At 41.6% G+C, this 144,179-nt stretch overlaps 2 protein-coding genes and 1 long non-coding RNA gene across 3 annotated transcripts; all 3 read left to right on the top strand.

Moving 5' to 3' along the window:
* Window positions 1–28,541: 28,541 nt before the first annotated feature.
* Window positions 28,542–31,418, top strand: LOC140693438 (uncharacterized). Its single transcript, XM_072957305.1, has 4 exons — window positions 28,542–28,624; window positions 28,747–29,445; window positions 30,929–31,014; window positions 31,296–31,418. The coding sequence occupies exons 1-3, from the start codon at window positions 28,542–28,544 to the stop codon at window positions 30,996–30,998; spliced, it is 852 nt and encodes a 283-aa protein (XP_072813406.1). The 3' UTR covers window positions 30,999–31,014; window positions 31,296–31,418.
* Window positions 31,096–46,673, top strand: LOC140693208 (putative N-acetylated-alpha-linked acidic dipeptidase). The gene is made up of 10 exons (XM_072957223.1): window positions 31,096–31,343; window positions 31,482–31,602; window positions 33,763–33,826; window positions 35,182–35,249; window positions 37,176–37,380; window positions 38,695–38,802; window positions 40,652–40,762; window positions 41,143–41,205; window positions 43,429–43,513; window positions 46,440–46,673. Exons 1-5 carry the CDS (start codon window positions 31,300–31,302, stop codon window positions 37,221–37,223), a joined length of 345 nt encoding a protein of 114 aa, XP_072813324.1. The 5' UTR covers window positions 31,096–31,299; the 3' UTR covers window positions 37,224–37,380; window positions 38,695–38,802; window positions 40,652–40,762; window positions 41,143–41,205; window positions 43,429–43,513; window positions 46,440–46,673.
* A 5,556-nt stretch (window positions 46,674–52,229) lies between these two features.
* LOC140693209 (uncharacterized) lies at window positions 52,230–112,050 on the top strand. The gene is made up of 5 exons (XR_012068924.1): window positions 52,230–52,434; window positions 54,447–54,572; window positions 61,938–62,090; window positions 62,845–62,952; window positions 111,845–112,050. It is a non-coding gene; the product is annotated as an uncharacterized lncRNA (long non-coding RNA).
* The last annotated feature ends 32,129 nt before the right edge of the window (window positions 112,051–144,179 follow it).

Here is a 144,179-nt window from a genome sequence, read left to right as displayed (position 1 = left end):
TATAAATTAATAAAAGACTTAAAACAAAACAAAACAGAAGAGATCAATAAAATCAGAAGTTGGCTTTTTGAAAAGGTAAACAAAATTGATAAAACTTTAGCCAGACTCATCAAGGAAAAAAAAGTGGGATGACCCAAATCAAGAAGTTACAACAGAAGTCACAGAAATTTAAATAAAGATCCTAAGAGACCATAGAAGCAACTACAGTGCAATAAGATGGGCAACCTAGAAGAAATGGACAAATTCTTACAAAGGTGTGATCTCAAAAGACTAAACCAGGAAAAGATAGAAAATATGAATAAACCAGTTACCAGTAATGAAACTGAGTTGGTAATTAAAAAGAAAAATCACCCAACAAATAAAAGTCCAGGACCAGATGGCTTCACAGGTAAATGCTACTAAACATTTGAAGAAGACTTAGTGCCTATCCTTCTGAAACTATTCCCAAAAGTTGCAGAAGAAGGACACTTCCAAACTCATTCTGTCAGGCCACTATTACCCTGATACCAAAACCAGACAAGTATCACACACGAAAAAAGAGAATGACAGGCCATTATTACTGATGAACATAGATGCAAAAATCTTCAACAAAATGCAAACATATAGACTCCAACAATGCATTAAAAGGATCATACACCATGATCAAGTGGGTTTTATCAGAGGGATGCAAGGATATTACAAATGTTACAAATTAGTCAGTGTGATACACCACATTAAAAAATTGAAGAATAAAAATCATATGGTAATCTCAATAGATGCAGAACAAAATCAACAAAATTTAACTTTCATTTATATTAAAAACTCCCTAGAATGTGGGCATCGTGGAGACATACCTCAGCATAATAAAGGCCATATATGACAAACCCACAGCTTACATCATACTCAAGGTGAAAAGCCAAAAAAGCTTTTCCTCTAAGAATAGGAACAAGACAAGTGTGCCTAGTCTAGCCACTTTTATTCAACCTAGTTTTGGAAATTGAGCCACAGCAATCAGAGAACAAAAGGAAATAAATGAAATACAAATTGGAATGGAAGAAATAAAACTCTCACTGTTTGCAGTTGACATTAACACTATACCTAGAAAATCCTAAATGTGCCACCAGAAGAATACTAGAATTCATCAGTGAATTAGGTAAATTTTAGGATACATAATTAATATACAGAAATCTGTTCCATTTCTATATACTAACAACAAAATGTTGGAAAGATAACTTAAGAAATTAATGAGAACACATAATAACTGATACCACAGAGATATACAAAAAAACATAAAAGAATACTACTGGACAGTTAAATGCCAACAAATTGGACAACATAGAAGAAATGGATAAATTCCAAGAAACATACAACTTTTCAATTCATTCTACAGGGCCACCATTAATGTATTACCAAAACCAGACAAAAACACTACCTAAAAATAAGAAAGAAAGAAAGAAAGAAAGAAAGAAAGAAAGAAAGAAAGAAAGAAAGAAAGAAAGAAAGAAAGAAAGAAAGAAAGAAAGAAAGAAAGAAAGAAAGAAAGAAAGAAAGAAAGAAAGGAAGGAAGGAAGGAAGGAAGGAAGGAAGGAAGAAAGAAATGAGGGAAGGAAGGAAGAAAAGAAGAAGGGAAGGAAGGAAGGAAAGAAGAAGGGAAGGAAGGAAGGAGGGAAGGAATTACAAGCCAATGTCTCTGATTAATATCATGAAAGAATTATCAACAAATATTAGCAAATTGAATCCAACAATACATAAAAGAGTAATAAACTATAAATAAGTTGGATTAATTCCAGTGTCACAGAGATATTTCAACATTCACAAACCAATGAATGTGATACACCACTTTAACAGCAGGAGGGATAATAATCACATGAACATCTTACTAAACACAGAGAAAAGCATTTGACAAAATTCAGTATCTATTCATTATAAATACTCTAATCAAAGTCTTTATAAATGGAAATATCCCAGCATTTTAAAGATCATTTATAATAAACTCACAGCTAACATCATAATGGTGAAAAGCTGCAAGACGTTTTTCTGAAATAAGGAAAAAGACAAGGATGTCCAGTTCTGTCACTTCTATTTAACATAGTATAGGAAGTCTTAGCCACAGCAATCAGACAAGAAAAAGAAATAAAAGGCATTCAAATTGGAAGAGAAGAAGTAAAGCTGTCACTATATGCAGATGACGTGATACCAGATATGAAAAACCATAAATTCTCCATGCAAAACTGTTAGAACTAATAAGTGAATCCAGCAAGTTTGTAGGATACAAGTATAGAGAAATTATGAACTATCAGAAAAAAAAGCAAAAAATTATCCCAGTTAAAATCACATCAAAAAGAAAAAAAAAAACACAAGAATAAACTTAACCAGGGAGGTAAATGATTTATATTTTGAAAACTATAAAACATTGATGAAGGAATTTGAAAGTGATACAAGAAATAGAAAGATATTCTATATTCTTGTATTGGAAGAATTAATATTGTTAGAATTAACCACACTACCCAAAGGAATCTGTAGATTTAATAAAATCCCATCAAATTACCCATGCCGTTTTCCACAGAAGTAGAAAAAAAAATCCTAAAATTTATATGAAAACCACAATAGACCCCAAATTACCAAAGTGTCTTGAGAAAAAAGAGCAAACCTGGATTGATCACACTCCCTGATTTTAGACTGTACTGCAAGCTACAGTAATGAAAACAGAATTGTACTGGCACATAAAGGGACACAGATCAATGTAACAGATTGCAAGCTAAGAAATAAATCCAGGCACTTACGGTCAATTAATCTATGACAAGGGAAGGAAGACTATACAATGGAGAAAAGATAATCTCTTTAATAAGTGGTGGTGGAAAAATTGAAGGGCTACATGTAAAAGAATGAGATTATAACATTTCCTCAGGTCATACAATGGTAAGCTAAAAATAGATTAAAGACCTAAATGTAAGACTAGAAACCATAAAACTTCTAGAAGAAAACATAGGCAGAGCACTCTTTGACATAAATTATAGCAGTATTTCTCTTAAGGCAAAATAAATAAAAGCAAAAGTAGACAAACAGGACCTAATTAAACTAAAACCTTTGGTGCAACAAAAGAAGCTATTGACTAAATGAAATGAATATTTACTTATTGGGAGAAAATGCTTGCAAATGACATGACAGATAAAAGGTTAATATCCAAAATATGTAAATAGCATGTGCAACTCAATAATAATAATAATAATAAATAAGCAAATTAAAAAATGTGTTGAGTTCCTGAAAAGACATTTTTTCAAAGAAAACATATAGATGGTCAACCAGCATATAAAAAATACTCAGCATCACTAATTATCCGAGGAATACAAATCAAAACCACAATTGGATACCATCTCACACTCATCAGCTGGTATCATTGAAAGTCTACAAACAATATACACTGGAGAGAATGTGGAGAAAAGAGAACCCTAGTATATGGTTGGAGAGATTGTGAATTGGTGTAGCCACTGTGGAAAACAGTATTTTGTTCCTCAAAAAGTAAAAAAGAGAACTACCATATGACCCAGCAATTCTACTCCTGGGTATATATCCAAAGAAAATTAAAATGCTAATTTGATAAGAGTATGCACCCCAATGTTCACAACAGAAGTATTTACATTAGCCAAGATATGGAAGCAAACTAAGTGTTGATCAACAGATGACTGGATAAGAAGTTATTGTGTTTATGTCTGTCTGTCTATCTATCTATATCTCATTATATATGTACATATGTAAACACAATGAAATATTACTCAGTCTTAAGAAATTCTGCCATTTGCAATGATGCGGTTGGACCCAGAACATATTACACTTAGTATAATAAGTCAGATAGAGAAAAAGAAATGGTTTATTTTATCACTTACATGTGAAACCTAAAAAATAAAACAAATGAATATATATAACAAAAGAGAAACAGATTCACAGATATAGAGAACTAACTAGTAGTTACCAAAGAGGATAGGAAAGGGGAAAGGGTATGGGATTAGGAGTCACAAAATACTGTGTGTAAAATAAATAAGCAACAAGGATATGTTGTACAGCACAGGGAAATACAGTCATTATTATGTAATAACTTTAAATGGAGTATAATCTGGAAAATATTAAATCACTGTTTAATACACTGGCAGTTAATACTTCAGCACATCAATTTAATATTATAAATCAGTTATACCTCAAAAATGTTTATTTATAATCTTTTATCTTACAAATTTTTGATTTACTTGTTATTTAGAATTATGTTTAGATACTCAACATTTCATGAGACATTAGTTTATTATCTTACAGTATCTTTCTTGCTGACAAATTCTATAAAAGAGATAACACGACCTTATTTGAATTCTAATAAACCTAGATATAATAAAAGTGTTATAATTAATGCTGATAACTTTAAAGGCATGCTTCTTTGAATTAAACCAACAAAAGTAAACTAGCTTTTACTTACCAAAGATTATCTTAGATCACATGAACTTGAAGACTTTTGTGTTAGTTTCTATACTTCTGAGAGTATGTTTGATTTATATAAACCTGTGTTTTCATTTAAGCCAATTCCATAGAGCTCTTTACAAATTAATTCTGGCAATGTCATCAAGAGGTAGAAAACAATCACACATTTATGACATACATTTATAATATATTTAGACATACAGGCAGATGCAAACAAAGATCATATAGCTTTCATTTAAAAATTTCAACCATAAGACATGAAACATAATGCAAAACTCACTGGTTATCAAAGACCAGTTGGATCCAAATTATGTTTCTAGTACAATTTCTGACTAGATTTATATAACAAGTACAAACTTTTAATACTTCAAGAAATTGGGTTGCAAACTGAATGATATTCAGAGATTTTCCTACCTAACCAAATATACCATCTTCAATTTGCTTCTTTATATCATGTGAAAGATCTTCAAATTAGATAGAAATTAAAAAAAATTGTTATGCTTTGTATTTAGAGCTGTGTGTCTTTGAAAAGTTTTAGTAAATTCTTCCACAAAGGGTTCAGTATTTTTTTTTTTACTTCGTAGTTTTATTTCAGGTTAGGGGATAAGGCCTTACAAAATGTTTCTATTTACTCTATCAGCTCCCAACCCTGCCATCTTCTGACCTTAAAGCTACTTAAAAAAAAAAAAACCCTTCCAAATATTTTGTCAAGTTTCAGCAGGGAAAAACGGTAAATATTCCTGGCAGTATTAAATCACCCTTTGGAAGCAAGAGGCATCCCCAAAGATGGTGCAAATGATGCTGTCCCCTCCAGATCCATTGTGTTTGTTTGTTTGTTTATAAAATATAACGTGTTTATTTTGTACTCTCTGTTTCTCCTTAATGGAGGCATTGGGGATTTGTGCTCAGCCAGCATGTAATCCACCACTGAGCCCAGACACTAATTCCTATGTACAAATAGATAAACACAAGGTGCTATTATATAGCACAGGGAACTATATTCAATATCTTGTAATAGCCTATAATGAAAAATAACATAAAAGGAATATATATATATATGTATAACTGAATTACTATGCTGTACACTAGAAATTAACACAACATTGCAAACTGACTTTACTTCAATTAAAAAAGAAATTAGAGCCATTCCCAAAGATAACCAAAAGAACAAAAGACTTAAACAATTCCTCTGAGAGCTGGAAACATTTCAGTATGACTTTGGCTGCAAATGAAAAGCCACTCATGTTTCTATCCAGCCATATTTTGGGGACCCTTCACCTTATGATCATCAAGGATCATCAAGCCAAGTTTCCAGGACACAAAATAAGACAAACAAGAAGTCAAAACCATCCACGTCGAGGGAAAGGTCTGACAATCAGTGGGTACGTGAAAGCAAAATTCACAAGTCACAATTCAAAGATCTAATTCTTACAAATGTCCTTTGCCAGCCAATCTGAATTTGGAAAGGCACAACATGACATTTTTAACTCCATCTCTTGACCAGGAGCCATAGACAGAGATCTGGGAGAGCTGACTTTGGGAAGAATTCTCACCCTTCGCTGGCTTCTGCCAATTTCCCCATGATCTCATCTGTAGGCCCTGGAGCAAGTGGAGTGGCCCAGCGGGTCTCATCCTGGTAACTAGAAACTGCAGAGGAGGAAATTTGTTCTTCGCTTTACCCTTTATGAGGACTGTGGCTGAGAACTCTTCTCCTCTAGGGCACCTCATGGATGGATAACTTATCTAAATTAACTGTTCTCCCCTGTGGCCAAAGTCATTCAAAGTTATCTTTGGTAAAGTTAACTTGCTTGTTCAGCCTAAAACAAAATTTTATTCACCCAAGGCCTGCACTGGACCCAGTTCAGTGTTTTGAGCCAAACTCAATTCTACTATGGCTGGTTTCCAGACCTAGTCAGGAGAGAGAGATTCTCAAATGAGCTCTAAAAGCTCAAAATATGGAAGCTGTGGAGTTTGGATCTGAGAGGGACTTACAAAGAACCCCCTGGGGCAGCAAGAAAGCAGCCAACTCAAGGGGCTCAAAAGGTACTCATGTCTGGTTGGTCAGTGTTACTGGAGGCCTTGGTTGGGGGGTCTCCTTCAGTTCCCTCTTCTGACACCGCAACTGTTAAATGATAAACTGAGCCATATGGTCAAAATGTAAGTGTGTATTTGAACAGACATCAATTTGAATTGAGCAGCATCCAAATGAAATCAGATATAAAGGAACTGCAAAGAGTGGTAAAAAAATGAGATTTCATATGCAGAAGGGAACAGAAAAAGGCGGTTTTCCTAGGCAAAAAAGCAGGTTGGTTATTGCAAAGTTCCTCTCCTTTGCAATAGATGGCAGGAGTCGGCCAGCTTGATTATGTATCTAATGCTGATCAGATGATTCCAGATGGACTGTTTTAAGATTCCATTTCTGGGAGACCTGACACCGTAATTAAGTCTCAGTTTGGTGACATGGGGCTTACCACAAGTGACTCCATTTTGAGCCTCCTTTGTTGTTTTTAACAATACTTTTTTTTCCCAAGAACACAGGTAATTAATAAAACAGGGCTGCAAAATGGGAGTCCATGACCTGAAGTTTTATTTATATTGGCTAGTGCTTAAAAATTGAATTATCGTGCCACTAATAGTGATATGCATACTCTAGTTTGCCCTTGTTACTACCATTGATGTGCCTTTACACTACCGTGTTTCATGTATCCATGTTACCAGCTCACTTGGGAAGGCATAGGCTTTTCAAGTATTGGGAAAACATATTTAAAAACAAAATCTTCTCCCAATCTAGATATTCTTTCTACAGAGGTAGCAGAGAGAGAGAATACTTTTATTATCGAAGAAGCATGAAATCAAAATGTGATACGCACCACAGGAAATCTACCAAGAAATTGCAAAGGCACAAAGGAACCTCCTCCCCATAACAGCCAAGCAGATACAACCCATGTTTCCAAGATAAAAGAACAAACAAAAGAAAACAAGCAAACAAAGCAATGAAAGAACTAGTCCTTAAGAGGACTTGACGGGCACTTTTTGTCACACATATTTCACCCTGGCTTTACCTAGTAATCAGTGACTGTCTGTGTTAGCTTGTTAGATTTATGCCCAAGAAAGGCAAGTCTCATAACCTTGTATGACAGGAAGCTGCTTTGCAAATTGGAACCAAGTGCCTAGGGAAGTCGGCTTCCTCACTGGGAAAAAGGGGGGCTAAGTTCCTTAATGTTTGCATTTCAAAAAGTTGGTCTTTAAGGAAGCTATTCCTAGGTCCTGAAGCTGACAAAAGGACTAGTTTCCAAAAGGATTTACACACATTTCAAAGAGAGGAGGAAGTGCTTCCAAGGATACATTCTCAAGTAAATTCTCTCAGAGAAAGCTGCACAGAGAAGTCTCTTCCTTTATTTTTAAAAGGGGAAATTAAGCTCTTATACCTTAGTTTCATATATTCTTACAGAAAGATCACCTGAATGGGCTCTCCTAAACAAAGTAGCTTAAGAAAATATTTTTAAAGTAGTGTTTTTTGTTTTTTGTTTTGTTTTGTTTTGTTTTTTAACAATGGCAGTACCTGGCATTTGTGAAGTGATTTTAAAAGTTTGGTTTTAGGAAATTAAAGAGCTTTCTAAAATGCAGATTCTCATAGATACCGAATGTGAAGATCTGAAATTCAGTTTAAATATTCCCATTCTTAGCAGATACCACTCTGACTATTCTGAGGGAAGTTATGCTATTCTTCTCCTTAAGAAACACCACCTGAGGCTAGGCAACCGTTTTGAAAAAGGCATCTTGCATAAAGCTTTTTGACTTGTTTAATGACTTTAGAGTACTCTTAGACTACTTGCTTACCTAATAAAATTAGTCATTTCTAATTATGCCTGGACAAATATTTTCCCTTGTTGGAAACAGAAGATATCTCCAGTTGTATAAGTGAATGGTTGCTATGGCATCGGTGATGCAGAGCATCCCCTGTGAGTACCAAACCCATACACTGTTGTGATGTGGTCCAAACACATTTTGGATTAGATATTATTTTTAAAAAGAAGAGAAAATATTATCATTTTTGTATTAATTTATAAGCCAAGAGGAAGACTAAAAATAAGGAAAATTAAATGTTTAATTTGAAATATATCTGTGGCATGGTGCTGCATTCAGTACATAATAAGCAAGTCCCTGACTTTTTAAAGTAATCAGCTGTCAGATATTTTTGTCCTTATTAGCACTAGACTAGACCCCTAAAGTCATGGCTACTTGTCTCCAACTTCAGCACTTCAGGCAATAAATATCAACACTGCTAACACAATTATGATGATTAAAATGTTCCTTTAAAAATGGTGACACTTACAATTAGTGTAAGTGACAACAGCTCTTTTAGTTATTTAAATTGAACAGTGGTCGTTTTACAATTATTGTTCTACTGTATTGAAAATTTTGTTAAGGTATTTAATAAGATTGTTGATTGAAATAAAATCGCACAACATGAGAGTTGTGGGTTAAGTTTTATTTGGGGCAAAATGAGGACTATAGCCTGGGAGACAGCATCCCAGAGAGCTCTGAGGATCTGCTCCAAACAGGCAGGGGGAAAACTCAGTATTATAAATGATTTCAGTGAAGGGGGTACGTGTAGTCAATCACACACTTAGGCAGAGGCCTGCTGCTAGTCACAAGGAGCAGTTGTCAACGTAGATGAATTTATTGTTTTTCAAGATAGAAAATGTAAGAATTTGGGCTCATAAAATCTTCTCCTGAAAATAGCTAACTATCTGAAGGCATGTTCTGCCAGTTCTTCCAGAGCACAGAGCACCTCACTCCTGTTCTCTCCACCCCAAAATCCTTTCAGGGTGGTTTGAGCAGCTGCAGTGGCTCACCACCTAATCCAAGCAGAGGTGGATGGCAGGTGCCACAGTGGCTCCAATCCTTGCAGAGGCAGATGAGAACGGCCAGTTTTTAGTTGACAAGATAAATAGCAAACATAAAATATAAATAAAGGTACAGAGAAGGCTTCAAATTATCCTTTCAGGGAAAAAAAAGGTAATAATATTTTCCTCTTTAGAAATGTGTTTTGTCAAATGATAATGTAGTGATATAGTGTCATTAAAATCTTGGAAAACAGCTCTCAATCATTAACTTAAAAAAACAAATATTTGGTCATTACTTATTACAGAATTTAACAGCATAGGAAGATGTTTCCATAAGGAATTTTTAGGAAAATAACAATTATTATTTATTTTGTTAGAACAAAAGCCTACACTGTAGTTTAATAAAAACATGATGCAATTCCTGTAGGCTGTGATTCTTTTTGGCCAGCTAAGATTGTGGCTTCTGTTTTCTATTCCCAATGGCAATCTCCAATCTCCTGCCCCCTCTGTCCCACTAGCACAAAGCAAATCAAGAAACACACTGTTTTATTCCATTTATGCTTCTCTCCCTTCAAGCGCTTCAAATTCTTTAGCCAGGGAACAAATTTTAACCCTCTCATCCCACCAAAAAAACAAAAAAAACAAACAAACAAAACCCCTACAATTTGACTTCTCTAGCCCTTTCTTCACTACTTTGTATCTATCCAAATCTAGACAATTTAATTATCAGTTTATTCTTCTTTTCTTTTCCTGCCACCTTGTCTTTGGTTCTGCGCTCTTCAGCACTCTTTCCTGGAAGTCTCTCGTGCGTCCTTCATCTGCCTCCTTCTCTTGCTGAATGATATTAACCTATCTTTCAAGACCCTGGTAAATGCTACCAATTCCTTGATGCTATTACATCCACAGCCAGAAATGATCATCTCTCAACTGTCCTTGCAGAATTTGTATCATCTTTTCACACAAGTGTTTATCATGTAATTGCTGAATGCCTGATATATACCTGGAAATGTACCTGAATGTTACAAGTTCGGATCTCTGACTTCATGGAACACATAGGTAGTTTTCATAGACTAAAGGGTAGTAGTCTTTCTTGCCTCTAACTATACTATTAACTCTCTAAAGGCAGGAATATTCATCTTTGCATCATCACAGCACCTTGTATGATATTGGGAATGTAGTGGATAAATAATTAATAAAATGATCTTAGTGAGTGGAGGAAAAAATTCTCTACTTTAATACAGCATGTTTGAAAGCACAGATGGCTTCTGACTTACTGGCTTACACTTTTCCTCCCTGATGTGGCTTCTTTTTGATCTTTCACCTGAACTCAGCCTCCATTATCAGAGATTTATAAATTACTGTAAAATTATGGAGATTTTAAAGAGTTGTTCTGGTGGAGTGCTTTGAGAAGGTATACAGGGAGCTGGAGATCTAGCATTTAAAAAGAAATAAACCTCTCACTGAAGCCAAAATCAATTTTCTGAAATACAAATCTGAAATTTCCAGCTATTTTGCAGCTATTTACAGAAAATATTTCCCAAGATAAAACAGAAGCTAATTAACATACCTGACCAGGGTGTCCATCAAACAGATTACTGAATAAACTTCACTTCTCCATTTTTCTGTTTGTCTAATTCCCACTTAACTTTGGTGGTTCTATTTTCTACCACGAACCACACTTCAGCTTTCCTCTTGGGAACCATACTTCCTCCATTCTTAGCCACGTGACCTGAGGGGAATTGCAGCTGATGGGCTGAAGCCATCTACGTATTCATTCCCCGAGTCAGAGTGACAATTTCAGGGACAGTGGGCACGTTAAATAGGCCTAGTTGGATCAACACTTTTCTCCATTCTTCTTCCCAACAGTGACTGGTTCAGAGTGAGAGGCAAATCACGCAGCCTCAATTAGTCCAAAAAAAGTTAAATTCATGAATTTTCCTGAGAATATTGAGATACTGAAGCCATCATGTTTTTTCAGCCTGAAATTTCTTCAATTACAGGGAAAAGACAGGACCTAGGGGTTGAGAAGGGAAAGAGAGGATGTGAAGCCTGGGTAATGGGCAGATCCAGAGGAAGCAAGGACAGGACAGAGATATGATGATGCCATTTAATTCCAGGAGTCAGCAATGACTGGGGCTTCTCTACCTTACTGCCATATTTGTCAGTAGTTTTTTAGATTTTGATGCTCTTGCTGCCAATGCAGAATTTATAGAAAGATGCTAAAAAGTATACAGGCTCACAATTGTATAATACAATACCATCATTAAGACGTTAAGTCACATAACACATAAAAAGTGCACTTATTTAAAATGTACACTTTAACGATTTTAATTCAGCTATAGAATATTTCAACCATAGTTACATTCTATTTTAGGACATTTTTGGCACCCCACGAGGAAACCCTGTACTCACTTACAGACACTCTGCAATCCCACTAAGCTCTCCAACTCCAGACAACCACTATCTACTTTCTGTCTCTATACTTTGTCTGTTTTGGATATTTTATGTGAGTGGAAATATATAACGTGCCTGTCTTTTGTGACTGTCTTTTTTCTCTTAAGAGAATGTTTTTAAAATTCATCTATGTTATAGTGCTCAATTCTTCGCATGGCTGAATAAAATACCATTGTATAGATATACACCATTTTATTTATCCATGACCATTTGGGTGTCTTCCCCCATTTAGCTGTTATGAATAACTTTGCATCAAACAGTCGTGTACAAGTTTTTGTGGGGATATATGGTTTTGATTCTCTTGCTTATGAAGTTAAAAGTTGAACTGATGGCTTAAATGTTTAGTGTGTGTTTAACTGTGTAAGAGGCTACCAATCTTTGTTTTCCAAAATGGTTTACCGTTATATATTCCCATCAAAAATGTCTGAGGGTTCTAATTTCTCCACATTTCTCCCTCTGATTTTTTTGCTAGCAATTTCTATTACCTTTGTAAACTTTAGAGCCATCCTAGTGAGTCTGAAATAATATCTTATTATGATTTTGACTGGCATTTTCCTGATGGCTAATGATATTGAACATCTTTTCATGTGGTTATCAAACTTTAGTATAACTTCTTTGGAGAGATGACTATTCAGATATTTTATCCATTTTAATTTTTTTGGTCTAATTTAAATTAGTAATTTATTTTCTTAATTTTTAAATTAGTTTTTTTTTATATTCTGGATGCAAATTTCTTACGATATATGTGATTTACAAATGTGTTATCCCATTCTGTGGGTTGTGTTTTCAATTTCTTTATGGCATTCTTTGCAGCACAGAAGTCCTCGCTGATCCTTACAGAAAAATGATGAGGGTCAACCTGAGTTTGAGGAAGGAACTCAGTTCTCCAGCCCAAAAACTGAAGAAATGGAGGTTCCTGCAGTCTAAACAACGAGATGGCAGAGGTGCAAAAGGTACTCAAGTTCCTGGAAGAGGTCATGGGAATCACCAAGGTTTATTTTCAAACCGTTCAGGAGACCAAACACCAAGCTCTGTTCATCTTTTTCCCAGGGGTAGGCCTAGGTAGTAGGAAATGTCTAATAAATCTCTTCCTTTTGGTGAAAAAAGGAGCATCTTCCTTTAAATTCTCCTAAGTAAAATTCTAAAGGTAATGACTTAAAAACTTTAATCGGCACATTAGAAACTGCCACCATTTGCACTGAAGTATTACTCCAAGGGAGGGAGCCTTTGATTTTGGTATGGTTTAAAACTGAAAAGGTGGCTCCTGTGTTTATTAGAGCCTTATCTGGTTCTCCCCGTACCTTTATTTCTATGTCCCCCAGAGTGAAAGAGAGATGGGGAAAGACTCCAGGTGTTTCCTCAGAGCAGCCCTGTTTTTGTTTAATTTGGGTTTCTGGTCTGAAATCTTCCTTCATTTTTCTGCAGTCCTTTATATAATAGCCTGGTTTTGTTTGTTGGTTTATTTTTTTAACAGTAAAATCAAATGTTAGATGTCTTTGTCAGTCATAGATTAGGCGGGGGTTTGTTAATTATTGACTCACCTTGATTACTTAATTAGCACAATTGGTGGTCCATAATTTTTCTAGATGTATTCCTTTCTTTCCTCCTAATGGTTTTGGAAAGTGGATCAGCCAGTGTGACAAGGGCATTTGTATATGATGCAGACCAACTTAACTTGTCTTTTATTTGGAATAGCCAATTCTTCATCTATGCCTTCTAAAAAGGCAGAGTTAAGTAAAGGGTCATTTTGGTGGTTAGAGGATGACTCACGTGTCATACCTGAATCTTGTTTAAAAGTTTTTTTTCAGACCTCTAAGGGTAATCTGAAATTGAATCATCTAGCCTTTGTTTGCATTGTTGAATAACCAATCTATGGCTTTTGGAAGAAACTCTGGGATAAATTGAGTAATTTATAGCTAATTCTTTACCTCTTATTCCTTACTCCCAACTTCATATTTAGTAAATAGATACCCTAACAACTCCTCTTTTTTTTTTTTTTGGAAATATTCTTTCTTTCAAGATTGAGAAATAGTAAGAAATATTTGATTTTCAATAATGACATTTAATAGCAATGTGATCTCATCAAAGTTATGTCTGTCAGATTCAATCTGAAAATGAAGACAAATATGAGTATTATGTAAAAAAGGGTTAGATATGTGATAGCACTTCCCCAAATTGTGTGTATTGCTGGGGCCATAAATTTCTAAAAGGGAGAATTGGAGGATCAGAGAAAAGACAATAACCAACTCTTTGAAATCAAGCAGTTTGGGCTGCCCAAGTGGGTCTGCAAAGGAGACCTGGTGGAAAAGATTATGGAAATCTGCTGTCTCCATTTATCTGTTGGGTCTCAGTGGCTCTTGGCCAGCAAGATTTTCATTTGGGAAGATGATGTGGGTGTGGAGCCAAAGACAGCAAGAACTAGCTAGAATCCACATGTATCTCTTTGTTTGTTACTCGTACCTCTAAAATAACAGATTTCAGATGAGCTGCTTTATTTTCCCCTTCCAAAATTTGTAAAAAGAATTTCTTATTTGGGCCAGTTAACAAAGTATCATACAGGATAGGGGATTCTTGTAAACTATTCTAGCTTAGCCAAGATGACAGTGCAAAACATTGCTGCAAGTCAATTAATTTTCCTGTACTTTAATTTCTTTATTTCTAAAATGTTTGATTTTGCTTCAGAAACTCAGTGTCATAGTTGTTGGAATCACATGTGAATATACACTGAAAATTAGGATAATGATAAAAATTATTGTTGTTTCCAAAGTACTTGTGACAACATATTTTAAAATGATTTGCCTAAACACATCAATCTGTGAAAATAAATATTTAATAAATTTAAAAAATAGAAGCCTCTTGAAACAGTGTGGGCTTAACTTGTGTATATCTGCTTGTTCTATAGTCTATGATTGTAGATTTCAAATTTTTACAGTGCAGTACACAAAATTTACATTAAAAAATTCAATAATCATCTGTTAACTAAATCCTTACTTGTGACTTCTAAGATAATATATAAATAATTTAATGTTCATTACACATACAAAGAGGTGGATAGCTTACAAATTCTATTACATGGAATTCTGAAGTTCATGTACTACCAAGAAAATTATAAATATAGATTTGTATCTTATATAACTGCTGCTCTGATAAAATTAGTTGGAAGAAAATTCAGAGCCTTGAGTTTTTAATAGTTATTATTTTTAATAATTATTTACTTCAATTTTAGCTAATGAACAGTGGAAACCAACACACATTTAAGCCAGTAATTTCTACTTTTAGCCAGAAACACATAGGAACTGTGTATAAATAAATGCAAATGCCATTAATATATAGATTTTTAAAGTTCTACTATATTTTTCTTGGAAATGAAGAGAACTTTCAAAATTATCTTTCTTAATACTATCATTTGATAGATAAAAATAGAAAATTACCCAGATAAAGTAAGAAAAATTATATAGATAATAAATAAAATTTTTGCATAATTTACTGAACATTTCATGTGCCTGTTTTATATTATTATTGTTTTTTGTAATACAACTGACTACTTACACCAACCACTGTGGTATATATTTTACCAATTGTGCACATATTTCTATGATTCAGTCATACAAATGTTGATTATGGTGTGTTCCAAATTCATTTGGGTTTGCAAACCTAATCATAACTAAAACAACTGAGGAATTAGAAATTCACTTTAAGCAAAAATCAAAAGAGACTTTGCAAGAGACTATCCCAATCAAACCTATGGCCCTATTGCAGAAAACAGATTTTAAACAAATCTGGGCTAGGCCTTGTTATGTACATGGTATATAGACTGAGGTTCAAACCACAGTGCCTGATGTTGGGAGTATGTGGTCTTATTAAGATAGTGAAAGACATGTAGTCAGTAGTTACAGAGCAGTGCAAGTATTTGACAATGACTGTTTCATAGGGGAGACAGTGAAGAATTCATTTCTGTGTTTTCATCAGAGACATAGAGTTCAAAACAATGACTTTGGTCCTAAACTTAGGAGATTTTATACTACAATAAATAGTAGTAAGGAGGAGGTGTAGATATATTGTGTTGTGCATGTGGGGGCACACACACACATGCCTGTTGTGGGCAAAGATATTGTGTTATTGGCAGGGTTAGCTCATTTAGCCGATACTAAAAAAAAGGGGAGGACATAGATCCCAAGTGACTTGTGATTTTTACTACTAATAATTATAAAGAAAAACACTGGCAAAATAAGTAAAAATTACAGAATTTTTATAGTTTTTTTAATTTATTTTTTATTTTTTTAACATTTTTTATTGATTTATAATCATTTTACAATGTTGTGTCAAATTTCAGTGTTCAGCACAATTTTTCAGTCATTCATGGACATATACACACTCATTGTCACATTATTTTCTCTGTGAGTTATCATAACATTTTGTGTATATTTCCCTGTGCTATACAGTGTAATCTTGTTTATCTATTCTACAATTTTAAAATCCCAGTCTATCCCTTCCTACCCTCCACCCCCCTGGTAACCACAAGTCTGTATTCTCTGTCTGTGAGTCTATTTCTTTTCTGTTTGGTGCAGCCACTATGGAAAACAGTGTGGAGATTCCTCAAAAGACTAGGAACAGACTTACCATATGACCCAGGAATCCCACTCCTGGGCTTGTATCCAGAAGGAAATCTACTTCAGGATGACACCTGCACGCCAATGTTCATAGCAGCAGTATTTACAATAGCCAAAACATGGAAACAGCCTAAATGTCCATCAACAGATGACTGGATAAAGAAGAAGTGGTATATTTATACAATGGAATTCTATTCAGCCATATAATCGACAACATAATGCCATTTGCAGCAAAATGGATGCTCCTGGAGAATGTCATTCTACGTGAAGTAAGCCAGAAAGAGAAAGAAAAATACCATATGAGATCGCTCATATGTGGAATATAAATCACAAAAACAAAAACAAACAAACAAACAAAAACAAAGAAATTTTCTAGTTTTTAAATCCAAAGTCTGTTTATTTTTTCAAGCAACTGTTATACTCACTGAAGGGGAGTAACAGTTCCTGCCTTTTACAGTGAAGGAACAAAGAGTATTCATGATGTGACTTTTCATTAAAATATGAAATTTTCCATCCTAAGGTCCTAGAAAATGAGTTATTCTACCCTGATCAAAAATGGTCCTCTGGGCATTGACTCATATGGGGTAATTTAATGGAAATTCACATTCTGTAATCGAGACTATATGTTCATCTAATGATGCCAAGCATATTTTAAAAACCCCTCAAAGCTGAAGTTTCAGTCTTCTGCCATGATTGTTCATACCTCTCAGTTGATTAGTGATTCTAAATGACAATGCAAATCAAAGTGAATTTTCATGTTGTGTTTACACCATTAGTGAAAATCTAATTAAATATTTAATAATTAATGCAACTCCTTCCAGGAGAGTTAATACATCAGAGAATGTCAATGGGGAATATCCAGTGGGAATATTACCTTCATTGTTGTGTTTCTTATTGTGAATTGAGTGAATTATAGTTTATATTATATTTTATATGCATATTTTTTAAAAACTGCTTGGGCAAGACAATCCAGTTCTTGGTACAATAATGTAACTTTCTTTTAGTTGGACATTATTTTATTGATAACATGTCTATGTGTCTGACACCAGGTCACCAGCCTGCTAGCCAGTAAACATTTAGAGAGTGCCTAATACGTGACCAGCAGTGTGTTAAATGTCAGTGATATTGAAAGAATTAATATAGAGATCTTTTTCTAAAAAAGATCTTTTTTAAAATTACTAACCATTATAATTAAGCTTCTAATTTTCAGTGGGGAACTTTTGAGTGGAGGTCACAGAAGGTTATGGTGTGTATTAGAATATCCTTTGGCATTATATTTCCACATGTGGAGTATTTATCTTCTCCTACTTTTGGGCTTGAAATTGTAACTTGCTTTGGCCCGTAGGCTATCAGCAGATATGATGTGATGCAAGCCAAGGCTTGAAATGTGTTTATGCACTGGGCTTTCTCTCTTGTACTCTACCTCTACAATGAAGACATGCTGAGTAGGCTGATTGGTCTCAAACAAATCAAAGGCACTTAAGATTAGACCTGAACTGAACCCATGTCCTGGAAATAAACAAAAGTGAGGGCATCAGAGGTCTCAGCAGAGCTGGCCCAGTGGGTCAGCAGTTTGAGGTAGAACCCCAGCTGAACAATTAGTCAGTGCATAGGAATATATATCTTTATAAGCCTCTAAGTTTTGGGATGTTTTGTTGCAGACCCATAGCTGACAGACACAAATGAATCTGTATTTTATAGTGATTGCAATAACAGATATGTTTTTGTTTTTATATCTTGTATTTAAAAATATTTACAGGAGTGTAAATATGTGTTCTCTGTTTTAAGGAAACAGAGGCTTCATCATTATTTAACTATTATTTAAGAACCAAGCATCAAAGGCAGAAACAGTGAAAACATCAATGGTATAAATGTAATAATATGAATGATTGTATTCTACCAAATGTATCCATGACAATTTCTTAAGTGATCATCAAAGTATAGGGAAATTATTCTCCTCAGAAGGCCCTGTAAGCTCCCTGTGTAGTTAACCAGTTTACATAAACATGGAAGACAGTAATGGAGTCACTTCTTGGTTTAAAAAAAAGTTGTGTCAGTGTGTTTAGATAATTTTTTAGAGTTGTGTTTGTGTTTCATCTGAGTTGGCTCAAAAAATGACAAATATGAAACGTAAATATAAAAATTCAAGGCCACTAAGAGAAAGAAATATATGCTAGACTTAAAGCCATTAATATGTAATTGTTAACTCCTTAAAATAAAGCACACTCTTATTTTATATTATACACCTCTAGTTCTTAGTGCTATATCTTTCATGATGTTGGTATATCATGTATGAGCAATAAATAGTATTACGTGATTAAAACAATTATCATACATAAATATATTACAAATGAAAAATTAAATGTTTAGGGACCTTTGTATTGTTAGTTCTTGTATAATGTACTAAATTTACTAAAACAACCTTTTCATGTACATATGTACATTAATAATAGAAAGTCATTTGGCATAAATTAACTGTGTATTTTCAGTGATTATAGTCACACCTCAAATCTCTGGAAGCAGTTATTTGGTACATTTTGACATGGACCCTTTTAAAATTAGATTAAATTATTAGTAACTCTAAAATCTCTGACAAGAATATGCTCCTTCCAGCACATTTTATATAAATATAAAATTAAAGGAAGGATGTACCCTCCTGTGAGAAAAGCAAATGTAAATATCCAGTTATGTGGATTAGGTGAAGCAAGGACCTAGCGTTCACTTTACATAGTTTTATAGTGGGCGTTTTTTCACCATGACTCTTTCATCACAGGGTGACTAAATGTGACTTGTTCATAACTCACAATTTAAATAGTTTGAGCTCATGTACCCCTTATGAAAAAAGTGAGATTCAGCATTGCATATTTAATTCTTAAAGCGTAAACTGTCTCATATTTACTATCACACAAAATAACAGAACAAAAATAGGTAAATACAGTAGAAAAATATGAATCTGTAGGCAAAATTGACCTGTAAAAATAAATGGGATTATTCCAACAATGCAAATTAGTTTGCCTGTATACAATAAATTAATGTAGTATGGCACAGTAATAGATTACAAAACTACAAGGGGAAAAGCAATTGATCATTTCAGAAGATGCAGAGAAAGTGCGTGATTAAAGTCCAATACTAGTCCTGATAAAAAGCTCTTAGAAAACAAGAAATTAAAGAACTTCTTTATTCTGACAAAGAATATCTGAAAAAAAACACCCAAAGTAAACTATTGTGATCAATACAAAAAAGTAAAAACATTAACTTCAAAATTAGAAACAAGTTAAGAATATCCTCTATGACCTCTTCCATTCATCATTGTAAGGGAGGTACTTAAGAACTTAGTAAGAAACAGAATCAAATGTATTATTTACTAGAATCTGAAAGAAATAATCCAAACTGTTTATATTAAAAAATAGATAGGTATAAAAAGGGTAGTTTACAGAGACTAAATATCAGGTGTATTTCTATGCCTAGAAGCAAAATGTTTGAAATGCAATAAACAGATACAATTTTAACCACAGAAAATATGAAGAAAATAAATTCACCAAATAAAAGTCTTGCGTGCCATCAGAAAAAAAAATGACTGTGGAAATGCATTAAAGATACAAAAGTAACTGGAGAAATATAGCTTCTTCATGAATATGGAAAGCCTATATTTTAACCATATAAAATCTTACCAAAGTGATTCACAGATTTAATCTCTATGATTAAATGCTGGCAGAGGTTTGAATGGTACTCAACAAACTTACTCTAAAATTTACATGGAAAAAGACACAGCCAATGATACTCAAGTTATTCTTGAAGAAATTTAGGTGAGTGTAAATTCCAGCCATAAATATTAGACAGTAACACTTAGCAGAAAAGATAGAAAAACACTTACACAAACGTGAAACTTTAAGTTTAAACTTTAAACTTTAAGTACAAGAGATGTGGTGTTGGGACAAGGAATAGCGACTTTATTTGGAAAGCTGGCAGACCTAGAGGATGGCCGACTAATGTCTTGGAGAACCATCCAGATCCAGTCACAATACAGGCTTCTTTTATACAAAACAAAGACAAAAACAAACAACAACAACAAACAAACAAATAACTAGGGAGGGTGTATGGTTGGTTGTTGCAAACATCTTGCTGTAGAAATTCTTCATTCTTGCAGCTGTCCATGTGGGTCAGTTCATGGTGTCCCTGTAAACCTCCAACAAACAAATGTTATTCTCTATTCTACAGCTGGTTATGTTTATGTGAGTGCAAAGCTAGCAAGACTAAGCCTCGGAAACAGGGCACAGTGGTCAAAGCTAAAGGAACAGATCGAATATAGAGTCAGATTTGTTCTCCTCTATTACGTTAAATTCAGAAAATTATAATATCCTTATAAATTAAAGGTGTCAACACACGAACTCTAGCAATTTCTTTCCTAAGTTACCTTCAACCTTCTGCCTGTGTTCAGTGTGCACCAAGATAAATATACAAGTATGTTCATAACATCATTGTTTATAGTAATCAAACATTGTAAATAACTCAAATATCCACTTTTTGGAAAATGGATTAATGGAATAATTTTTAAGTTGCATTCTAAAAATTTCAGTTTTATAAAAATTAATAATTCTAAATATAAAAATTGTAGTAAAGAGAATGTTTCAGGGGAAATTAAAAAAATAACATTTAATAAATATAAATGGCAACTTAAACTAAATGATATCATTTTATTGATATATAAGTGTGTTCAAGAAATTATAAAGAAAAGCAGGAGAATGCATTTTAAAATATCAGGATACTCCATAGTGAAGAAAGAGAGGTAAATAGGATAAAAATAAAAGCACATTATTGGCTTTAATAATAAAGTATATGTATTAGTTAACGTCAAAAAGAAGGTTCATAAATTTCAGTTAGCCAATTAGCCATTTTTGTTGTTTAAATTTTATCTTACTTATTTTTATGAAAATAGTAAAACTTTAGCATCATGAAATTTGTGGACACTTGCTTTCTGACTTACTATATAGTTATTTTTTGTCATTTTTATATGTACGTTTAAAAATATATATTCTGTGAGGTGTACAAATTCTTAGACAAAGGTTGGAAACTCTATAAGAAAATACTCTCTGTACATTTTTTGTCTAATTAATCTAGAAATCTTCAAGGGATTAGTTGGTTTTTATTATTGTAAATCTTCTCACTTTAATTTTGAGTTTCTCATTATCCAGACATTCTTTTTTTATCAGTCTACCCTATATCTACATATATGAGAGGACCAAGACCCTGATGCAACAATCATTCTTCCCAGAGAAAGCCCATGTCCTGGGATCTATAGGACCCAGCAGCATATATAAATATATACTTATCTACACTGGCACATTATAATCACTCATAATTACCTTTGGACTCACTCTTGGTGTTGAATACTCTGTGTCTGGACAAGTGTACAGTGGTATTTACCCACTATTACATTACCACACACAATTGTTTCACTGCTCTAAAAATCATCTGTGCTTTACCTAATCAATCTTCCCTTTCTAATAACACTTAGCAACTTTTCATCTTTTTATTATCCCCATAGTATTGTTTTTTCCAGAATATCATGAGGTTGGAATCATATAATACATAGCCTTTGTAGATTGGCTTCTTTCACTTATCATTATACATTTAAGGATCTATATTATCTTTTTATGGCTTAATAGCTCATTTCTTTTCAGCACTGAATAATAATCCATTGTCTGATTGTACTATGGTTTATCCATTCTCCTACTGAAGGATATTTTTGTTGCTTCCATGTTTTGATAATTACAAACAAACCTGATGTAAATATCCTTGTGTAGGTTCTTATGTGGACATAGTTTTCAGCTCCTTTAGTAAACTGCAAAGAGTAGACTTGAAGGATTTTATGGTAAGAGCACATTTAGTTTTGTAAGAAACTGCCAAACTGCCTTCCAAACTGTTTTAATCATTTTGTATTTCCATCAGCAATAAGTAAGAGTTCCTGTTGCTCTACATCTTGGCAGGATGTTTGGTGTTGTCAGCGTTCTAGATTTGGTTAGTCTAATAGGTATGTAGTAGTATCTTCTTGTTTTAATTTGTAGTTTCCTAATGGCATATAATGCTGAACGTATTTTCATATGTTTGCTTGCTATCTGTTACCTTTTTTGGTGAGGTATCTGCTCAGGTAATTTGCTGATTTTTTAAATCAGGTTGTTTAATGTTCTATTGTTCAGCTTTTTAGAATTCTTTGTATATTTTGGCTAATAGCCTTTTATCAGATATATCTTTTGCAAATACATCCTCCCAATCTGTGGCGTCTTATCATTCTTTTGACAATGCCTTTTGCAAAGAAAACCAATTGTAATTTTTTTAAAAGTCCAGCTTAGAAATTATTCCTTTCGTTGATCATGCCTTTGGTGCTATACAAAAAGTAAAGTGAACAAAGTCAAAATATGGACTAGATAATCCTTTAAATAGCAGAAACTAATTTCCAAAGATGGAGCGAAATACCATAATGTACTTATAATATAAAAAACAGTTAACATGACTATTTTCTTGATATAAAGTAGAAAATATATAAAAAATATATAATTAGAAAAAATTTAACTATCCTTGTGTAGGATAGAATAATAACTATCAGAAAAAAACAATAAAGAGGTTGTTTTTTATATAATATTAGCAAAACTGGATTAAAGAAGACAGCTTCTTGAAATTTATGTTTTATAGAAAAGTCATCCTGAATTTTAAATTCTAGAAATATCCAAAATATTATACAAGTATGAAATAAATGAAATTATCTTCAGTGGTATAACGAATGAGGTATTTAATGCCTGAAAAACACATCTGAAGGAAAAACAAAAGAAAGTCACTCAAAAAAAAGTAAATTAATGAACAAAGTTATATGTGGAAAACAAAACAAAGTCATAAATAAATGAGTCAATAATACATATGGATAAGCCTTAATTGAGTCAATTTTCCTATTAAAAGACATTAAAATGCATAAATTCTCAGATATTTGGGGGAAATCTCTAGGATATTTGCAAGAGGAACACTTAAACATGCTGCAAAAATAATTGAAAATAAAAATATAGAAAAAGAAACACCAGAAAGAAATACCTATTACTATAAAATGTAGTTATATCAGTTTTAGTTTTAAGCAACATAAAAAAGCAAGGGTAAATATATTGGAAATGTCATGTTTTACTTCTCAGTTTGGGTGGTAGAGTAATGGATATATATTTTATAATCATAACCTGTATGTATTAAATGTTTCATAATTTAGAAATGCAAATAAAACTATAATCAAATCTTACTGTAATGTAACAAATAAAGAATTAAACATTCTTTTTTGTATGTAATTCCTGGGTATTAGTTATGTGTGTGTATATTATATATATGTATGTTTTTGACCTAGATTCAAATTATGCACACAATTTTGCTCTATGAACATTAGACATTCTATATTGAGACTCCCTTATGGTTTTAAAAGACTGTAAATATAATTATTAATAACAAAGAACTTTTTATTTGTGAAAACCATAAGAAATACAATTACTCAGCTTTACTGATGTTGTTACATTTTTTTTAATGCTTCACACTGGCATTTTTCTATTAAAATAACCATTCTAATATCTCTATATTTATACAATTGAAATGATTTTAACTTTGAAATTAAATTCTTAAAAATTTTTAGTGAATAATATAGATTATGAAATTTAGAAACAGAAAAAATATTACTCACAAGCCCATAATTAACTAAATTTAATCTTTGATATAGAGACTTCCAGAATGGTATCATTAAAAATATGCTCATTATTTTAATCATAAATTTTGCACAGAAATTTTAAAATGTTTTACATATCCAAGAAGTCATTAACTCTGTTTTCCTTTTCTTCTTTTTCCCCACTACTTATACCTGATAGGGATAAGTCTTGAAGGGATCATCAAGAGGACATGACTACTGGAATGTGTTTGGCTTGCCTTCCCTGCAGAAGCCCCACCAAGTACTCAGCCTTGTGACAGTAATGTGCTTGTTGCCGAGACCATCGGACATTATTTTAAGGCTTATATATAAAACTTTTAAGATTCTGGTGGGGTTGCAGGGAGACTCTTGTGGCTGCTCAAGACAAGTCTCATAAGTAAGTTATCTTGCTGATAAAACCTGCTGCCCACTAAGCTGCAGGGCTCTGCTTCTTTCAATGGTCTCTCCTTCCCCTCTGTGTTGGACCAGTTCATGGATCATCAAGCAGACTGGGATGAAGTACATCCTCCAGAAATTCTCTCTCTGAAGATGTCTGGGTGTAAATTTTTTTTCATCCTTTTTATTTCTAGAAATATATTTGGTTATTACTCTCACAACTGCTAATTTGTCCAGATGCATAGTTTTAAGCTTAGAGTGATTTATCTTCCTTTCATCATGCTGAAAATGTCTCTCCTTACACAGATTCATTATCATGGTGGCCCAGGATTTTTTTTTTATTTCAATTTGAAATTATATAGGCAGAGGTATCTTTTCACCAATTGTGACATCAATGCTTTGAACTATTTTAATATACATACTGTTTACTAAAATAAAATTGTATAACATGAGAGTTGTGGATTAAGTTTTATTTGGGGCAAAATGAGGACTATAATCTAGGAGACAGCACCTCAGATGGCTCTGAGGACCTTTTCTGAAGAGGCAGAGGGAAACTCAATATTATATATGTAATTTTAGTGAAGAGGAGTACGTGCAATCAAACACACATTGAGTTCTTTTGCCAGTTATGAGGAGCAGACGTCACCATTAATGAATTTAGTGCTCTTCTAGATATAAGGAGATGCAAGAATTGGGGCTTATAAAATCTTCTCCTGAAAACATCTATCTGAAGCTCTATTTTGTCAGTTTTCCCACAGCACAAAGTGCTCCATTCCTGATCTCCACTATGAACTTTTAGGGAGTGTTGAAGGTCAGCGGCTACAGTGGCTTGTGATTCGTTATAGTACCAAGCAGAGGTAGATGGCAAATGTTATAAACGATTATTCCCCTTAACATTTTTATTTGAAATCATTTTTTGCTTACTTTTTTCTCCATTATAATTTTATATTTTACTGAAAATATAAAGACTTATAATTGATAAAAATTCACTGTTTAATCTTTTATTTGTAAATATTAGAAAAGAAAGTTATTTTTGCTATCTCAACTTTTTTATAATTTTCTTTTAATTGTATCTGTGTTATTAACCATATAATAATCAATAATGCAAATTGATATAAAGTAACATGCATTTACAAAATCAAACAAGTTAGACAGAAGTATCATTTTAAGAATTACTTTTATTTATTGGCATTTATTTTGAAATATTTTCAAAATAGACGTGATCCTTATTTTGTCTACCTGTAGATTCAATACCCTTTAACATAGCATTTATATAATCACATCGTACTTCTTAAATTTTAAAAAATGTATCCTTTTCTTAGTATTTATATTTATTTTTTAGGATAAATATATAGTTACCATTCCTTCTGATTCTTTGAATGTCTTGGTATTACTTTGGCTTAACTACAAACATAACAACATTCGTGGTAACACAATTATAGAATTATAATATTTTCTCTCAAAGCTTTATAGCTATTTCCATAATATTTTTTGGCTAGTCAGTCTTTAATAGAAGAAGACAAGGCTATTCTTTGTTTTATCTATAGAAGTAATTTTGTTTAATTTTTTTTTCTGGTCCACTTTTAAATTTAACATTTTGAAATAGATATAGATATATATCTATTTTGCATTATAATTAAGCTTTAAACATGGTATATTCTTTTACTTATCTTGATATGCCTATTTCCCTGCCCTGGGAACAAATCTGGGTATCCAACAGTTTGGCACATTTTCTTGGTTGTTCTCTGATTGCTTAGAGTCAGGTCATACCCATGCTTTAGCTACTGCACTGGATGACTGAATTTCTAATGCTATTTCCGTCTTTTGAGCTGCAGTTTCATTAAATTTATGTATTATTTATTGTAGAAGCAAATAAAATTTTATATTTGTAGGTAAATGGCATAAGTTTTAGTGGAATGTGGAGGTCACAATACAAATGTTTAGTTGATATAGATCTTTACTCTAAATAATGATGAAATTTTTGCATGTTAATTTGCCTTCCTGCTTTCCTTCCCTCTTCTTTTCTTTCTTTTTGATTGGTATTTTTGGCTCTAAAATTTTTTTTTGGCAAAATCTTATTTGAATTGATACAGAGATGAAGGATACACACACACACACACACACACACACATAAATGTCTATATAAACTCTGCTAAATAATCATAAAATCTCTGTTTCTCGAATCAATTCAAAATATTTTAAGAATGCTGCTTTCCTTGAATTAAACTTAATTCTTCTCATTTATTTATTAAGCAGCATTCCTTTGTCATGCACTGACTATAGCCTTATTCTTCCACTAAGTAATTGTGTTTTATAAATTTGCAAGCAACCAGAGTGATTTCGGAATTTGTTAAAGATTTACAAAAATTTGACATGATCTTAACCACATGCTGCTATTGCCAATATGCCCGTTAGAGTGATGATTTTACTAAAGCAATGTCTAACTCCTTCCCATTCCTACAATAATGGCCTTATTATTATACTACAAAAGATGACATCTTCAAATAAAAATGTCTAACTCTATAACAATATTCCATGAATTCACTTATTACACAATATTAACAAACTACTTAAAGAATGAATCAAAACCATATAAGATATTATTTCTCATGTATTGGAAAAAATAATACGATGAAGTAAATTAAATCTAATAGTGTTAAAATATTCAAAGCCTTTCTAATGACAAAAACTTTAAATATAAAATATTCTACCTCAAAAATGCTTTCAGAGGTGTTATAAATGGTGAGAGGATTATATATCATATATAGTTTTCTGTTTATGAATTTGATTATAGCAATGGAACAGTGTAGTATTAAATTTAAAAAAATGCATATCAATTGAAGATATAAATTAACCTCAAATTTGGGTTGTAAATAATTTTATATTTAGCTTTCAGTTTTCTTTATGCGTTTTTATATAATTTCAGGAAAATAATTATCATATACAAATGTACAGATCTGAGTTTTTATCTAATATATCTCAATCTCAAGAGTTCTAAAACCCCTCCATTTCCTTCTTTCCTTCCTTCCTTCCTCTTTCCTTCTTTCCTTCCTTGGTATAAAAGTTAATTGTTGGCAATATTTTATCAGAATTTATAATGTGAATGAAGGATGAAAGATATATACATATATACACACACACATATAGTGATGATCCAACTTGGAATAAATATTTCCATATTTCTATAAAAAATATGAATGAATTTAACTATAGTATGTAATTCCTTAACATTTTTCATAATATACAGTATATGTACTTACAACTTTATACAGTGAACTTAATTGTTGAATATCAACTTTTATGCATGGAAGAGTTTTTATGTTATTATAAAGTATACTTTAATAATTGTGATAAAGGAGAATTACATGGTGTTAAGGAATCATGTTAATGTAATGGGCTTTATGAATTCACAAATTAGCTGAGCACTGAGAGTGATTGGAATTAGATAGGCAAATCTCTTGAGGGGAGTAGGGATTGACGTGTAAAAGATTATTTCTAAGAGTGAGAATAGCATGTGCATGCCCCTGTAGCATGAGGGAACATAGTTAAGTACGAGGATTGTCAGAAGTATATCTATGGTAATGATCCTGAAGGTGAACAAGGAGTGATTTGAGGCTACTAACAAGGGTAAGGCCAAATATGTAACAGTCAACATATTATAGCAGGCTGTCCGGCGAGCCGGCCCTCCGCCCGCGCCGCGGGGTGGGAAAGCGCCCCGCTGGGGTCTCGGGCTCCCAGCCCACTGCCCGGCCTCCCTGCCACATGCTATGCGTCATCCGGGGACGCCCCTCGCCGAGAGAGACCCTCAACCACAAGTCATCCGCCCTCACCACCCTCCTCGCCGTGCCCTGCAACCCCGCCCCCGAACCGCCCTCCCGATCTCCGTGCAGTACCCCCCCTTCCCTCGCCGGGAAGAACGCAGTGACTCCAAGAGCCGTGGCGGCTCTTTGAGCCCAAGGGGCGAGCGAGGCAGCCATTGGCGGAGGACGCCGCCTCTGGCTGTCTATCCCGCGGCCCGGCCCCGCCCCACCGGCGGAGCGTGGCAGGACGCAGGGCCGCGGGGACTGTCGGGACGGTTCCAAGATGGCCGCGCGCTTGGGGTCCGCAACTGCTGGTGGCCCCGAGCTCCGTTCACTGCCACCGCTGCTGACCGGAGCCGCCGGTCGGCCCGGCGACTCCGGGGGCTGACCCCGCGTGGCGGGAGGCCGCCATGGTGACCCTGGTAAAGCTGGCGAAGGCCTTCGAGTCCCTCAAGTCCTTCCAGCCGCCGCCGCCGCCGCTGACTCAGCCCCTTCAGCCGGCACCGCAGCCTCAACCGCCACCGCCGCCCGCCCAGCCCTCTCAGCCAGCATCGCAGCCGCCGCCGCCTCGGCCCCCTCAGCTGGCACCGCAGCCGCCGCCGCTTCAGCCCCCTCAGCCGGCATCGCAGCCGGCGACCACCCAGCCCCCTCAGCCGGAACAGCCGCCTCAGCCGGTACCGCAGCCGCCGCCGCTTCAGCCCCTTCAGCCGGTACCGCCGCCGATGCCGCCTCAGCCGGTACCGCAGCCGCCGCCGCCGCCTCAGCCCCTTTAGCCGGCACCGCAGCCGCCGCCGCCTCGGCCCCGTCAGCCGGCACCACCGCCTCAACCGCCACCTTCGCCCGCCCAGACCCTCAGCCGGCACAGCCGGCACCGCAACCGCCGCCGCTTCAGCCCCCTCAGCCGGAACAGCCGCCTCAGCCGGTACCGCCGCCGATGCCGCCTCAGCAGGCACAGCCGCCGCCGCCGTCTCAGCCCCTTCAGCCGGCATCGCAGCCTCAACCGCCACCGCCGCCCGCCCAGCCCCCTCAGCCGGCACCGCAGCCGGCGACCACCCAGCCCCCTCAGCCGGAACAGCCGCCTCAGCCGGCACAGCAGCCGCCGCCGCCTCGGACCCCTCAGCCGGCACCGCCGCCTCAACCGCCACCGCCGCCCGCCCAGCTGTGGGTCAGGAGCTGCTGCACAGACGGTGAGTCCCTGCGGGCCCCTCCCCAACCCTGCGCGGGTCTCCGTCCCTCCCTCGGCCTCCCACGAATGCCCCGATGCTGTCCGGGCCCCAGGCCTCTTCTTTCCCGGCTGCGAAACTCGGGAAGGAACGGGGCTGTGTTGTGATCCGAGGCCGCGCGTCCTGTCTGGCTTCCTCTGAGCCACTCCCCACCCCTCTCCTCATCCGGGCCAGGTGTAACATTTTGTCTTCCCTTTTCAACTGACGGTTTAAAGCAGTGTTTCAGATAACTGTCAAAACACTGTACATGCAAAATACTAGGTTAACTTAAGGGAAGGAGTAGGAGAGAAGGGGGAAAGGAGCGAAGTTCACCGGTCAATTCTGTGGGGGTGGGTTAGGTGGTCACAGTGGTGAACGCGTAACTGCTACATGGCCCCGTGCGCTTACCATCATAGTCGTTACTGTTACTAACCCCAGACAGCCCTGGTATTAAGGAGGCATGACCACAGAACATGTGCTCATTGAGCTTAATTTTACACAAACAGTAAGATTTCCACGGAATCAAGACAGGCAGTAAACGCCAGCTGCAGAGGACAGCTTGTGCAGGGCTGGGAAAGAGCATGGCATGATCAGAACTTTAGTTTGACTGGCTTGAAATGTAGAGGGAAAGGGAAACTTCACACTGATGAATCAGAGAGGAGATAGCTGTTTTTTATTAAACTAAAATGGTTGAATGAGCCTTGTTGATTAATGATTTGCCTTAGCAATGTGAATTTGGATTCTGCAAGTATTTTATAAGTTCTGTAAGAAGCTTGTTTTAAAATTTCAGAACTCTTAAGGTATTAGAAGTTCAGTTTTATTTTATAAGAATTTTAAAAAAGTGTTTATTTAACTCAATTAGAACAGAGTTCTTTTAACATAGGAGACTTTATTATCTCATGTATTAATACCCTCTAGAGGTACACAATGAAAAATGTGATTTATAAACAGATACATACAGACACAAGGAAAACAGAATATGTAGCTTCAGTAACAGTTTAAGAGAAAAGTCAGAAACAGAAATTTTCCCTGGTCAAAATATCAAAAGCACCTGGGGCTTATATCCCTTAATTGATTTGAGCTCTAAATGGACAAATACACATTTTTAAAAAAAAAATTGCTAAGAACAAGATTCTTTTTCATGTTGAGTAATAATTTTGGAGTTTAAATAAATACCAACAATAGAGCTATGAGGGAGGAAAAATATAAAATACTGATTTTTTTATTTGATTTCACCGTAAGGTGCATTCCTTTAATACATAGGAGACAACTGTCATGATTTGCGCAACTTGCTTGCAAATAGTTCAACAGTATTAACAATGATTGAATTTAGGTGGTGGGCATATGGGAATTTATCATCCTATTAAACAGTTTTCTGTACTTCTGAGACTTATAATAAAACATTGGAAGGAACCTGTTAGACATAATGCTCTATGTGAAGTAATTTGTTCCCTTTGTGAAGTTCTAGGAAGGTTAAAATGCATGTTCATAACATCAAGAAAATCACAAGCATTTACGATGTAATCAGAACTACCTGAGGATCTGTGAAACTTGGTGAGTTGGTGAATTTTTTAAAATGTCTTAAAACATTTTGTTTTTACAAAGATTACAGGAGTAAGAGAAGGTAAATCTTAATCAACTCTTAATATTTTTTTCCTGGTTGATGTGATATAATTAAATGTGGGGGAAAAAAGGTAAATTCTAAAAGGAGACACTACCTTGATGGTTTTCTATGGAGGAAACTCAAGCAGGAGGAAGTTTAATTTAAAAACATAAATTACTGCTCTTTATAATACATTCTAAGTTGTCATACTTTTGAATGCTTTCCGTTCCAGACAGATGTGTTATTCTGGGAGATCATCAGGACTTCTGCGTATTTGGAGGTATTGACCTAACCAGTGGAACTGCTGATTTATAAGAAGTTGTCCAGAATTTTGGAATACTGATTAGTAGAGGTAAATAATGTTTCCATGGCAAGTGATGACAGAAAGTGACTTCAGTGAATTTTCCTTTGTTTTTAGGCAGATGTACCTAACCATGTATGTTAACAATGATTACAAGCTGGAGACTGAGAAGAACTGCCATTTTTGCCAGCTGGGATGCAGAAAAATTTGGACTTCTGGGTTCCACAAATGGGCTGAGGTAACTAAGACAGTAAACATATCTTCTTGGTCAACATGTATCTCAGGGTAATCACAGATGTGTTCCATTACCTGATACTGTTTTAATTTAGATAAAAACAAGAAAATTTAAGAAATAGAGTTTGTTTTTGCTTTTACATCAGTTTGGCAAAACAGAACAACCTCTTAATTCCTAAGCACAAACCAATTTTTTCATTATTTTTAAAATATTTTAGTTTCTATTTATATTTGTTTTGTGATAAGTAAGTAAAATCTGTAAGCTCAGAAAATAGTCAAACCTAGGAAGCTGCTTCTGACAAGTGAATTAGCCTATTGAAAATCTGATTTAGATCCTTGGCATTAATTTTCAAGTTTTTACAGTTTCCTTGGATTTCTTCTATCCAGGAAAACAACATGCTCTTTTTAGATGACTATACTCTGATTATAGTCTCTCCTTTATGGATTCCACACTAAATTGTAACCATAGGTATATTTTACCATTTACAAAAGTGCCTGGTTGGGAAGTGTAATACAATGATTTTGTAAATTGAATTACTCTAAAATTTCAAGGATTTATTTTTAATTCAATTATGATTAATTTTCATTTGTCACTGGCTCTTAATGCTTTATTTTAAAGTGTCTCTCATAGACCCCCTTCTTTCATCTTCTTCCCTTAGGCTCTCTGTCCAGTAACTCTAAGTTCTTACATGTTCAAGGTAGGCTTGTGTATTTTTTTAAAGGCAGGTGCACCAAAAAGCACTTTCCTGTGACTATCCTCTGTTTTGTTCATCATTTATGAGTCCAAACTTTATAGAATTGATTTAAAGAATGTCATATCTTTCTTATTATTGTGAATGGTTTTTAAAATGCTTTCCTTCTGACTCATTTCTGCATACTTTAAAATAATAATATGAATCAAATAAGTATGGGAATAAAATCACAGTTACTTGTATCACATTTGATTCCATTTATATGGCAAAGTCTTATTATTATGTTGGTGTTATGAACATGCATTTCATAATACACTTATTTAGATGAATCAGATCTTATTCATTAAGGTCATTTACTTTTAGAAATATGTAATTTCTTGTGAATACATGTATATAGAAATACATGTGTCTTTTTATAATTTAAGCACCTTAAAATACAGATAAAATAAATCCAAGATACAAGATAATATGCCTTGCATTAATTTAAATTCATGTGAGTTAAAAGACAATTTGAATATTGTTTCCCATTTTCTACTAGCTTCTTGATCATATTCGGCAGCACATTTACCTTTACGTATAGTTAAGGAATCTTTTTTATTTCTACTGTAGCTCTGTCATAATTGAAACTCTGCAGCAGAATCAGCTGTTATCTATCCCATGTGGTCAAGTGCAGAGGTGAGAATTCTCATTTGTGGGATGACCACTCACAGCTTTAAATGTTTTTACTGTAACTGCTTTTATAAGGTAGCAAGCTAGAGAGAGAGAGAGAAACAGAGAGAAGAAAAGAGTTCTCTCTGCATATTCCCATGTGTGTGATGGCATTAGTCTTCTTCTGCTGTATTTTTCTAGAATGTGTGTGCGTGTGTGCATGTATGTGTGAGAAATGTCTTGCCTTTGTCCTAATAGCCACTCTTCTCTCCCTCTAGTTTTTTCTCTATCCTCCCCTCCTATATTTTTCTTTTTCATCAATATCTTCTCTTTCAAAAAATTCTTGATAAATCAAATTTCCAACTTCCTCACTTTTAATATGGTAAAGTTACTTGGATCTCCAACATCAAGGGATCTCATACTTTAATGTCTGTAAGGATTGCCAGGGACACCTTTTAAAAATACAGATTTCCAGGCCTTATTTTGAGCAGTCCTCTTCCAGTAGATCCAGGGTGAGGCTGAGCATCTCCAAGCCTTCCCCCTTCATATTATGGTGCAGGGGATCAGGGGCAGTTTTCCTCTGGGTCTCCCTGCTGTTGCTATGAACAGTGGCTACAGCATCACTAATATTTTTCTTTCTTGTTTTAATTGCATTAATATTATCAACCAGTTAATAGCATTTTCTTAAAATTATGGTCAAAAGCATAGGTGTTTGATTTATAATGGTATCTGCAAACCACTCTTTTACTGAATTAATTTGTTTTGCTTGTATTTCCACAATTGTAAACGCTGTGAGTTAAGTGACTGCTTTGCTTCAACTACAGGAGAATGTGAAAACACTCCAGGAGAGAGAGGTTGCATATATCAATGCAGACTCATACACAGAAGGTAAATTTTATTTCAGATTGTCATTAAATAGTATACCAGTATTTAAGTCTATCAACTCCAACTCATAAACTAGGATTATCCTCTTTCTATGAGATGCCTCAATAATACTTCCATTTCTTCATTTTACCAGAGAGAACATTATTATGATTAAATGAATCAATATGATTCATAACTAAGCTATTGATCCTAATTTCTTTAGTCTACTTACCATTTGCCTATCTTGGATTACTACTTAAAACTTTAGTACTTTTGACATTCTTCCTGTGGAGCTATTTTTAAAAGTTGGGCTAAGATATTTCATACAGGAATAGTTCCTGTATGTATTGGAAAAACTCTGAAATAAGCACCCACTACAGACTTCCTTTTGACCCTGACATGTGGCATGTGCATCTTTAGGCTTTCATCGTATTATGGTTATTTCTAGGTAAGTATCACAGGACACATGTTAGTTACTGACATGCTCTAGTCTAAAGTCTTGATATTGAATTGAATGAATGAATAAAAACATGAACATTATGGCCTTACCACTTCCTTTGCCAAAGACCCCTAGGTACTGCTGCCATAATGAGCAATGACCCTTACTGTTACTGCAGGAGCTGCAGCCTTAGCAACAGAGTCCGCCTCTGCAGTCTCCTATCCTGAGTGTGTGCTGCAGCCTCTCTGGCTCCTGAAGAGTTATTTCCACCTTGTGTTTTAGTTTTAGCCAGACTGTCTGCCTGTCTGTCTATTTATGTCCCTACCAATCTATCTATTCTAAAATTTTATTCATTTCTTTTTACTGAAGTACATTTGATTTGTAATATTAGTTTCAGATGTACAGCAAAGTTACTCAGTTATATACATATACATATACATATACATATACATATACATATACATATACATTGTTTTTAGATTCTTTTCCATTATAGGTTATTATAAGATACTGAATATAATTCCCTATACTATACAGTAGGTCCTTGTTGGTTATCTGTTTCATATATAATAGTGTATATCTGTTAATCCTGAACTCCTAACATATCTCTTCCCTTCCCCCTTTCCCCTTGGGTAACCATAGTTTCTTTTCTATGTCATGAGTCTATTTCTGGTTTGTAAATAAGTTCATTTGTATCATTTTTTTGTTTGTTTACATTCCACATATAAGTGATAGAATGTGATATTTGCCTTTCTCTGTCTGACATACTTCACTGAATATGATTATCTGTAAGGTCCACCCTATTTTTAATTCTCCAGGAATGATGCCTTCAATTTGAAATCTGTTATATATTGTTTATAATTAGAAAATAAAGTTAGAATTAAATACAGGTTTGTAGTCCATTTGGAGGTATTAAAATTCTCTCTTATCTATTTTGCAGGCAATTATACTCTCAGAGTTGACTGTACACCCCTTCTTTTCCAGTTGGTATATAAACTGACAATAGAGGTATGTAAATAGATCTGTCGTAATGATTTCTGATGAGTAGATAAATCAATAACTTTTGTTTTCTAAATTACTAATATTTAAACTGGTGACAGACATAGCTGATTTGTATAAACAAGAAATCAGAACGAGCTTTAATACACTACTTATGTGACATAACTATGAGAACAGTAGTGCTAGTTTCTGTTCTAATAATAGTTCCTAATAATTGTATACATTTGTTAAAATGTGCAGGGTCTATTGTTTCATGGGGCAGTGTCTCTTTGATATAACAGAAAGAATACTGAGCTGGGTTGGGGAAGCCTTGGCTGTGAAGATTGCCTTGGCTATTCATTCATTCATTCAGGAAGTATTTATTGTGTGGTTACTATGTATCAGGTCCTATGAAAGGAACTCTAGCAGCAACAGTGATAAAAGGACAAGGTTACTGAATCCAAATACTTTGTAATCTAGAGAGGCCACAGACCTGTAAATGAGGACTCATACTTCACTTGAATATTGGATACTATATACAGTGGAGGGCAGTTGCAGAAGAGAGAAGTTAAAATCCTGGAGTAGCTGGTGAGGTTGGAAAGCATTAGAAGGTGTTTAGAGAAGGATTAGTGGTTAGGCTGTAAAATGGAAGGATGTGAAAGTGGGGAGAATGTTTCTCCTCAGAGGACACAGGACCTAATAAAGATGTGGATGTGTGAAAGAACATTTCCTGACCTCTGGGTAATGCAATATAACCTCAATGTAAGGTGTTGGTGAAAAAGCTGGTAAGAAATGGAACCTGACACATAGGCCTAAATGTTCATAAATCTGGTGATGGTGAAATTATATTATCATTTTTATTCGTTAGAAAAATTACTCTGTATCAGTGCAGTGAATACGTTAAGCTGTAGTAAGTCTAAAAGCAAAATGGAAATAATTCCACATACTTATTTAGCATACAGGAATTTATAAATACTAGTTATTGATGTAAAAAGTACCCTGAAAATGCTACTGCATTCTGAATCTCTAAAAATTATGTGATCTACTCATTGATTATATGTGTGCTTCATTTAAATAACCCCCCATTAAAGAATTTAACTGTAGAAATATTTCTTTCAACTAGGTATCACTTAGATGACAGTGGGAAGTAGATGTCACATCTCTGTGGTCCTGTTTCCAAATCGCCCTTCATCTTGCCCTGTCCTTTTCACTGTTAGTGTCTTTAACATCTCATCCTCCCAAGTGAGCATCCTCCCATGCCCATCACAACTCCCACCATACTGGGAAGCTTAGGTCCTTGATCCTTTTATTGAAATGTCCCATAAAAACATCTAAAAGCACGCTGAAAAGACAGCCCTTGTTGGGGAATCCTTTTCAGGAGATACATTTACTCTCTGTCCTACAGAGGAGGCTCCTGCCTTTATAGGAGGGGTAATAAGAATTTTAGGGCCAAGAAGGAGAAGCTTAGGTCTATCCCCTTTGTACATTTATTTAATAAGTATTAAATGTGTAAGTGGTTACCATAGTGACAGGATAAATCAAACATATTTTCTGCTATTAGTGTGTTACCTGTGTAGCCTGGAGAGACTATGATCAAGAATTTTCAAATCCAAGATAGGGATTAAAATCACCAAAGTGTATACAGATAAAAGTGTGGGAAGCAAAAAATAAGTATCTTAGTTTATTATTTTACATGTTGGAATTAAACAGTCTGCTTAATGGGAAATTGCAAATTTTTTCCCATTCTAAAGCCTCTTTTACGTTAATTTGAATTTAATTTTCATGCCACTTTAGATACAATATATTTGTCTTTCAGAGTTTTTGTTTTAGGTAGTTTTTAACAGTTTAACTGGGAAATTAAAATGTATATTTAGAAGTTACATTATCAGGATGAACTAATTAATTGTCCAGAAGAGAAGAGTGAGATTTTATAATCTTCTTTGATTTGATTGTCAGTGGAAGAATCAGACATCATTCATCTGGAGAAATGCTATTGGTTGCTGAGGGCTCAATCCCAAACTGGATGATTTGATTTAGAGACATTTGGCCCATTGGCTTCACCACCAATTCGTCCATCTCTGAGTGAATGTGGGAATCCTTCTATTTTCTTCAAATGTTCTTTGCTAAACACATGAGCCTTGTTCCACCTTTGGAGCCTTGTGTAAGTCGGTTTAACTTTCTGCACTTGAATATTCTCATATATAAAATCAGTTTGACCAAGACAATCATTATGAAAGTGTGCTCCAGTGTGGTGCCTCAGCATCTGGTGCAGGGTCAGAGTGGTGGACACTGAATAGGCAAAGCTCTAGCTTCCACACATGACCCCACCTCTTCCTCAGCTGAGGAGTGTCTATTGTATTTCTTTTATATAGAAGAAGGTTCTACTGCTGTATCCTTCCCCCACCCTTAAAAAATTAAGAAACCACTAGACCATCTCTAAGGTCCCCACTTAGCTCTAAACTTTTCACTACTGTATATAAATATATATATGCATATATATATATATATATACATATTATATATATTAAATGATGTTTACAAGGAGCAGTTGTGGGTGATAATCACAAAAACTGTATTTGAAATCTGAAAGCTTGGGTTCTTCTTCTGATTCAGACCTTTTTAAAAAAAATTTCTTACTTTTAGCAAGTCATTTAACTACTTCCTAGCTTCAATTTTCTGCTCTTTGAGGGCACATAATTAGATTCTTGAAATAGTCTGTATTCTTCAGATTTCTAGTGTGTTTTAGAAATATTTATTTGTTAGGGAAACTAGAACAGACAGGGTTTCCACTTCAGCAGTGCAGTTATGTTTTTACCTTTTTATAATTAGAGATTGAGAAATCATTTCATTTGAAAGTAAAATGATTCCATTTATTTTTTATGAAAAGTTTAAAAACCACAGGATTAGATTATAAATTGCCCTTTATTTCTGAAATTTAATATATTTAGTTATACAGATTAAGTGGTACAATGAAGACTGCAGTACAGAATTTCTGTCTCTTATAATATAGTGTGTTAGTTTTCTTGCTTCATGAAGGAGCTGTATGAAGCTCATTAATAACAATACAGTATATCTTTGATAGAGTTCAAATTTTCTTCTTCTTTTTTCCTTTTTCTTCTTAGTCTTTCCAAATTAGGATAATTGTGGTCTCTGACATTTTCCAGTTAAATTTTTTAAATACATTTTTATTTTTTACATTCTACAATCACGTTTGACTTTTGGAATTAATATAAGATAGAGACAGGTATGCAGAGAAAACCAAACACTAAATGATAGTATTTTCTTCTAGAAAGTTAAATTTTGGTTATAATTATGCCAGGGGGAAAAAAAAAAACTTCCTAAGACAGTGGAAACTACTGATAACTTTTAAAAACTAAATCAGTTTATGCGAGTCATGCCTCCTTTCATAGGCATGTCATTATTAACAGGAAGTTTGTTGGCTGTGATTTATTCTGTCTGTGTTCCTATTTTACAGGTTTATTTAATGCTTTTGGTGAAAATGATGACAGCCACATAGATATTAAGGAGATATCCTGTGGGCTATCAGCTTGTTGCAGAGGACCTCTGGCTGAAAGACAGAAATGTAAGTGTGTTAAACATCACAAAATTTGGAAGCTATACAGAGAAAAAAATTAGCATCCATTCATGTAAAAAATCATCTGATTAAGGCTTGAATTTTCATCCCTTTGGCAAATAGCAATCTCTTGCTGAGGTTTTACTGAGGTCAGTGTAAAGGTTCAATCATCTATTCTTTTTTACTGTGGAGTAATTTAAGATCTTTGTTATTAATAATGGTTGATTTTCCAGATAAATGTACAATTCATGATAAATGAACTACATCAGTCATGATGTGTTTGAAAATGTTAAGCATATAGAAAATATTTTCTGGTAGTCTTTATAGAAAATTTGTCTTGCTTAACTTGAATTCCAACTTATTTTCTATCACTGTGTATATTGATATTTTATTAGCAAAATTAAATTTATGATAAAACAAGTTTATTAAATACTAAATTTATCTTTTAAACCTATCAAATATTATGGCATAATTTATAAGCATATTACATTCCTAAATCTTAACCATATTTGTTTAGGAAAATGCAGCAGTTTACATTTAATTGGAACCTAATTCTTACATATTCACTAGGGTCATTATCTCTGCATCTTTCTAAAATACAGCTTCACAAATACTGCATATTTTGGATATGATACTTAATAGTTCAATATTCTTTAGTAATGTTGTACTGTGATGCACTCAGTTAACTTAATAGCATAATTATTACATGGGTGTGTGAAGTAGATAACTATTTAATCTTAAAAATTTAGATTTCTTTTATCTTCCCTGATAGTATATCTTTACTCTAACCTGGCTTTGTGATAGCAAAGTTCTGGTATTAAAGAGGCTGAAGTCTTTGTTTCTCAATTGAGGTTAATTGTTGTCTTAATTTTTTTTTAAATTTATTTTTTTGCCAGTGGACTAGTGGAAGTTAACCAACTAGACTAACTAGCAATTTTGCTGATATTGATGTTAATTAGCAAAGTGCTGATATTTTGGATTTTTAGCTTGTTGTATATAAACTTCATTGAAGATTTGAAATTGTTCTTAGGCAAAAATATTGGGTGCACATTAATTACATTGGAGAGGCAAAATCTTTATACAGTCATCTCTCATTATCTGCTGAGGATTGGTTCTGAGACCCCCTCAGATACCAAGTCCATGGATGCTCATGCCCTTATGTAAAATGGCATAGTATTTGCATATAATCTATGCACATCCTCTTGTATACTTTAAATCATCTCTAGATTACTTTTAGTACCTAATACAATGTAATTATTTGTAAATACAATGTAAATGATATGTGAATAGTTGTCAGTGCATAGCAAATTCAAGTTTTGCTTTTGAGAACTTTCTGGGAAAATTTATATATATATATATATATATAATATATATTTGATATATTGTTTATACCTGTGAATGCAGAAGCAATGGATACGGGGAGCTGACTGTACCAGCTTTTTGTTGATTCTTAATGTAGATGGAATATTTTCAGCATTGTAAGAATCAACTCTGAAGTGATCAGTTATAAATATTAGAAATTAATTTAAAAGCTTGAATTACCTTCTCAAAATCTGTGAGATATTGTATAGTAACTTGGCCCTTCGTTTTCAGTTTTCAAGAAATTTAACTTTAGATTTAGATGAAGGATAGAGTTCTCTAAGCTGGCTAATGATATAAGGAGAGAGACTTGTGAAGTGTACAGGAATTCCTACAAGTTCAAAGGACTTTAATGACACAATCTCCTCCAAATAAGAACTTAATCCAGAATGTAGTTGTTTGAGGAACTAAGTAATTTCACTAGGGCAGGTTGTAATAAAATGTATTATACTTCAGAATATAAAAGTAATTTTCCTCCATAAGAGTTTCTTTTCTTTAGTTTGCTTCAAGGTATTTGATGTTGATGGTGATGGAGTTCTCTGTAGGGTTGAACTGAGAGACACGTGGTTGCACAGAGGTCTGGAAGGACAACTGCACCGATGATACCCTGGTAAAGTCTGATTGTATACATCTTCTTGCATGTAAACTTCCAACAGGAACATAGAGTGAAGAATTTTTTAAAGAGGTTGAGAAAAAGATTTCTTACTACTTCTAGGTTCTATATTATGCTACTCAAAATATTCATAGCCAAAGATGCAAAATTGGGAAGAGAATTTGCCTTAGAAAATTTAATAAACTGAATGTATTATGTAAAAAAATAAATGAAACCACCGGAAAATTGTCATAAATTTTTAAGGCAAACAAGCAATCTATTTCTGGAATTAAAAAAAAGCAAACTTGACCGAAAAAATATTTTATACTTCAGCTACTGTCTAATAAAAATGATACCTTCTCTTTCCTAACTACTGATTTGGGTTTCTGGTTTTAAAGGAATTACTTGTGGATCTATCCAACATTGTAGAAGACACATAGAATGCACATGACACCACAAAGGTGAGTCTAGCAGAGACTAACTTATTCTTTTCTAAAAATACATTATATTCTGAATTGGTATAATACCTTACATATACATACTTGAATCTCTTCTGCATCATCCCTGCTAAATGCTTATTTGGACCTGTGGTTACAATAACTCCAAGTTGTCCCTAAGGAAAGCCCATTCGACCTTTAAACAACTGCATTAAGTGTTATTTACATAAAAACATTATATTTTATAAGCTAGGCATTTTGTAAAAATTAAGTAGAGACAGCCCTTGCCATCTGTAGTTTATAATCTTTACTTCTTACAGTTTAATACATTATGGTAAGACAAAACTTATATTGAGCAAAAGAAGCCACAGAATAAAAGAACACATTGTACAATTTAATTTATATGAAGTTCTAGAACAGAGACAGAACTAATGTTAATAAGTGTTACAATAGTGATTTTGGAGATGGGTGATTTAACTGAGAAGGACCATAGGATATCTGGGATGATGGAAATTATTTTTCATCTCAATCTGGGTGGTGTATATAGTTTTTAAATTTTTTTTTCAATAATATTGGTGAGGATCTGTCCTAAGTTCTTTAATAGCAGCCAGAATAAGTGTATAATAGCAGAAACAAGCATGTACTTTACAAAGAATAAAGCCTTGAATTTTTTTAGTTTCACAACATTTATTAAAGATATTATAATAGGTTTGCCTTAATGTCTATGTATCCCTGTGAAACTGAAGATAATCCATATATGTGAGACACATATGAGTTAATTTGACCCTTTCTATTCAAATGTTGACATGTACCAAGTTGCAGATGGTAGGATGTAGACCATAGTGGCCTTACACAGGCTTAGAAAAATAAGTAACATTTTTTTCAATCACAAATCCAGAAGAAATCATCATAGTCTTATTAACTGACACTCAATAGAAATAAATAATAGAAATGAATTTCTCAGGGCTTGATCTTTGTTTGGCAATTCAGATAACCGTCTTCATTTACTTTTCTGCCCAAAACTAAGGTAGCCATTTCTATTTGGTATATATGAAAACAGAAACACAGGAAAGTTTCTATTAGGAAATACCTTCTGTAGAGATACAATTTCCATCGCCTTTCTTCTGGGTGTTTGATAAGTATGGAGGTTATCATTGCTGTCTATTTTTATATACGACCGAGTTTCTTCTTATGGCTGTACTTTTGAACATTAAAAAAAAGATCATTTAGCTGCTCCATCTCCGTGTAATCATAGTAATGAAATGGTAAAAATTTAGAATAGATTTTGTACCTTTCAAACAAACCTGTTACCCATATTCACTGGTGAATAGACGGTGACAATATTACCCATTATTTTGTACCATTATGTTGGTGTTAATATACTTCAATGGAAGTTGCATCATGAAAGCCAATAATTACCATCACAGTGCTTTAAAATCTTTTCTCATAATAAATGGTAATATATATTGAATGAATACATGAATATCATTAATAATAAATATTATTAAATATCATTAAATAATAAATCATTAGATAATAAAATATAATTAAGTAATAAAAGCTAAGAACATTATTATTCATCTAGGATTGTTAAGGTGATTGTTCAAAACATGAAGTAAGAAGCATTTGGTTATATTTTTGCCTGCCAAGAAATATTGTCTACTGTATATAAATGTAATTTTTGGTACACTTTGACACCAAAAAAAAAAAAATACTGCTTTACTCAACTTGTGAACGTAATGTTACATTTTATTTTGAGGAAATGTTAATATAGATACTCATTTATTATATATATTTAGTTCTTTTAAATCTCTTAAGCAGTCTAATAATATTGCCAGATGTTTTAAAGATCTTATAAAATTGTTAGGTCAAAGGGCATAATCCAAAGAGTTTGGAAAAATGCTTTCAAAGTTAGTAAACAGTCCTTTTTCTCTACCCAGAACCTTTTGTGGGTTCTGTTAGTAAACTTCACCTTGAACCAGAAGATACTGTGAGTTATTTCCCAGGTCTTACTGGAGGAAGATTTTTGGTGATAAATTGCCCACGTTATGACTGACTACTTCAGAGTTTGGTTACTTTTGAACTTATTCTTGCTGGCCTACTTTCAGATGAATACATAGCATCTACCTTAAATCATTAGTTTTCTTTCAGACAAATGACCATTGAAAGTTTAATAAAACAAATTTAATTCAAATAATATAAGAAAATGAAGATTTAAGATATTCTTAAATATTGTTTCTCTTTCAGAATGGCCATCTTAACTCTAGAAGAATATCAGATCTGGAGTGTGAAAAATGTTCTTGCCAATGAGTTTTTGAATCTACTTTTCCAGGTATGTTTAAGGTAAATGACAGAGACCGAGGGCAGTGGTACCAGTAGTTCTACATCTTTTCCATTATGTAGTAGTTAGACAACTAGACTACAAAACCATATATTGTCAAAAGAACTGCTTTAACCTGTACACCACCTGCAGATGGTAAGTTAGAGCGTGCGTGCTTCTCAGAGTCACAATGTGCATGATAGGAAAGTAGAGTATAGCTGATAAAGTTTATCTTAATAACTCATGATAGAGCAGATTGTAGACACATAGAAAAGAATTTAAAATGTAAAAGCCATTATAATTTGCTATTTTTCTTTACTTTTTTTTTTAAGACCCTCCCTAACAAGTAAGGCAGTGTGGACAGAGACATAGATCATAAGTTGGCAGCTGTAAATTTTTCACAAAGTATACCATCTTTCCAGTTCGGAGGTTATTTTACATGCAGAGCTGTTTCTTAATTTTCTTTCTTTCTTTCTTTTTTTCTTTTTTGTAATTTAATTCTTTAGAAGGTCCAATAAAGATTGAAGGAGAAAGGAGGAAAGAAAAGCTGTCAGGGGTGAACATGAAATCATAAAACTTGCCAGATTTTAAGTATTTTCCCAGTTAAACTAGTTCTCTTTGCTCCAACTTAAAGAAACAACTTATAGTTTCCCATTTTTCATAGTTCTTCAAAAATATATGTTGATTTAATAGTATTTTACAGGGGGGAGGGGTGTGAGTAGGGACAGACTGGAAGTTCAAGATTTGTAAATACTGACAGGTATATATAGAATAGATAAACAAGCTTATACTGTATAGCACAGGGAAATATATTCAAGAATTTTTAGTAGCTCATGGTGCAAAAATATGAAAACAAATATACGTATATTCATAAAGGACTGAAAAATTGTGCTGTACACCAGAAATTGACACAACATTGTAAATGGACTATAACTCAGTTAAAAAATAGAAGATATAACTGTTAGAACACTATAAAAAAAAAGTAGTATTTTAGATTTTTCTTATTTTATTCTCCTTTTCTTATAAAAGCACCCCTATGAAGATCAATAAGGCTTGATATCTTCATATCTATCATGATCCTTCATTGTGAACACAGAGTAACCTGCCTGTGGCACAGCTATGTTAGATTAAATGAAAATTGAACTCTTCCTGACAGCTAATAACTAATGTATATTTAAATCATATGAAATCTGATAAGCCTGTGATGCCCATTTAAATCAATCAGTTGGTCCACTGTCAGTTATCTGCCAGGATCTAAGTTGATATGTCTTTATAAAATATAAATACATATAAAAATAATATAAACCTACTATAAACAGAAATGATTTGCTTAGTAATATGAAAATTGAGCAGCTATTTTTATCTCATTTAAAATGATGCCCTCAATTACTTTAAGTTATCATTATTTATATAGATATTTTGACCACTTAAGTTTGTGTCTGAGTCATCTGGCAGCTCTTACATAGCAAAGCATTTTGAACTTTTATATTGCCTTTCCTATTTTCTCATGCTTATCATGGACTTGCATAGGCACTATTTTTTCTATGACTCTATAAACAGATGTATGCCTGAAATTTTCTTTTGTGTCTCAGGGTTTCTAGCATTATATTACTGACAGATTTTTTATTGGTTACCAATCTAATTTTTTTCTTGGTATATATAGTCCTTTCAGTCCTTTCAAAAAAAAAAAAATATATATATATATATATATAGTCAGTTTTCAATGTTGTATCAATTTCTGGTGTGCAGCACAATGCTTCAGTCATACATGAACATACATATATTCATTTTCATACTCTTTTTCACCATAAGTTACTACAAAACAGTATTGGATATAGTTCCCTGTGCTATACAGTATGAACTTGTTTATAAATTGGTAGTTTGAGATTTCCAGTTACTAAATATTAACATTACATTTTATGATGCTCACTTTATCCCATATTCAGACATGCTTTTAAAACTTTATGTTCACTTAATATATAAGTAAGCAGACTTACTCTAAATTGTTTTATTTTCTGTCTGTTTCTAAAATAGAATTAGCTAATAAATTCAGTGATAAAAGCTTGAATTATACTTTTATTTTATTTGCCAAGATCCCACTCCTGGCTGACCATTTTGGGTATTTAAGTATAAAGTAAGTAAATGTCAGTAGAATTAGGAAACCATTCCTATGGTAATATTATTTTCAGTCCTTTCAAATAAACTCAGTGCCCAATATTTTGCAGAGGAAGCATTCTAAACATGATCAGGATCTTCTATCTTATACGTTTGTCAGAAAGCATCAAATGTTAAACAGTTTGATAAACAGAATAGTGCACCACACTGACCCCTACCTATATCCATGTTCTAATCCTGAAATCTGTGAATATGTTATTTTACATGGCAAAGGGTATTTTGCAGATGTATCAGGTTAAGGACTCTGAGACAGGGAGATTAGCCTGGATTATCTACATGGGCCTAGTCTAACAACAGGAGTCCTTAAAAATTGAAAATCTTTCCCAGATGTGGTCAGAAAGATATGACTTTGGAAGAAGGATTAGAAAGCTGTAAAGCTGTTAGCTTTGAAGATAGAGGAAGGGTCATGGGTAAAGAAATGTGGGTGAACACTAGAAGCCGGAAAAGACAAGGAAATATATTCTTCCTTTGACTTACAGAAGGGCATACAGCCCTGCTGACATCTTGATTTTTAGCCAAGTGATACCTGTTCCTGACTTGACCTACAGAACCATAAAATAATAAGTTTGTGTTGCTTTAAGCTGCAAAATTTGTGATAATTTGTAACAGCAGTGATAAAAATAAGTATAGGGGAGGTAATCCAAATTTATGGATTGGAGGGCTCAACATTTTAAAGAAGTCAGTTCCCCTTCAACTGATTCAAAGATTTATATGTGCACATCAAAATCCCCAAAACTTAATTGTTGTTACTGTTTTTTTGTAGAACTTGACAAGCTGATTCTAAATACATAGAGAAGCTTGAAGAGCCAACAATAGCCAAGATGATATTAAAGAACAATGTTAAAGAACTTATTATAAAACAATATTAAGTCTATGTGATAACTACCTAAAGCTAGACATATAGACCAATGGAACAGTATTGAATTAAACCCTGTACCATACATGAACAGTAATTTTAGATAGATTATAAATCTAATAAATTTGAAACAAAAAGCAAAGCATCTGGGGGAGGGTAAAGCTCAGGTGGAATGTGTGCTTAGCATGCATAAGGTCTTGGGTTCAACTCCCAGTACCTCCATTAAAATAAATAACCTAATCCCCCACCAAAATAAAGCATCTAGAAAATAGTGTAGGAGATATTTTAATGACTTTGAAGTGGCAAAGAGTTCTTAAACAGGACACAGCACTAAACATAAAAGAAGAGTTTTAAGTTGGACTTCAGTAAAATTAAGAATTATTTTTATCAAGAGATACCATTAAGAAAGTGAAAAGCCACATGGTGGGAAAATATATTTGCTATGTCTATATCCAACAAAAGACTTGTATCTAGGGCATATAGAGAACAAAAACCAGTGGAGAAAAAGGCAAAACCTCAATATTAAAATGTGCAAAGAAATTGAACAGGTGCTTCACACACAAAAAGAAAAATCCAAATAAGCTATGAAAAGTGGCTGAGCTCTTTAGTAATAATAAAAATACGTACTAAAACCACACTTGGAACACCATTAGACATCCACTAGAATAGTTAGTTGTTAAGTGATATGAAGCATTGGTGAGGGTAACATGCAATGGGGACTCTTACACATGGCCAGTGGGAATATAAATTCTTACAAATACTTTGAAAGTAGGCTTTTTGAATGAAAGTTATATATGTATATGTTTGTGTGTATATATGTACACACACACACATATACATACATACACACACACACTTCCTGTGTACCCTTCAGAAGCTTCTACATCTGAGCACAAAAGGACATCCAGAAAATTCTCATAATCACTATTTGTTATAGTCCCAAATAGAAAATGACCCAAACACCTGTAAACAATAAATACATAACCATAAGTGGTGGCACATGCATACAAGTTGTATACTTTAAAGCAATAAAAATAAATATACTAGTTTACAGAAAACACTAGTGGATGAATCTTACGTAATGTTGAGTGGAATGTACGGGACTAAAAATTTCAAAGGAAAAAAAACCAATCCATGGTGGCTGAATTTAGGATGGTGAATCCATCAAAGGGGTGCCATAGTATCTGGGAAGAAACCCAAAGTGGAACAGCAATGTTCTGTTTCTTGACTGGATGAAGGTTACATAGATGTGTTTACTTTGTGAAAAATCACTGAGCTGTATACTTAAGATATGTTCACATTTAAGCATGTATATTATATTTGCATTTTTTAAAAAAAGTTTGCTTGCAAAAAAAGATATCCAAAGCCTAAGTATTTATCAGTAGGAGAATGGATAAAACAAATGATAGTATATTCAAACAATTGAATACAATTCAACAATAAAAAAGAATCAACTACTGATACAAGGATGAACCTCAAAAGCCTAATTTATACATTTCATTGTCAGGTAAATTTTAACCCAGAAGGTAAACAAAACTATAAACAAGCATGTGCCCTGGGGTGAGGGGTGCTGAAGCCTTTGTCTCTCAGACCTGTGCCATTACTGGCACATCTCGCAAGAAGAGAGGCAGGGCTCAGCCACAGCTACCATCTCCTCCTGTGCCTAGTGCCCGGGTGGGGACGGGGCTGAGACCTGAATCTGCACGTGGGGGCCCCACAACCTCTTAGGTAGGACTGAGACTTGTTTATGGCCCGAGGCAGAGAGGATTTTTCTATCCTGACACCTCAGAGAACTTGTGCTGCCAAGGGAAACAAGGAACTCAGATTTGGCACAGAGTGTAGGCGGGGCTGTTCCGTGGTCTTCCCTGAGCCCACCTACAGACCACCTCCCCGAGGCAGAGCAGGCAGCTGCACAGAGCAGCGGAGCGACCAGCACCAGGAGAGGGCAGGTGGGCAGCCACCCACCTTCCTGGCAGGAACACAGCACCTGACCATGGTGCTGGGATGGGGTGTGATCTGCCCACCTACTTCCCCCCAAGCACAGCATCTGACTGTGGCATCAGGAGGGGGAGTGACCTGCCCACCCACTGGATAAGATCTCAGCTCCTGACCTAGTGTTAGGAGGGGGCACAATCTGCTGGCCAACAGCCACTGAGAGCAGCACAGATGAGGGTGCCAACAGAAGGCCTATGAAACAGCAAGCTCAGTTCATGAAGCAGGGCAAAGACACAAAGACCTCTCGATAAAATCATTAAGGGCACACCATCTCCAGGATAAGTAGGTAACTGCTACTCCTTAAGCCACGGTGCCAGAGAGATATGAGCAATGTGAAGAAGCAGAGAAACCACTCCCAATGAAAAGATCAAGAGAAATCCCCTGAAAGCATGATCAAGGAAATAGACATTGATGGTCTATTAGATCAAGATTTCAAAAAAGAGTGATCAAAGTACTGAAGGAACTTAAAGAAATAGTGTTTAGGTATGTAAAATGTATCAAAAATGAAATAGAAACTATAAAGAAGAACTAGGTAGGATTAGTAAACTCATTGGCTGAGATGAGAGCTGACCTAAAGGCTGTGCAAAGCAGACAAGAAAATACAGAAGAATAAATAAGTGACCTAGAAGACAGGACAACAGAAAGCACCCAATCAGAACAGCTGAGAGAAAAACAAATGAAAAACAAAACAATATACGGGACCTATGGGGTAATATAAACTGTGCCAATGTATGCATAATAGGAGTTCCAGAAGGGGAAAAAGAACAAAGCGGATTGAAAATGTATGGGAAGGATTCATGACTGAAAACTTCCCAAACCTAAAGAAGGAATCATATCCAAGCACAGGAGGCTCAGATGGTCCCACGCAGGAAGAACCGAAACAGACCCACACCAAGGCATATCCTAATCAAGATAGCCAGATTCAAGGATAAAGAAATGATCCTAAAGGTAGCAAGAGAAAAACAAAGAGTGAGTTACAAGGGAACACCCATAAGGTTTTCAGCTGATTTTTCTAAACTATTTACAACAGCTAAGACATGGAAACAGCCTAAAATGTCCATCAACAGATGACTGGATAAAGATGTGGGATATTTATATGATGGGATACTATTCAGCCACAAAAAATGACTACATAACGCCATTTGCAGAGATATGGATGCTCCTGAAGAATGTTATTCTAGGTGGAGCAGAACAGAAAGAGAAAGAGGAATACCATGTGAGATCACTCATGTGTGGAATCTTAAATATATGCAAGATCTTGTGGCAACTCACAGCAAAAAAAAAAGTGGCAATGAATATATGTACGTTCATGTATAACTGAAAAATTGTGCTCTACACTGGAATTTGTCATAACATTGTAAAATGACTATTACTCAATAAAAAATGTTTAAAAATAAGTAAAATAAAATATAACCTTTAAAATACTGTATAATGAGAGGTGTGATGTTCTAGTATCTGTTCTAAGAAGTACGTTAGACACACATAAGAATAGCCAATGGTCAGAAAGATCACATGTTATCAGCTACCATCCCATGCAAATTAATGGCATTTAGCAGATATTCATGTATGTGTGTAAATATATAAAATAGGTATTAGTCTATATGTAAATCAAATCAAATATTATATTATAATCTAATGTAAAATCATATCAGCAAAAGCACTGTGCTGACATAAGTGTCTTGGTGTAAACAGATTACAATTTTTTATTGAGTTGTCATAATGGGGTAATATTGTGAACCAAGTGGAAATTGTAAAAAAGAAAGTTATCCAAAAAAAAAAAGTCCTGACTACATGAAAAGATGCACAGTTACTATAAGGCCTCTCCCATTATTTACTATCAGTGTCAGAAAGTCTTGGAATGAGTTAGGAGAATTAAAAACTCTAACAAGACACAAGAATGCACTCTCTGTTAAAGAAAATAAACCAAAAGAAAAAAACAAATGAATAGACAATTAAGGTCCTACAGATAAAAATACCAATTTTTATGGGAAATAGCCTTAAAATAAAAAATAAGGAGATTATATTCTAATTTCACCTTTTGAATAAAGATATACAAAATTTAGCTGAATACCTTCGTATTTTGCACTTATGAAGAAAAAAATGTATTTGCAATGAAAAAGCAGCCATTATCCTGCCTTTTGAGTATTCTAAAGTTTTAGGTTTTAATATATTTCATCTTAAATGATCTTAAGCACTATGCAGTGGTTGGTGTTTTAAAAATACCACTGTGTGTGGAACTTCTAAAAGTGCTCCAAAAAATTTATATTTTTGTAATAATTTAGTAATGGCCTGGATATTATTTTTAACAAGACAACTCACCATGGAACACTGCAAGATTTTTTCAATGAGTTTATATTCACACATGTTTAAGATTGTCACTGTATTATGAGAAAATGTCAACCGTGGCAGTATTTTGACTTGAAAATGAGATAAGCTGAGAAGCAAATTTTAAGTGTAAACTAAATGATTGCATTCCTTTAAAGACAAGAAAGTAAAAGCATGATAAACTCTGACTTTGACACACTTAAAATATAAAAATTAACGTAATGTTATTTTACACACTTCTCTTTAACTCTCAGTACTTTCTCAGCCCCTTTCCCATTACACCCGCGTCCCCGCTTCTGACCCTTGGTGTACACACCTCCGTTCACACGGAGGAAGGGGGGACCCGGGCGGTGAGGACCAGGGGCGCGGACACCCCAGCGGCCCCGATGGACACGGACACTCACCCGCTCCCGGCGGGCGAGGAGAATAGTCGAAGAGGGCCCGCCAGCGCACCCGTCCCTTCCTGCCCTGCTGGCCGGGGCCCGAGCTCGGTCAGGTCCACACACACCCCAGCAGGAAGCGAGCTCAGGCTGTGGGAAACCGGAGTAACTTCAGAGAGCGGGGAGCATCCTCCCGCAGACACGCAGGCAGCGGTGTCCCGGAGCCTCCTTGGCGCCACCCGCTCAGCCCTGAGGAAAGCAAGCTCCGCCCCCAGGGAAGACGCTGGCTGCTGACGCGGACTGCGCATGAGCACCGCCACCTAAGACACGCTGGCTTCGTGCGCCCCCTGCAGGTCCTCGAGGGCGGTGCAGGATACTCGGAACTTACTGTAGAACACATGACCCCTCCCAGCCATGATGCTAAATCACTGGAAATCTCAGTGCCCTGGACTCTTTTTTAATGGCACTGGTGATGCTCTCATCCAGCTATGCCTGCTCTCTTGCCTGGCACATGCCTCAGTCCTTGGAATCCCGCCTGAATCAGATTCTGTTCTGGAGGAAGGACAGGTGCAGAAGAATCTCAAAATTCCAGACTTAGAAGATGACCAGGAACCCAAACTCAACTCTGTCAACTCCCTGGGGTCCCCTGAGGAGTGTGGTTTTCTCAGAACCATCTGCCCTGTGTCAGGAGCAGACCAAGCCTCAGGTAGCTTAGAGAGGCTATCATGCAGCACATGCTTTGGATGGTTCTCAGTTCTGACCTGCATGATCTTGAGACCCTTTTGTAACTCCTAACACTCTGTTTTCTCAAACCTATAGTGATATAGATATATATAGATGACGACTGAGTTAATCCTCTTACAATGCTGAGGTGCTATTTTTCCTTGGATAACACAATATTTTGAAGGGATCAACTGTTTTATCACTTCCCCCTAGTGAAGTATGTTTTTAAAACTAGAAATGTTTCAGGGGCACTCAGGTCCTCCTCTTGCACCAGTTCCTGAGGTGTTGGCAGTTTCTGCTCTGAGCTCCAGATCCTGATCCTGCCGATGGTCTATGGTGATGCCAGTGTGTACATGCTCTTCCTTTTGCACCGGTATGGAAAGGAGACAGCCCTTCCCCTACATGAGGCTGCAACATGCTGACACTCAAAGCAGGCACAATGAAGAACCAGCTAGAGTCCCCGGTACCAGCTGTCCCAGGTAGAAACATCACCTTCACCACAGTGTTCCTGTGCTCCTATCAGGCCTTCACTACTCCCAGCAGGCCATGCATGAGCAGTGTGACAGGTGACTGTCTGTCCCAGCATGGCATGGTGGTGATGATCCCACCTTATCTGTTTTTGGAATGTCCCCACACCTCTCTGAGCTTCACTTTGCTCTTCTCACAGGCAGAGTTGTACAGGCATGAACCTCACAGGGTTATGGTAGGTAGTCACGGTAGCTGCTCACCCAGTGGCATTCTCTGCCGAGAGGGCTGCTGGGAGTGCTGTGTGTCTTCACACTTGTCCTTCACTCTCCCCAATGAAAACACTCTTGGCCTTATCCTTGCCCTGGCCTGCGGCCTTTCTGTGCTTGCAAATGAACATGGAAACAATCTACAAAGAAGTTTTGAGGTTCTGTCCATCTGGTCCAGGAAATGCTGACTTTGCTAGATGTGCTGTTGGGTGGGCTCTCATGGGAGGCTCTCATGGGCAGGACTTCCCTTTGCAATAAGCTGCCCCACCCAGGCCTTTCCATGATCCAGACTCCTGGGACCAGGGTGCAAATCCCCAGCTCCCCACTTGTCAACCATGTGACCTGGACAACTTTCTCAAACCCAAGCTTTGTCCACCCAAGGTCAGCAGAGATGGGGAATAACAGGATGTCCCGCACAGAGTGTCTGTGCAGATTAAGTGAGGTAGAACAGACAGAACAGTGGTGGGGCCTGGCCCATTGGTTGGCAGAAGGGAGCTCACCATGTGCAGCAAGTTCCACGGGTCACCCAGCAATCTGCCCAGAGGCTTAGCCACTCCATCGCTATCATGCATCTGAAGTCCACTTAACCACAAGGGAGAGAAACAAACACATATTCTGAGTGTAGCTGCCACAGGGAAAATTGCATCTGAGCGGGGAGTAATACCAGAGGGTGATCAGGATGGCAGAAGATGCCCCCTGGGTTTGAGCAGACTGGAGCTGCCCTCCAGAGCCTGGGGTTAGTGAGGATGGGCTTGTAGAAATGCCCCTCTCCTTTACCCATCAATGCTGGGTCCTGCGGGTACTGAGTCCCACAATCGGTGTGCTGCTAGTGCCCTCAGCACAGAGAAAAACCCAGGGGTTCCCACAAGGCTTCGGCCACGTCCTCTGCTTCCTGAACTCCCACTCTGGTGACCCCACCTGGGATGCAGAGATGAGGTGAGGCAGGGACCTGTGCTGTCAACATCACTGCTCTACCCTGGGAATCTGGCACACAGTAGGTGCTTGGTAAGTCATTGTTGAATGAACAGCAATACTGGGCCAAGTTTCTGTGGGTGTCTGTGCCTCCAGATCAGGGACCCCTCAGGGCCAACCTCACAAGTGACATGAAAATAATGATCCCACCAGGAGCAATAACAGTTCCTCAGAATAAATGGGCTTTTCCAAGCACTCTCCACCTGTTGCAAAGGCCTCCCAGCAGGGAAGTGGGCTGTCAGGGGCAGCACTGCACTCTCCACTGTAACGAGGAGAAAGCCAAGGGCCACAGAGAGGAGTGCCTTTCTAGTGTCACTGCTCACTTTCCCACCTTTTGGGAGACCAGGAGGCTTTTCTACTACATTCTGGCTCTGAAGCCCCAATACTGTGTGGACATGCCTCCCTCCCTGGAGCAAGGAACCACTAAGTGACCTGTCACTTGTCACCAAGCAGACAGGCTCATTCCAGCTCATTGTGCCACCAGCAGGTTGTGCTAGAAGCAGGATCCTCTGGGAGACATCACACTCTCCCAAGCTGGAAACAGGTGAACAGCCCACAGGTTTCCTGGAGAGGATGGTCACATGGCCTTGATCTGGCCAATCAGCATTTTCCATCCTCCCTGGCCACTGTGATTGGCTCAGGGCTGGGCACCAGCCCAATCAGGCTCCACGGAGGTCAGGCCTAGTTGCTGGAATCCTGGGAGCAGAGAAGTTCTATTTCAGTTGGGAGTTGAGGGGTGGTGATGTCAGACTGTGGCAGTTGGTGACTATCTTGCTTTCATAAAGGCAGAGCCATGTGAAGATGTCACCAGTGGCAGAGCCCAGAGGTGGGGAAGGATGACTTCTGTTGTTGTCACTGAGCACCAGGTACAGACCTGCCTGAAACTATCTCCCTTTGGACGTCTCAGTTAGGTAAGTCATTCTCTCCTGCCCTGTTTGTTTCTTTAAGCCACTTTGGTTTTCTGTCACTGGTTTTAAGAAAAAGTTTGACTATTCCTTCAAGCTGGCTAAATGGAGACCCTGGAACTACAACAGTGAGGTGACAGGCAACAATGTGGCTAATAGACTCCAGAGGCCTCTGTTCAAACAGGGGATTGTAAATGACAAGGGAGAGTACACATGGCCTCAGTGAACAGATTTGCTACTGGTAGCTCCCAGTTCCTGGATATTAGAGTGCTTGCACTCAGCCAAGTCTCAGCTCTGTTGTCACACCTGCTAACCCACACCTCTCCTCTCCCACATGCCGGGCCTAGGGGGGCTGGACACCCCCGGGCACCTGAAACAGCCCAGGGCTTTGTGTTGTAATTTACACAGGCTGCCCCCAGTTCTGAGGGTGAGGGTGACTGGGTTCCAGTTTACAGAGAAAACAGACTAGACGGTCTCACTGGTGAGATGTGGGGGTGGGACCCCAATCTACCATCTGAACTATGACTTCAGAGTGGACAGCCTCCCCACCCTCAGCCAGGATGCTTGCTAACCCTAGGGGCTCAGGAGTCCTGCTCCCTCCAGCACCCCTCCTGGAGGTGAGAGTGGGGGGCTCTTCTCTATACAACATTCACCCCTGCAGTGGCACACGTGTGACCTCACAGTCTGTCATCCCTTTCTTATGACCTGGACCTCCTTGATGTGTGAGCACTGCAGATCATGGGTGCACACGTGGGCATGTGCACCATGACTGAGAGGACAGCACTCCAATTTAAGCCCCCTCCATGCTCAGATGATTACATCCTGGAATTGAGGGGTTCCCAGGGGTCAGGTGGCCAATTCTGGCCTTAGGGGAAAATTCTTATCACCCAGGGGGCTAATTTTTAAATTAAATTACACATTTAAAATTCAATAGTCAAGCCCCTTTCTAGGCAGCCTTGTAGCCTCTCAGCTTTTACCCCTCGCTGTGACCATGTTCTTAGCTTCAAATTGAGTGCCATTATGGACATGAACATGTTCCTGTCATGTGTCACCTTCACAGTAATCGGCCACCCCAAACTCCCCTCCCTTCCCCTTGTCGATATCCCCACACAGGGAGTAGGGCCCTTTTGATGCAGTTGTGCAAATGTGTGAGCTAAGGGTTTAGAATGTCCAGGCTAGGAGGGGTCTGCCCCACATGGCAGGGCAGGTGGGCTGGCAGGGGGTGATGGTTCACTTGTAAAACCTCAGCTGGTTTCAGGCAGTGACAACAGACTGGCAGCCAAGGGCTCAGCTGGTGCAGAGTAAGCGGATTAAATGTGTTCACCCAGACGCCTTGGGGGTGGCAGCCCTGGAGTACGACTACAAGTGAGGAAGGTGGAGGGTCCCCAGTGCCTGGACCTCCACCTTCTAAAAATCAGGACTGAGATGTGGCTCTGAAGTCAGAACACTGGAATTCAAAGCTTCCCCCACCACTTTGTCAATAATTCAAAGCAAATGAGCCTCAGTTTTCTCACGTGTAAAATGAGAACTTTGAAGCCTCTCCCTCTGAGGGTGTGGAGGGAAGTAAATGCGGTGACAGCAGAGCACAGGAGCTGTCTGGGCTGAGCCTGCATACAGGCAGGCCGTTGTTGCTGCCATGACCACTGTCTTCCAGGGCAGGGTCTGCACTCTCTCCCTGTGAAGGTCCAGACAGTAAACATTCTAGGCTTTGAGGGACCTACAGTCCCTGTCACAACTACCACACTCTGCTGTTGGAGGGCAAAGACAGCTCCTGCAGTAGGTAGTCCAGTCTCGCACCCCCGCTTCCTGACATAAGTATTCCTGAGATACAGTTTTCACATAACTTTGTTGGCTTTAGGTGTGCAGCATAATGACTTTTTACATGTGCATATTGTGAAATGATCAGTGCATTAAGTTTACCTGACGTCTGTCATCACCCATAGTCACACACTATTTTCCTTGTGATGAGAAATTTTAAGAGGTACTCTCTTAACTATCAAATGCACAATGCAGTGCTGTTAACTACAGTCACCTTGCAGTACATTATGTCCCCAGGACTTGTTTATCTTCTAACTGGAAGTTTGTACATTTTGATTATCTTTCCGAATTTCAATCATCCCCTGACTCACCTCTGGCAACCACCAACCTGATATCTGTTTCTATGTGTTTCGGTTTATTTTGTAGATTCCACATATAAATGAGATCATAGGTATTTGTCTTTCTGTCTTATTTATTTCACTTAGCATAATACCCTGAAGGTCCTCCCAAGTTGTCACAAATGGCAGGATTTCACTTTTTTAATGTCTGAATAAGATTCCATTTTATATACATATATATGCATCACGTTTTCTGTACCCATTCATCTGCTGATGGACACTTAGGTTGTTTACATGTCTTGGTTATTGTAAATAATGATACAGTGAACATGAGGGTGCAGTTGTCTCATTGACATAGTGATTTCATTTGCTTTGGATATATTCCCTGCAGTGGACTTGCTGGATCATATGGAAGTTCTAATTTTAAATTTTGGGGGAGCCTTCATACTCTTTTCCCGAGTGATGGCACCAATTTACATTCCCACCAACATTGCACAAGTTTCCCTTTTCTTCACACCACCACCATCACATGTTGTCTCTTATATTTTGATGACACCCACCCTGACAGGTGAGAGGGGGTATCTCATCTCATTGTGGTTTTGATTTGCATTTCCCTGATGGTGAGTGATGTTGAGCACCTTTTCATGTACCTGTTAGACATCTGTGTGCCTTCTTTGGAAAAATGTCTATTCAGTTCCTCTGCCCACTTTTTAAATCACATTGCTTTTTTTTTTTTTGCTGTTGAATTGTAAGAGTTCTTTATATGTTTTGAGTGTTAACCCCTTATCAGATATATAGTCTGAAAGTACTTTCTCCCCTTCTGTCTGTTACCCTACCCTCTGCTTTCTGGATGACAGGGGTCCAGGCACTTGGGAATCTCTGCTTCTCACGTGTTTCCAATGTTGGTTGGGTGAGGGCTGTGTTCTGATAAAAGTGTGCACAACCGTGGGTCACTACCCCTTATTTTAGAAGGTGGGCTCTGAAGAGTGCAGTGTGGGCAGGGATGTTTCCCTGAAGTCATCATTTGGATGGTCATGTGCTCTGGAACTCACATCAACTAGCCCGGATGTGATGGGGCAATTTGCAAAGGGAGGACCTTGCAGCTAAGACACAGACCAGGTGCTCTTGTGTCTTGTTGGAAGGACCTGGAAACAAAGTTGTGTGGAACAGGGAATCCTCCAGGTCACAAGGCTCAGTTCAGACTTCTGGGATGCAGAGACCTGCTCTGAGCCACTGTCACTGAGGAGCGAAGGGCCTCAGGCAGGAGGGAGGAGTTGCTGGATTTCACTTGCCCTGTGTGTCAAGTTTCAGCTCTGGTGATGTGTGGAACATGGGCTTAGCTTTGGGAATGTAAGAGGAGAGGTTCCTGGGGAAGGGCTGGCTTTTTCCTTTGATTGAGGTCCTACTGTGTGCCAAGCACAGCAGTCCTCTGAGTCAGGGCTGGAAAGCCAGGCACAGAGAGGTCAGGGAGTTTCCAGGTCACACAACATTAGGCGCATCATTAGGGTCTGATGCAGACCTGACGCCCAGCCCACATTCTCTCTCCTTTCCCAGGACCATCATGATCCCACATGTCAGAATCACCCAGAGAGGCCCAGGTATGGGCACTGGGACCTTTCCTGCCTAACATGCAAGGAGCCTTAAGAGGGACGACAAGGCACTTCCTGAGTCCATGATGCCCAGAGGCTGCTCTTAGCAAGAGGCTCAGCACACACTCTTGGATGAATCCTAGCTCTGTCCTGAGTCACTCTGTCCTCCCTGCCTCAGTTCTTCTGCCCACATGGGGCTGGAAACAGCAGCCACTTCACAAGGGTCTAAGGAACCTCCAGGATCCTGGAAGCAGCACCCTCACACAGGGAGCACGGTCTCCTTAAATTTTCCTCACCTCTTTGCTGGATGTAGAGTCCCAGCGGGGCCCTGGCTTGTCCCAATTCTCACCCCAGATCAGGGTCCAGCAGGGGGTGGTGTCCAGGCTGGACTCTGTCCTCTGCCCCTTTTGGGGACCCTCATTCATCGCACCTTGGCTGCCTAGACACTGTCTTCCAGGGGCCACTCTGTGCCTCCCACACCTACCTAGCATCCACCCACCCTGGGTTACTCCAGCGCCCTCTGGCCCTTGGACACACACCTACTCCGTGTTGAGTGGAAATGAGGTGACCGACATGCTGGGCCTCCTGGACAGTCTGGAGGAACCCGATATCCCCAACCTGCCCACCACCCCAAGAGCCCAAGATGGGGAGAGAGTGTGCCTCCATTCATACTCTGATTTGCTCAGATTCTCAGCACCTACTTTGCTGGGTGGATATGGGGACAGAGGTATGATATAAAAGCAGGAGACCTGGACAGCAGACCATGAGAAGGGGGCTAGCCCAGGCTGGTCTCATAACCCCCTTAGCTTTGGCTTTATCATCTTTAAAGTGGGACAGACTCTTGTGAGGTGAGCAGGATCCTGACCCATAGCCAAGGACTGTCCTACACGCCTTAGAGAAGCTCACTGACTCCTCACGAAAATCTGTGGGGCAGGGACAGGCATTATCACCCATTTCTGCAGAAGTAACTGAGGCAGAGAGAGAACAGCTGAGGTGACCACCCCAGATTACAGAGCCCAGGTCATCTGGTTCCAGTGTCCAGGCTCATGGTCAGTGCCCACTCTGGGTTTTCCTCCTCCCTTCATCCTCCACTGGGACCCATGGCCGCAGCCTCATCTCAGTGTGATTGTTCATGGGGAGCAGGATGGGTGCACTGAGGGCCCGTTTCTCTGAGGACTGCTTTCCCAGAAGGCTCAAGGGGTTGACTGTATTCACTACTGGACACCCAGGCCTGGGTCCAGACCAGCCACACTGCAAAGCCTGAATCAATGATTGTTGAGTGAATATCTGAACCTCTGCCTATACCTGCATGTTGCCCCCATTTCCTCATCTCCACAGCTGGCTACCCGGCCAAAACCTCGTGTAATCAGGCCTGGGCCAGGGACAATCAAGGGGACCAGAGCTGCTCAGCTGGTGACAGGAAGCCTCAGGGGCCCTGTGGCTGTCCCAAGCATCTCCTGGGGCAATTCACAGAGAAGCCCAGCCAGCTTCCAGGAACAGCAATCAGGTCCCAATCCCAGTGGTATAGGGTAGGTCTTGAGGGGTGTTTCCTGAGACTGACTTTGTGTATGAAGGGGGCCTGGGGGTCAGGCTGCTTTCAACGTCCATTCCAGGCCCACACCCCTACTGGCAGCATGGAGCTAGTCATAAAGGACACAGGCCATGGGGCCAAGGCTATAGCAGGGCTCTGCTCCCTCTCTGTGGCTCAGTGTCCTCATCTGTAATAGAGAACTAGTAACAGGGCCATGGGAGGGCTCACTGAGACCCTCCTCTGTGGCTTTGGTTGGACACTGCCCTCTCTCTGCTCAGTGCCCTTCTCTGTAATAGAGAACTAGTAACATTTTTCTTAGCCCTTTTTGGCCCCATTTTTCTGAGTCTCTTTCTACATTGGGCCCAGGGCTTTCACAGAGATCACAGACTTGGGATGTAATCAGTGTGGTCACAGCCCTAGTGGTCCCAACTGAGGCCAGGGGAGCTTCAAGGGGGGTGGGAATCCAGAACTGCTTCATGGAGGAGGTGAGATCTGAGCTGTGTCCCCAAGGATGAGCTGTCATCTAGCTGAGGCCTGGCACTGAGCAGGACCCATGTACATGGTTAATGAGGGTGTGAATGAATGAAATGGCACCCCTCTAACAGAGAGTGAGGGGGGGAGTCCCCTAGGCCAAAGCAGGAAACACAGGGCACCCTGGGGGAGCAGAGGGCGTGGCTGCAGTGTGATGCCACCACTTTAGCGTGTGTTCTGGTGGATTGGGAGCCCTTTTCTCTCCTCTGCTACAGTATCCTGCTCTTCATTCCCAGCAACACCCGCCTGTGTCACCTCAGTGTCCCCAAGTGGACCTGGACCTGTCTTGTGGGAGATTGTGAAGAGGGATTTGGTGTGCAGCCCAAGACTGAAGTGGGAGGGAGAGGATAATAGGGACCTCCAGAGGGGATCATGGGCTGGGAGACATCGGAGGGGTGGGGAAGGCAGAGCCTCAGAGATGTAGGAACCTGCTAGTGGTGGCTCCTTCACGAGGGGCTTCACAGGGAGGAAGCAATCATGGGGTAAAGGCTGAGCTCAGTTTGGGGCTTGCTGACATGGAACAGCTCATCACAGAGACGTCCAGAGGAGCTGGATGTAGGGAATGAAGATGCCACTGATGTCAGGGTCAAAGCCTGAGACCCAGATGAGGTGGGGCGGTGGTGCAGGGGAAGGGGCTTGAGGATATCAAGATGTTCATTCATTGGGGTCCTCAGGGTGGGGACCTTCATGTTCATTTCACAGCCACCTGGTGCCTGACAGAGCTAGGCTTAGGGAGGTCACTGAGTAGACACGTGCCGACAACCTAGATTCTCCTCTTTCCACAGAAAGTCCCTGGTGTGAAGCCAGCAGGCACTCTTCAGAGTCATACACCCTCACCCCTGGGCTCTCTGTGTGCCTAGAGCCCAGTGGCCCCTTACCTCCCACTCCCCACTGCAGGACCCTTTGCACACCTGCATTTCCACAAGCTATAAAACATCTTCTCTTGCTGTGTGTTTACCCTATGAAACCTCATTGCCCCAGGAAGAGAGGCCTCACATCCTTCCCTTATTAAAGTGGTAAAGCCTTTTGTTCAGAGAAGCCCCTGTCAGATCTCACAACCAACCAGGTACCTGTGCATGAATTGATCATGCAGCCCCCTCCTCCTTGTGTGCACAGCACCCCCCCCAATAACAGACCCCACACACTCAACCGTGGCGCTCGTGTAGGCACCTCTTGCCTGTGTGGCCTGATGTTGTCTATAGCAGTGTCTCTATTGAACTTTCCTAAACCCTTCTCAGACGCTGGTAATTCTTTACCAACCCAAGTAGTTAGCCTGCCATTGTGCCCAGAACACCTGAAACAGAGTTGGCTAAAATATGCAGATTGATGATGCAGGTTAATTTGCTATAAAGGTGAAATCAAGGTTTACAAATAAAAGCAAGATACATACTCAAGGCAGGACTAAGAACTCACACGGATAACTAAGACCCTCCACATACATCCCACTTTGCACTTAGGGCCTTTGCGATGGCTGCTCTTTCAGCCGGGATCTCTCTCCGCCTGCTTCTTAAACATCTCCAGGAATCTGCTCAAATGTCCTCCCTGACCCTATTTTTCTCCATGGAACATATCACCTCCGGACATTGTGTATATTTTACTTAATTTTCTCTGTGTCCCCCACCAGGCTGTCTGCTGCATGAGGATGGAGACCTGACTGCTTCACTACCTGCTGTGCCTGGTATCTGGAACCCACCCAACACACAGTAGGACCTCAGAGATTGTGTGACGGGTTTGTGATCACTGTAGGCCACAGACAAAAGTCTTCCCAGCAGTCATGGTAAGAGTCATTCATTCTCTACTTACTGAGCCCTACTGTGTGTTGGATACTGACCTGGGTGGGAGGCATGCAGTGGATTAGACACAGTGAGCACACACAGCATGTTAGGAGGGACATGTGCTCTGGAGAGCACACAGGGCTCGGGGAAGTCAGGAGTGCAGGAGTGGAGGAGAAGAGGGCCAGGTGGAGACAGTGGTGGCAGAGGAGACAGAGAGGTGGGGCCCAGGTCATGCAGGGCTTTATGGCTCCTGTGAGGGCTTTTCCTCAGGGCAGCGGAACCATGACTGGGTACGGAGCAGGGGCCCGGTTCCTGAATGCTATGCAGGAAATGGAGCAGGTGTCTGCTGGGGAGATGTGCGTGGAGGAGGCTGTCCCTGTAGACTGTGCAGGCAGAGAAGGCTCCTCTGAGGAGGTGACATCTGAGCTGAGCCCTTGTATGGACCGTGTTTCCACCTTCTGTAGACTAGCTTTCATCTGCCCTGCAGCCCTATGCAGGACACACTCTGTTCTCAGTCACCTGGACTTGGCCTCCTGCCTCCCTTGTGGGCCCTCCCACCCCAGAAGGAGTCCTTCTAGATCTAACTCACTACCTCCTCCACTGGACTTGGGCTCACACTGAGCCACTGTCCACCTGCCCAACTCACCCAGAGTCAAGTACAGACTCTTGGGGGACCCCCTCCACCCCAGAGCCCATGAACTTACTCAAATGGCCAGTCCTCAGCCTGCTCACATGCCTCACACTCCCCTCCTGCAGAAACCCTGTGACAGATCATGTCCACAGCACCCTGCTCCTCTGATCCTGACCCCAGGCTTTCCCATGGGGTGTGACCAAGCATGGGTTGCAGTCCCCTCCTCCAGTCTGGTGAGTAGAAACTACCTTTTCTTTTTTCTTTTGTTAATATATTTATTTTTTAATTTTTATTTTATTGAGTTATAGTCAGTTTGCATTGTTGTGTCAATTTCCAGCATAGAACATAATATTGTCAATTGTGTTTACTCTTTCAGGAAACCATCTCTTGGCTTGATTTTTTCAAATGTTCCTTATATCTCTATTTTATTTATTTCCTCCCTGATCTTTATTATTTCCTTCCTTCTGCTTACTTTTGTTATTTTTGCTCTTCTTTTTCTAATTCTTTTAGGTGGTAAGTTTGATTGTTTATTGCAGTTGTTCCTCGTTTTTGAGGTAGACCTGATTCTCTCGCTATAAACGTCCCTCTAAGCACTGCCTTTTCTGGATCCCATAGGTTCTGTGTGGTTGTGTTTTCATCATCATTTGTCTCAATGTGTTTTTTATTGCTTCTTTGATTTCATCATCCACCTTTTTTTTTAAAGTAGTATGTTGTTTAACCTCCATATTGTCATTTATTTCTCCTTTATTTTTCTGTAGTTAATTTCTAGTTTCATGGTATTGTGGTCAGAAAAAGTTGCTTCAAATATTTTCTATCTTCTTCAAATTGTTAATGCTTCTTTTGTGCCAAAGTATATGATCTATCCTAGAAAATGTGGTATGTGCACTTGAGAAGAATGTATGTTCTATTTTAGGGAAATATAATGTTCTGAAAATATTACCCAAGACAAATTGTTCTATTGTATCATTTAATTTCTATGTTGTCTTATTAATTTTATGTATGGAAGATCTGTCCAGTGATATTAATGGATTGTTAAATTCTTCTACCGTGATTGTATTCCGATCAAATTTTCCCTTTTTATCTCTTAGTATTTTCTCTTTATCTGTTATGTATTTAGGTGCTCCTATGTTGTGTTCATATATGTTAATGTGTGTAATATCTTCATCTATGACTCCTTTAATCACTATAAAATGTCCTTCTTAATCTTTCTTTATAATCTTTGTTTTAAAGTCTATTTTATTTGAAATCACTGTTGATATTCCTGCTTTCTTGTCATTTCCATTTGTGTGGAATATCTTTTTCAATCCTCTCACTTTCCATCTATGTGTGTCCTTCTCCCTAACGTGGGTCACTTGTATACAGCGTATTGTAGATACTTGCTTTATTATCCACTCTGCACTCTATGTCCTTTGATTAAAGCATTTAGTCCATTGACATTTATAGTAATTATTGATAGAAATGAGTTTATTACATTTTGAACTTTGTTTTGCAGTTCATTTTGTATTTCCTCTTTGTTTCTTACTTTTTCTTTTTGTGGTTTGATAATTTTCCTTTTTATTATCTTGGTGTCTTTTTAGTTTTGTGACTCTATTGTAACTTTTTGGCTTGTGGTTACCCTACTTTGTACATATATTAACCCATTACTATATCTGTTTGTTTTAAACAGATAGTAATATAAGCTCAAACCCATCCTACCAAGAACAAAAAAGAGAGACAGAGAGAAAGAGATAGAGAGAGAAACCTGTATATTTTCTTGCTCGCCTCTCCCACCCTTAATGATTTAGATGCCCTCCTTTATGATTTCATGTTTATTCTGTTGTAATTCATTGTAGCAATCACCTTTCCAATTATGGTTTTCTCCTTTTTGTAGCATCCTGCTTCTTTTCTATTTAGAGTAGGTCTTTCAATATTTCCTTTAGCATAGGTTTAGTGTTGCTAACTTCTTTTAGTTTTTGCTTGTCTATGAAGTTCTTTATCTCTCCTTCTATTCTAAAGGATACCCTTGCTGGATAAAGTATCCTAGGCTGCATCATTTTTTCATTCAGGACTTTGAATATACCTTGCTTCTCCCTTCTGGCCTGTACTGTTTTTGTAGAGAAATCAGCTGAAAGTCTTATGGGGGTTTCCTTGTATCTCATCCTTTGTTTTTCTCTTGCTGCCTTTAGAATCATTTCCCATTCTCAACCCTGGTTATCCTGATTGTAATATGTCTTGGTGTGGGTCTGTTTGGGTCCTCCTTGTTTGGGACGCTCTTTGTTTCCTGTGTTTGGTTATCTGATTCCTTCTTTAGGTTTGGGAAGTTTTCAGTCATGGTTTCTTCAAATATCTTTTCAATCTCCTTTGTTCTTTCTTCTCCTTCTGGGACCCCCATTATGAGTAGGTTGGCATGCTTTATGTTACTCCATAGGTCCCTTATATTGCTTTCATTGGTTTTTATTTGTTGTCTCTCAGCTGTTTTGTTGTCCTGTCTTCTAAGTCACATATTCATTCCTCTCAATTATCCAGCCTACATTTTACAGCCTTTACCTCAACTCTCCTCTCAGCAAATGAGTTTTCCAATTTTCACTGGCTCCTCTTTAGAGTTTCAATTTCGTTTTTTGACATATTCTCTGTCTCTATACACAATCTCTTTTAGTTCCTTCAGTACTTTGATCACTCCTTTTTTGAAATCATCTAGTAGACTATCAATGTCTATTTCATTGATTGTTCTTTCAGGGGGTTTATCTTGTTCTTTTAATTGAGACAGGTTGCTCTGCTTTTTTATCTTGCTTATATCTCTTTGGCACTATGGCTTATGGGGTATCAATTATCTACTGTGGTCTTTCAAGAGTTTATTTATTTATATAAATTGGATGCAGAAATAAAACTAAGCACAAAGAAATTAGTTTTAAAAGCAGTATAATCAATAACAGAAGAACATATTGAAACAAGATAACAATTGAGTTGGGATGAATTTTTAAAATATTAAAGGAAGAAAAAATATTTGAGAACAGAGTATAATCACAACAGAAGAACAAAACAAGGATAAAAATGAAATTGAACAAATTGAAAGATAATAATAAAAGTATTTTATAAGAAAATTTAAAAGGGATTAAAATAGAAATATAAAAATTATTTAAGAAGTAACATTTAAAAAGTAAAAGAAAATGGAACAGAAAAAGAAAAGAGTATGTTCCCGTGGAGATTGTGTGCCCTTAGTAATTTTATCAAGAGGTCCTTCTTAAATATGTGTGGTTACCAAGACTTACTTCTGTGCCTTTTGTCTGTTATCCCTTTGATTAATGATGTGGCCATTAACCTGTTAACCAGAGCCTATCCTGGCTATTGAATGGGGACTCCTCTTTGTTTTGTGGTTGTCACAGCTCCTGCCCTTGCCTTGCTTCATGAACTCAGCTCGTTGTTTCCAGAGACCCTCTGGTCACACCCTTGGTCTGTGCTGCTCCCAGTGCCTGTAGGTAGACATGTCACATCTCCTCCCAGTGCTGCATCTTGGTGCTGCACTCCTGCATGTTAGGTGGGCAGGTTGTGCCCCTTCCCAATGCCGTGTCCAGGTGCAGCAGTCCTCCACAGTAGTTGGGTTGGTTGCTCCCCTATTCAGTGCTACTCCCCACTCCACATCTGTTCCACACTCTGTGGGTGGGCTTGAGGCAATTGGCCACACCAGCCCTAGTCCCTGCTCTTTGCCAGAACGTTGCTCCTTGTTCATTTGTCTTAGAGGTGTGAGTTCGTAGAGGCACCAGGACAGAAACGTCCTATATGTCTGGGGATGTAAACAAGTCTCAGTCCCACCTATGAGGTTGCAGAACTGCCAGGTACATATTCAGGTTTCAACCCCATGTCTGCCTGGGTGGGTATGATGGCTATTGCTGAGCCTCATCTCTCTTATTCTGAGAAAACACCAGTTATGTTGCCGTGAGTCAGCAGAAACAAAGGACGAAACACCCTTCCCCCAGGCAAGCCAGCAATATTGCTTTGCTTTATTTTTTTTCTTATTTTATGGGAGGCCCAGGCTGTTCTGATCTGTATACAATCCAAGCAGTTGTCCACAGCACACTGCAGTCCCCCAGGGTTACCTATGTACAGTCAACCAGAGTCTGCCTGGATCCAGCAGCCTGTCCCTTCCCATCCCTGATTCACTTCTAGGTTTGGGGGTTGTTGACACACCTTGTGCCCATTTAACTTAATTCTGTCAATCAAGGGTGGTTCTGTACACATCTGAGCCTCAGAGGTTCCCTGTCCATCCTGCTGACCTCTCCGTTGGAAAGAGGGAGACCCAGTCAACCAGCACTATCCCTCCTTTGCTGCTCCCTCTTCAAAGGACCAACCCCAAGCCATTTTGCATTTTCTTCCTTCTTTTTTCCTTTTCTCCTAGCAGATTGGTGGCACATTTTGTCTTTTGAAGATGGCAATGTTTTATCAAAGTTCAGCAGATGTCCTGAGTGGATGGGTGTGTCTGTGAATGTCAGTCTTGGTGAATTTATTGGAGAGGATAAGATACAAGCATCCTTATACTCCACTATCTTGGCCTTTCTCCAAGAATATACACTCTTAATAATTTTGTCATAAGGTTATTTTTAACTATGGGTGGTTGCCAAGTCTTCCTTCTACGACTTTTGCCTGTTATCCCCTTTGTTGGTGGTGTGGCTGGTGTTCTGGTGGCCTGAATCTGCCCTGGCTATTGAGCAGGAGCTACTTTTTGTCCTGTGGTTGTCACACTCCTGCCCATATCCTGCTGTGAAAACTCCACTTGCTGGTTCCAGAGGCCGTCTAGTCGTGCCCCTGGTCTGTGTCCCAGCATCTGTAAATGGGTGGTCTGCACCCCCCACCAGATGCCTGGTCCCAGGACCACACTTGTGCAAGGTAGTTGGCAGGTAGCTCCCCTGCCGCATTAGGTCCATGCTTTGTAGGTGGACTCAGAGGAAACTGCTGCACTAGCCCTCACCTCTGCTCTGTTCCAGAACACTGCTTCTTGTGCATTTGTCTTAGAAGAGCCAACTCAGAGAGGCATCAGTGTGTAATGGTCCCTTCTTCTTGGGACTGTAAACAAATCTCAGTCCCACCTATGAGGTTGTGGAGCCCCTAGGTAAAGATGCGGGTTTTGACCCCTCCTCTACCTGGGAACCATGCACCAGAAAATATGGTGGCTATGGCTGAGCCTTGACTCTCTTCTCCCAAGAAGTCTCCAATAATGGTACTGTGGGTCTGCGGACACAAAGACTATGGCTCCCCTTCCCCCCAGGGCACACCAGCAGTGTTTTTTGCCTTTTTTTTTTTTTGTATTTTATGGGGGACCCAGGCTGTTCTGTATACTCTCCAAGCCATGGCACACAGAACATTGCAGTCCCCCAAGGTTTCCTCTGTAGAGTCAGCCCGAGTCCTCTGCTCAACTCAGACAGCCTGTCCCATCCCACCCCTGCTGGTTCGTGTCTAGGGCTGGGGATCGTTGGGACCCTTTATGCCCAATTAACTTAGTTCTGTCAGTCAAAGTCTATTCTATACAGATCTGAGCCTCTGAGGTTCCATCTCCATCCTGCTGAACTCGCCATTGGAGTTGGGGAGACCCAGTGTATTAATGCTATTCCTCCTTTGCAGCTCCCTCCCCATTGGAATGGTCCAGAACTATTTTCCTTTTTCTTCTTTTCTCCTGTTATCCCACCAGATTTGTGGAAAATTTTATCTTTTGAAGAAGCCAATATTCTGTCAAAGTTCAGCAGGTGTTCTGGGTGGTGGGTGTGTCTGTGGATGTCACTCTTGGTGAATTTGTGGGAGAGGGTGAGCTCTGAGCATCTTTTTTACTCCACCTTCTTTCCTCCTCCTTCACTCTTTTTCTTTTGATTGGAACATTTAGTCCATTGACATTTATAGTAGTTATTTTATAGATGTGGGTTTATAGCCATTTTGAAATTTGTTTTCCAGTTGATTTTGGTATTTATTTGTTTCTTTCTTTTAATTATTTTTATTTTTGTGATTTGATAAATTCCTTTTCTATTAGCTTGGTTTCTTTTTGGGTTTTATGACTCTAATATATACTTCTGATTTGTGGTTACCTTGTCATTCAAGTATGGTAACCCCTTACTTCATCTGTTTGGTTTTAGTTGATAGTCATGTGGGCTCAAGTGCATCCTAAAAAGAAAGAAGACAAAGAGAAAAAAGAAAAAAAAGAGAAAAAATATATATTTCTCTTGCTCTCCTCTTCCACCTTTTATGATTTTGCTATTCTCTCTTTCTTGTTTGCTTTCTTGTTTTCTTTATTGACTTACTGACTTATTTATATCCTCATGTTTTCCCTTGCAACTCACTGTATTTATCGCATTTCCAATTATGGTTTCTTAATGTCTATAGCTTCCTGTTTATTTTTTATTTAGATTAGAACTTTCAAATTTTTTTTTAGCATAGATTTAGTACTGCTGAATTCTTTTAGTTTTTGCTTGTCTGTGAAATTCTTTCTTTCTGTTCTAAAGGATAGTCTTTCTAGATAGAATATCCTAGTTTGCAGCCTTTTCTTATTAAGGACTTTGAATATATCTTGCCACTCCCTTCTGGCCAGAAGTTTTTAGGTAGTGAAATCTGCTGAAAGCTTATGGGACTCCATTGTAACAAACACTTTGTTTTTCTCTCACTGCCTTTAGAATATTTTATTTAACCTTAACCATTTTAACTATAATATGTCTTGGTGTAGGTCTGTTTGGATTCTCCTTGTTTGGGACCCTGTGTGCCTCCTATACTTGGATAATTCTTTCCTTCTTAAGGTTTGGAAAGTTTTCAGTCATGATTTCTTTAACTATCTTTTCAATCCCCCTTTCTCTTTCTTCTCCTTCTGGGACTCACCATTATGCATAGGCTGGCACACTTTATATTATCTTGCTTTAATTGGTTTTTATTGACTTTTCTGTCTGCTGTTCTTTTTGGGTTATTTCTTTTATCTTGTCTCCTAAGTCATTTATTCATTCCTGTGCATTATCTAGTCTTCTTTTGATTGCCTGTAGTTGAATTTTCTATTTTTAACTAGCTCTTCTTTATAGTTTAAGTTTTCTTTTTAAAGTTATCTGTCTTTATTGATAGTCTCTTTTAGTTCTTTCAGTGAGTTGATCATTCCCTTTTTGAAGTCTAGTAGACTATCAAAGTCTATTTTACTGATTGTTCTTTCAGGGGATTTCTCTTGTTCTTTTAATTGAAAGTGGTTCCTTGGCTTCTTTATTTTACTTATATTTCTCTGGCTCTATGTATTTCTTCTAGACCCGTTTCTGAGCTGTGATATGTAGTAGGCAGGGTTGGAGCACTTCAGTTGTGAAGAAAAATAGGCAGAAGATGTTCACTGGGGAGTTCTCTCTGTGGTGTTGCCTGTCACTTGTTATGCAAACTTACAAAGTACTATTTGTTGATGTTGGCTTTATCCCTGCCTTAGCTATGGGGATGTCAGCCACCTACTCTGGTGCCCCTCAGGTTCTGAGCCCCAGGAAACATCATGCAGATCCAGCAGTGTCAGTCCCTTGGACCTGCCTTAGCAAGTGTGCAGTCACACACAGAATTTGTGGTCCACTACAGGTTCAGCTCAAACCCCAATCCCGCACCCACATATGAAACCATACACCACCCTGTTGTAAATACCCTCACTGACCACCCTTCTTGAGTCAGAACTCCACTTACTGCCTGTAAGTCTCAGAGGTGTGGATCCACAAACTTACCAGATACAGCAAATCCACCCTCTCTGCCTGGGGCTGTAAACAAATCTCAGTCCCGCCTGTGAAGTTGCAATGGCACAGGGTATGGAGTCAACATTCAGCTCTGCCTTTGTGCAGCAGTGTTGGCTATCACCAAGCCCCATTTCTCTTCTCATGAGAACACACCAACAATGGAGCCAAGTGGAGAAAGTGACTTTGGCACAGCTGTGTTTCATTCCTCCCCCATTATACCAACATTGGTGCTTTTTTATGAGAGTTTCAGTCTGTTCTGTTCCACACACACACACACACAGCCAGAGCTCACACTGCCCTCTAGTTTCCTGAGGCTGCCTCTCTGCAGTGTGACCCAGCCCTCTGCCTGGGCTCTTCACTGACTCCAGTAGCCTGTTCTGGCTCATCCCTGCTAGCTCATGTCTAGGGCTGGTCATCACAGGGACCCTCTGTGTCAGTTTTCCCCAGTTCTGCCTGCCATGCAGTTGCCACTGTCTCCTCCAAACCTTGGAAGCTCTGCTTCTTTCCTAGCTGATCTCCCAGCTAGAGAGGTTGTGTCCCAGTGTGAGGGTGCCTTTATTCCTATGCTACTCTTTCCCTGCAGGATCAGTCCTGCACTGAATTTTTCTTTTCTCTTTTTATTCCTTACCATATTTTGTGAGAATCTTCCTGTATTTCAAAATAAGAGACACTCTACCAGAGTTCAGGAGGTTTCTGTGCAATTCAATGTTTTTGTAGATGTAATTCTTTGAGTATTTGTGGGAGAGGTCAAGCTGTGAGTCTGTCTACTCTGCCATTTTGGCTCCTTCAAATTTTAAAATAGGGCTAGTTCTTTCTTAATTACTCTCAACAAGCTGTTGTAGTTTTCAGCGTACATGTCTTGTAATTTTTCCTTGCCTCTATTGGATGCTGATTCAGAACATACACAACCTTCTAGAGAAACCTGTCCCACCCTGCCATTTACTGCCAACTAGCTGGCCTGTGTCTGAATCACCAAAAGGTTTTGTTCTTTATCTGATTCTTAATTCTTTAGAATTTATCATTTTACTCTCATAAATGCTGATAGTACTTGTTACATATATTTTAAAATAAAAATAATAAACTTTATTCTATAGATGAAATATGAATGAATCTCAAGTAACATATGCTTTTAATACCTTAGAATTAGTAAAGCAATCTAGATACATTATAAACGCTTGAAATGTTGCCTAAAGGAAAAGTGCAGAGATTTGCAAATCCCACTCCCAGAAGTGACCGTCATTAATGGTTTGGTGAACATCTCTCAGTCTCTATCTCTCTCATTCTCTCTGCCTCTGTGTCTCACACACCACAAGATTCATTTACATCTATGATGATTTGACACATATGTGGTTATAGAGATGACATCTGGGATGTAGATGATGGATTAACAGGCATCCAAACTGAGGGCTTCCTTGACATCAGGCAAAGACCTAGCACTCATTTTTCCAGCTGCACAACAATCATTCCTCCATGTGAACCAGAACTGATGAATCCCACCCCCTCTCCATGAACATTAGTGTTGCTTCCATTTCCCTAGTAGTTTAACCAGGATTGTGATGAACATCCTTGAAAAGACATCTTTGAAAAATTGTGCAAGAATTTTAGTATGATCAACACTAAGCATCAGCACTGCTCGGAAAGTGGTGCACTTGTGGAACTGTGATGCATTCTGCATACTGTTCTCCCAGAGAGAAGAGTCTGCTCACTCTTCCCTCCAGGGGATCTACTGTGGCCTCTGCCTCCTCATGTTGTCACTAGAGCTGGTTGTCTCCAGGCTAAAGGCCTGCCAGTGTGATGTTGACCAATGCTGTCTCCGAAGTGTGGACATCTTCATGCATCCTCACTTGAGAGGTCGAGCATCTCTAATATACACTGGCCACCTGCATTGCCTCTTGTTGGAATTGCATGTGTTTGTTCTGTTTCTGTTTAGAACACAGTGTTTCAAGATATTTTTGGACCACAGGGATGTGAAACCTTTCTCTGACTTTAGGTTATGAAAAATGATTTTTCCATGTTATGGTTTGTCTTTCATGGATTTTGATTATTATTATTTTTTTTATTTTGTTAGGTTATGTTTTGCCACAGGAAGAGCTAAGCATCTCCCTCCTGGCTCTGGTTTCACACATAGAATAGCAGTGCCTATCTCGAGATTATGCACATAGTTACTAAAAATATTCGTTTTGTATATCTCATATTTAATCCACCTGGATTTCCCTTTGAAATAACCAAAATGCTACTTCAAGTAAAAAAAAAACACCAATCCCTTGTTAAAATATGACAGCAGACACAAACAGCCACCTTTTGTATGATTTCATTGATAGGGAACATCCAGTGTAGGGAAAGACACACAGAGAGAAAGAGGATTAGGGCTTGTCAGGGGTTGGGGGAGGGATAAAAGAGAATGTGTGCTTTGGATACGGGGTTTTATTTTGAGGAAAGAAACAGTCTGAAACTAGACAGTGACGATGGTTACACAGCATTGTGAATGCACTTAATGCTCCTGAATTGCACAATTTAAAATGGAAAAACATCTAAATTTTATTATGGTAAACTTAAAACATAAAAATAGATGGTACTCTAAATGACATGAAAGAAAACAAGGAAATGACAGAAAAAACAAACAAAAATGATGCCAGGAGAAGGGAAGTAAAGTTCGGGTCTGGGAGTGGGTTGATTCTTAGAATTAGATGACAGTGTTGGTGGTTGCAGAGACATCTCAGCCCGTAAGGGTGGTGATGCCTGAATTGGCTCTGGGTCTCATAGAAGTATGTGTGTAGGTTCAGGGGGAGCTACAAGATCAGGCTCAGGGACTCCCTGCAGGACTGGTAATGTAACTTGGCTCTAGGTCTCCTGTAGGGCTAGTCTTACAGTCTGCAGAGCTGGTGGGATGTGACACGGTTCTGTGTGTTTTGCAGGTGCAGGCTCGGGTTCCCCAGCAGGGTTGTTGGAATGGGACCCAGTCCTGGGTCTCCTGCAGGAGCCAGATCAGGATCTCATGCAAGACCAGGCTCAGGGTATCCTTGTAAGGCTTGTGGAAATGAGACCCCATCATTTTTCTCCTGCAGCAGCAGATTCAGGGTGTCCCTGCAAGGTTTTTCAATTTCACCCTGCTCTATATCTCCTGCAGGAGCAGGCTTGGACTGTCCCTGCTGGGTTGTTGGAATATGACCCATCTCTGATTCTCTTTCAGAAGCAGGCTCAGGGTCCCCCTACAGGGCTAGTCGATTTTGTTCCAGTCTTAGGTCCTTTGCAGGTGCAGGACTGGGGTCTCCCTTCAGGGCTGGTGAAATGTGACTCAGCTGTTTGTCTCTTGCAGAAACAGGCAGAGTTTCTCCCTGCAAGCCTTGTGGAATGAGACCCAGTGCTGGGTCTCCTACAGGAGCATGCTCAGGGTCTACATGCAGGGCTAGAGGAATTGGACCTGGCTAATGGTGTCCCTGCAGTGCTGCTGGAATTGTTCCAATTCTTGGGTGTCTTGAAGGTGTAGGCTCTAAGTCTCCCTGCATTGCTAGTGAAATGTGACTCAGTTGTGGTTCTCCTGAAGGGACAGTCTCAGGGTTTCCCTGCAGGGCTGGTAGATGGGACATAGTGCTGGGTCTCCTGGAGGAGCAGGCTCATCTTGCAACATGACCAATCTCAGGTTCTCCTGCAGGAGTAGGCTCGGGGCCTTCCTGCAGGGCTAGTGGAATTGGACATGGCTCATGGTCTCCCTGCAGTGCCATTGGAATTGGTCCAATTCTTGGGTCTTTTGAAGGTGTAGGTTGCAGGCTGATAAATTACCTGTAGGGCTGTTAGAATGTGACATGGCTCTTAGTCTAATGCTAGAGCTGATTCAGGGTCTTTCCACAGGGTTGGTAGAATTGGTCCCAGGCCTGTGTCTCCTGCATGTGCAGGCTCTGGTATCCCTGTAGTGCTTGTGGAATGTGACTGGGTTTCTGTTTCCTGCAGGGGCAGGCTCAGAGTCTCCTTGCAGTGTTGCTGGAATGGCACATGGTTCTGAGTTTCCTGCAATGGCAGGCTTACGTTCTTCCTGCATGGCTAGTTGAATATGACTCAGACCTTGGTCACTTGCAGGAGCAGGCTAGTTTTCTCACTGCTGGGATGGTGGAATCAGACCCTATCCTGAGTCTTCTGCAGAAGCAGCTCCAGGTCTTCCTGCAGGGCTGTTGGAACATGACCCATCACTGGTTCTGCTTCAGGAGTAGGCACAGAGTCTCCTTGCAAGGATAGTGTAATTGGACCCAGCTCAGGGGTCACTTCAGGGCTGATGAAATGTGTCCTGGCTCTGTGGTTCCTGCAAGTGTAGATTCTGTGTCTCCCTTCAGGGTTGGTTTAGTGGGACCCATTCCTGGGTCTCCTGTAGTAGTAGGCTCAGAGTCTCCCTGCAGGGCTGGTGGAATGGGCCCCTTCTCTAAGTCACCTGCCAGAACAGATTTGGACTCTGCCTTCAGGCTGGTGGAATTGGGCCTGTTCTTGCATCTCCTGCAGGAGCAGGCCTTGGGTCTTCCTGGAAGAATACTGTAATATGACCCATCTCTGGTTCTCTTGCAGGAGAAGCTCATGGTCTCCCTAGAAGGTTAGCAGAATTTGTCTCATTCTTTGGTCCAAGGCTCAGGGTATCCCTGCAAGGTTGGTGGAATGGGACCTAGTCCTGTGTCTCCTGCAGTAGCAGGTTCTGTTCTCTTTGCAGGGCTGGTGGATTGTGACTCCACCCTGTGGTTCTTTTGCAGATGCAGGCTCAGGGACCCCACCAGAACTGATGGCTTTTAGTCTCCTATGGGAGCAGGTGAGGAATTCCCTGGAGAGCTGTTGGAATTGGTCCCAGTCCTGGGTCTCATACAATTGCAGGCTCAGTGTCTCCCTGCAGGGTTTGTGGAATACGACTTGGCTGTGGTTATGCTGCAGGAGCAAGCTCAGTGTTTCCATGCAGGGTTGGTGGAATGGGATCTAGTTCTGTCTCTCCTGCAGGAGGAGGCTGGGGTTCTCCCTGGAGAGGCTGATGGAATTGGACTGGGATGTCTGTCTCCTGCAAGAACAAGCCTACGGATTACCTGCAGAGCTGGTAGAATGTCACACAACTCTTGTTCTTCTGCAGGAGCTGGCTCATGTTCTCTGTGAATGGCTTGGTCCCCCCCAGAAGCAGGTTTGTAGTCTCACTACAGGTGTGGTGTTACGTGACCCGCACTGTGTTTTCTGCAGATGCAGTCTTAGTGTTGGACTGCAGGTTTGGTGGAATGGGACGAAGTTCTCGGTTTCCTGGAGTAGCAGGCTCATGGTCTCCCTTCTGGGGTATTGGAATGTGACCCAGTCATGTGTTTCCTGCCGAAGTGGCCTCAGGATATCCCTGCAGGGCTGTTGGAATTGTACCTCACTGTGTATCACCTGCAGGATCAGGTTTGTGCTCTTCCAGCAAGGCTGGCGTATTTGGACCTATTCCTGGGTCTCCTGCAGAAGCAGGCTTTCAGTCTTCCTGCAGGGCTTCTGGAATATGACATATCTCTAATTTTCCTGCAGGATCAGGCTTGTAGGTCACCCAGCAAGGCTAGTGGAATTGGACCCACTTCAAGGTCTTAGTGCATGATTGATGGAATGGGACCCAGTCCTGGGTCTCCTGCAGGAATTGGCTCAGAGTCTTCCTGCAGGACTGGTGAAATTGGACCAATTCCTGAGTCTCCTGCAGGAGGAGGCCCTGCATCTTCCTGGAGGGATGGTGGAATATGACAGAGATCTGTTTCTCCTGCAGGAACAGGCTCAAGGTGTCCGTACAAGGCTAGTGTAATTGGACACATTCCTGGATCCATTGCAAGTGAAGGCATGATGGTCTTCCTACACAGCTGGTGGAATGTGATTCGGCTCTGAGGCTCCTGCAGGAGTAGGCTTAGGGTCTCCTTGAAAGATTGGTGAAATGGGACACAGTTCTGTGTATCCTGCAGTAGCAGGCTCAGGTTCTCCTTACAGTATTGGTAAAATTGGACCTGGCTCTAATTCTCCTGCAGTAGCAGACTGAGGTTATACCTGCATGGCTGGTTGAGTGTGAAGGAACAGCAAGTCTTAATACATTGGCCCACTCCTGGGAAAAGGATAAACAGGGCTTGGTGCATGGTCTCTTGTATTGTCTGAAAAAGCCCCTTGAGATGTGTTGATTCTGATGACCTTGTCCAAGAACTTGAACACTTTTAGAATCTCTGCCCATTCATCTTGTTTAGACTGAAGGAATCTGCCTTTCATCAGTTCTTGGAATAGAGATCAACACAAAAGGAAAGAGGGAAGAAAAAAATACCAATCTATCTGTTGAGAAATCAGCTGAAGACATTAAAAAGTTCTCTTGCAATGCACTTGTTTCTATTTTGGTGCATTTAGAATCATTTCCTTATTATCAATTTTGGCCATTTAAATTAGAATACATATTGTTGTAGGCCTACTGGGGTTCATTATGCTTGGACGCTCTGTGCTTGCTGTGTTGAGATAGCCGGTTCTATATTTGGTTTAAGAAAATTTCAGTCTGATTTCTTCAAATACCTTTTCAAACCATTTGTCTTTATTCTTTTCCATGTGGGATCCCTATGAGTCATACACTGGTATGTTTTCTCTTATCCCAGGTTTCAGTTGCATGGCTTGCATTGGTTTTCACCTGCTTTTCTATGTCGTGTTCTGACTGAGTGATTGCGGTTATCCTGTTTTCTAAGTCATTTATTTGTTCCTGTGCATTATCTAGTCCGATTTGGACTGTCTTTAGCTTAGCTATTCTCACCATTGAGTTTTCTGATTATATTTGGCTCATCTAAAGTGTTTCTCTTTCCATTTATACTAGCCTGCATTTGTATTCATAGACTCAAGATTTCCTTCAGTGTTTTTATGTCCTCCCTTTTCAAGTCATGTTCTAGTAAATTTTGGGGGTCTAATACATTGGATGTTCTTTCAGGAGACTCCTGTCTTTTGAAAATTTGGAATAGTTCTTTTAACTTTATTATATCTCTCTATCGCTATGGGTTAAGGATTATCAGTTATCTATTACAGACTTGAATGGCTTTTGTAAGTGAAATCATTTCTGTGCACATTTAGTTTTAATGCTGTGAGGATTGTTTTTGGTATGTAATGATGCCATGCATTCCTTCTGTGTCCGTTGCCTGTTATATCTATGATTGCTACTGTGGTTTTTGTTGTGGTGAATATAACCTATTCTAGTAAAGTTAGCAGAGTGTCATTTTGGTTAAAAGTTTATCATAGCTCTGACAGTGCTGGGACAAGTAATTTTTGCTGGAATAGAGGTTTCCAAATGGTTTCTGGGCTGCAGGCTGGATATGTGGAGAGGGAATGGTTCCAATACACTCTCATGAAAGTGCATTCGTCCTTACTCTTGCCACGGAAAAGTCAAAATTTTATAATGGGTTCCCTCAGGTTCTCTCCAAGCAAAAACAAAAGTGGAAACAAATCTAATGATGTCACACATTAGAACCTGCTGAAACAATCCTGCAGTGCCACAATCGGGTCCTTAGTGTAGTACTGGGTCAGCACCACAACTATAGTTGCATTAGCATGTGGTAGGCAAGGTTGATGGAAAGGCTTCAAATTCCCCTATTTTTCAGCAGATCTCTGCTCCAAAAACTCTTGTCAATAAGGCATGGGAACTCAAAGGCAAGCATGGAGCATTTCAAAAACCTCTGCATTGGACAATAAGAAATTTCAATCCTGCCTATGAAAGTTGCAGATCTTTTGGCTATAGAATCTTATTTCAACACTAAATTGCCCTGGATTCTAGAAACCGGATAAAGATGGCTCTGATTTAGACCATTTCTCCTTTATGGAGAAAATGAGCAATTATACTGTGGATGTGAAAAGGCTGTGACTAAGGCCCTGGGTTACTAAGCTAATCCACAACACATATGCCAGCAGATTTAATATTAAGAGAGGACCCAGGCAGATCTGTTCTCTAGATAGTACCAACCACAGCCCAAAACAATCTCCAAACCCCTGGGAATAAATTTGTGACATCAGCCACACCCTTAACACACAGATTCCACAGGCACTCCTAGCTCAAAACTGGCAGATGCAGTCTTGGTCTGGGAATCAATTGCAGAGAAATTTTGTGATTATTGCTTTCAGTTATGTCAATCAAACGTCCACTAGGCACTCTTTTAACCCTCAGCGCATCGTCTTCCATCTTAAATGACCTGTCCACTTTAGAGTGTGCATCCCAGTAAAACACAGTTTCGCCTTTACTGCTCCTTCCCCCAAGTTCAGGTCCTGCACTGATTTCCATTCTCTACTTTGCCTTCTACTCTTTCCAGGTTATGTGAGAATTCTTTCTGACTTTTGAAGTAAGAGATGTTTGGCCATTATTCAGCAGGGATCCTGAGCCAAGGGCCGGGAGAGTGGATGTTTATCTTGCTGTATACATGGGAGAGAGTGAGCGAAGTTTGCACTGGTACTCTGCCAGTTTGGCATGGATAAATTAACACAATTTAGACATAACTCACAGACACTTGATCCTTATTTAGCAATATTTCTCTATATCAGTGGTGGAAGGATGTGTTCGAAGATTCCAAGTCTGACAATGTGTACATACCTCCATTGCAGACTTTCAAATAGTTAACAGACTTTCAAATAGTTAACCAAAAGTCATGAAGGAGGCAGGTCAACAATTTTCTCTTGGTGCTTCCAACACTAAGAAAAACAATGAAATAATTCTTAGAATCATTAACAACCACAACCATGGGTTTCCATTGTTCATGTGGTGCCCTTTCCTAATAATGGCACATACTGGTCAATGTTGGTGATACAAGGGGCAACATTAATATTTAGGAAAGCACAAAGAAACCCAAACAATGTATTTTTATATAGGCTTGGTTTCAATAGCACTTAGAGACGTTATAGATATGAGAACACTGCTGCAGTTTTGCTAGGCTATTGAGAATCATGTGCTCTTCTATGAAAGATGAGAATGTTTAATCGTCCAATTATGTTGAGAAACACAAACCCGACAAATATGGCAACCACATTATATCCTGCAGCCGGTACTTGACTGAAGGGAAAAGATGGTCCACAAAAAATGTGTCACTACATATCTATGCCAACAATTACACTTAATTTCAATAACAGAATTATAATAGTTACAAATACTTTTTTGAAAAACTGAGGATAAATAAATATTCAAATTCAGGCAAAGAATCCACTCACTTACAAAACACCCTTCACACCAAAGTAGATAAAACCCCAGCATGATCTGAATCTGGGGGAAGGTCATCATTTCACAGTGTGAGCTAAGAATTCAAACCAACCTATTTTAGTCAAGAGTAGTTGACAATGGAGGAGTTCACTGTTGTGCACAGAATGTGAAGGTGGAGGAACTCTGATTCTAGGAGGGGCTTCCTGTGCTCCTACTGGCTTCTATGCAGTTCAAGGACTGATTCTCTGAAATGGATAACTGAGTGAAGGGGAGGGAAAGGCAAGTGCTTGAGAGCAAGGCACAACCCTGGGGAAAGGCTTACCGGGGCTTGGTTCTTGGTCGTCTGAGTGGTTTGTAAATGCCCCGTGGGACGTTTGGAATTTCAGGACATCTTCCAAGAACATGAGAGCTTCTATCATTTCTACCTTCTCTTCTGTTTTGGACGGAAGCAATATTGGACCCGTACTTGGAGCAGAGAATTTAGTACATTCCTCAAGTGCATGTTCACATTCCACATGTTACTGACAGTATCAACGAGGCACAATATGTCCATGAATGTCTTCCAAGCTTGGTATTCTCTACAGCTGTCTCCATGACAGTATTCTTCATGTAGCAGAACAACTCTAATCAATGTGTTCGCATCTCTCCTCAATCCGTGCAGACAGCTTTTCTGCCAGATTCTCTTCCTGTCTCCTATAAAGTCAAATTCTAAAGGACTGGGTAATTCTGAAAGTACCTCGGAGACTCACCAGTGAGCTGATGACAGGCATTACTTTCACTGTCTGCTCTTTAAGTTTCTGAAAACTGACCCGTGAACACAAGCCATTGGGCAGAAGCAGTATCTCGAACTTACAAAGCTTCCCAAAATAGAGACCTAAGAGAAGCTCCACAGAGGGCGGTAGCCCCTCCATCACACTGATCCACCCACAGGGCTCTGCCCAGTTACCATGGATCCACAGGCCACAACAAGCCTCGTGGAACACACCAAAATTCCACCTGGAATTAAACAGGCAACTGCCATCCACAAAGGTGGCTGCATTTTGTCAGTGTTGGGAGAGGGGCTGCATGAGACAAGTAGCTCCAAAGGAAAATGTGATTCTATCCACTAGCGTCCTATGGGCTTTTTCTTCCCTTTTCCTTTTGCTCAGATCTGTATGCACAGTACAAACGGAGGGAAGTGTGTCCATTTATAGTTTATGATTTCAAACGTCTTTAAACGTTCTAACAGTTCACAGTACAAAGAGAACCCACTAAAGGAAAATTCTGTTTCTGTAATATCCATACACCCAAAATACATATCCGTCAGATGTATTCTGTTGAAACACCCACACTCTAAGGACATGGATCCATTTATATCATGGGGACTGAAATTCCTACGAATGAAACCAATCCCAATGTGCACTTTACTGTCTGTCTCTTTTGCCTTAGTACAATTTTGCAGAGCTACTTGTCTTTGTTATAGGCTTATGCCATTTCTTCTTGATGTAGGGTAGAATATGGCATACATTCATCCTGTTGGAAGACATGCAAGTCTATATCACGGATTAGGAATCCATTCGATTCCAAATCGGCATTTGGGGAAGGTCACCATATGCTTTTATGAATCAATATTTATGAATATAAATGTACACCTCTGATTTCGGAAAACAAGGGTGCTGAGTACACGCAAGACGCTATACTGGGCCGATGCGTGCTGAATGATCCTTGACATCACTTTGAGTATTTTCTTTTGAATAATCATGGTTCCCTTGGTATATGTCAGCCAAACGTACCCTTTTGGTGCTTGTTTGCTTGTTTGATTCTTTGTTGGTCTGCTTCTCGTTTGTTTTGCAAAGACGTCAGGTCATGCATCTCTCCGTTCGCTTCCAACAGAGACTCAAATAATCTGATTCACTTAAGATAGTGCTTCCAATTACCTACGATTTCATGCTTCCCTCTCCAACTTTAAGGTTTTTGATGTCCTCCTTGCCTTCTTGTTTCTTATTTACCACTCATGCTCTTTTTGCATTTCCAATACTGGTTTTCTTCTTTCCATTTCATCTTGCTGCTTTTCTATTCAGGGGAGAATTCTAAACTTTTATTTTAGGATAAGTTTTCAACTGCAGAATTCTTTTAAGATTTGTCGGTCTGTGGAATTCGCTAACTCTGCTGTTATTAGAAATGGCGGTCATGTGGCATAGGCTACCCTAGATGGCAACATTTTGCCCTTCAGGATATGGACTATGTCCTAGCACTCCTCCCTGTCTTGCAAAATTTCTGCCGAGATATCAGCTGAAACTCCTCTGGAGGTTCTCTTGTGACTATGTTTTTTTCTCTAGGCACATTTTAAATCACTGTGATGCTCATGAACTTTATTGGATTGAATCATACAGCTGCTGGTAGGTCTATTGGGATTCCACCTACTTTGGACGCTGTGTACTTCCTGAATTTGCATAGATGATTCTTTCTTGGCTTTCAGCTAGTTTCAGTCTGATTTTTCTACAGATAACTTTTCAGACAATTTTTGTTTCTTTATCTCTTGCTTTTCCATCTGGGACTGGTCCGAATCCAAGTTTTTCATGCCTTGTCTTACCCAGGATTCAACAGCAATGTTTTCATTGGTTTGCACTTGCTTTCCTATGTGTGCTTCTGACCGAGGGATTTCTGTTCCCCTGTCTTCACAGTCATTCACGCGTCCCTCCGCATTATCTAGTCTGCTTAGGACTGAATTTTAGCCCTGATATTATCTCATCCACTGAGTTTTCTGATATTATTTGGCTCGTCTTAAGGCTTTCTCTTCCCCTTTTCTGGTATTCTGCCTTTTGTGATTCTGAGACATTGATGTTCTTCAGTGTTTCCCTCACCTCCGTTTTCAATACTTGCTCTGGATAGGGTTTTGCATTCTAGTTGTTTGAAAGCTTACCTTTTGGGACTTCAACCTCATTGGAATTGAAAATGGTACTTCCTGTTTCTTTTACTGTACTTCTTCATCTCTACTGGTCAGGTAATTTCAGGTATCTAATGTAGACTTCTAGGGTTTTGTTAAGAGAAATTTTAGACTCTTGGCTCTACGCAATTCCATGGGATTTCTGCGAGGACAATTTCTGCTAGACATTGATGCCATGTCCTGTTCCTGAGTGTGTTGTCTGGTATTTCTCCAATTGCTTGTGTTGCCTTTGTTGTGATGAACACCCAATATTATTTCGATTAGCATAACCTCATTTTCATTACGCTTATCTCACAAATCTGAATGTTCACAGGGCACATCCTCTGGTGGAAATGAAGTTTCTAAAGGCTCTCAGCTCTGCATTCTGCTCTATGTCATTTTGGAGTGATTCCAAAACAGCAAACTGAGAGTGCGCTTGTGCTTTATAATGCCACGGGAATGTCCCAATGAAACCAGTTCTTCCCAGAACTTCGCTGTCTACAGAAACACCTGTGGAATCATATGTATGGATGTCACACTTCAGGGCCTGCTGGAAAGATCCCGCAGACTGATCTTGGTGTCCTCGGTGCAGTACCGTGCCTGTGCCATTCAAAACGTAGCATCTGCTTTTGGGAGATAATGCTGGAGGAAATACTTCATCTTCTCACGCGGTGGACTTGGACCACTCTCCCTTGTCCTCTCATCCTTGTGGCACGGGTGCACGGAGGCAACCACAGAGTTGTTGTGCATCCTGTGCCTCAAACAAATCCATAATCCTAGCCCAGGTTATGAATGAAGAAGATCCTAAGGCTTTTCATTCTGATTTCAAACCCAAGGCCCCCTGGATCCCTCAGACCCGATGCACGATATCTCTGATTCAGCCCCACACGTGCTCTATTGGCAAAATGTCCAATTGGCCTCTGGTCCTGCAGATGCACTGGGTGTGGCCATGGGACATATCGGTAATCTCAACCGCGCGCGCCAGTGTGGTTGCTTTCTCATTGGCGTCACGGGTCTGTTTGCTCTCTTGATAGGACCCACCACATCCCACAACGCACTCCAGATCCCTGAGACTCAGCGTGTGCCATCATCCGAAGCCCTATCCCTCACTGACCGCTGCCTCTGCTACCTCAAATTTGGCAGCTCAGATCTTGGTCTCAGAATCAACTGTGGGGATAATTTGCGCTGGTTTCTTGGAGTTCTGTCAGCCAAGTATTTGCTGTGCACTCCTCTAACACTCAGCGCATCACCTTCAATCCCATGTCTCCTGTCCGCTTGAGAGTGTGTGTCCATGTTAAAGAGAGTTTCACCTTTGCTGCTCCATCACCAGGGGTCAGACCCTGCACTGGTTTCCATTCCCTGCTTTGCCTTATCCTGTTTCCAGGGGATCTGAGGCCTCATCCTGTCCTTGGAAGTAACAGACCTCTGTTCGGCAAGTGTCCTGTGCCAAGGGCTGTTTGACTGGATGTTTCCATTGCTTTGTACATGGGAGTGTGTGAGCACAGGCTGCACTGCTTCTCTGCCAACTGGGCATCGATGAATCAACACTTTCCAGATACATTTCACAGAAATGTGATTTTTGTTTAGCTCTTTGTTTCTATACAGCCGTGGTGGGAGGGATTGTAGGAACACTGCAGTTTTGACATTGTGTTGATATCTCATTTGCAGTCTTTAAAAAGTTAAATAGAATTGATTAACATGTTTTGGGAGTTATACGAAAATGAAGTTAGTTTTGAAACGTACTAAATGGACCTAGAAACCAGAATTGTCAATTTCGGTAACATTTTGTCAGCTGTAAGGAAAACATAGACAGATAAAATGCAAAGAAGCAGTCCAAACTTTTAAAGGGATCATGTCAACTCGATCCTGTTGAAGCCTCCAAAACCAACAGGAACCATGAAATAACTATTGGAAACATGAAATAACCCCCAACTTTGGATTCACTTGGGCATGTGGTGCCCTTTACTCCCAATGACACCTACTGGCCAATGTTGGCATTTCAACGGGTAACATCCCTCTCTAGGAAAATACAAGAGGAAACAAACCAAATATATACATTTAGGTTTGAATGCAAAATCACCTAGAAGCATTGTAGCTATGAGAACCCTGCTGCAGCCATGCTAGTCTACTGAGAGCCAGGTGTTCTTCTATCAGTGATGAGAACACTTAATCATCCGATCATGTTGGGTAAAGCAATTTAACGCAACCAAGTCTGCAATCCCCATGCTATAGAGCTCCCGGGGGCTTGACTCAACTGAAAGACGGTCCTCATAATCTGTATCTTTAATGTCATTGGCGACTTTTACTGTTCAGTTCCCTATCTGACTTTTAATATTTACCTATAATGTCTTGAAAAATGGAGGCCTAATACATATTCAAGTTCAGTCAAAGATTCCCCTCACTTACCACACTCCATTCACCCCAGAGAAGGCATAAACCCAGCATTTGCTGAATCTAGCAGAAGGCTATCGTTTCTTTGTGTGAGCAAAGTATTCAATTCCTATCTATTGCAGTCGAGACTATTTGACCTTTAAGGTGTTCACTGATGTTCACAGAGTGTGAAGCTGGAGGAACTCTTATTGTAGGAGGGGCTTGCTCTTCTCGTGCTGGCTTCATAGCAGCTCAGGTAGTGATCCTTCAAAATGGATGCCTGAGTGGAGGGGAGGGAAGAGCAAGTGCTTGATAGCTAGGCCCAAACCTGGGAAAAGGCTTACCTGGGCTTGCTGCACTTTGGTATGAATGGCTTGGAAATGCCCCTTGGGATGTGTGGATTCTCAAGACCTCTTCCAAGAACTTCAGCGTTTCGATCACCTCTGCCATCTCTTCTCTTTTAGACGTCAGGGATCTTGGACCCGTTCTTGGAGCAGAGAATTGAGGAACTTCCTCAAGTCCACGTTGGCACTCCGTATGTTTCTGCCAGTATCAGCGAGGTTCAATATGTCTCATGAAAGCCTTTGGAGCCTGGTATCCTCTACAGCTGTCTCCAGGCCAGTATTCTCCACTGTAGCACAACATCTCTCATCAGTGTGTTCGCATCTCTCCTCAATCCGTGCAGCCAGCTTTTCGGCCAGCTTCTCTTCGTGTCTCCCATAAAGTCGACTTCAACAGGACTGGGCAAGCCTGAAAGTACCTCGGAGCCTCACCAGTAAGCTGATGACAGGCAGATCTTCCACTGTCTGCCCTTTCAGGTTCTGGAAACTGACCCGTGAACTCAGGTCTTTGGGCAGCAGCAGTATCTCGAACTGACACAGCTTCCCGGAACAAAGAGCTAAGCCAAGCTCCACAGAGGGCGGCAGCCCCTCCATCACACTGATCCACCCACAGAACTCTGCCCGGTTACCTAGGATCCACCAGCCACAACAAGCCTCGCGGTACACACCAACATTCCACCTGGAATCCAACCGCTAACTGCCATCCCCAATGGCTGCTGCATCTTGTCAGTGTTGGGGGAGGGGCTGCATCCGACGAGCGGTTCCTAAGGTAAATGTGATTCTACCCACTAGCGTCCCATGGGCCTTTGTTCTTTCCTCTCTCCTTCTCTTCAGATCTGTATGCACAGTACCAACGGAGGGAAGTGTGTCCATTTTCAGTTGATTTATTTCACACGTCTTTAAACTTTCTAACCGTTCACAGTACACAGAGACCCACTAAAGGAAACTTATGTTCCTGTAATATCCGGACACCCGGAATACATATCCGTCGGTCGATTTCTGCTGAAGCCCCCGCACTCTCAGGACATGGATAAATTGGTTTCATGGGGGCTGAAATTCCTAGGAATGAATCCAACCCCAATGTGCACTTTACTGTCTGTCTCTTTTGCTCTTAGTACACTTTTGCAGAGCTACTTGTCTTTGTTATAGGCTTATGCCATTTCTTCTCGACGTAGGCTAGAATATGGCATTCATTCATCCTGTTGGAAGACTTGCAAGTCTATATCACGGACTAGGAATCCATTTGATTCCAAATCGGCATTTGGGGTAGGTCACGATTTGCTCATATCAATCAATATTTACGAATATAAATGCACGCCTCTGATTTCCGAATACAAGTGTGCTGAGTACATTGAAGCCGCGAAACTGGGTCAATGGGTGCTGAAATATCCTTGACATCACCTTGGGTATTTTCTTTTGAATAATCATGGTTCCCTTGTTATATGTCAGCCAAACATACCCTTTTGGTGCTTTTTTGTTTGTTTGATTCTTTGTTGCTCTGCTTCTCGTTTGTTTTGCAGACACGTCAGGCCATGCATCTCTCCGTTCGCTTAAAACAGAGAGTTATATAAGCTGATTCACTTAAGATAGTGCTTCCAATCACCTAGGATTTCCTGCTTCCCTCTCCCATCTTTAGGGTTTGGATGTCCTCCTTGCCTTCTTCTAGTTTCTTCTTTGCCACTCACGCTCTTCTTGCATTTCCAATACTGGTTTTCTTCTTTCCATTTCATCTTGCTGCATTTCTATTCAGGGGAGAATTCTCATTCTTTCTTGTAGGATAAGTTTCGAACTGCTGAATTCTTTTAAGATTTGCCGGTCTGTGGAAATCTCCTGCTCTGCCGTTATTAGAAATGGCGGTCATATGGCATAGGCTACCCGAGATGTCAGCATTGTGCCATTCAGGTTATGGTCTATGTCCTGGCACTCCTCCCTGTCCTGCAATATTGCTGCCCGAGATATCAGCTGAAACCCCTCTGGAGGTTCTCTTGTGACTCTGGTGATTTTTTCCAGGCGCGTTTTAAATCACTGGGATGCTCATGAACTTTGTTGATTTGAATCCTACAGCTGCTGGTAGGTCTATTGGGATTCCACCTCCTTTGGACGCTGTGTACTTCCTGAATTCGCATAGATGATTCTTTCTTAGCTTTCAGCTAGTTTCAGTCTGATTTTTCTACAGATACCTGTTCAGACATTTTTTGTTCCTTTATCTCTTGCTTTTCCATCTGGGACTCTTTCGAATCCTAGTCTTTCATGCCTTGTCTTACCCAGGATTCAACAGCAATGTTTTCATTGGTTTGCACTTGCTTTCCTATGTCTGCTTCTGACCGAGGGATTTCTGTTCCCCTGTCTTCACAGTCATTCACGCGTCCCTCCGCATTATCTAGTCTGCTTAGGACTGAATTTTAGCCCTGATATTATCTCATCCACTGAGTTTTCTGATATTATTTGGCTCGTCTTAAGGCTTTCTCTTCCCCTTTTCTGGTATTCTGCCTTTTGTGATTCTGAGACACTGTTGTTCTTCAGTGTTTCCCTCACCTCCGTTTTCAATACTTGCTCTGGATAGCGTTTTGCAGTCTAGTTGTTTGAAAGCTTACCTTTTGGGACTTCAACCTCATTGGAATTGAAAATGGTACTTCCTGTTTCTTTTACTGTACTTCTTCATCTCTACTGGTCAGGTAATTTCAGGTATCTAATGTAGACTTCTAGGGTTTTGTTAAGAGAAATTTTAGACCCTTGGCTCTACGCAATTCCATGGGATTTCTGCGAGGACAATTTCTGCTAGACATTGATGCCATGTCCTGTTCCTGAGTGTGTTGTCTGGTATTTCTCCAATTGCTTGTGTTGCCTTTGTTGTGATGAACACCCCATACTATTTCGATTAGCATAACCTCATTTTCATTACGCTTATCTCACAAATCTGAATGTTCACAGGACACATCCTCTGGTGGAAATGAAGCTTCTAAAGGCTCTCAGCTCTGCATTCTGCTCTATGTCATTTTGGAGTGATTCCAAAACAGCAAACTGAGAGTGCGCTTGTGCTTTATAATGCCACGGGAATGTCCCAATGAAACCAGTTCTTCCCAGAACTTCGCTGTCTACAGAAACACCTGTGGAATCATATGTATGGATGTCACACTTCAGGGCCTGCTGGAAAGATCCCGCAGACTGATCTTGGTGTCCTCGGTGCAGTACCGTGCCTGTGCCATTCAAAACGTAGCATCTGCTTTTGGGAGATAATGCTGGAGGAAATACTTCATCTTCTCACGCGGTGGACTTGGACCACTCTTCCTTGTCCTCTCATCCTTGTGGCACGGGTGCACGGAGGCAACCACAGAGTTGTTGTGCATCCTGTGCCTCAAACAAATCCATAATCCTAGCCCAGGTTATGAATGAAGAAGATCCTAAGGCTTTTCATTCTGATTTCAAACCCAAGGCCCCCTGGATCCCTCAGACCCGATGCACGATATCTCTGATTCAGCCCCACACGTGCTCTATTGGCAAAATGTCCAATTGGTCTCTGGTCCTGCAGATGCACTGGGTGTGGCCATGGGACATATCGGTAATCTCAACCGCGCGCGCCAGTGTGGTTGCTTTCTCATTGGCGTCACGGGTCGGTTTGCTCTCTTGATAGGACCCACCACATCCCACAACGCACTCCAGATCCCTGAGACTCAGCGTGTGCCATCATCCGTAGCCCTATCCCTCACTGACCGCTGCCTCTGCTACCTCAAATTTGGCAGCTCAGATCTTGGTCTCAGAATCAACTGTGGGGATATTTTGCGCTGGTCTCTTGCAGTTCTGCCAGCCAAGCATCTGCTGTGCACTCTTCTAACACTCAGCGCATCACCTTCAATCCCATGTCTCCTGTCCTCTTGAGAGTGTGCGTCCAAGATTAAGAGAGTTTCACCTTTGCTGCTCCATCACCAGGGGTCAGACCCTGCACTGGTTTCCATTCCCTGCTTTGCCTTTTCCTGCTTCCAGGGGTTCTGAGGCCTCATCCTGTCCTTGGAAATAACAGACCTCTCTTCGGCAAGTGTCCTGTGCCAAGGGCTGTGTGAGTGGATGTTTCCATTGCTTTGTACATGGGAGCGTGTGAGCGCAGGTTGCACTGCTTCTCTGCCAACTGGGCATCGATGAATCAACACTTTCCAGATACATTTCACAGAAATGTGATTTTTGTTTAGCTCTTTGTTTCTATACAGCCGTGGTGGGAGGAATTGTCCGAAGTCTACAGTTTTGACATTGTGTTGATATCTCATTTGCAGTCTTTAAAAAGTTTAATAGAATTGATTTACATGTTTTGGCAGTTATACGAAAATGAAGTTAGTTTTGAAACGTACTAAATGGACCTAGAAACCAGAATTGTCAATTTCGGTAACATTTTGTCAGCTGTAAGGAAAACATAGACAGATAGAATGCAAAGTAGCAGTCCAAACTGCTAAAGGGGTCATGTCAACTCTTTCCTGTTGAAGCCTCCGAAACCAACAGGAACCATGAAATATCTATTGGAAACATGAAATAACCCCCAACCTTGGATTCACTTGTGCATGTGCTGCCCTTTCCTCCCAATGACACCTACTGGCCAATGATGGCATTTCAAGGGGTAACATCCCTCTCTTGGAAAATACAAATGAAAACAAACCAAATATATACATTTAGGTTTGAATGCAAAATCACCTAGAAGCATTGTAGCTATGAGAACCCTGCTGCAGCCATGCTAGTCTACTGAGAGCCAGGTGTTCTTCTATCAGTGATGAGAACGCTTAATCATCCGATCATGTTGGGTAAAGCAATTTAACGCAACCAAGTCTGCAACCCCCATGCTATAGAGCTCCCGGGGGCTTGACTCAACTGAAAGACGGTCCTCATAATCTGTATCTTTAATGTCATTGGCGACTTTTACTGTTCAGTTCCCTATCTGACTTTTAATATTTACCTATAATGTCTTGAAAAATGGAGGCCTAATACATATTCAAGTTCAGTCAAAGATTCCCCTCACTTACCACACTCCATTCACCCCAGAGAAGGCATAAACCCAGCATTTGCTGAATCTAGCAGAAGGCTATCGTTTCTTTGTGTGAGCAAAGTATTCAATTCCTATCTATTGCAGTCGAGACTATTTGACCTTTAAGGTGTTCACTGATGTTCACAGAGTGTGAAGCTGGAGGAACTCTTATTGTAGGAGGGGCTTGCTCTTCTCGTGCTGGCTTCATAGCAGCTCAGGTAGTGATCCTTCAAAATGGATGCTTGAGTGGAGGGGAGGGAAGAGCAAGTGCTTGATAGCTAGGCCCAAACCTGGGAAAAGGCTTACCTGGGCTTGCTGCACTTTGGTATGAATGGCTTGGAAATGCCCCTTGGGATGTGTGGATTCTCAAGACCTCTTCCAAGAACTTCAGCGTTTCGATCACCTCTGCCATCTCTTCTCTTTTAGACGTCAGGGATCTTGGACCCGTTCTTGGAGCAGAGAATTGAGGAACTTCCTCAAGTCCACGTTGGCACTCCGTATGTTTCTGCCAGTATCAGCGAGGTTCAATATGTCTCATGAAAGCCTTTGGAGCCTGGTATCCTCTACAGCTGTCTCCAGGCCAGTATTCTCCACTGTAGCACAACATCTCTCATCAGTGTGTTCGCATCTCTCCTCAACCCGTGCAGCCAGCTTTTCGGCCAGCTTCTCTTCGTGTCTCCCATAAAGTCGACTTCAACAGGACTGGGCAAGCCTGAAAGTACCTCGGAGCCTCACCAGTAAGCTGATGACAGGCAGATCTTCCACTGTCTGCCCTTTCAGGTTCTGGAAACTGACCCGTGAACTCAGGTCTTTGGGCAGCAGCAGTATCTCGAACTGACACAGCTTCCCGGAACAAAGAGCTAAGCCAAGCTCCACAGAGGGCGGCAGCCCCTCCATCACACTGATCCACCCACAGAACTCTGCCCGGTTACCTAGGATCCACCAGCCACAACAAGCCTCGCGGTACACACCAACATTCCACCTGGAATCCAACCGCTAACTGCCATCCCCAATGGCTGCTGCATCTTGTCAGTGTTGGGGGAGGGGCTGCATCCGACGAGCGGTTCCTAAGGTAAATGTGATTCTACCCACTAGCGTCCCATGGGCCTTTGTTCTTTCCTCTCTCCTTCTCTTCAGATCTGTATGCACAGTACCAACGGAGGGAAGTGTGTCCATTTTCAGTTGATTTATTTCACACGTCTTTAAACTTTCTAACCGTTCACAGTACACAGAGACCCACTAAAGGAAACTTATGTTCCTGTAATATCCGGACACCCGGAATACATATCCGTCGGTCGATTTCTGCTGAAGCCCCCGCACTCTCAGGACATGGATAAATTGGTTTCATGGGGGCTGAAATTCCTAGGAATGAATCCAACCCCAATGTGCACTTTACTGTCTGTCTCTTTTGCTCTTAGTACACTTTTGCAGAGCTACTTGTCTTTGTTATAGGCTTATGCCATTTCTTCTCGACGTAGGCTAGAATATGGCATTCATTCATCCTGTTGGAAGACTTGCAAGTCTATATCACGGACTAGGAATCCATTTGATTCCAAATTGGCATTTGGGGTAGGTCACGATTTGCTCATATCAATCAATATTTACGAATATAAATGCACGCCTCTGATTTCCGAATACAAGTGTGCTGAGTACATTGAAGCCGCGAAACTGGGTCAATGGGTGCTGAAATATCCTTGACATCACCTTGGGTATTTTCTTTTGAATAATCATGGTTCCCTTGTTATATGTCAGCCAAACATACCCTTTTGGTGCTTTTTTGTTTGTTTGATTCTTTGTTGCTCTGCTTCTCGTTTGTTTTGCAGACACGTCAGGCCATGCATCTCTCCGTTCGCTTAAAACAGAGAGTTATATAAGCTGATTCACTTAAGATAGTGCTTCCAATCACCTAGGATTTCCTGCTTCCCTCTCCCATCTTTAGGGTTTGGATGTCCTCCTTGCCTTCTTCTAGTTTCTTCTTTGCCACTCACGCTCTTCTTGCATTTCCAATACTGGTTTTCTTCTTTCCATTTCATCTTGCTGCATTTCTATTCAGGGGAGAATTCTCATTCTTTCTTGTAGGATAAGTTTCGAACTGCTGAATTCTTTTAAGATTTGCCGGTCTGTGGAAATCTCCTGCTCTGCCGTTATTAGAAATGGCGGTCATATGGCATAGGCTACCCGAGATGTCAGCATTGTGCCATTCAGGTTATGGTCTATGTCCTGGCACTCCTCCCTGTCCTGCAATATTGCTGCCCGAGATATCAGCTGAAACCCCTCTGGAGGTTCTCTTGTGACTCTGGTGATTTTTTCCAGGCGCGTTTTAAATCACTGGGATGCTCATGAACTTTGTTGATTTGAATCCTACAGCTGCTGGTAGGTCTATTGGGATTCCACCTCCTTTGGACGCTGTGTACTTCCTGAATTCGCATAGATGATTCTTTCTTAGCTTTCAGCTAGTTTCAGTCTGATTTTTCTACAGATACCTTTTCAGACATTTTTTGTTCCTTTATCTCTTGCTTTTCCATCTGGGACTCTTTCGAATCCTAGTCTTTCATGCCTTGTCTTACCCAGGATTCAACAGCAATGTTTTCATTGGTTTGCACTTGCTTTCCTATGTCTGCTTCTGACCGAGGGATTTCTGTTCCCCTGTCTTCACAGTCATTCACGCGTCCCTCCGCATTATCTAGTCTGCTTAGGACTGAATTTTAGCCCTGATATTATCTCATCCACTGAGTTTTCTGATATTATTTGGCTCGTCTTAAGGCTTTCTCTTCCCCTTTTCTGGTATTCTGCCTTTTGTGATTCTGAGACACTGTTGTTCTTCAGTGTTTCCCTCACCTCCGTTTTCAATACTTGCTCTGGATAGCGTTTTGCAGTCTAGTTGTTTGAAAGCTTATCTTTTGGGCCTTCAACCTCATTGGAATTGAAAATGGTACTTCCTGTTTCTTTTACTGTACTTCTTCATCTCTACTGGTCAGGTAATTTCAGGTATCTAATGTAGACTTCTAGGGTTTTGTTAAGAGAAATTTTAGACTCTTGGCTCTACGCAATTCCATGGGATTTCTGCGAGGACAATTTCTGCTAGACATTGATGCCATGTCCTGTTCCTGAGTGTGTTGTCTGGTATTTCTCCAATTGCTTGTGTTGCCTTTGTTGTGATGAACACCCCATACTATTTCGATTAGCATAACCTCATTTTCATTACGCTTATCTCACAAATCTGAATGTTCACAGGACACATCCTCTGGTGGAAATGAAGCTTCTAAAGGCTCTCAGCTCTGCATTCTGCTCTATGTCATTTTGGAGTGATTCCAAAACAGCAAACTGAGAGTGCGCTTGTGCTTTATAATGCCACGGGAATGTCCCAATGAAACCAGTTCTTCCCAGAACTTCGCTGTCTACAGAAACACCTGTGGAATCATATGTATGGATGTCACACTTCAGGGCCTGCTGGAAAGATCCCGCAGACTGATCTTGGTGTCCTCGGTGCAGTACCGTGCCTGTGCCATTCAAAACGTAGCATCTGCTTTTGGGAGATAATGCTGGAGGAAATACTTCATCTTCTCACGCGGTGGACTTGGACCACTCTTCCTTGTCCTCTCATCCTTGTGGCACGGGTGCACGGAGGCAACCACAGAGTTGTTGTGCATCCTGTGCCTCAAACAAATCCATAATCCTAGCCCAGGTTATGAATGAAGAAGATCCTAAGGCTTTTCATTCTGATTTCAAACCCAAGGCCCCCTGGATCCCTCAGACCCGATGCACGATATCTCTGATTCAGCCCCACACGTGCTCTATTGGCAAAATGTCCAATTGGTCTCTGGTCCTGCAGATGCACTGGGTGTGGCCATGGGACATATCGGTAATCTCAACCGCGCGCGCCAGTGTGGTTGCTTTCTCATTGGCGTCACGGGTCGGTTTGCTCTCTTGATAGGACCCACCACATCCCACAACGCACTCCAGATCCCTGAGACTCAGCGTGTGCCATCATCCGTAGCCCTATCCCTCACTGACCGCTGCCTCTGCTACCTCAAATTTGGCAGCTCAGATCTTGGTCTCAGAATCAACTGTGGGGATATTTTGCGCTGGTCTCTTGCAGTTCTGCCAGCCAAGCATCTGCTGTGCACTCTTCTAACACTCAGCGCATCACCTTCAATCCCATGTCTCCTGTCCTCTTGAGAGTGTGCGTCCAAGATTAAGAGAGTTTCACCTTTGCTGCTCCATCACCAGGGGTCAGACCCTGCACTGGTTTCCATTCCCTGCTTTGCCTTTTCCTGCTTCCAGGGGTTCTGAGGCCTCATCCTGTCCTTGGAAATAACAGACCTCTCTTCGGCAAGTGTCCTGTGCCAAGGGCTGTGTGAGTGGATGTTTCCATTGCTTTGTACATGGGAGCGTGTGAGCGCAGGTTGCACTGCTTCTCTGCCAACTGGGCATCGATGAATCAACACTTTCCAGATACATTTCACAGAAATGTGATTTTTGTTTAGCTCTTTGTTTCTATACAGCCGTGGTGGGAGGAATTGTCCGAAGTCTACAGTTTTGACATTGTGTTGATATCTCATTTGCAGTCTTTAAAAAGTTTAATAGAATTGATTTACATGTTTTGGCAGTTATACGAAAATGAAGTTAGTTTTGAAACGTACTAAATGGACCTAGAAACCAGAATTGTCAATTTCGGTAACATTTTGTCAGCTGTAAGGAAAACATAGACAGATAGAATGCAAAGTAGCAGTCCAAACTGCTAAAGGGGTCATGTCAACTCTTTCCTGTTGAAGCCTCCGAAACCATGAAATATCTATTGGAAACATGAAATAACCCCCAACCTTGGATTCACTTGTGCATGTGCTGCCCTTTCCTCCCAATGACACCTACTGGCCAATGATGGCATTTCAAGGGGTAACATCCCTCTCTTGGAAAATACAAATGAAAACAAACCAAATATATACATTTAGGTTTGAATGCAAAATCACCTAGAAGCATTGTAGCTATGAGAACCCTGCTGCAGCCATGCTAGTCTACTGAGAGCCAGGTGTTCTTCTATCAGTGATGAGAACGCTTAATCATCCGATCATGTTGGGTAAAGCAATTTAACGCAACCAAGTCTGCAACCCCCATGCTATAGAGCTCCCGGGGGCTTGACTCAACTGAAAGACGGTCCTCATAATCTGTATCTTTAATGTCATTGGCGACTTTTACTGTTCAGTTCCCTATCTGACTTTTAATATTTACCTATAATGTCTTGAAAAATGGAGGCCTAATACATATTCAAGTTCAGTCAAAGATTCCCCTCACTTACCACACTCCATTCACCCCAGAGAAGGCATAAACCCAGCATTTGCTGAATCTAGCAGAAGGCTATCGTTTCTTTGTGTGAGCAAAGTATTCAATTCCTATCTATTGCAGTCGAGACTATTTGACCTTTAAGGTGTTCACTGATGTTCACAGAGTGTGAAGCTGGAGGAACTCTTATTGTAGGAGGGGCTTGCTCTTCTCGTGCTGGCTTCATAGCAGCTCAGGTAGTGATCCTTCAAAATGGATGCCTGAGTGGAGGGGAGGGAAGAGCAAGTGCTTGATAGCTAGGCCCAAACCTGGGAAAAGGCTTACCTGGGCTTGCTGCACTTTGGTATGAATGGCTTGGAAATGCCCCTTGGGATGTGTGGATTCTCAAGACCTCTTCCAAGAACTTCAGCGTTTCGATCACCTCTGCCATCTCTTCTCTTTTAGACGTCAGGGATCTTGGACCCGTTCTTGGAGCAGAGAATTGAGGAACTTCCTCAAGTCCACGTTGGCACTCCGTATGTTTCTGCCAGTATCAGCGAGGTTCAATATGTCTCATGAAAGCCTTTGGAGCCTGGTATCCTCTACAGCTGTCTCCAGGCCAGTATTCTCCACTGTAGCACAACATCTCTCATCAGTGTGTTCGCATCTCTCCTCAACCCGTGCAGCCAGCTTTTCGGCCAGCTTCTCTTCGTGTCTCCCATAAAGTCGACTTCAACAGGACTGGGCAAGCCTGAAAGTACCTCGGAGCCTCACCAGTAAGCTGATGACAGGCAGATCTTCCACTGTCTGCCCTTTCAGGTTCTGGAAACTGACCCGTGAACTCAGGTCTTTGGGCAGCAGCAGTATCTCGAACTGACACAGCTTCCCGGAACAAAGAGCTAAGCCAAGCTCCACAGAGGGCGGCAGCCCCTCCATCACACTGATCCACCCACAGAACTCTGCCCGGTTACCTAGGATCCACCAGCCACAACAAGCCTCGCGGTACACACCAACATTCCACCTGGAATCCAACCGCTAACTGCCATCCCCAATGGCTGCTGCATCTTGTCAGTGTTGGGGGAGGGGCTGCATCCGACGAGCGGTTCCTAAGGTAAATGTGATTCTACCCACTAGCGTCCCATGGGCCTTTGTTCTTCCCTCTCTCCTTCTCTTCAGATCTGTATGCACAGTACCAACGGAGGGAAGTGTGTCCATTTTCAGTTGATTTATTTCACACGTCTTTAAACTTTCTAACCGTTCACAGTACACAGAGACCCACTAAAGGAAACTTATGTTCCTGTAATATCCGGACACCCGGAATACATATCCGTCGGTCGATTTCTGCTGAAGCCCCCGCACTCTCAGGACATGGATAAATTGGTTTCATGGGGGCTGAAATTCCTAGGAATGAATCCAACCCCAATGTGCACTTTACTGTCTGTCTCTTTTGCTCTTAGTACACTTTTGCAGAGCTACTTGTCTTTGTTATAGGCTTATGCCATTTCTTCTCGACGTAGGCTAGAATATGGCATTCATTCATCCTGTTGGAAGACTTGCAAGTCTATATCACGGACTAGGAATCCATTTGATTCCAAATCGGCATTTGGGGTAGGTCACGATTTGCTCATATCAATCAATATTTACGAATATAAATGCACGCCTCTGATTTCCGAATACAAGTGTGCTGAGTACATTGAAGCCGCGAAACTGGGTCAATGGGTGCTGAAATATCCTTGACATCACCTTGGGTATTTTCTTTTGAATAATCATGGTTCCCTTGTTATATGTCAGCCAAACATACCCTTTTGGTGCTTTTTTGTTTGTTTGATTCTTTGTTGCTCTGCTTCTCGTTTGTTTTGCAGACACGTCAGGCCATGCTTCTCTCCGTTCGCTTAAAACAGAGAGTTATATAAGCTGATTCACTTAAGATAGTGCTTCCAATCACCTAGGATTTCCTGCTTCCCTCTCCCATCTTTAGGGTTTGGATGTCCTCCTTGCCTTCTTCTAGTTTCTTCTTTGCCACTCACGCTCTTCTTGCATTTCCAATACTGGTTTTCTTCTTTCCATTTCATCTTGCTGCATTTCTATTCAGGGGAGAATTCTCATTCTTTCTTGTAGGATAAGTTTCGAACTGCTGAATTCTTTTAAGATTTGCCGGTCTGTGTAAATTTCCTGCTCTGCCGTTATTAGAAATGGCGGTCATATGGCATAGGCTACCCGAGATGTCAGCATTGTGCCATTCAGGTTATGGTCTATGTCCTGGCACTCCTCCCTGTCCTGCAATATTGCTGCCCGAGATATCAGCTGAAACCCCTCTGGAGGTTCTCTTGTGACTCTGGTGATTTTTTCCAGGCGCGTTTTAAATCACTGGGATGCTCATGAACTTTGTTGATTTGAATCCTACAGCTGCTGGTAGGTCTATTGGGATTCCACCTCCTTTGGACGCTGTGTACTTCCTGAATTCGCATAGATGATTCTTTCTTAGCTTTCAGCTAGTTTCAGTCTGATTTTTCTACAGATACCTTTTCAGACATTTTTTGTTCCTTTATCTCTTGCTTTTCCATCTGGGACTCTTTCGAATCCTAGTCTTTCATGCCTTGTCTTACCCAGGATTCAACAGCAATGTTTTCATTGGTTTGCACTTGCTTTCCTATGTCTGCTTCTGACCGAGGGATTTCTGTTCCCCTGTCTTCACAGTCATTCACGCGTCCCTCCGCATTATCTAGTCTGCTTAGGACTGAATTTTAGCCCTGATATTATCTCATCCACTGAGTTTTCTGATATTATTTGGCTCGTCTTAAGGCTTTCTCTTCCCCTTTTCTGGTATTCTGCCTTTTGTGATTCTGAGACACTGTTGTTCTTCAGTGTTTCCCTCACCTCCGTTTTCAATACTTGCTCTGGATAGCGTTTTGCAGTCTAGTTGTTTGAAAGCTTATCTTTTGGGCCTTCAACCTCATTGGAATTGAAAATGGTACTTCCTGTTTCTTTTACTGTACTTCTTCATCTCTACTGGTCAGGTAATTTCAGGTATCTAATGTAGACTTCTAGGGTTTTGTTAAGAGAAATTTTAGACTCTTGGCTCTACGCAATTCCATGGGATTTCTGCGAGGACAATTTCTGCTAGACATTGATGCCATGTCCTGTTCCTGAGTGTGTTGTCTGGTATTTCTCCAATTGCTTGTGTTGCCTTTGTTGTGATGAACACCCCATACTATTTCGATTAGCATAACCTCATTTTCATTACGCTTATCTCACAAATCTGAATGTTCACAGGACACATCCTCTGGTGGAAATGAAGCTTCTAAAGGCTCTCAGCTCTGCATTCTGCTCTATGTCATTTTGGAGTGATTCCAAAACAGCAAACTGAGAGTGCGCTTGTGCTTTATAATGCCACGGGAATGTCCCAATGAAACCAGTTCTTCCCAGAACTTCGCTGTCTACAGAAACACCTGTGGAATCATATGTATGGATGTCACACTTCAGGGCCTGCTGGAAAGATCCCGCAGACTGATCTTGGTGTCCTCGGTGCAGTACCGTGCCTGTGCCATTCAAAACGTAGCATCTGCTTTTGGGAGATAATGCTGGAGGAAATACTTCATCTTCTCACGCGGTGGACTTGGACCACTCTTCCTTGTCCTCTCATCCTTGTGGCACGGGTGCACGGAGGCAACCACAGAGTTGTTGTGCATCCTGTGCCTCAAACAAATCCATAATCCTAGCCCAGGTTATGAATGAAGAAGATCCTAAGGCTTTTCATTCTGATTTCAAACCCAAGGCCCCCTGGATCCCTCAGACCCGATGCACGATATCTCTGATTCAGCCCCACACGTGCTCTATTGGCAAAATGTCCAATTGGTCTCTGGTCCTGCAGATGCACTGGGTGTGGCCATGGGACATATCGGTAATCTCAACCGCGCGCGCCAGTGTGGTTGCTTTCTCATTGGCGTCACGGGTCGGTTTGCTCTCTTGATAGGACCCACCACATCCCACAACGCACTCCAGATCCCTGAGACTCAGCGTGTGCCATCATCCGTAGCCCTATCCCTCACTGACCGCTGCCTCTGCTACCTCAAATTTGGCAGCTCAGATCTTGGTCTCAGAATCAACTGTGGGGATATTTTGCGCTGGTCTCTTGCAGTTCTGCCAGCCAAGCATCTGCTGTGCACTCTTCTAACACTCAGCGCATCACCTTCAATCCCATGTCTCCTGTCCTCTTGAGAGTGTGCGTCCAAGATTAAGAGAGTTTCACCTTTGCTGCTCCATCACCAGGGGTCAGACCCTGCACTGGTTTCCATTCCCTGCTTTGCCTTTTCCTGCTTCCAGGGGTTCTGAGGCCTCATCCTGTCCTTGGAAATAACAGACCTCTCTTCGGCAAGTGTCCTGTGCCAAGGGCTGTGTGAGTGGATGTTTCCATTGCTTTGTACATGGGAGCGTGTGAGCGCAGGTTGCACTGCTTCTCTGCCAACTGGGCATCGATGAATCAACACTTTCCAGATACATTTCACAGAAATGTGATTTTTGTTTAGCTCTTTGTTTCTATACAGCCGTGGTGGGAGGAATTGTCCGAAGTCTACAGTTTTGACATTGTGTTGATATCTCATTTGCAGTCTTTAAAAAGTTTAATAGAATTGATTTACATGTTTTGGCAGTTATACGAAAATGAAGTTAGTTTTGAAACGTACTAAATGGACCTAGAAACCAGAATTGTCAATTTCGGTAACATTTTGTCAGCTGTAAGGAAAACATAGACAGATAGAATGCAAAGTAGCAGTCCAAACTGCTAAAGGGGTCATGTCAACTCTTTCCTGTTGAAGCCTCCGAAACCAACAGGAACCATGAAATATCTATTGGAAACATGAAATAACCCCCAACATTGGATTCACTTGTGCATGTGCTGCCCTTTCCTCCCAATGACACCTACTGGCCAATGATGGCATTTCAAGGGGTAACATCCCTCTCTTGGAAAATACAAATGAAAACAAACCAAATATATACATTTAGGTTTGAATGCAAAATCACCTAGAAGCATTGTAGCTATGAGAACCCTGCTGCAGCCATGCTAGTCTACTGAGAGCCAGGTGTTCTTCTATCAGTGATGAGAACGCTTAATCATCCGATCATGTTGGGTAAAGCAATTTAACGCAACCAAGTCTGCAACCCCCATGCTATAGAGCTCCCGGGGGCTTGACTCAACTGAAAGACGGTCCTCATAATCTGTATCTTTAATGTCATTGGCGACTTTTACTGTTCAGTTCCCTATCTGACTTTTAATATTTACCTATAATGTCTTGAAAAATGGAGGCCTAATACATATTCAAGTTCAGTCAAAGATTCCCCTCACTTACCACACTCCATTCACCCCAGAGAAGGCATAAACCCAGCATTTGCTGAATCTAGCAGAAGGCTATCGTTTCTTTGTGTGAGCAAAGTATTCAATTCCTATCTATTGTAGTCGAGACTATTTGACCTTTAAGGTGTTCACTGATGTTCACAGAGTGTGAAGCTGGAGGAACTCTTATTGTAGGAGGGGCTTGCTCTTCTCGTGCTGGCTTCATAGCAGCTCAGGTAGTGATCCTTCAAAATGGATGCCTGAGTGGAGGGGAGGGAAGAGCAACTGCTTGATAGCTAGGCCCAAACCTGGGAAAAGGCTTACCTGGGCTTGCTGCACTTTGGTATGAATGGCTTGGAAATGCCCCTTGGGATGTGTGGATTCTCAAGACCTCTTCCAAGAACTTCAGCGTTTCGATCACCTCTGCCATCTCTTCTCTTTTAGACGTCAGGGATCTTGGACCCGTTCTTGGAGCAGAGAATTGAGGAACTTCCTCAAGTCCACGTTGGCACTCCGTATGTTTCTGCCAGTATCAGCGAGGTTCAATATGTCTCATGAAAGCCTTTGGAGCCTGGTATCCTCTACAGCTGTCTCCAGGCCAGTATTCTCCACTGTAGCACAACATCTCTCTTCAGTGTGTTCGCATCTCTCCTCAACCCGTGCAGCCAGCTTTTCGGCCAGCTTCTCTTCGTGTCTCCCATAAAGTCGACTTCAACAGGACTGGGCAAGCCTGAAAGTACCTCGGAGCCTCACCAGTAAGCTGATGACAGGCAGATCTTCCACTGTCTGCCCTTTCAGGTTCTGGAAACTGACCCGTGAACTCAGGTCTTTGGGCAGCAGCAGTATCTCGAACTGACACAGCTTCCCGGAACAAAGAGCTAAGCCAAGCTCCACAGAGGGCGGCAGCCCCTCCATCAAACTGATCCACCCACAGAACTCTGCCCGGTTACCTAGGATCCACCAGCCACAACAAGCCTCGCGGTACACACCAACATTCCACCTGGAATCCAACCGCTAACTGCCATCCCCAATGGCTGCTGCATCTTGTCAGTGTTGGGGGAGGGGCTGCATCCGACGAGCGGTTCCTAAGGTAAATGTGATTCTACCCACTAGCGTCCCATGGGCCTTTGTTCTTTCCTCTCTCCTTCTCTTCAGATCTGTATGCACAGTACCAACGGAGGGAAGTGTGTCCATTTTCAGTTGATTTATTTCACACGTCTTTAAACTTTCTAACCGTTCACAGTACACAGAGACCCACTAAAGGAAACTTATGTTCCTGTAATATCCGGACACCCGGAATACATATCCGTCGGTCGATTTCTGCTGAAGCCCCCGCACTCTCAGGACATGGATAAATTGGTTTCATGGGGGCTGAAATTCCTAGGAATGAATCCAACCCCAATGTGCACTTTACTGTCTGTCTCTTTTGCTCTTAGTACACTTTTGCAGAGCTACTTGTCTTTGTTATAGGCTTATGCCATTTCTTCTCGACGTAGGCTAGAATATGGCATTCATTCATCCTGTTGGAAGACTTGCAAGTGTATATCACGGACTAGGAATCCATTTGATTCCAAATTGGCATTTGGGGTAGGTCACGATTTGCTCATATCAATCAATATTTACGAATATAAATGCACGCCTCTGATTTCCGAATACAAGTGTGCTGAGTACATTGAAGCCGCGAAACTGGGTCAATGGGTGCTGAAATATCCTTGACATCACCTTGGGTATTTTCTTTTGAATAATCATGGTTCCCTTGTTATATGTCAGCCAAACGTACCCTTTTGGTGCTTTTTTGTTTGTTTGATTCTTTGTTGCTCTGCTTCTCGTTTGTTTTGCAGACACGTCAGGCCATGCATCTCTCCGTTCGCTTAAAACAGAGAGTTATATAAGCTGATTCACTTAAGATAGTGCTTCCAATCACCTAGGATTTCCTGCTTCCCTCTCCCATCTTTAGGGTTTGGATGTCCTCCTTGCCTTCTTCTAGTTTCTTCTTTGCCACTCACGCTCTTCTTGCATTTCCAATACTGGTTTTCTTCTTTCCATTTCATCTTGCTGCATTTCTATTCAGGGGAGAATTCTCATCCTTTCTTGTAGGATAAGTTTCGAACTGCTGAATTCTTTTAAGATTTGCCGGTCTGTGGAAATCTCTTGCTCTGCCGTTATTAGAAATGGCGGTCATATGGCATAGGCTACCCGAGATGTCAGCATTGTGCCATTCAGGTTATGGTCTATGTCCTGGCACTCCTCCCTGTCCTGCAATATTGCTGCCCGAGATATCAGCTGAAACCCCTCTGGAGGTTCTCTTGTGACTCTGGTGATTTTTTCCAGGCGCGTTTTAAATCACTGGGATGCTCATGAACTTTGTTGATTTGAATCCTACAGCTGCTGGTAGGTCTATTGGGATTCCACCTCCTTTGGACGCTGTGTACTTCCTGAATTCGCATAGATGATTCTTTCTTAGCTTTCAGCTAGTTTCAGTCTGATTTTTCTACAGATACCTTTTCAGACATTTTTTGTTCCTTTATCTCTTGCTTTTCCATCTGGGACTCTTTCGAATCCTAGTCTTTCATGCCTTGTCTTACCCAGGATTCAACAGCAATGTTTTCATTGGTTTGCACTTGCTTTCCTATGTCTGCTTCTGACCGAGGGATTTCTGTTCCCCTGTCTTCACAGTCATTCACGCGTCCCTCCACATTATCTAGTCTGCTTAGGACTGAATTTTAGCCCTGATATTATCTCATCCACTGAGTTTTCTGATATTATTTGGCTCGTCTTAAGGCTTTCTCTTCCCCTTTTCTGGTATTCTGCCTTTTGTGATTCTGAGACACTGTTGTTCTTCAGTGTTTCCCTCACCTCCGTTTTCAATACTTGCTCTGGATAGCGTTTTGCAGTCTAGTTGTTTGAAAGCTTATCTTTTGGGCCTTCAACCTCATTGGAATTGAAAATGGTACTTCCTGTTTCTTTTACTGTACTTCTTCATCTCTACTGGTCAGGTAATTTCAGGTATCTAATGTAGACTTCTAGGGTTTTGTTAAGAGAAATTTTAGACTCTTGGCTCTACGCAATTCCATGGGATTTCTGCGAGGACAATTTCTGCTAGACATTGATGCCATGTCCTGTTCCTGAGTGTGTTGTCTGGTATTTCTCCAATTGCTTGTGTTGCCTTTGTTGTGAGGAACACCCCGTACTATTTCGATTAGCATAACCTCATTTTCATTACGCTTATCTCACAAATCTGAATGTTCACAGGACACATCCTCTGGTGGAAATGAAGCTTCTAAAGGCTCTCAGCTCTGCATTCTGCTCTATGTCATTTTGGAGTGATTCCAAAACAGCAAACTGAGAGTGCGCTTGTGCTTTATAATGCCACGGGAATGTCCCAATGAAACCAGTTCTTCCCAGAACTTCGCTGTCTACAGAAACACCTGTGGAATCATATGTATGGATGTCACACTTCAGGGCCTTCTGGAAAGATCCCGCAGACTGATCTTGGTGTCCTCGGTGCAGTACCGTGCCTGTGCCATTCAAAACGTAGCATCTGCTTTTGGGAGATAATGCTGGAGGAAATACTTCATCTTCTCACGCGGTGGACTTGGACCACTCTTCCTTGTCCTCTCATCCTTGTGGCACGGGTGCACGGAGGCAACCACAGAGTTGTTGTGCATCCTGTGCCTCAAACAAATCCAGAATCCTAGCCCAGGTTATGAATGAAGAAGATCCTAAGGCTTTTCATTCTGATTTCAAACCCAAGGCCCCCTGGATCCCTCAGACCCGATGCACGATGTCTCTGATTCAGCCCCACACGTGCTCTATTGGCAAAATGTCCAATTGGTCTCTGGTCCTGCAGATGCACTGGGTGTGGCCATGGGACATATCAGTAATCTCAACCGCGCGCGCCAGTGTGGTTGCTTTCTCATTGGCGTCACGTGTCGGTTTGCTCTCTTGATAGGACCCACCACATCCCACAACGCACTCCAGATCCCTGAGACTCAGCGTGTGCCATCATCCGTAGCCCTATCCCTCACTGACCGCTGCCTCTGCTACCTCAAATTTGGCAGCTCAGATCTTGGTCTCAGAATCAACTGTGGGGATATTTTGCGCTGGTCTCTTGCAGTTCTGCCAGCCAAGCATCTGCTGTGCACTCTTCTAACACTCAGCGCATCACCTTCAATCCCATGTCTCCTGTCCTCTTGAGAGTGTGCGTCCAAGATTAAGAGAGTTTCACCTTTGCTGCTCCATCACCAGGGGTCAGACCCTGCACTGGTTTCCATTCCCTGCTTTGCCTTTTCCTGCTTCCAGGGGTTCTGAGGCCTCATCCTGTCCTTGGAAATAACAGACCTCTCTTTGACAAGTGCCCTGTGCCAAGGGCTGTGTGAGTGGATGTTTCCATTGCTTTGTACATGGGAGCGTGTGAGCGCAGGTTGCACTGCTTCTCTGCCAACTGGGCATCGATGAATCAACACTTTCCAGATACATTTCACAGAAATGTGATTTTTGTTTAGCTCTTTGTTTCTATGCAGGCATGGTGGGAGGAATTGTCCGAAGTCTACAGTTTTGACATTGTGTTGATATCTCATTTGCAGTCTTTAAAAAGTTTAATAGAATTGATTTACATGTTTTGGCAGTTATACGAAAATGAAGTTAGTTTTGAAACGTACTAAATGGACCTAGAAACCAGAATTGTCAATTTCGGTAACATTTTGTCAGCTGTAAGGAAAACATAGACAGATAGAATGCAAAGTAGCAGTCCAAACTGCTAAAGGGGTCATGTCAACTCTTTCCTGTTCAAGCCTCCGAAACCAACAGGAACCATGAAATATCTATTGTAAACATGAAATAACCCCCAACCTTGGATTCACTTGTGCATGTGCTGCCCTTTCCTCCCAATGTCACCTACTGACCAATGATGGCATTTCAAAGGGTAACATCCCTCTCTTGGAAAATACAAATGAAAACAAACCAAATATATACATTTAGGTTTGAATGCAAAATCACCTAGAAGCATTGTAGCTATGAGAACCCTGCTGCAGCCATGCTAGTCTACTGAGAGCCAGGTGTTCTTCTATCAGTGATGAGAACGCTTAATCATCCGATCATGTTGGGTAAAGCAATTTAACGCAACCAAGTCTGCAACCCCCATGCTATAGAGCTCCCGGGGGCTTGACTCAACTGAAAGACGGTCCTCATAATCTGTATCTTTAATGTCATTGGCGACATTTACTGTTCAGTTCCCTATCTGACTTTTAATATTTACCTATAATGTCTTGAAAATGGAGGCCTAATACATATTCAAGTTCAGTCAAAGATTCCCCTCACTTACCACACTCCATTCACCCCAGAGAAGGCATAAACCCAGCATTTGCTGAATCTAGCAGAAGGCTATCGTTTCTTTGTGTGAGCAAAGTATTCAATTCCTATCTATTGCAGTCGAGACTATTTGACCTTTAAGGTGTTCACTGATGTTCACAGAGTGTGAAGCTGGAGGAACTCTTATTGTAGGAGGGGCTTGCTCTTCTCGTGCTGGCTTCATAGCAGCTCAGGTAGTGATCCTTCAAAATGGATGCCTGAGTGGAGGGGAGGGAAGAGCAAGTGCTTGATAGCTAGGCCCAAACCTGGGAAAAGGCTTAACTGGGCTTGCTGCACTTTGGTATGAATGGCTTGGAAATGCCCCTTGGGATGTGTGGATTCTCAAGACCTCTTCCAAGAACTTCAGCGTTTCGATCACCTCTGCCATCTCTTCTCTTTTAGACGTCAGGGATCTTGGACCCGTTCTTGGAGCAGAGAATTGAGGAACTTCCTCAAGTCCACGTTGGCACTCCGTATGTTTCTGCCAGTATCAGCGAGGTTCAATATGTCTCATGAAAGCCTTTGGAGCCTGGTATCCTCTACAGCTGTCTCCAGGCCAGTATTCTCCACTGTAGCACAACATCTCTCATCAGTGTGTTCGCATCTCTCCTCAACCCGTGCAGCCAGCTTTTCGGCCAGCTTCTCTTCGTGTCTCCCATAAAGTCGACTTCAACAGGACTGGGCAAGCCTGAAAGTACCTCGGAGCCTCACCAGTAAGCTGATGACAGGCAGATCTTCCACTGTCTGCCCTTTCAGGTTCTGGAAACTGACCCGTGAACTCAGGTCTTTGGGCAGCAGCAGTATCTCGAACTGACACAGCTTCCCGGAACAAAGAGCTAAGCCAAGCTCCACAGAGGGCGGCAGCCCCTCCATCACACTGATCCACCCACAGAACTCTGCCCGGTTACCTAGGATCCACCAGCCACAACAAGCCTCGCGGTACACACCAACATTCCACCTGGAATCCAACCGCTAACTGCCATCCCCAATGGCTGCTGCATCTTGTCAGTGTTGGGGGAGGGGCTGCATCCGACGAGCGGTTCCTAAGGTAAATGTGATTCTACCCACTAGCGTCCCATGGGCCTTTGTTCTTCCCTCTCTCCTTCTCTTCAGATCTGTATGCACAGTACCAACGGAGGGAAGTGTGTCCATTTTCAGTTGATTTATTTCACACGTCTTTAAACTTTCTAACCGTTCACAGTACACAGAGACCCACTAAAGGAAACTTATGTTCCTGTAATATCCGGACACCCGGAATACATATCCGTCGGTCGATTTCTGCTGAAGCCCCCGCACTCTCAGGACATGGATCCATTGGTTTCATGGGGGCTGAAATTCCTAGGAATGAATCCAACCCCAATGTGCACTTTACTGTCTGTCTCTTTTGCTCTTAGTACACTTTTGCAGAGCTACTTGTCTTTGTTATAGGCTTATGCCATTTCTTCTCGACGTAGGCTAGAATATGGCATTCATTCATCCTGTTGGAAGACTTGCAAGTCTATATCACGGACTAGGAATCCATTTGATTCCAAATCGGCATTTGGGGTAGGTCACGATTTGCTCATATCAATCAATATTTACGAATATAAATGCACGCCTCTGATTTCCGAATACAAGTGTGCTGAGTACATTGAAGCCGCGAAACTGGGTCAATGGGTGCTGAAATATCCTTGACATCACCTTGGGTATTTTCTTTTGAATAATCATGGTTCCCTTGTTATATGTCAGCCAAACATACCCTTTTGGTGCTTTTTTGTTTGTTTGATTCTTTGTTGCTCTGCTTCTCGTTTGTTTTGCAGACACGTCAGGCCATGCATCTCTCCGTTCGCTTCCAACAGAGAGTTATATAAGCTGATTCACTTAAGATAGTGCTTCCAATCACCTAGGATTTCCTGCTTCCCTCTCCAATCTTTAGGGTTTGGATGTCCTCCTTGCCTTCTTCAAGTTTCTTCTTTGCCACTCACGCTCTTCTTGCATTTCCAATACTGGTTTTCTTCTTTCCATTTCATCTTGCTGCATTTCTATTCAGGGGAGAATTCTCATCCTTTCTTGTAGGATAAGTTTCGAACTGCTGAATTCTTTTAAGATTTGCCGGTCTGTGGAAATCTCCTGCTCTGCCGTTATTAGAAATGGCGGTCATATGGCATAGGCTACCCGAGATGTCAGCATTGTGCCATTCAGGTTATGGTCTATGTCCTGGCACTCCTCCCTGTCCTGCAATATTGCTGCCCGAGATATCAGCTGAAACCCCTCTGGAGGTTCTCTTGTGACTCTGGTGATTTTTTCCAGGCGCGTTTTAAATCACTGGGATGCTCATGAACTTTGTTGATTTGAATCCTACAGCTGCTGGTAGGTCTATTGGGATTCCACCTCCTTTGGACGCTGTGTACTTCCTGAATTCGCATAGATGATTCTTTCTTAGCTTTCAGCTAGTTTCAGTCTGATTTTTCTACAGATACCTTTTCAGACATTTTTTGTTCCTTTATCTCTTGCTTTTCCATCTGGGACTCTTTCGAATCCTAGTCTTTCATGCCTTGTCTTACCCAGGATTCAACAGCAATGTTTTCATTGGTTTGCACTTGCTTTCCTATGTCTGCTTCTGACCGAGGGATTTCTGTTCCCCTGTCTTCACAGTCATTCACGCGTCCCTCCGCATTATCTAGTCTGCTTAGGACTGAATTTTAGCCCTGATATTATCTCATCCACTGAGTTTTCTGATATTATTTGGCTCGTCTTAAGGCTTTCTCTTCCCCTTTTCTGGTATTCTGCCTTTTGTGATTCTGAGACACTGTTGTTCTTCAGTGTTTCCCTCACCTCCGTTTTCAATACTTGCTCTGGATAGCGTTTTGCAGTCTAGTTGTTTGAAAGCTTATCTTTTGGGCCTTCAACCTCATTGGAATTGAAAATGGTACTTCCTGTTTCTTTTACTGTACTTCTTCATCTCTACTGGTCAGGTAATTTCAGGTATCTAATGTAGACTTCTAGGGTTTTGTTAAGAGAAATTTTAGACTCTTGGCTCTACGCAATTCCATGGGATTTCTGCGAGGACAATTTCTGCTAGACATTGATGCCATGTCCTGTTCCTGAGTGTGTTGTCTGGTATTTCTCCAATTGCTTGTGTTGCCTTTGTTGTGATGAACACCCCATACTATTTCGATTAGCATAACCTCATTTTCATTACGCTTATCTCACAAATCTGAATGTTCACAGGACACATCCTCTGGTGGAAATGAAGCTTCTAAAGGCTCTCAGCTCTGCATTCTGCTCTATGTCATTTTGGAGTGATTCCAAAACAGCAAACTGAGAGTGCGCTTGTGCTTTATAATGCCACGGGAATGTCCCAATGAAACCAGTTCTTCCCAGAACTTCGCTGTCTACAGAAACACCTGTGGAATCATATGTATGGATGTCACACTTCAGGGCCTGCTGGAAAGATCCCGCAGACTGATCTTGGTGTCCTCGGTGCAGTACCGTGCCTGTGCCATTCAAAACGTAGCATCTGCTTTTGGGAGATAATGCTGGAGGAAATACTTCATCTTCTCACGCGGTGGACTTGGACCACTCTTCCTTGTCCTCTCATCCTTGTGGCACGGGTGCACGGAGGCAACCACAGAGTTGTTGTGCATCCTGTGCCTCAAACAAATCCATAATCCTAGCCCAGGTTATGAATGAAGAAGATCCTAAGGCTTTTCATTCTGATTTCAAACCCAAGGCCCCCTGGATCCCTCAGACCCGATGCACGATATCTCTGATTCAGCCCCACACGTGCTCTATTGGCAAAATGTCCAATTGGTCTCTGGTCCTGCAGATGCACTGGGTGTGGCCATGGGACATATCGGTAATCTCAACCGCGCACGCAAGTGTGGTTGCTTTCTCATTGGGGTCACGGGTCGGTTTGTTCTCTTGATAGGACCCACCACATCCCACAACGCACTCCAGATCCCTGAGACTCAGCTTGTGCCATCATCCATAGCCCTATCCCTCCCTGACCGCTGCCTCTGCTTCCTCAAATTTGGCAGCTCAGATCTTGGTCTCAGAATCAAATGTGGGGATATTTTGCGCTGGTCTCTTGGAGTTCTGTCAGCCAAGCATCTGCTGTGCACTCTTCTAACACTCAGCGCATCACCTTCAATCCCATGTCTCCTGTCCGCTTGAGAGTGTGCGTCCAAGTTAAAGAGAGTTTCACCTTTGCTGCTCCATCACCAGGGGTCAGACCCTGCACTGGTTTCCATTCCCTGCTTTGCCTTTTCCTGCTTCCAGGGGTTCTGAGGCCTCATCCTGTCCTTGGAAATAACAGACCTCTCTTCAAAAAGTGTCCTGTGCCAAGGGCTGTGTGAGTGGATGTTTCCAATGCTTTGTACATGGGAGCATGTGGGCGCAGTTTGCACTGCTTCTCTGCCAACTGGGCATCGATGAATCAACACTTTCCAGATACATTTCACAGAAATGTGATTTTTGTTTAGCTCTTTGTTTCTATACAGCCGTGGTGGGAGGGATTGTCCGAACACTACAGTTTTAACATTGTGATGATATCTCATTTGCAGTCTTTAATAAGTTTAATAGAATTGATTTACATGTTTTGGGAGTTATACGAAAATGAAGTTAGTTTTGAAACGTACTAAATGGACCTAGAAACCAGAATTGTCAATTTCGGTAACATTTTGTCAGCTGTAAGGAAAACATAGACAGATAGAATGCAAAGTAGCAGTCCAAACTGTTAAAGGGGTCATGTCAACTCTTTCCTGTTGAAGCCTCCGAAACCAACAGGAACCATGAAGTATCTATTACAAACATGAAATAACCCCCAACCATGGATTCACTTGTGCATTTGGTGCCCTTTACTCCCAATGACACCTACTGGCCAATGTTGGCATTTCAAGGGGTAACATCCCTTCTTGGAAAATATAAGAGAAAACAAACCAAATATATACATTTAGGTTTGAATGCAAAATCAACAAGAAGCATTGTAGCTATGAGAATCATGCTGCAGCCATGCTAGTCTACTGAGAGCCAGGTGTTCTTCTATCAGTGATGAGAACGTTAATCATTCGATAATGTTGGGTAAAGCAATTTAACGCAACCAAGTCTGCAAACCCCATGCTATAGAGCTCCCGGGGGCTTGACTCAACTGAAAGACGGTCCTCATAATCTGTATCTTTAATGTCATTGGCGACTTTTACAGTTCAGTTCCCTATCTGAGTTATAATATTTACATATAATGTCTTGAAAAACGGAGGCCTAATACATATTCAAGTTCATTCAAATATTCCCCTCACTTACCACACTCCATTCTCCCCAGAAAAGGCATAAATCCAGCATTTGCTGAATCTAGCGGAAGGCTATCGTTTCTTTGTGTGAGCAAAGTATTCAATTCCTATCTATTGCAGTCGAGACTATTTGACCTTTAAGATTTTCACAGATGTTCACAGAGTGTGAAGCTGGAGGAACTCTTATTGTAGGAGGGGCTTGCTCTTCCCGTGCTGGCTTCATAGCAGCTCAGGTAGTGATCCTTCAAAATGGATGCCTGAGTGGAGGGGAGGGAAGAGCAAGTGCTTGATAGCTAGGCCCAAACCTGGGAAAAGGCTTACCTGGTCTTGCTGCACTTTGGTATGAATGTCTTGGAAATGCCCCTTGGGATGTGTGGATTCTCAAGACCTCTTCCAAGAACTTCAGCGATTCGATCACCTCTGCCATCTCTTCCTTTTAGACGTCAGGGATCTTGGACCCGTTCTTGGAGCAGAGAATTGAGGAACTTCCTCAAGTCCACGTTGGCACTCCGTATGTTTCTGCCAGTGTCAGCGAGGTTCAATATGTCTCATGAAAGCCTTTGGAGCCTGGTATCCTCTACAGATGTCTCCAGGCCAGTATTCTCCACTTTAGCACAACATCTCTCTTCAGTGTGTTCGCATCTCTCCTCAATCCGTGCAGCCAGCTTTTCGGCCAGCTTCTCTTCGTGTCTCCCTTAAAGTCGACTTCAACAGGACTGGGCAAGCCTGAAAGTACCTAGGAGCCTCACCAGTAAGCTGAGGACAGGCAGATCTTCCACTGTCTGCCCTTTCAGGTTCTGGAAACTGACCCGTGAACTCAGGTCTTTGGGCAGCAGCAGTATCTCGAACTGACACAGCTTCCCGGAACAAAGAGCTAAGCCAAGCTCCACAGAGGGCGGCAGCCCCTCCATCACACTGATCCACCCACAGAACTCTGCCCGGTTACCTAGGATCCACCAGCCTCAACAAGCCTCGCGGTACACACCAACATTCCACCTGGAATCCAACCGCTAACTGCCATCCCCAATGGCTGCTGCATCTTGTCAGTGTTGGGGGAGGGGCTGCATCCGACGAGCGGTTCCTAAGGTAAATGTGATTCTACCCACTAGCGTCCCATGGGCCTTTGTTCTTTCCTCTCTCCTTCTCTTCAGATCTGTATGCACAGTACCAACGGAGGGAAGTGTGTCCATTTTCAGTTGATTTATTTCACACGTCTTTAAACTTTCTAACCGTTCACAGTACACAGAGACCCACTAAAGGAAACTTATGTTCCTGTAATATCCGGACACCCGGAATACATATCCGTCGGTCGATTTCTGCTGAAGCCCCCGCACTCTCAGGACATGGATAAATTGGTTTCATGGGGGCTGAAATTCCTAGGAATGAATCCAACCCCAATGTGCACTTTACTGTCTGTCTCTTTTGCTCTTAGTACACTTTTGCAGAGCTACTTGTCTTTGTTATAGGCTTATGCCATTTCTTCTCGACGTAGGCTAGAATATGGCATTCATTCATCCTGTTGGAAGACTTGCAACTCTATATCACGGACTAGGAATCCATTTGATTCCAAATCGGCATTTGGGGTAGGTCACGATTTGCTCATATCAATCAATATTTACGAATATAAATGCATGCCTCTGATTTCCGAATACAATTGTGCTGAGTACATTGAAGCCACGAAACTGGCTCAATGGGTGCTGAAACATCCTTGACATCACCTTGGGTATTTTCTTTTGAATAATCATGGTTCCCTTGTTATATGTCAGCCAAACGTACCCTTTTGGTGCTTTTTTGTTCGTTTGATTCTTTGTTGGTCTGCTTCTCGTTTGTTTTGCAAACACGTCAGGCCATGCATCTCTCCGTTCACTTCCAACAGAGAGTCATATAAGCTGATTCACTTAAGATAGTGCTTCCAATCACCTAGGATTTCCTGCTTCCCTCTCCAATCTTTAGGGTTTGGATGTCCTCCTTGCCTTCTTCTAGTTCCTTCTTTGCCACTCATGCTCTTCTTGCATTTCCAATACTGGTTTTCTTCTTTCCATTTCATCTTGCTGCATTTCTATTTAGGGGAGAATTCTCATCCTTTCTTGTAGGATAAGTTTCGAACTGCTGAATTCTTTTAAGATTTGCCGGTCTGTGGAAATCTACTGCTCTGCCTTTATTAGAAATGGCGGTCATGTGGCATAGGCTACCCGAGATGGCAGCATTTTGACATTCATGTTATGGTCTATGTCATGGCACTCCTCCCTGTCCTGCAATATTGCTGCCCGAGATATCAGCTGAAACCCCTCCGGAGGTTCTCTTGTGACTCTGGTGATTTTTTCCAGGCGCGTTTTAAATCACTGGGATGCTCATGAACTTTGTTGATTTGAATCCTACAGCTGCTGGTAGGTCTATTGGGATTCCACCTCCTTTGGACCCTGTGTACTTCCTGAATTCGCATAGATGATTCTTTCTTAGCTTTCAGCTAGTTTCAGTCTGATTTTTCTACAGATGACTTTTCAGACATATTTTGTTTCTTTATCTCTTGCTTTTCCTTCTGGGACTCTTTCGAATCCTAGTCTTTCATGCCTTGTCTTACCCAGGATTCAACAGCAATGTTTTCATTGGTTTGCACTTGCTTTCCTATGTCTGCTTCTGACCGAGGGATTTCTGTTCCCCTGTCTTCACAGTCATTCACACGTCCCTCCGCATTATCTAGTCTGCTTAGGACTGAATTTTAGCCCTGATATTATCTCATGCACTGAGTTTTCTGATAGTATTTGGCTCGTCTTAAGGCTTTCTCTTCCCCTTTTCTGGTATTCTGCCTTTTGTGATTCTGAGACACTGTTGTTCTTCAGTGTTTCCCTCACCTCCGTTTTCAATAATTGCTCTGGATAGCGTTTTGCAGTCTAGTTGTTTGAAAGCTTATCTTTTGGGCCTTCAACCTCATTGGAATTGAAAATGGTACTTCCTGTTTCTTTTACTGTACTTCTTCATCTCTACTGGTCAGGTAATTTCAGGTATCTAATGTAGACTTCTAGGGTTTTGTTGAGAGAAATTTTAGACTCTTGGCTCTACGCAATTCCATGGGATTTCTGCGAGGACAATTTCTGCTAGACATTGATGCCATGTCCTGTTCCTGAGTGTGTTGTCTGGTATTTCTCCAATTGCTTGTGTTGCCTTTGTTGTGATGAGCATCCCATACTATTTCGATTAGCATAACCTCATTTTCATTACGCTTATCTCACAAATCTGAATGTTCACAGGGCACATCCTCTGGTGGAAATGAAGCTTCTAAAGGCTCTCAGCTCTGCATTCTGCTCTATGTCATTTTGGAGTGATTCCAAAACAGCAAACTGAGAGTGCGCTTGTGCTTTATAATGCCACGGGAATGTCCCAATGAAACCAGTTCTTCCCAGAACTTCGCTGTCTACAGAAACACCTGTGGAATCATATGTATGGATGTCACACTTCAGGGCCTGCTGGAAAGATCCCGCAGACTGATCTTGGTGTCCTCGGTGCAGTACCGTGCCTGTGCCATTCAAAACGTAGCATCTGCTTTTGGGAGATAATGCTGGAGGAAATACTTCATCTTCTCACGCGGTGGACTTGGACCACTTTTCCTTGTCCTCTCATCCTTGTGACACGGGTGCACGGAGGCAACCACAGAGTTGTTGTGCATCCTGTGCCTCAAACAAATCCATAATCCTAGCCCAGGTTATGAATGAAGAAGATCCTAAGGCTTTTCATTCTGATTTCAAACCCAAGGCCCCCTGGATCCCTCAGACCCGATGCACGATATCTCTGATTCAGCCCCACACGTGCTCTATTGGCAAAATGTCCAATTGGTCTCTGGTCCTGCAGATGCACTGGGTGTGGCCATGGGACATATCGGTAATCTCAACCGCGCACGCCAGTGTGGTTGCTTTCTCATTGGGGTCACGGGTCGGTTTGCTCTCTTGATAGGACCCACCACATCCCACAACGCACTCCAGATCCCTGAGACTCAGCGTGTGCCATCATCCGAAGCCCTATCCCTCACTGACCGCTGCCTCTGCTACCTCAAATCTGGCAGCTCAGATCTTGGTCTCAGAATCAACTGTCGGGATAATTTGCGCTGGTTTCTTGGAGTTCTGTCAGCCAAGCATCTGCTGTGCACTCTTCTAACACTCAGCGCATCACCTTCAATCCCATGTCTCCTGTCCGCTTGAGAGTGTGCATCCAAGTTAAAGAGAGTTTCACCTTTGCTGCTCCATCACCAGGGGTCAGACCCTGCACTGGTTTCCATTCCCTGCTTTGCCTTCTCCTGCTTCCATGGGTTCTGAGGCCTCATCCTGTCCTTGGAAATAACAGAACTCTCTTCGGCAATTGTCCTGTGCCAAGGGCTGTTTGACTGGATGTTTCCATTGCTTTGTACATGGGAGCGTGTGAGCGCAGGTTGCACTGCTTCTCTGCCAACTGGGCATCGATGAATCAACACTTTCCAGATACATTTCACAGAAATGTGATTTTTGTTTAGCTCTTTGTTTCTATACAGCCGTGGTGGGAGGGATTGTCCGAACACTACAATTTTGACATTGTGTTGATATCTCATTTGCAGTCTTTAATAAGTTTAATAGAATTGATTTACATGTTTTGGGAGTTATACGAAAATGAAGTTAGTTTTGAAACGTACTAAATGGACCTAGAAACCAGAATTGTCAATTTCGGTAACATTTTGTCAGCTGTAAGGAAAACATAGACAGATAGAATGCAAAGTAGCAGTCCAAACTGTTAAAGGGGTCATGTCAACTATTTCCTGTTGAAGCCTCCGAACCCAACAGGAACCATGAAGTATCTATTGGAAACATGAAATAACCCCCAACCTTGGATTCACTTGTGCATGTGGTGCCCTTTACTCCCAATGACACCTACTGGCCAATGTTGGCATTTCAAGGGGTAACATCCCTCTCTTGGAAATTATAAGAGAAAACAAACCAAATATATACATTTAAGTTTGAATGCAAAATCAACCAGAAGCATTGTAGCTATGAGAACCCTGCTGCAGCCATGCTAGTCTACTGAGAGCCAGGTGTTCTTCTATCAGTGATGAGAACGCTTAATCATTCGATAATGTTGGGTAAAGCAATTTAACGCAACCAAGTCTGCAAACCCCATGCTATAGAGCTCCCGGGGGCTTGACTCAACTGAAAGACGGTCCTCATAATCTGTATCTTTAATGTCATTGGCGACTTTTACAGTTCAGTTCCCTATCTGAGTTATAATATTTACATATAATGTCTTGAAAAACGGAGGCCTAATACATATTCAAGTTCATTCAAATATTCCCCTCACCTACCACACTCCATTCTCCCCAGAAAAATCATAAATCCAGCATTTGCTGAATCTAGCGGAAGGCTATCGTTTCTTTGTTTGAGCAAAGTATTCAATTCCTATCTATTGCAGTCGAGACTATTTGACCTTTAAGATTTTCACAGATGTTCACAGAGAGTGAAGCTGGAGGAACTCTTATTGTAGGAGGGGCTTGCTCTTCCCGTGCTGGCTTCATAGCAGCTCAGGTAGTGATCCTTCAAAATGGATGCCTGAGTGGAGGGGAGGGAAGAGCAAGTGCTTGATAGCTAGGCCCAAACCTGGGAAAAGGCTTACCTGGGCTTGCTGCACTTTGGTATGAATGGCTTGGAAATGCCCCTTGGGATGTGTGGATTCTCAAGACCTCTTCCAAGAACTTCAGCGTTTCGATCACCTCTGCCATCTCTTCTCTTTTAGACGTCAGGGATCTTGGACCCGTTCTTGGAGCAGAGAATTGAGGAACTTCCTCAAGTCCACGTTGGCACTCCGTATGTTTCTGCCAGTATCAGCGAGGTTCAATATGTCTCATGAAAGCCTTTGGAGCCTGGTATCCTCTACAGCTGTCTCCAGGCCAGTATTCTCCTCTGTAGCACAACATCTCTCATCAGTGTGTTCGCATCTCTCCTCAATCCGTGCAGCCAGCTTTTCGGCCAGCTTCTCTTCGTGTCTCCCATAAAGTCGACTTCAACAGGACTGGGTAAGCCTGAAAGTACCTCGGAGCCTCACCAGTAAGCTGATGACAGGCAGATCTTCCACTGTCTGCCCTTTCAGGTTCTGGAAACTGACCCGTGAACTCAGGTCTTTGGGCAGCAGCAGTATCTCGAACTGACACAGCTTCCCGGAACAAAGAGCTAAGCCAAGCTCCACAGAGGGCGGCAGCCCCTCCATCACACTGATCCACCCACAGAACTCTGCCCGGTTACCTAGGATCCACCAGCCACAACAAGCCTCGCGGTACACACCAACATTCCACCTGGAATCCAACCGCGAACTGCCATCCCCAATGGCTGCTGCATCTTGTCAGTGTTGGGGGAGGGGCTGCATCCGACGAGCGGTTCCTAAGGTAAATGTGATTCTACCCACTAGCGTCCCATGGGCCTTTGTTCTTCCCTCTCTCCTTCTCTTCAGATCTGTATGCACAGTACCAACGGAGGGAAGTGTGTCCATTTTCAGTTGATTTATTTCACACGTCTTTAAACTTTCTAACCGTTCACAGTACACAGAGACCCACTAAAGGAAACTTATGTTCCTGTAATATCCGGACACCCGGAATACATATCCGTCGGTCGATTTCTGCTGAAGCCCCCGCACTCTCAGGACATGGATCCATTGGTTTCATGGGGGCTGAAATTCCTAGGAATGAATCCAACCCCAATGTGCACTTTACTGTCTGTCTCTTTTGCTCTTAGTACACTTTTGCAGAGCTACTTGTCTTTGTTATAGGCTTATGCCATTTCTTCTCGACGTAGGCTAGAATATGGCATTCATTCATCCTGTTGGAAGACTTGCAAGTCTATATCACGGACTAGGAATCCATTTGATTCCAAATCGGCATTTGGGGTAGGTCACGATTTGCTCATATCAATCAATATTTACGAATATAAATGCACGCCTCTGATTTCCGAATACAAGTGTGCTGAGTACATTGAAGCCGCGAAACTGGGTCAATGGGTGCTGAAACATCCTTGACATCACCTTGGGTATTTTCTTTTGAATAATCATGGTTCCCTTGTTATATGTCAGCCAAACGTACCCTTTTGGTGCTTTTTTGTTTGTTTGATTTTTTGTTGGTCTGCTTCTCGTTTGTTTTGCAAACACGTCAGGCCATGCATCTCTCCGTTCGCTTCCAACAGAGAGTCACATAAGCTGATTCACTTAAGATAGTGCTTCCAATCACCTAGGATTTCCTGCTTCCCTCTCCCATCTTTAGGGTTTGGATGTCCTCCTTGCCTTCTTCTAGTTTCTTCTTTGCCACTCATGCTCTTCTTGCATTTCCAATACTGGTTTTCTTCTTTCCATTTCATCTTGCTGCATTTCTATTCAGGGGAGAATTCTCATACTTTCTTGTAGGATAAGTTTCGAACTGCTGAATTGTTTTAAGATTTGCCGGTCTGTGGAAATCTCCTGCTCTGCCGTTATTAGAAATGGCGGTCATGTGGCATAGGCTACCCGAGATGGCAGCATTTTGCCATTCAGGTTATGGTCTATGTCCTGGCACTCCTCCCTGTCCTGCAATATTGCTGCCCGAGATATCAGCTGAAACCCCTCTGGAGGTTCTCTTGTGACTCTGGTGATTTTTTCCAGGCGCGTTTTAAATCACTGGGATGCTCATGAACTTTGTTGATTTGAATCCTACAGCTGCTGGTAGGTCTATTGGGATTCCACCTCCTTTGGACGCTGTGTACTTCCTGAATTCGCATAGATGATTCTTTCTTAGCTTTCAGCTAGTTTCAGTCTGATATTTCTACAGATAACTTTTCAGACATTTTTTGTTTCTTTATCTCTTGCTTTTCCATCTGGGACTCTTTGGAATCCTAGTCTTTCATGCCTTGTCTTACCCAGGATTCAACAGCAATGTTTTCATTGGTTTGCACTTGCTTTCCTATGTCTGCTTCTGACCGAGGGATTTCTGTTCCCCTGTCTTCACAGTCATTCACGCGTCCCTCCGCATTATCTAGTCTGCTTAGGACTGAATTTTAGCCCTGATATTATCTCATCCACTGAGTTTTCTGATATTATTTGGCTCGTCTTAAGGCTTTCTCTTCCCCTTTTCTGGTATTCTGCCTTTTGTGATTTGAGACACTGTTGTTCTTCAGTGTTTCCCTCACCTCCGTTTTCAATACTTGCTCTGGATAGCGTTTTGCAGTCTAGTTGTTTGAAAGCTTATCTTTTGGGCCTTCAACCTCACTGGAATTGAAAATGGTACTTCCTGTTTCTTTTTCTGTACTTCTTCATCTCTACTGGTCAGGTAATTTCAGGTATCTAATGTAGACTTCTAGGGTTTTGTTGAGAGAAATTTTAGACTCTTGGCTCTACGCAATTCCATGGGATTTCTGCGAGGACAATTTCTGCTAGACATTGATGCCATGTCCTGTTCCTGAGTGTGTTGTCTGGTATTTCTCCAATTGCTTGTGTTGCCTTTGTTGTGATGAACACCCCATACTATTTCGATTAGCATAACCTCATTTTCATTACGCTTATCTCACAAATCTGAATGTTCACAGGGCACATCCTCTGGTGGAAATGAAGCTTCTAAAGGCTCTCAGCTCTGCATTCTGCTCTATGTCATTTTGGAGTGATTCCAAAACAGCAAACTGAGAGTGCGCTTGTGCTTTATAATGCCACGGGAATGTCCCAATGAAACCAGTTCTTCCCAGAACTTCACTGTCTACAGAAACACATGTGGAATCATATGTATGGATGTCACACTTCAGGGCCTGCTGGAAAGATCCCGCAGACTGATCTTGGTGTCCTCAGTGCAGTACCGTGCCTGTGCCATTCAAAACGTAGCATCTGCTTTTGGGAGATAATGCTGGAGGAAATACTTCATCTTCTCACGCGGTGGACTTGGACCACTCTTCCTTGTCCTCTCATCCTTGTGACACGGGTGCACGGAGGCAACCACAGAGTTGTTGTGCATCCTGTGCCTCAAACAAATCCATAATCCTAGCCCAGGTTATGAATGAAGAAGATCCTAAGGCTTTTCATTCTGATTTCAAACCCAAGGCCCCCTGGATCCCTCAGACCCGATGCACGATGTCTCTGATTCAGCCCCACACGTGCTCTATTGGCAAAATGTCAAATTGGTCTCTGGTCCTGCAGATGCACTGGGTGTGGCCATGGGACATATCGGTAATCTCAACCGCGCGCGCCAGTGTGGTTGCTTTCTCATTGGGGTCACGGGTCGGTTTGCTCTCTTGATAGGACCCACCACATCCCACAAAGCACTCCAAATCCCTGGGACTCAGCGTGTGCCATCATCCGTAGCCCTATCCTTCACTGACCGCTGCCTCTGCTACCTCAAATTTGGCAGCTCAGATCTTGGTCTCAGAATCAACTATGGGGATATTTTGCGCTGGTTTCTTGGAGTTCTGTCAGCCAAGCATCTGCTGTGCACTCTTCTAACACTCAGCGCATCACCTTCAATCCCATGTCTCCTGTCCGCTTGAGAGTGTGTGTCCATGTTAAAGAGAGTTTCACCTTTGCTGCTCCATCACCAGGGGTCAGACCCTGCACTGGTTTCCATTCCCTGCTTTGCCTTCTCCTGTTTCCAGGGGTTCTGAGGCCTCATCCTGTCCTTGGAAGTAGCAGACCTCACTTCTGCAAGTGTCCTGTGCCAAGGGCTGTGTGAGTGGATGTTTCCATTGCTTTGTAAATGGGAGCGTGTGAGCGCAGGTTGCACTGCTTCTCTGCCAACTGGGCATCGATGAATCAACACTTTCCAGATACATTTCACAGAAATGTGATTTTTGTTTAGCTCTTTGTTTCTATACAGCCGTGGTGGGAGGGATTGTCCGAACACTACAGTTTTGACATTGTGTTGATATCTCATTTGCAGTCTTTAAAAGGTTTAATAGAATTGATTTACATGTTTTGGGAGTAATACGAAAATGAAGTTAGTTTTGAAACGTACTAAATGGACCTAGAAACCAGAATTGTCAATTTCGGTAACATTTTGTCAGCTGTAAGGAAAACATAGACAGATAGAATGCAAAGTAGCAGTCCAAACTGCTAAAGGGGTCATGTCAACTCTTTCCTGTTGAAGCCTCCGAAACCAACAGGAACCATGAAATATCTATTGGAAACATGAAATAACCCCCAACCTTGGATTCACTTGTGCATTTGGTGCCCTTTACTCCCAATGACACCTACTGGCCAATTTTGGCATTTCAAGGGGTAACATCACTCTCTCGGAAAATACAAGAGAAAACAAACCAAATATATACATTTAGGTTTGAATGCAAAATCACCTAGAAGCATTGTATCTATGAGAACCCTGCTGCAGCCATGCTAGTCTACTGAGAGCCAGGTGTTCTTCTATCAGTGATGAGAACGCTTAATCATCCGATCATGTTGGTTAAAGCAATTTAACGCAACCAAGTCTGCAAACCCCGTGCTATAGAGCTCCCGGGGCTTTGACTCAACTGAAAGACGGTCCACATAATCTGTATCTTTAATGTCATTGGCGACTTTTACAGTTCAGTTCCCTATCTGACTTTTAATATTTACCTATAATGTCTTGAGAAATTGAGGCCTAATACATATTCAAGTTCATTCAAATATTCCCCTCACTTGCCACACTCCATTCACCCCAGAGAAGGCATAAACCCAACATTTGCTGAATCTAGCAGAAGGCTAACGTTTCTTTGTGTGAGCAAAGTATTCAATTCCTATCTATTGCAGTCGAGACTATTTGACCTTTAAGGTGTTCACTGATGTTCACAGAGTGTGAAGCTGGAGGAACTCTTATTGTAGGAGGGGCTTGCTCTTCTCGTGCTGGCTTCATCGCAGCTCAGGTAGTGATCCTTCAAAATGGATGCCTGAGTGGAGGGGAGGGAAGAGCAAGTGCTTGATAGCTAGGCCCAAACCTGGGAAAAGGCTTACCTGGGCTTGCTGCACTTTGGTATGAATGGCTTGGAAATGCCCCTTGGGATGTGTGGATTCTCAAGACCTCTTCCAAGAACTTCAGCGATTCGATCACCTCTGCCATCTCTTCCTTTTAGACGTCAGGGATCTTGGACCCGTTCTTGGAACAGAGAATTGAGGAACTTCCTCAAGTCCACGTTGGCACTCCTTATGTTTCTGCCAGTGTCAGCGAGGTTCAATATGTCTCATGAAAGCCTTTGGAGCCTGGTATCCTCTACAGCTGTCTCCAGGCCAGTATTCTCCAATGTAGCACAACATCTCTCTTCAGTGTGTTCGCATCTCTCCCCAATCCGTGCAGCCAGCTTTTCGGCCAGCTTCTCTTCGTGTCTCCCATAACGTCGACTTCAACAGGACTGGGCAAGCCTGAAAGTACCTCGGAGCCTCACCAGTAAGCTGATGACAGGCAGATCTTCCACTGTCTGCCCTTTCAGGTTCTGGAAACTGACCCGTGAACTCAGGTCTTTGGGCAGCAGCAGTATCTCGAACTGACACAGCTTCCCGGAACAAAGAGCTAAGCCAAGCTCCACAGAGGGCGGCAGCCCCTCCATCACACTGATCCACCCACAGAACTCTGCCCGGTTACCTAGGATCCACCAGCCACAACAAGCCTCGCGGTACACACCAACATTCCACCTGGAATCCAACCGCTAACTGCCATCCCCAATGGCTGCTGCATCTTGTCAGTGTTGGGGGAGGGGCTGCATCCGACGAGCGGTTCCTAAGGTAAATGTGATTCTACCCACTAGCGTCCCATGGGCCTTTGTTCTTCCCTCTCTCCTTCTCTTCAGATCTGTATGCACAGTACCAACGGAGGGAAGTGTGTCCATTTTCAGTTGATTTATTTCACACGTCTTTAAACTTTCTAACCGTTCACAGTACACAGAGACCCACTAAAGGAAACTTATGTTCCTGTAATATCCGGACACCCGGAATACATATCCGTCGGTCGATTTCTGCTGAAGCCCCCGCACTCTCAGGACATGGATCCATTGGTTTCATGGGGGCTGAAATTCCTAGGAATGAATCCAACCCCAATGTGCACTTTACTGTCTGTCTCTTTTGCTCTTAGTACACTTTTGCAGAGCTACTTGTCTTTGTTATAGGCTTATGCCATTTCTTCTTGACGTAGGCTAGAATATGGCATTCATTCATCCTGTTGGAAGACTTGCAAGTCTATATCACGGACTAGGAATCCATTTGATTCCAAATCGGCATTTGGGGTAGGTCACGATTTGCTCATATCAATCAATATTTACGAATATAAATGCACGCCTCTGATTTCCGAATACAAGTGTGCTGAGTACATTGAAGCCACGAAACTGGCTCAATGGGTGCTGAAACGTCCTTGATATCACCTTGGGTAATTTCTTTTGAATAATCATGGTTCCCTTGTTATATGTCAGCCAAACGTACCCTTTTGGTGCTTTTTTGTTCGTTTGATTCTTTGTTGGTCTGCTTCTCGTTTGTTTATCAAACACGTCAGGCCATGAATCTCTCCGTTCGCTTCCAACAGAGAGTCATATAAGCTGATTCACTTAAGATAGTGCTTCCAATCACCTAGGATTTCCTGCTTCCCTCTCCCATCTTTAGGGTTTGGATGTCCTCCTTGCCTTCTTCTAGTTTCTTCTTTGCCACTCATGCTCTTCTTGCATTTCCAATACTGGTTTTCTTCTTTCCATTTCATCTTGCTGCATTTCTATTCAGGGGAGAATTCTCATCCTTTCTTGTAGGATAAGTTTCGAACTGCTGGATTCTTTTAAGATTTGCCGGTCTGTGGAAATCTCTTCCTCTGCCGTTATTAGAAATGGCGGTCATGTGGCATAGGCTACCCGAGATGGCAGCATTTTGCCATTCAGGTTATGGTCTATGTCCTGGCACTCCTCCCTGTCCTGCAATATTGCTGCCCGAGATATCAGCTGAAACCCCTTTGGAGGTTCTCTTGTGACTCTGGTGATTTTTTCCAGGCGCGTTTTAAATCACTGGGATGCTCATGAACTTTGTTGATTTGAATCCTACAGCTGCTGGTAGGTCTATTGGGATTCCACCTCCATTGGACGCTGTGTACTTCCTGAATTCGCATTGATGATTCTTTCTTAACTTTCAGCTAGTTTCAGTCTGATTTTTCTATAGATGACTTTTCAGACATATTTTGATTCTTTATCTCTTGCTTTTCCTTCTGGGACTCTTTGGAATCCTAGTCTTTCATGCCTTGTCTTACACAGGATTCAACAGCAATGTTTTCATTGGTTTGCACTTGCTTTCCTATGTCTGCTTCTGACCGAGGGATTTCTGTTCCCCTGTCTTCACAGTCATTCACGCGTCCCTCCGCATTATCTAGTCTGCTTAGGACTGAATTTTAGCCCTGATATTATCTCATCCACTGAGTTTTCTGATATTATTTGGCTCGTCTTAAGGCTTTCTCTTCCCCTTTTCTGGTATTCTGCCTTTTGTGATTCTGAGACACTGTTGTTCTTCAGTGATTCCCTCACCTCCGTTTTCAATACTTGCTCTGGATAGCATTTTGCAGTCTAGTTGTTTGAAAGCTTATCTTGTGGGCCTTCAACCTCATTGGAATTGAAAATGGTACTTCCTGTTTCTTTTACTGTACTTCTTCATCTCTACTGGTCAGGTAATTTCAGGTATCAAATGTAGACTTCTATGGTTTTGTTGAGAGAAATTTTAGACTCTTGGCTCTACGCAATTCCATGGGATTTCTGCGAGGACAATTTCTGCTAGACATTGATGCCATGTCCTGTTCCTGAGTGTGTTGTCTGGTATTTCTCCAATTGCTTGTGTTGCCTTTGTTGTGATGAACACCCCATACTATTTCGATAAGCATAACCTCATTTTCATTACGCTTATCTCACAAATCTGAATGTTCACAGGGCACATCCTCTGGTGGAAATGAAGCTTCTAAAGGCTCTCAGCTCTGCATTCTGCTCTATGTCATTTTGGAGTGATTCCAAAACAGCAAACTGAGAGTGCGCTTGTGCTTTATAATGCCACGGGAATGTCCCAATGAAACCAGTTCTTCCCAGAACTTCGCTGTCTACAGAAACACCTGTGGAATCATATGTATGGATGTCACACTTCAGGGCCTGCTGGAAAGATCCCGCAGACTGATCTTGGTGTCCTCGGTGCAGTACCGTGCCTGTGCCATTCAAAACGTAGCATCTGCTTTTGGGAGATAATGCTGGAGGAAATACTTCATCTTCTCACGCGGTGGACTTGGACCACTCTTCCTTGTCCTCTCATCCTTGTGGCACGGTTGCACGGAGGCAACCACAGAGTTGTTGTGCATCCTGTGCCTCAAACAAATCCATAATCCTAGCCCAGGTTATGAATGAAGAAGATCCTAAGGCTTTTCATTCTGATTTCAAACCCAAGGCCCCCTGGATCCCTCAGACCCGATGCACGATATCTCTGATTCAGCCCCACACATGCTCTATTGGCAAAATGTCCAAATGGTCTCTGGTCCTGCAGATGCACTGGGTGTGGCCATGGGACATATCGGTAATCTCAACCGCGCGCGCCAGTGTGGTTGCTTTCTCATTGGGGTCACGGGTCAGCTTGCTCTCTTGATAGGACCCACCACATCCCACAACACACTCCAAATCCCTGGGACTCAGCGTGTGCCATCATCCGTAGCCCTATCCCTCACTGACCGCTGCCTCTGCTACCTCAAATTTGGCAGCTCAGATCTTGGTCTCAGAATCAACTGTGGGGATATTTTGCGCTGGTTTCTTGGAGTTCTGTCAGCCAAGCATCTGCTGTGCACTCTTCTAACACTCAGCGCATCACCTTCAATCCCATGTCTCCTGTCCCCTTGAGAGTGTGCGTCCAGGTTAAAGAGAGATTCACCTTTGCTGCTCCATCACCAGGGGTCAGACCCTGCACTGGTTTCCATTCCCTGCTTTGCCTTCTCCTGTTTCCAGGGGTTCTGAGGCCTCATCCTGTCCTTGGAAGTAGCAGACCTCTCTTCGGCAAGTGTCCTGTGCCAAGGGCTGTGTGAGTGGATGTTTCCATTGCTTTGTACATGGGAGCGTGTGAGCGCAGGTTGCACTGCTTCTCTGCCAACTGGGCATCGATGAATCAACACTTTCCAGATACATTTCACAGAAATGTGATTTTTGTTTAGCTCTTTGTTTCTATACAGCCGTGGTGGGAGGGATTGTCCGAACACTACAGTTTTGACATTGTGTTGATATCTCATTTGCAGTCTTTAAAAAGTTTAATAGAATTGATTTACATGTTTTGGGAGGTATACGAAGATGAAGTTAGGTTTGAAACGTACTAAATGGACCTAGAAACCAGTATTGTCATTTTCGTTAACATTTTGTCAGCTGTAAGGAAAACATAGACAGATAGAATGCAAAGTAGCAGTCCAAACTGCTAAAGGGGTCATGTCAACTCTTTCCTTTAGAAGCCTCCGAAACCAACAGGTACCATGAAATAACTATTGGAAACATAAAATAACCCCCAACCTTGGATTCACTTGTGCAAGTGGTGCCCTTTATTCCCAATGACACCTACTGGCCAATGATGGCATTTCAAGGGGTAAAATCCCTCTCTTGGAAAATGCAAGAGAAAACAAACCAAATATATACATTTAGGTTTGAATGCAAAATAACCTAGAAGCGTTGTTTCAATGAGAACCCTGCTGCAGCCATGCTAGTCTACTGAGAGCCAGGTGTTCTTCTATCAGTGATGAGAACGCTTAATCATCCGATCATGTTGGGTAAAGCAATTTAACGCAACCAAGTCTGCAACGCCCATGCTATAGAGCTCCCTGGGGCTTGACTCAACTGAAAGACGGTCCTCATAATCTGTATTTTTAATGTCATTGGCGACTTTTACAGTTCAGTTCCCTATCTGACTTTTAATATTTACCTATAATGTCTTGAAAAATGGAGGCCTAATACATATTCAAGTTCAGTCATTGATTCCCCTCACTTACCACACTCCATTCACCCCAAAGAAGGCATAAACCCAGCATTTGCTGAATCTAGCAGAAGGCTATCGTTTCTTTGTGTGAGCAAAGTATTCAATTCCTATCTATTGCAGTCGAGACTATTTGACCTTTAAGGTGTTCACTGATGTTCACAGAGTGTGAAGCTGGAGGAACTCTTATTGTAGGAGGGGCTTGCTCTTCTCGTGCTGGCTTCATCGCAGCTCAGGTAGTGATCCTTCAAAATGGATGCCTGAGTGGAGGGGAGGGAAGAGCAAGTGCTTGATAGCTAGGCCCAAACCTGGGAAAAGGCTTACCTGGGCTTGCTGCACTTTGGTATGAATGGCTTGGAAATGCCCCTTGGGATGTGTGGATTCTCAAGACCTCTTCCAAGAACTTCAGCGTTTCGATCACCTCTGCCATCTCTTCTCTTTTAGACGTCAGGGTTCTTGGACCCATTCTTGGAGCAGAGAATTGAGGAACTTCCTCAAGTCCACGTTGGCACTCCTTATGTTTCTGCCAGTGTCAGCGAGGTTCAATATGTCTCATGAAAGCCTTTGGAGCCTGGTATCCTCTACAGCTGTCTCCAGGCCAGTATTCTCCAATGTAGCACAACATCTCTCTTCAGTGTGTTCGCATCTCTCCCCAATCCGTGCAGCCAGCTTTTCGGCCAGCTTCTCTTCGTGTCTCCCATAACGTCGACTTCAACAGGACTGGGCAAGCCTGAAAGTACCTCGGAGCCTCACCAGTAAGCTGATGACAGGCAGATCTTCCACTGTCTGCCCTTTCAGGTTCTGGAAACTGACCCGTGAACTCAGGTCTTTGGGCAGCAGCAGTATCTCGAACTGACACAGCTTCCCGGAACAAAGAGCTAAGCCAAGCTCCACAGAGGGCGGCAGCCCCTCCATCACACTGATCCACCCACAGAACTCTGCCCGGTTACCTAGGATCCACCAGCCACAACAAGCCTCGCGGTACACACCAACATTCCACCTGGAATCCAACCGCTAACTGCCATCCCCAATGGCTGCTGCATCTTGTCAGTGTTGGGGGAGGGGCTGCATCCGACGAGCGGTTCCTAAGGTAAATGTGATTCTACCCACTAGCGTCCCATGGGCCTTTGTTCTTCCCTCTCTCCTTCTCTTCAGATCTGTATGCACAGTACCAACGGAGGGAAGTGTGTCCATTTTCAGTTGATTTATTTCACACGTCTTTAAACTTTCTAACCGTTCACAGTACACAGAGACCCACTAAAGGAAACTTATGTTCCTGTAATATCCGGACACCCGGAATACATATCCGTCGGTCGATTTCTGCTGAAGCCCCCGCACTCTCAGGACATGGATCCATTGGTTTCATGGGGGCTGAAATTCCTAGGAATGAATCCAACCCCAATGTGCACTTTACTGTCTGTCTCTTTTGCTCTTAGTACACTTTTGCAGAGCTACTTGTCTTTGTTATAGGCTTATGCCATTTCTTCTTGACGTAGGCTAGAATATGGCATTCATTCATCCTGTTGGAAGACTTGCAAGTCTATATCACGGACTAGGAATCCATTTGATTCCAAATCGGCATTTGGGGTAGGTCACGATTTGCTCATATCAATCAATATTTACGAATATAAATGCACGCCTCTGATTTCCGAATACAAGTGTGCTGAGTACATTGAAGCCACGAAACTGGCTCAATGGGTGCTGAAACGTCCTTGATATCACCTTGGGTAATTTCTTTTGAATAATCATGGTTCCCTTGTTATATGTCAGCCAAACGTACCCTTTTGGTGCTTTTTTGTTCGTTTGATTCTTTGTTGGTCTGCTTCTCGTTTGTTTATCAAACACGTCAGGCCATGAATCTCTCCGTTCGCTTCCAACAGAGAGTCATATAAGCTGATTCACTTAAGATAGTGCTTCCAATCACCTAGGATTTCCTGCTTCCCTCTCCCATCTTTAGGGTTTGGATGTCCTCCTTGCCTTCTTCTAGTTTCTTCTTTGCCACTCATGCTCTTCTTGCATTTCCAATACTGGTTTTCTTCTTTCCATTTCATCTTGCTGCATTTCTATTCAGGGGAGAATTCTCATCCTTTCTTGTAGGATAAGTTTCGAACTGCTGGATTCTTTTAAGATTTGCCGGTCTGTGGAAATCTCTTCCTCTGCCGTTATTAGAAATGGCGGTCATGTGGCATAGGCTACCCGAGATGGCAGCATTTTGCCATTCAGGTTATGGTCTATGTCCTGGCACTCCTCCCTGTCCTGCAATATTGCTGCCCGAGATATCAGCTGAAACCCCTTTGGAGGTTCTCTTGTGACTCTGGTGATTTTTTCCAGGCGCGTTTTAAATCACTGGGATGCTCATGAACTTTGTTGATTTGAATCCTACAGCTGCTGGTAGGTCTATTGGGATTCCACCTCCATTGGACGCTGTGTACTTCCTGAATTCGCATTGATGATTCTTTCTTAACTTTCAGCTAGTTTCAGTCTGATTTTTCTATAGATGACTTTTCAGACATATTTTGATTCTTTATCTCTTGCTTTTCCTTCTGGGACTCTTTGGAATCCTAGTCTTTCATGCCTTGTCTTACACAGGATTCAACAGCAATGTTTTCATTGGTTTGCACTTGCTTTCCTATGTCTGCTTCTGACCGAGGGATTTCTGTTCCCCTGTCTTCACAGTCATTCACGCGTCCCTCCGCATTATCTAGTCTGCTTAGGACTGAATTTTAGCCCTGATATTATCTCATCCACTGAGTTTTCTGATATTATTTGGCTCGTCTTAAGGCTTTCTCTTCCCCTTTTCTGGTATTCTGCCTTTTGTGATTCTGAGACACTGTTGTTCTTCAGTGATTCCCTCACATCCGTTTTCAATACTTGCTCTGGATAGCATTTTGCAGTCTAGTTGTTTGAAAGCTTATCTTTTGGGCCTTCAACCTCATTGGAATTGAAAATGGTACTTCCTGTTTCTTTTACTGTACTTCTTCATCTCTACTGGTCAGGTAATTTCAGGTATCAAATGTAGAATTCTAGGGTTTTGTTGAGAGAAATTTTAGACTCTTGGCTCTACGCAATTCCATGGGATTTCTGCGAGGACAATTTCTGCTAGACATTGATGCCATGTCCTGTTCCTGAGTGTGTTGTCTGGTATTTCTCCAATTGCTTGTGTTGCCTTTGTTGTGATGAACACCCCATACTATTTCGATAAGCATAACCTCATTTTCATTACGCTTATCTCACAAATCTGAATGTTCACAGGGCACATCCTCTGGTGGAAATGAAGCTTCTAAAGGCTCTCAGCTCTGCATTCTGCTCTATGTCATTTTGGAGTGATTCCAAAACAGCAAACTGAGAGTGCGCTTGTGCTTTATAATGCCACGGGAATGTCCCAATGAAACCAGTTCTTCCCAGAACTTCGCTGTCTACAGAAACACCTGTGGAATCATATGTATGGATGTCACACTTCAGGGCCTGCTGGAAAGATCCCACAGACTGATCTTGGTGTCCTCAGTGCAGTACCGTGCCTGTGCCATTCAAAACGTAGCATCTGCTTTTGGGAGATAATGCTGGAGGAAATACTTCATCTTCTCACGCGGTGGACTTGGACCACTCTTCCTTGTCCTCTCATCCTTGTGACACGGGTGCACGGAGGCAACCACAGAGTTGTTGTGCATCCTGTGCCTCAAACAAATCCATAATCCTAGCCCAGGTTATGAATGAAGAAGATCCTAAGGCTTTTCATTCTGATTTCAAACCCAAGGCCCCCTGGATCCCTCAGACCCGATGCACGATGTCTCTGATTCAGCCCCACACGTGCTCTATTGGCAAAATGTCCAATTGGTCTCTGGTCCTGCAGATGCACTGGGTGTGGCCATGGGACATATCGGTAATCTCAACCGCGCGCGCCAGTGTGGTTGCTTTCTCATTGGGGTCACGGGTCGGTTTGCTCTCTTGATAGGACCCACCACATCCCACAACGCACTCCAAATCCCTGGGACTCAGCGTGTGCCATCATCCGTAGCCCTATCCCTCACTGACCGCTGCCTCTGCTACCTCAAATTTGGCAGCTCAGATCTTGGTCTCAGAATCAACTATGGGGATATTTTGCGCTGGTTTCTTGGAGTTCTGTCAGCCAAGCATCTGCTGTGCACTCTTCTAACACTCAGCGCATCACCTTCAATCCCATGTCTCCTGTCCGCTTGAGAGTGTGTGTCCATGTTAAAGAGAGTTTCACCTTTGCTGCTCCATCACCAGGGGTCAGACCCTGCACTGGTTTCCATTCCCTGCTTTGCCTTCTCCTGTTTCCAGGGGTTCTGAGGCCTCATCCTGTCCTTGGAAGTAGCAGACCTCACTTCTGCAAGTGTCCTGTGCCAAGGGCTGTGTGAGTGGATGTTTCCATTGCTTTGTAAATGGGAGCGTGTGAGCGCAGGTTGCACTGCTTCTCTGCCAACTGGGCATCGATGAATCAACACTTTCCAGATACATTTCACAGAAATGTGATTTTTGTTTAGCTCTTTGTTTCTATACAGCCGTGGTGGGAGGGATTGTCCGAACACTACAGTTTTGACATTGTGTTGATATCTCATTTGCAGTCTTTAAAAGGTTTAATAGAATTGATTTACATGTTTTGGGAGTAATACGAAAATGAAGTTAGTTTTGAAACGTACTAAATGGACCTAGAAACCAGAATTGTCAATTTCGGTAACATTTTGTCAGCTGTAAGGAAAACATAGACAGATAGAATGCAAAGTAGCAGTCCAAACTGCTAAAGGGGTCATGTCAACTCTTTCCTGTTGAAGCCTCCGAAACCAACAGGAACCATGAAATATCTATTGGAAACATGAAATAACCCCCAACCTTGGATTCACTTGTGCATTTGGTGCCCTTTACTCCCAATGACACCTACTGGCCAATTTTGGCATTTCAAGGGGTAACATCACTCTCTCGGAAAATACAAGAGAAAACAAACCAAATATATACATTTAGGTTTGAATGCAAAATCACCTAGAAGCATTGTATCTATGAGAACCCTGCTGCAGCCATGCTAGTCTACTGAGAGCCAGGTGTTCTTCTATCAGTGATGAGAACGCTTAATCATCCGATCATGTTGGTTAAAGCAATTTAACGCAACCAAGTCTGCAAACCCCGTGCTATAGAGCTCCCGGGGCTTTGACTCAACTGAAAGACGGTCCACATAATCTGTATCTTTAATGTCATTGGCGACTTTTACAGTTCAGTTCCCTATCTGACTTTTAATATTTACCTATAATGTCTTGAGAAATTGAGGCCTAATACATATTCAAGTTCATTCAAATATTCCCCTCACTTGCCACACTCCATTCACCCCAGAGAAGGCATAAACCCAACATTTGCTGAATCTAGCAGAAGGCTAACGTTTCTTTGTGTGAGCAAAGTATTCAATTCCTATCTATTGCAGTCGAGACTATTTGACCTTTAAGGTGTTCACTGATGTTCACAGAGTGTGAAGCTGGAGGAACTCTTATTGTAGGAGGGGCTTGCTCTTCTCGTGCTGGCTTCATCGCAGCTCAGGTAGTGATCCTTCAAAATGGATGCCTGAGTGGAGGGGAGGGAAGAGCAAGTGCTTGATAGCTAGGCCCAAACCTGGGAAAAGGCTTACCTGGGCTTGCTGCACTTTGGTATGAATGGCTTGGAAATGCCCCTTGGGATGTGTGGATTCTCAAGACCTCTTCCAAGAACTTCAGCGATTCGATCACCTCTGCCATCTCTTCCTTTTAGACGTCAGGGATCTTGGACCCGTTCTTGGAACAGAGAATTGAGGAACTTCCTCAAGTCCACGTTGGCACTCCGTATGTTTCTGCCAGTATCAGCGAGGTTCAATATGTCTCATGAAAGCCTTTGGAGCCTGGTATCCTCTACAGCTGTCTCCAGGCCAGTATTCTCCACTGTAGCACAACATCTCTCATCAGTGTGTTCGCATCTCTCCTCAACCCGTGCAGCCAGCTTTTCGGCCAGCTTCTCTTCGTGTCTCCCATAAAGTCGACTTCAACAGGACTGGGCAAGCCTGAAAGTACCTCGGAGCCTCACCAGTAAGCTGATGACAGGCAGATCTTCCACTGTCTGCCCTTTCAGGTTCTGGAAACTGACCCGTGAACTCAGGTCTTTGGGCAGCAGCAGTATCTCGAACTGACACAGCTTCCCGGAACAAAGAGCTAAGCCAAGCTCCACAGAGGGCGGCAGCCCCTCCATCACACTGATCCACCCACAGAACTCTGCCCGGTTACCTAGGATCCACCAGCCACAACAAGCCTCGCGGTACACACCAACATTCCACCTGGAATCCAACCGCTAACTGCCATCCCCAATGGCTGCTGCATCTTGTCAGTGTTGGGGGAGGGGCTGCATCCGACGAGCGGTTCCTAAGGTAAATGTGATTCTACCCACTAGCGTCCCATGGGCCTTTGTTCTTCCCTCTCTCCTTCTCTTCAGATCTGTATGCACAGTACCAACGGAGGGAAGTGTGTCCATTTTCAGTTGATTTATTTCACACGTCTTTAAACTTTCTAACCGTTCACAGTACACAGAGACCCACTAAAGGAAACTTATGTTCCTGTAATATCCGGACACCCGGAATACATATCCGTCGGTCGATTTCTGCTGAAGCCCCCGCACTCTCAGGACATGGATCCATTGGTTTCATGGGGGCTGAAATTCCTAGGAATGAATCCAACCCCAATGTGCACTTTACTGTCTGTCTCTTTTGCTCTTAGTACACTTTTGCAGAGCTACTTGTCTTTGTTATAGGCTTATGCCATTTCTTCTTGACGTAGGCTAGAATATGGCATTCATTCATCCTGTTGGAAGACTTGCAAGTCTATATCACGGACTAGGAATCCATTTGATTCCAAATCGGCATTTGGGGTAGGTCACGATTTGCTCATATCAATCAATATTTACGAATATAAATGCACGCCTCTGATTTCCGAATACAAGTGTGCTGAGTACATTGAAGCCACGAAACTGGCTCAATGGGTGCTGAAACGTCCTTGATATCACCTTGGGTAATTTCTTTTGAATAATCATGGTTCCCTTGTTATATGTCAGCCAAACGTACCCTTTTGGTGCTTTTTTGTTCGTTTGATTCTTTGTTGGTCTGCTTCTCGTTTGTTTATCAAACACGTCAGGCCATGAATCTCTCCGTTCGCTTCCAACAGAGAGTCATATAAGCTGATTCACTTAAGATAGTGCTTCCAATCACCTAGGATTTCCTGCTTCCCTCTCCCATCTTTAGGGTTTGGATGTCCTCCTTGCCTTCTTCTAGTTTCTTCTTTGCCACTCATGCTCTTCTTGCATTTCCAATACTGGTTTTCTTCTTTCCATTTCATCTTGCTGCATTTCTATTCAGGGGAGAATTCTCATCCTTTCTTGTAGGATAAGTTTCGAACTGCTGGATTCTTTTAAGATTTGCCGGTCTGTGGAAATCTCTTCCTCTGCCGTTATTAGAAATGGCGGTCATGTGGCATAGGCTACCCGAGATGGCAGCATTTTGCCATTCAGGTTATGGTCTATGTCCTGGCACTCCTCCCTGTCCTGCAATATTGCTGCCCGAGATATCAGCTGAAACCCCTTTGGAGGTTCTCTTGTGACTCTGGTGATTTTTTCCAGGCGCGTTTTAAATCACTGGGATGCTCATGAACTTTGTTGATTTGAATCCTACAGCTGCTGGTAGGTCTATTGGGATTCCACCTCCATTGGACGCTGTGTACTTCCTGAATTCGCATTGATGATTCTTTCTTAACTTTCAGCTAGTTTCAGTCTGATTTTTCTATAGATGACTTTTCAGACATATTTTGATTCTTTATCTCTTGCTTTTCCTTCTGGGACTCTTTGGAATCCTAGTCTTTCATGCCTTGTCTTACACAGGATTCAACAGCAATGTTTTCATTGGTTTGCACTTGCTTTCCTATGTCTGCTTCTGACCGAGGGATTTCTGTTCCCCTGTCTTCACAGTCATTCACGCGTCCCTCCGCATTATCTAGTCTGCTTAGGACTGAATTTTAGCCCTGATATTATCTCATCCACTGAGTTTTCTGATATTATTTGGCTCGTCTTAAGGCTTTCTCTTCCCCTTTTCTGGTATTCTGCCTTTTGTGATTCTGAGACACTGTTGTTCTTCAGTGATTCCCTCACCTCCGTTTTCAATACTTGCTCTGGATAGCATTTTGCAGTCTAGTTGTTTGAAAGCTTATCTTGTGGGCCTTCAACCTCATTGGAATTGAAAATGGTACTTCCTGTTTCTTTTACTGTACTTCTTCATCTCTACTGGTCAGGTAATTTCAGGTATCAAATGTAGACTTCTATGGTTTTGTTGAGAGAAATTTTAGACTCTTGGCTCTACGCAATTCCATGGGATTTCTGCGAGGACAATTTCTGCTAGACATTGATGCCATGTCCTGTTCCTGAGTGTGTTGTCTGGTATTTCTCCAATTGCTTCTGTTGCCTTTGTTGTGATGAACACCCCATACTATTTCGATAAGCATAACCTCATTTTCATTACGCTTATCTCACAAATCTGAATGTTCACAGGGCACATCCTCTGGTGGAAATGAAGCTTCTAAAGGCTCTCAGCTCTGCATTCTGCTCTATGTCATTTTGGAGTGATTCCAAAACAGCAAACTGAGAGTGCGCTTGTGCTTTATAATGCCACGGGAATGTCCCAATGAAACCAGTTCTTCCCAGAACTTCGCTGTCTACAGAAACACCTGTGGAATCATATGTATGGATGTCACACTTCAGGGCCTGCTGGAAAGATCCCGCAGACTGATCTTGGTGTCCTCGGTGCAGTACCGTGCCTGTGCCATTCAAAACGTAGCATCTGCTTTTGGGAGATAATGCTGGAGGAAATACTTCATCTTCTCACGCGGTGGACTTGGACCACTCTTCCTTGTCCTCTCATCCTTGTGGCACGGGTGCACGGAGGCAACCACAGAGTTGTTGTGCATCCTGTGCCTCAAACAAATCCATAATCCTAGCCCAGGTTATGAATGAAGAAGATCCTAAGGCTTTTCATTCTGATTTCAAACCCAAGGCCCCCTGGATCCCTCAGACCCGATGCACGATATCTCTGATTCAGCCCCACACATGCTCTATTGGCAAAATGTCCAAATGGTCTCTGGTCCTGCAGATGCACTGGGTGTGGCCATGGGACATATCGGTAATCTCAACCGCGCGCGCCAGTGTGGTTGCTTTCTCATTGGGGTCACGGGTCAGCTTGCTCTCTTGATAGGACCCACCACATCCCACAACGCACTCCAAATCCCTGGGACTCAGCGTGTGCCATCATCCGTAGCCCTATCCCTCACTGACCGCTGCCTCTGCTACCTCAAATTTGGCAGCTCAGATCTTGGTCTCAGAATCAACTGTGGGGATATTTTGCGCTGGTTTCTTGGAGTTCTGTCAGCCAAGCATCTGCTGTGCACTCTTCTAACACTCAGCGCATCACCTTCAATCCCATGTCTCCTGTCCCCTTGAGAGTGTGCGTCCAGGTTAAAGAGAGATTCACCTTTGCTGCTCCATCACCAGGGGTCAGACCCTGCACTGGTTTCCATTCCCTGCTTTGCCTTCTCCTGTTTCCAGGGGTTCTGAGGCCTCATCCTGTCCTTGGAAGTAGCAGACCTCTCTTCGGCAAGTGTCCTGTGCCAAGGGCTGTGTGAGTGGATGTTTCCATTGCTTTGTACATGGGAGCGTGTGAGCGCAGGTTGCACTGCTTCTCTGCCAACTGGGCATCGATGAATCAACACTTTCCAGATACATTTCACAGAAATGTGATTTTTGTTTAGCTCTTTGTTTCTATACAGCCGTGGTGGGAGGGATTCTCCGAACACTACAGTTTTGACATTGTGTTGATATCTCATTTGCAGTCTTTAAAAAGTTTAATAGAATTGATTTACATGTTTTGGGAGGTATACGAAGATGAAGTTAGGTTTGAAACGTACTAAATGGACCTAGAAACCAGTATTGTCATTTTCGTTAACATTTTGTCAGCTGTAAGGAAAACATAGACAGATAGAATGCAAAGTAGCAGTCCAAACTGCTAAAGGGGTCATGTCAACTCTTTCCTTTAGAAGCCTCCGAAACCAACAGGTACCATGAAATAACTATTGGAAACATAAAATAACCCCCAACCTTGGATTCACTTGTGCAAGTGGTGCCCTTTATTCCCAATGACACCTACTGGCCAATGATGGCATTTCAAGGGGTAAAATCCCTCTCTTGGAAAATGCAAGAGAAAACAAACCAAATATATACATTTAGGTTTGAATGCAAAATAACCTAGAAGCGTTGTTTCAATGAGAACCCTGCTGCAGACATGCTAGTCTACTGAGAGCCAGGTGTTCTTCTATCAGTGATGAGAACGCTTAAACATCCGATCATGTTGGGTAAAGCAATTTAACGCAACCAAGTCTGCAACGCCCATGCTATAGAGCTCCCTGGGGCTTGACTCAACTGAAAGACGGTCCTCATAATCTGTATTTTTAATGTCATTGGCGACTTTTACAGTTCAGTTCCCTATCTGACTTTTAATATTTACCTATAATGTCTTGAAAAATGGAGGCCTAATACATATTCAAGTTCAGTCATTGATTCCCCTCACTTACCACACTCCATTCACCCCAAAGAAGGCATAAACCCAGCATTTGCTGAATCTAGCAGAAGGCTATCGTTTCTTTGTGTGAGCAAAGTATTCAATTCCTATCTATTGCAGTCGAGACTATTTGACCTTTAAGGTGTTCACTGATGTTCACAGAGTGTGAAGCTGGAGGAACTCTTATTGTAGGAGGGGCTTGCTCTTCTCGTGCTGGCTTCATCGCAGCTCAGGTAGTGATCCTTCAAAATGGATGCCTGAGTGGAGGGGAGGGAAGAGCAAGTGCTTGATAGCTAGGCCCAAACCTGGGAAAAGGCTTACCTGGGCTTGCTGCACTTTGGTATGAATGGCTTGGAAATGCCCCTTGGGATGTGTGGATTCTCAAGACCTCTTCCAAGAACTTCAGCGTTTCGATCACCTCTGCCATCTCTTCTGTTTTAGACGTCAGGTTTCTTGGACCCATTCTTGGAGCAGAGAATTGAGGAACTTCCTCAAGTCCACGTTGGCACTCCTTATGTTTCTGCCAGTGTCAGCGAGGTTCAATATGTCTCATGAAAGCCTTTGGAGCCTGGTATCCTCTACAGCTGTCTCCAGGCCAGTATTCTCCAATGTAGCACAACATCTCTCTTCAGTGTGTTCGCATCTCTCCCCAATCCGTGCAGCCAGCTTTTCGGCCAGCTTCTCTTCGTGTCTCCCATAACGTCGACTTCAACAGGACTGGGCAAGCCTGAAAGTACCTCGGAGCCTCACCAGTAAGCTGATGACAGGCAGATCTTCCACTGTCTGCCCTTTCAGGTTCTGGAAACTGACCCGTGAACTCAGGTCTTTGGGCAGCAGCAGTATCTCGAACTGACACAGCTTCCCGGAACAAAGAGCTAAGCCAAGCTCCACAGAGGGCGGCAGCCCCTCCATCACACTGATCCACCCACAGAACTCTGCCCGGTTACCTAGGATCCACCAGCCACAACAAGCCTCGCGGTACACACCAACATTCCACCTGGAATCCAACCGCTAACTGCCATCCCCAATGGCTGCTGCATCTTGTCAGTGTTGGGGGAGGGGCTGCATCCGACGAGCGGTTCCTAAGGTAAATGTGATTCTACCCACTAGCGTCCCATGGGCCTTTGTTCTTCCCTCTCTCCTTCTCTTCAGATCTGTATGCACAGTACCAACGGAGGGAAGTGTGTCCATTTTCAGTTGATTTATTTCACACGTCTTTAAACTTTCTAACCGTTCACAGTACACAGAGACCCACTAAAGGAAACTTATGTTCCTGTAATATCCGGACACCCGGAATACATATCCGTCGGTCGATTTCTGCTGAAGCCCCCGCACTCTCAGGACATGGATCCATTGGTTTCATGGGGGCTGAAATTCCTAGGAATGAATCCAACCCCAATGTGCACTTTACTGTCTGTCTCTTTTGCTCTTAGTACACTTTTGCAGAGCTACTTGTCTTTGTTATAGGCTTATGCCATTTCTTCTTGACGTAGGCTAGAATATGGCATTCATTCATCCTGTTGGAAGACTTGCAAGTCTATATCACGGACTAGGAATCCATTTGATTCCAAATCGGCATTTGGGGTAGGTCACGATTTGCTCATATCAATCAATATTTACGAATATAAATGCACGCCTCTGATTTCCGAATACAAGTGTGCTGAGTACATTGAAGCCACGAAACTGGCTCAATGGGTGCTGAAACGTCCTTGATATCACCTTGGGTAATTTCTTTTGAATAATCATGGTTCCCTTGTTATATGTCAGCCAAACGTACCCTTTTGGTGCTTTTTTGTTCGTTTGATTCTTTGTTGGTCTGCTTCTCGTTTGTTTATCAAACACGTCAGGCCATGAATCTCTCCGTTCGCTTCCAACAGAGAGTCATATAAGCTGATTCACTTAAGATAGTGCTTCCAATCACCTAGGATTTCCTGCTTCCCTCTCCCATCTTTAGGGTTTGGATGTCCTCCTTGCCTTCTTCTAGTTTCTTCTTTGCCACTCATGCTCTTCTTGCATTTCCAATACTGGTTTTCTTCTTTCCATTTCATCTTGCTGCATTTCTATTCAGGGGAGAATTCTCATCCTTTCTTGTAGGATAAGTTTCGAACTGCTGGATTCTTTTAAGATTTGCCGGTCTGTGGAAATCTCTTCCTCTGCCGTTATTAGAAATGGCGGTCATGTGGCATAGGCTACCCGAGATGGCAGCATTTTGCCATTCAGGTTATGGTCTATGTCCTGGCACTCCTCCCTGTCCTGCAATATTGCTGCCCGAGATATCAGCTGAAACCCCTTTGGAGGTTCTCTTGTGACTCTGGTGATTTTTTCCAGGCGCGTTTTAAATCACTGGGATGCTCATGAACTTTGTTGATTTGAATCCTACAGCTGCTGGTAGGTCTATTGGGATTCCACCTCCATTGGACGCTGTGTACTTCCTGAATTCGCATTGATGATTCTTTCTTAACTTTCAGCTAGTTTCAGTCTGATTTTTCTATAGATGACTTTTCAGACATATTTTGATTCTTTATCTCTTGCTTTTCCTTCTGGGACTCTTTGGAATCCTAGTCTTTCATGCCTTGTCTTACACAGGATTCAACAGCAATGTTTTCATTGGTTTGCACTTGCTTTCCTATGTCTGCTTCTGACCGAGGGATTTCTGTTCCCCTGTCTTCACAGTCATTCACGCGTCCCTCCGCATTATCTAGTCTGCTTAGGACTGAATTTTAGCCCTGATATTATCTCATCCACTGAGTTTTCTGATATTATTTGGCTCGTCTTAAGGCTTTCTCTTCCCCTTTTCTGGTATTCTGCCTTTTGTGATTCTGAGACACTGTTGTTCTTCAGTGATTCCCTCACATCCGTTTTCAATACTTGCTCTGGATAGCATTTTGCAGTCTAGTTGTTTGAAAGCTTATCTTTTGGGCCTTCAACCTCATTGGAATTGAAAATGGTACTTCCTGTTTCTTTTACTGTACTTCTTCATCTCTACTGGTCAGGTAATTTCAGGTATCAAATGTAGAATTCTAGGGTTTTGTTGAGAGAAATTTTAGACTCTTGGCTCTACGCAATTCCATGGGATTTCTGCGAGGACAATTTCTGCTAGACATTGATGCCATGTCCTGTTCCTGAGTGTGTTGTCTGGTATTTCTCCAATTGCTTGTGTTGCCTTTGTTGTGATGAACACCCCATACTATTTCGATAAGCATAACCTCATTTTCATTACGCTTATCTCACAAATCTGAATGTTCACAGGGCACATCCTCTGGTGGAAATGAAGCTTCTAAAGGCTCTCAGCTCTGCATTCTGCTCTATGTCATTTTGGAGTGATTCCAAAACAGCAAACTGAGAGTGCGCTTGTGCTTTATAATGCCACGGGAATGTCCCAATGAAACCAGTTCTTCCCAGAACTTCGCTGTCTACAGAAACACCTGTGGAATCATATGTATGGATGTCACACTTCAGGGCCTGCTGGAAAGATCCCGCAGACTGATCTTGGTGTCCTCGGTGCAGTACCGTGCCTGTGCCATTCAAAACGTAGCATCTGCTTTTGGGAGATAATGCTGGAGGAAATACTTCATCTTCTCACGCGCTGGACTTGGACCACTCTTCCTTGTCCTCTCATCCTTGTGGCACGGGTGCACGGAGGCAACCACAGAGTTGTTGTGCATCCTGTGCCTCAAACAAATCCATAATCCTAGCCCAGGTTATGAATGAAGAAGATCCTAAGGCTTTTCATTCTGATTTCAAACCCAAGGCCCCCTGGATCCCTCAGACCCGATGCACGATATCTCTGATTCAGCCCCACACATGCTCTATTGGCAAAATGTCCAAATGGTCTCTGGTCCTGCAGATGCACTGGGTGTGGCCATGGGACATATCGGTAATCTCAACCGCGCGCGCCAGTGTGGTTGCTTTCTCATTGGGGTCACGGGTCAGCTTGCTCTCTTGATAGGACCCACCACATCCCACAACGCACTCCAAATCCCTGGGACTCAGCGTGTGCCATCATCCGTAGCCCTATCCCTCACTGACCGCTGCCTCTGCTACCTCAAATTTGGCAGCTCAGATCTTGGTCTCAGAATCAACTGTGGGGATATTTTGCGCTGGTTTCTTGGAGTTCTGTCAGCCAAGCATCTGCTGTGCACTCTTCTAACACTCAGCGCATCACCTTCAATCCCATGTCTCCTGTCCCCTTGAGAGTGTGCGTCCAGGTTAAAGAGAGATTCACCTTTGCTGCTCCATCACCAGGGGTCAGACCCTGAACTGGTTTCCATTCCCTGCTTTGCCTTCTCCTGTTTCCAGGGGTTCTGAGGCCTCATCCTGTCCTTGGAAGTAGCAGACCTCTCTTCGGCAAGTGTCCTGTGCCAAGGGCTGTGTGAGTGGATGTTTCCATTGCTTTGTACATGGGAGCGTGTGAGCGCAGGTTGCACTGCTTCTCTGCCAACTGGGCATCGATGAATCAACACTTTCCAGATACATTTCACAGAAATGTGATTTTTGTTTAGCTCTTTGTTTCTATACAGCCGTGGTGGGAGGGATTGTCCGAACACTACAGTTTTGACATTGTGTTGATATCTCATTTGCAGTCTTTAAAAAGTTTAATAGAATTGATTTACATGTTTTGGGAGGTATACGAAGATGAAGTTAGGTTTGAAACGTACTAAATGGACCTAGAAACCAGTATTGTCATTTTCGTTAACATTTTGTCAGCTGTAAGGAAAACATAGACAGATAGAATGCAAAGTAGCAGTCCAAACTGCTAAAGGGGTCATGTCAACTCTTTCCTTTAGAAGCCTCCGAAACCAACAGGTACCATGAAATAACTATTGGAAACATAAAATAACCCCCAACCTTGGATTCACTTGTGCAAGTGGTGCCCTTTATTCCCAATGACACCTACTGGCCAATGATGGCATTTCAAGGGGTAAAATCCCTCTCTTGGAAAATGCAAGAGAAAACAAACCAAATATATACATTTAGGTTTGAATGCAAAATAACCTAGAAGCGTTGTTTCAATGAGAACCCTGCTGCAGCCATGCTAGTCTACTGAGAGCCAGGTGTTCTTCTATCAGTGATGAGAACGCTTAATCATCCGATCATGTTGGGTAAAGCAATTTAACGCAACCAAGTCTGCAACCCCCATGCTATAGAGCTCTCGGGGGCTTGACTCAACTGAAAGACGGTCCTCATAATCTGTATCTTTAATGTCATTGGCGACTTTTACACTTCAGTTCCCTGTCTGAGTTATAATATTTACCTATAATGTCTTGAAAAACGGAGGCCTAATACATATTCAAGTTCATTCAAGTATTCCCCTCACTTACCACACTCCATTCTCCCCAGAAAAGGCATAAATCCAGCATTTGCTGAATCTAGCGGAAGGCTATCGTTTCTTTGTGTGAGCAAAGTATTCAATTCCTATCTATTGCAGTCGAGACTATTTGACCTTTAAGATTTTCACAGATGTTCACAGAGTGTGAAGCTGGAGGAACTCTTATTATAAGAGGGGCTTGCTCTTCCCGTGCTGGCTTCATAGCAGCTCAGGTAGTGATCCTTCAAAATGGATGCCTGAGTGGAGGGGAGGGAAGAGCAACTGCTTGATAGCTAGGCCCAAACCTGGGAAAAGGCTTAACTGGGCTTGCTGCACTTTGGTATGAATGGCTTGGAAATGCCCCTTGGGATGTGTGGATTCTCAAGACCTCTTCCAAGAACTTCAGCGATTCGATCACATCTGCCATCTCTTCCTTTTAGACGTCAGGGATCTTGGACCCGTTCTTGGAGGAGAGAATTGAGGAACTTCCTCAAGTCCACGTTGGCACTCCGTATGTTTCTGCCTGTATCAGCGAGGTTCAATATGTCTCATGAAAGCCTTTGGAGCCTGGTATCCTCTACAGCTGTCTCCAGGCCAGTATTCTCCACTGTAGCACAACATCTCCCTTCAGTGTGTTCGCATCTCTCCTCAATCCGTGCAGCCAGCTTTTCGGCCAGCTTCTTTTCGTGTCTCCCATAAAGTCGACTTCAACAGGACTGGGCAAGCCTGAAAGTACCTCGGAGCCTCACCAGTAAGCTGATGACAGGCAGATCTTCCACTGTCTGCCCTTTCAGGTTCTGGAAACTGACCCGTGAACTCAGGTCTTTGGGCAGCAGCAGTATCTCGAACTGACACAGCTTCCCGGAACAAAGAGCTAAGCCAAGCTCCACAGAGGGCGGCAGCCCCTCCATCACACTGATCCACCCACAGA

Source organism: Vicugna pacos, unplaced genomic scaffold, assembly GCF_048564905.1.
Source record: "Vicugna pacos unplaced genomic scaffold, VicPac4 scaffold_19, whole genome shotgun sequence".
Classification (NCBI taxonomy): Eukaryota; Metazoa; Chordata; class Mammalia; order Artiodactyla; family Camelidae; genus Vicugna; species Vicugna pacos.
This window is presented reverse-complemented; position numbering and strand designations above follow the sequence as displayed.

Excerpts from the sequence above, each read along its gene's own strand:
- LOC140693208 (XM_072957223.1), top strand. The coding sequence starts at position 31,300 with ATGTGTTATTCTGGGAGATCATCAGGACTTCTGCGTATTTGGAG. Across the intron at positions 31,603-33,762 it reads GGTTCCACAAATGGGCTGAG|GAGAATGTGAAAACACTCCA; the intron begins GTAACTAAGACA and ends CTTCAACTACAG. Across the intron at positions 33,827-35,181 it reads TGCAGACTCATACACAGAAG|GCAATTATACTCTCAGAGTT; the intron begins GTAAATTTTATT and ends TCTATTTTGCAG.
- LOC140693438 (XM_072957305.1), top strand. The coding sequence starts at position 28,542 with ATGGCCGCGCGCTTGGGGTCCGCAACTGCTGGTGGCCCCGAGCTCCGT. Across the intron at positions 28,625-28,746 it reads CTGACCGGAGCCGCCGGTCG|CCCCTTCAGCCGGCACCGCA; the intron begins GCCCGGCGACTC and ends CCGCTGACTCAG. Across the intron at positions 29,446-30,928 it reads CAGGAGCTGCTGCACAGACG|GAAGGTTAAAATGCATGTTC; the intron begins GTGAGTCCCTGC and ends GTGAAGTTCTAG.